Raw genomic sequence first — 144,179 nt, forward strand, 5'->3', positions numbered from 1 at the left:
GTTGAACCTGGAGGAGGAAATGGCAACCCACTCCAGTATTCTTACCTGGGAAATTCATGGATGAAGAGTCTGGTGGGCTACAGCCCATGGGATAGCAAGAGTTTGACACAATCGAGCAACTGAGCATGTACTCATGCACATAATCCTGGAGTTATGTGTCCACCAAGTGAAATAAATTATCCTGCAAAGAAGCTGAATAAAAGTTACAGTAACAAACAGCTTAGAATATCTGAGAAACTGCCATGAGATGCTTACACATAAGGGATGGGGATTGGCATGATGTAAGGCTGAGCAGGTAGGAAAGAAACACATGAGTAGGCATTTGGGATTGATCCTAAAAACAAAGCAGAGCTATTAAAAGCTTTTAGTCTGGAAACTAATAAACTTCACTTTTAGAACATTTATCAAAAAAAAAAAAAGAAACATTTATCAGAGAGCGCTATGGAACATGAATTAGAAGACGCAGAACTAGACGCAGTAATATCATGTAGGAGATGATTATCACAGTACAGGGAAGGTGCTGAGGAAAAAGTTATGAGAATGCATGTTTAATGAGGTAGATCCTGCCCCTTGGAAATCTTTTAGCTCCTTCTCTTCATCCAGTTATAATAGCTGGGGCAGTTCTTTGCTCACGACCCAGATAATCATGATGGTGTGATCACTGACCTAGAGCCAGACATCCTGGAATGTGAAGTCAAGTGGGCCTCAGAAAGCATCACTATGAACAAAGCTAGTGGAGGTGATGGAATTCCATTTGAGCTGTTTCAAATCCTGAAAGATGATGCTGTGAAAGTGCTGCACTCAATATGCCAGCAAATTTGGAAAACTCAGCAGTGGCCACAGGACTGGAAAGGTCCGTTTTCATTCCAATCCCAAAGAAAGGCAATGCCAAAGAATGCTCAAACTACCACACAATTGCACTCATCTCACACGCTAGTAAAGTAATGCTCAAAATTCTCCAAGCTAGGATTCAGCAATATGTGAACCGTGAACTTCCTGATGTTCAAGCTGGTTTTAGAAAAGGCAGAGGAACCAGAGATCAAATTGCCAACATCCACTGGATCATAGAAAAAGCAAGAGTTCCAGAAAAACATCTATTTCTGCTTTATTGACTATGCCAAAGCCTTTGACTATGTGGATCACAATAAACTGTGGAAAATTCTGAAAGAGATGGGAATACCAGACCACCTGACCTGCCTCTTGAGAAATCTGTATGCAGGTCAGGAAGCAAGAGTTAGAACTGGACATGGAACAACAGACTGGTTCCAAATAGGAAAAGGAGTACATCAAGGCTGTATGTTGTCGCTTTGCTTATTTAACTTATATGCAGAGTACATCATGAGAAATGCTGGACTGGAAGAAACACAAGCTGGAATCAAGATTGCTGGGAGAAATATCAATAACCTCAGATATGCAGATGACACCACCCTTATGGCAGAAAGTGAAGAAGAAGTAGAAAGCCTCTTGATGAAAGTGAAAGTGGAGAATGAGAAAGTTGGTTTAAAGCTCAACATTCAGAAAACTAAGATCATGGCATCCGGTCCCATCACTTCATGGGAAATAGATGGGGAAACAGTGGAAACAGTGTCAGACTTTATTTTTTTGGGCTCCAAAATCACTGCAGATGGTGATTGCAGCCATGAAATTAAAAGACGCTTACTCCTTGGAAGGAAAGTTATGACCAACCTAGATAGCATATTCAAAAGCAGAGACATTACTTTGCCAACAAAGGTTCGTCTAGTCAAGGCTATGGTTTTTCCTGTGGTCACGTATGGATGTGAGAGTTGGACTGTGAAGAAAGCTGAGTGCTGAAGAATTGATGCTTTTGAACTGTGGTGTTGGAGAAGACTCTTGAGAGTCCCTTGGACTGCAAGGAGATCCAACCAGTCCATCCTGAAGGAGATCAGCCCTGGGATTTCTTTGGAGGGAATGATGCTAAAGCTGAAACTCCAGTACTTTGGCCACCTCATTCGAAGAGTTGACTCATTGGAAAAGGCTCATGCTGGGAGGGATTGGGGGCAGGAGGAGAAGGGGACAACAGAGGATGAGATGGCTGGATGGCATCACTGACTCGATGGACATGAGTCTGGGTGAACTCCGGGAGTTGGTGATGGACAGGGAGGCCTGGCATGCTGCAATTCATGGGGTCGCAAAGAGTCAGACACGACTGAGCGACTGAACTGAACTGAGTTGAGGTACTGCAATATGAAGTACAGCACCAAGTGTTGGATACAAATCTAACCAAGCTTTTGGATGTAACTTCCTGTTTACTGGTAATAAAAAGAAAAAAAGAGAAACAAGTTGAATGAGATCAGAAGGAAAAGATCAGGAAAGTTCAGAAGGCCAAGTATGAGTGAAAGTGTTAGTCGCTTAGTCATGTCCAACTCTTTGCAACCTCGTGGACTGTAGCCTGACAGGCTCCTCTGTCCATAGAATTCTCCAGGCAAGAATACTGGAGTGGGTAGCCATTCCCTTTTCCAGGGGATCTTCCTGACTCGGGGATCGAAATCATGTCTCCTGCATTGCAGGCAGATTCTTTACTTTCTAAGCCACCAGGGAAGTCCTCAAAGCCAACTAATCCAATTTCTTCACCCAAAGGTATGGGGGGAAAAAAAGCAAGAGGAGAAATGGTTCAATTTTAAAAAGAGACTTAGAAACAACACTTAAGAGCAATTTGAAGCTTTGTTTGAATGGTAATTTGAATAAACCAATTGTGCATGCATATGCAATAGTCCTGGAAAAAAGAGATTTCTGAATTGGTAAAGTCTTGAAGTATGTACATGTTAAGTCACTTCAGTCGTGTCTGACTCTTTGCAACCCCATGGACTGTAGTCTGCAGGCTGCTCTGTCCATGGGATTCTTTAGGCAAGGATACTGGAGTGGGTTGCCATGCCTGCCTCCAAGGGATCTTCCCAACCCAGGGATCAAACCACGCCTCTTGTCTCCTGCACTGGCAGGCAGGTTCTTTACCACTAGTGCCCACTGGGAGGCCTAAGGTCTTGATAATGGTACAAATAACTAAGACTAGGCATGATAAAGAGAAAATTGGTATATTTAGTATATAACATGTTAAGATGTAAGTTCTTGTGGAACTTTTATATATTTTCTAGCGCATCGCTGGCGAGACATTGTGCCTGGTGCATTACAACAAGTGCTCGACTATCACATCCAGGGAGATCCAGACAGCTGTGCGCTTGCTGCTACCTGGGGAGCTCGCCAAGCATGCGGTGTCCAAGGGCACTAAGGCTGTCACCAAGTATACCAGCTCCAAGTAAATATAATATGCCTTGCCGCTGTTAATGGAGAAGGCAATGGCACCCCAGTCCAGTACTCTTGCCTGGAAAATCCCATGGACGGAGGGCCTGGTGGGCTGTAGTCCATGGGGTGGCTAAGAGTCAGACACGACTGAGCGACTTCACTTTCACTTTAGTATATAACATGTTAAGATGTAAGTTATTGTGGAACTTTTATATAGAGATGCCCATAGACCAATTGTTTTCAACCAAGAGCAATTTTTGACCCACAGGTGACATTTGGCAATACCTGGAAACATTTTTGGTTGTCTCCTGGGAAGGTGTACAGCACTACTGAAATCTAGTAGGTAGAGGCTAATGAAGGATCATGCATAAGACAGTCACCCACAATAAAGAATGATTCAGCTCAAAATGGCCATATTGCTGACGTTAAGAAACCCCATGAGAGGCAATCAAATGTCTACACAAGGAATGTGGAGACCAGGGTTGTTTTATTTACTTTGGCCTGGTGTACGGTAAGCTCTAATATTTGATGTGTGCTAAGTCGCTTCAGTCATGTCTGACTCTTTGTGACACTTTGGACAGTAGCCCATCAGGCTCCTCTGTCCATAAGTATTCTCCAGGCAACAATACTGGAGTGAGTTGCCATGCCCTCCTCCAGGGGATCTTCCCGACCGAGGGATTGAACCCACATCTCTTATGTCTCCTGCATTGGCAGGTAGGTTCTTTACCACTAGTGCCACCTGGGAAGACCCTAGTATTTGATAATCCCTTTATATTGTGTAAATCTCCAGATTCTTCAACAACTGGGGGAAAGAGACAAAGAGAGAAATACTGTGTCAAGTGGGCTGAAGCTTAGCTGATTGGTCTTAGATTTGATAAATGTACATTATTAGCATATAGGTGATATTAGGAAGCTTGGAAGTGAATGAGAACTTCTAGAGCAGTGGTCCTTGAATCTCACTGTGGACCAAAACCACTGGGGCAATTTTGAGATGACGGAGATGCTTGGCCTAAACCCAGAGACTCTGAGTTAAATCTCAGGTGGTGGGGGGAGGGTGATAAGCCTCATATCTTTAAAAACTCTTCATATCATTTTCTTTTAATGTGTAGCCACTATAGAAAATCTAAGTTTTTTTTTCTGAACATGTTTATTCATAAGACATACTGCATTCAGTGTGGTAGCTCAAGCAGTTAGCTGTAGTTTTTTTCTGGGTTTGCTAAAGCAAATTGGTCTCTAATGGTAAAATAAAAGGCTGGAAAGTCCTTGGCACAACATAGAGGAAATAATTTAAAGATTTGGGGAGACAAGAAAGTAGATTAAATGGATCATGTCTCTCACCCCTATATCCTGACAGGATCCTGAAGACTCCTCTCCCTTGCCAATAAAAATACAGTGAAAAAGGAAATACCTCAAGTATTTAAAAATGCTTTAGTGTTTGTTTTTTCCTGGGTTGGGAATGTTTGTGGAAGGAGCTATAATAAAAATGGTATTCCTGATCTCACAGGGGATGTGAGAAGCCAGCTGAGGCCTAACCCAGATGATGACTGTTAACAGTCTGAAGCAAAGTGGGTATTGTTTTAATAGCCAGATGCTACACTCAGGGATCAGGGAATGGCTTCAGTAGCAGAAATCTCTGACTGTGGTTAATTAATCATGGGGTCCCCAGGAATGAAATAGACAGACAGCCAATTAAGGTGTGTCTTGATTTATTTAACCAAAGCTATTCTAAGTCTGGTGAACAGAGGCCTCACTGGAACCAACGTGCTAGAGAATTTTGGGTTCACAGACTCAGCATCACCCAATGAAAGGGAAGACTGGTACCCAGGAGGAAAGATACTGCTGAAACACTACACAAGCCTACACATTTAACGTTCTGCCTTGTCTTTGCTAATGGGGCTAGCAGTCATTTGACCTGCATACTTGTACACTGTGGAAAGGGGAAATACTTGAACTTGGGAAATATTGGATATTGGCTCAAAGTTATCATTGATTCCTGGGGACTTGCAATTCCACTGTAGTCGGCTGGATAGAGTCGGGGATCATTGTGGAGTCCAGGTGATAAATGGTGTTCCGACCTGAGTTTATTTCATGGTTGGCCGAGTGGGACTCCCCTAACTATCCTGGGCTCGTTTTCTCAGATCCTGAGTGAGTTGTGGGAATGGGTATTTTAGGAGACTGGCAGACCCCACAACTTCTTTCTTCCCCTATAAAGACATAGCTGTTATTTTATGACAGGCCATTAGGTACTCTCTTCCCTAGCCAAAATAAGGAGTGAACAGGAACCCTACAACCATGAAGGCTGCTTCCTGAAAGGTGTAGATTTGGTGATTAATAGACTGGTTTGGCTTTTGTAACCTCATAGTTCTTGGAGAATGACAGTGGATTATTGGAAACAAAATCAGTAGAGGCTCCAGTTGTGGCTGCCATGGCAGTTTTTTGTCTTTTTTTTATTCCTCCTTGGTAGAATAAATGAATGTATCTGTTAACAATTACTGTGTAGTTACTGATCTTGTCAAAATATTTTTTATGTATCTTGGTGGATAGGCACCATGAGCAGTTTGTCTTCATTGAGAGACATAAACACCAATAAATCTTTATTGTCCTGCCTTAGGGAAACACAAGCTTTCTGGCTGTGTGTTACAGTCTAGTGTGCTGAGTCTTTGATCAAGGTACCATTTTGATCCAATATACACAAAACTTCATGCTGATAGGCCATGAAGATCAGAAAGTAGAAATGCTCCTGGGTGCTGTTGTAAGTCATATATGCAACTGTGAAAGTGTAGAAGACTAAAGAGTTCTGATACGAAAGTAAAGGGCCTGAGTGTTTGAGGATCTGTGGCATTCCAGGCTACTCCTTTCAAAATGAGTATCCTAAATTTTGGATGCTGCATCTTTTTATGTCTTACTCTGACTATGAACAAGATGATCTAAATTTTATCCTTCCATGATTGGGGTCCATAGTGAAGGAAAACTTAGGTTCAGGGTTTTACAGCAAGTAACTGTCAACTGGTCCTTGTGACCTGGAAGTTCTCATGGTGCTTGAACTTTCTCTAGCAGATTGAGATACTGAATGGGCTTGCTAACTCTAGAAGTATCCTAGATTTATTGGTATTTATGTCAATGAGGACAAACTGCTGATGGTGCCTACCCACCAAGATACATAAAAAATATTTTCACAAGATCAGTAACTGCACAATAAATGGTAACAGATACATTCATTTATTCTAGCAAGGAGGGGAAAAAAAAAACAAAAAAACTGCCATGACAGCCACAACCGGAGCCTCTACTGATTTTTCCCCCAATAGTCCACTGTCATTTTCCAAGAACTATGAGGAAATGACAACCCACTCCAGTGTTCTTGCCTGGAGAATCCCAGGAACAGGGGAGCCAAGTGGGCTGCCATCTATGGGGTCGCACAGAGTCGGACACGACTGAAGTGACTTAGCAGCATGAGGTTACAAAAGCCAAACTAGCCTATTAATCACCAAATCTACACCTTTTAGGAAGCCAGGTTAGGATCCTTGCTAACAGAGAAGGAGCCTAAAATTTGGACAAAGACCATGCTCTCTTCTGTATCTACATTTTGTGGAAAATTTCCTGACACTGTTAGCTCTTGAAGAAACTGACTGTGGCATTCCGTTTGGCTCAAGCTTCAGTTGATGAACTGTGTATTATTCAGCAAACCTAGCCTTAAAGTTTGTGGTGCCCAGTAATTTAATAACTGGACAGCTTCTACATACCTATGCCTTTTGCAAACTTCTACACTTGTTTCAACTCTATAGTCTAAAGGGAGTTTCCTATAAGCAATTGATTGATGATGTAAAAGTTGGTTTTGTATTCTGATTTAAATAGTGGAGGTATTGGAGCATTTTGTTTTAAGAATGAATCCATACAATATTCCTATATCACATGGAAGAAGATTGTTGGCTCCTAGCACAATGAAGAATAGATATCTCTTTAGGAGGCAGAATTGTGTTTCCATGTTAGACTCTTTTCATGGAAGATCTGGCCTGATTGAGATATATATTGATCCTGGGGAGGGGCTAATAGTATAAATTTTCTTGAATTTGGAAGGATAAGATCATCAGTTCAGTCAGTTCAGTCGCTCAGATGTGTCCGACTCTTTGCAACCCCATGAACTGCAGCACGCCAGGCCTCCCTGTCCATCACCAACTTCCATAGTTTACCCAAACTCATGTCAACTGAGTCAGTTATGCCATCTAACCATCTCATCCTCTGTTGTCCCCTTCTCCTCCTGCCTTCAATCTTTCCCAACATCAGGGTCTTTTCAAATGAGTCAGCTCTTTGTATTAGGTGGCCAAAATATTGGAGTTTCAGCTTCAACATCAGTCCTTCCAATGAACACTCAGGACTGATTTCCTTTAGGATGGACTGATTGGATCTCCTTGCAGTCCAAGGGACTCTCAAGAGTCTTCTCCAACACCACAGTTCAAAAGCATCAAATTCTTCGGTGCTCAGCTTTCTTTATAGTCCAGCTCTCGCATACATACATGACTACTGGAAAAACCATAGCCTTGACTAGACGGACCTTTGTTGACAAAGTAATTTAATGTCTTTGCTTTTTAATATGCTGTCTAGGTTGGTCATATCTTTCCTTCCAAGGAGTAAGTGTCTTTTAATTTCATGGCTGCAGTCACCATCTGCAGTGATTTTGGAGCCCCAAAAAATAAAGTCAGCCACTGTTTCCACTGTTTTCCCATCTATTTGCCATGAAGTGATGGGACCGGATGCCATGATCTTAGTTTTCTGAATGTTAGGCTTTAAGGCAACTTTTTCACTCTCATAAGATTGATAAAAACAAAGTTAATAGAATGGATGTATGCTTGGGATGGATCTCTTAATAAAGTCCCAGAGCCTGGAAACATTTGTGCCTCAGGCAAATACTTGGGGTTTCCCAGATGGCACTAGTGGTATAGAACCCGCCTGCCAATGCAGGAGAAAAAAGAGATATGGGTTTGGTCCATGGGTCAGGAAGATCCGCTGGAGGAGGGCATGGCAGCCCACTCCAGTACTCTTGCCTGGAGAATTCCATGGACAGAGGAGCCTGGCACACTACAGTCCATAGAGTCGCAAAGAGTTGGACACGACTGAGTGAGTGAGCACACATACACACAAGCTAATACTCAAACAGAAGGTCCACAATGAAGAAGAAACTCCTGAATAATCATGTGGCTCGGATAACCTTCTGACTCAGGAGTTGGCCAGTGATCTCATCAACAGAGTGATGTTGGGGCAGGCTATCTGAGGAGGGCAGTTAGAAGGGAGAGCTGAAAAATGGAAAAAGACACTGCAAAAGACAGGAAACATAGAATTTTTGCTGAATTACTTTGAAAGCCCAGATGAAGCCAGAGATGATGGATATGTAGTTGCAACATGAGCAGGTATGAATTTTTGTTCAACATCCTTAAACATGGATTTAAGAACAGAAAAACTAAATTGATCCAAATTTGGGGTTTACTCCTTGGAAGGAAAGTTATGACCAACCTAGATAGCATATTGAAAAGCAGAGACATTACTTTGCCAACAAAGGTCCGTCTAGTCGGGCTATGGTTTTCCCTGTGGTCATGTATGGATGTGAGAGTTGGACTGTGAAGAAGGCTGAGCGCTGAAGAATTGATGCTTTTGAACTGTGGTGTTGAAGAAGACTCTTGAGAGTCCCTTGGACTGCAAGGAGATCCAACCAGTCCATTCTGAAGGAGATCAGCCCTGGGATTTCTTTGGAAGGAATGATGCTAAGGCTGAAACTCCAGTACTTTGGCCACCTCATGCGAAGAGTTGACTCATTGGAAAAGACTATGATGCTGGGAGGGATTGGGGGCAAGAGGAGAAGGGGGTGACAGAGGATGAGATGGCTGGATGGCATCATTGACTCGATGGACGTGAGTTTGAGTCAACTCCGGGAGTTGGTGATGGACAGGGAGGCCTGGCATGCTGCGATTCATGGGGTCACAAAGAGTTGGACATGACTGAGCAACTGAACTGAACTGAACTGAGTAGTTATAATTGGAAGTATGGCTTGTAGAAGGTGTTAGAGAGGGAGTTGAGGAATTGCTACTCTTCCTGAGAAAACTTTATGCTTTCCAACACAATTTATCTCCCCCCAAATTTTTTTGTTACGATTATGATGAAAAGATGAAGAGGAAGCAATGTGAGGACAAGACAGTGACCTGTCACCCTTGTTCATTTCACTAGCAGACACTGCACAGGTCTGACTACAAAGCTTGTTCCCCTGATTTCTGAAATTAACTATTCCCTGGCAGGGAGGGGGGCTGACAATAGAACGAAACAGGATCTAAGGCATTGAGAGTTCTGGCCACAGGTGGTTGCAGTAATACCCCAGGGAGTCTAACCTGAATAGGCAAAGAAGTGGTTAAATGATGGATTGAAAGAAAGGGGATTAAAAGATTAAGGGAGTGAAAGTGAAGTAGCTCAGTCCTGTCTTTGCGACCCCATGGACTGTAGCCTACCAGGCTCCTCCCTCCATGGGATTCTCCAGGCAAGAGTACTAGAGTGGGTTGCCATTTCCTTCTCCAGGGGATCTTCCTGACCCAGGGACCAAACCTGGGTCTCCCACATTCCAGGCAGATGCTTTAACCTCTGAGCCAATAGGCAAAGAAGTGGTTAAATGATGGATTGAAAGAAAGGGGATTAAAAGATTAAGGGAGTACAGAGGTCTAAATGGTTTTTGCAACTCACCTTGCCTCCAGCCCTTAATATTTTCTTGACTCATAATTGCTCCTTTCTATGTCTTTGCCCTATTCTCACTGAAATCCTGGTCCCCACATGCAAATTCATATATTACAACTTTCTCAAAACCTTCTTCAAAACTTAGCTGTGAAAAGTATCTTTTGAAGCACCCTAATTACATCTTAGTTTTAACCCACCATTAATCTACATCTCAATTTTGTGCTATTTGAAGACTCAGTTCAGTTCAGTCACTCAGTCATGTCTGAGTATTTGAGACCCCATAGACTGCAGCACACCAGGCTCCCCTGTCCATCATCAACTCCTGGAGTTTACTCAAACTCATGTCCATCGAGTCAGTGATGCCATCGAACCATCCCATCCTCTGTCATCCCCTTCTCCTCCTGCCTTCCATCTTTCCCAGCATCAGGGTCTTTTCCAATGAGTCAGTTCTTCATATCAGGTGGCCAAAATATTGGAGTTTCAGCTTCAGCATCAGTCCTTCCAATGAATATTCAGGACTGATTTCCTTTAGGATCGACTGATTGGACCTCCTTTCAGCCCAAGAGACTCTCAAGAGTCTTCTCCAACACTGCAGTTCAAAAGCATTAGTTCTTCAGCACTTAGGTTTCTTTATGGTCCAACTCTCACATCCATAAATGACTACTGGGAAAGCCATAACTCTGACTAGATTCACCTTTGTTGGCAAAATAATGTCTCTGCTTTTTAATATGCTGTCTAGTTTGGTCATAGCTTTTCTTCCAAGGAGCAAGCATCTTTTAATTTTATGGCTGCAGTCACCATTTGCAGTGATTTTGGAGCCTCAGAAAATTAAGTCTGTCACTTAACAATGTTTCCATTGTTTTCCCATCTATTTGCCATGAAGTGATGGGACTGGATGCCATGATCTTTGTTTTCTGAATGTTGAGCTTTAAACCAACTTTTTTACTCTCCTCTTTCACTTTCATCAAGAGGCTCTTTAGTTCTTCTTCACTTTCTGCCATAAGGGTGGTGTCATCTGCATATCTGAGGTTATTGATATTTCTCCCAGCAATCTTGATTCCAGTTTGTGCTTCATCCAGCCTGGCATTTCACATCATGTACTCTGCATATAAGTTAAATAAGCAGGGTGACAATATACAGCCTTGATGTACTCCTTTCCCTATTTGGAACCAGTCTGTTGTTCTATGTCCAGTTCTAACTGTTCCTTCTTGACTAGCATGCAGATTTCTCAGGAGGCAGGTCAGGTGGTCTGGTATTCCCATCTCTTTCAGAATTTTCCACAGTTTGTTGTGATCCACACAGTCAAAAGCTTTGGCATAGTCAATAAAGCAGAAATAGATGTTTTTCTGGAACTCTCTTGCTTTTTCTGTGATCCAACGGATGTTGGCAATTTGATGTCTAATTCCTCTGCCTTTTCTAAATCCAGCTTGAACATCTGGAAGTTTATGGTTCACTTACTGTTGAAGCCTGGCTTGGAGAATTTTGAGCATTACTTTGCTAGTGTGTGATTTGAAGACTGCATTACAGTAACGAGTACTTGTTGATGTTTCTCTGAAAGACTTTTCACTTATTTCATGTGCATTTGTTTTGTGTCCCTATCCAAACTAAAAAAATTGCAAGTACTCTCTGTTTTCTTTTGTACTCTGACATAATGGATTTACCAGTGAAAATTGATTTAAAGAGATTTTAAAATAATTAAATATATTTAATTTGATTTCACTCACATAGGTTCTGAATTGTTAAATCCAAGATTTCACTAATAAGTTTAAACTTTATATTTTTATAAGAAGTGAAAAATAAAAGTTTGAATTTTAATTTTGTATTTCTGTTTTATGAAACAAACTAAATCATTCTGCGAAGGTATTTTTTCCAGGAGGCAAAAACAGTGAACTTTAAAACTCAGTACTGGAACCAATAGAATACACATTTAGAATGCTTTACTTTAACTTGAGATTCAACAGAGGAGCATGAAAATATACAATTAAGATTAATCCACAGAAGGAATAACGGTTATCATTTTTTAAAGAAAATTTTATCCATAATTAAAAATTATAGATAAAAATGCTGCAACTGTCACTAAAGAGGAGAATGTAAATTAATCTAAGGTGCTAATAAAATAGCCTTGTACCATAAATTATTTTATTCTTTTAGTGTCAACAATGTTAGTTAATTTACTACTAATTTTTTTTCATAAGGTCCTCTTACAAACTGAACCCTTGAATTCGAACAGATTTCATTTTGACAAATGCTGGTTTATAATGTCACAGAAAATATTTCTCCTAGAAAAATCACTTTGTTTACTCCATTCATAAAAGATTTTGGCAGGGTTTGATAAACTCTATTATTTTAAACAACCCTCAAAATAACTTGCTATTTGCTTTAGGCTTGTATGTCTTATGGGATGCATCAAAGATTCTGAGCCTTACATTTAAAAAGACTTGTTCACCAACAACACATGTATCTGAAAATAGCATTCAAGAAACTGTCCATTTGAACCTGTTCTAGGTAGATCATTTAAGTCTGATTTAGAATAATACAATTTAAATGTTCACTTGTAAATTGTAGCTGGATTATTTATTTGTGATGGGTTATATAGAGGGAACTCTCCATTAAAGGGAAAACTAGACAAGACAGACAGTTCTGCTGATCTCTTTGTTACTGGAATCTATAAATGAGAGAGACAAAACACCAGGAGAGGAATCATGATACCAGGTTAAGCTATGGTCTTCCAGATATGCATATATGTGTGTATTGCATGTATAGTATACATATTTATATGTGGCAATGGACTGATTTTATGACATAATTTGGTATGTATTATGAAATTTTTACAACAGATTCTAAAAATGAGATTAATAAGTCACTATACAGAGGATGAGATGGCTGGATGGCATCACTGACTCGATGGACATGAATCTGAGTGAACTCCAGGAGTTGGTGATGGACAGGGGGGCCTGGCGTGCTGCAATTCATGGGGTCACAAAGAGTCGGACACGACTGAGCAACTGAACTGAACTGAACTGAACTGAACTGAAGTCACTATAACCATAGTGCACAGGTGCTAAGTCACTTCAGTCATGTCTAACTCTGTGATCCCATGGGCTGTAGCCTGCCAGGCTCTTCTGTCCATGGGATTCTCCAGGCCAGAAAATAGGAGTGGCTTGCCATGCCCTTCTCCAGGGGATCTTCCTGATCCAGGGATTGAACCTGTGTCTCGTGTTGGCAGGCAGGTTCTGTACCACTTCCTGGGACACTACCTGGGAAGCCCCAACTGCCAATTAAAGTTTAGAAATTTTCATTATTTGCCTTCTATTAAAATTGACTTTTATATCAAATTTTAGCTATTTAAAGTTATTTTAGGACTTATATTTTAAGTCTGGAAATTCAGGATAAAGTGTTGCAGCTTGCTACTTTAGGTTGTTAGTATAGGCCCTATTTGTTTTTCATTTAACTTTTAGGAAAATATCCCAAAGAGCATTTCTAATCTCACCTGCTAACAATAGACACTCTTTAACTGCTGTGTCTTTTATTTTGCAAGAACAATCGATATCTACACTGAAGGTCAATTTCTGTTTCCACATATAAAGATCAATTAGGCATGAAATCTAGTACAATTATTTCTTGAAACACAATCTGATTGTAGCAACTTTCAGGGAACAAGACTGTATCACATCATAAATGTTATCATAAGTTAGTAAGTTTAATTATCTATATAAAAATTATACTTATTCTAATTATGTATCATGAAATTACATTATTAATATATTCCTAAAGGCTAGGAACATGTATATTTCATTCTATGTTGTTTTTCAGTTGCTGAGTTATGTCCGACCCTTAGACACCCCGTGAACTACAGCACACCAGGCTTCCCTGTTCATCACTATCTCCCAGAATTTGCTCAAACTCATGTCCATTGTGTTAGTGATACCATCTAATCATTTACTCCTCTGTCTCACACTTCTCCTCCTGCCTTCAATCTTTTCCAGCATTAGGGTCTTTTCCAATGAGTCAGTTCTTCGCATCAGGTGGCTACAGTATTGGAGTTTCAGCTTCAGCAGCAGTTCTTCCAACGAACATTCAGGCTTGATTTCCTTTAGGATTGACTGGTTTGCAATCCCTGTAATCCAAGGGACTCTCGAGTCTTATCCAACACCACAGTTCAAAACCATCAGTTCTTTGGCATTCAGCCTTCTTTATGGTCTGACTCTCACACCCATACATGACTACTAGAAAAACCATATCTTTGACTATATGGACCTTTGTCAGCAAAGTAATGGCTCTGCTTTTCAGTACTCTGTCTAGGTTTATCATAGCTTTTCTTCCAGGAGCAAGTATCTCTTAATTTCATGGCTGCAATGACTGTCTGCAGTGATTTTGGCGCCCCCAAAAATAAAGTCTATCACTGTTTCCATGTTTTCCCATCTATTTGCCATGAAGTGATGGGGCTGGATGCCCTGATCTTCGTTTCTTAAATGATAAGTTTTAAGCCAGCTTTTCCACTCTCCTCTTTCACTTTCATCAAGAGGCTCTTTAGTTCCTCTTCTCTTTCTGCCATTAAAGTGGTATCATCTGTATATCTGAGGTTATTGGTATTTCTCCTGGCAATCTTGATTATAGTTTGTACTTCATCCAGGCCAGGCATTTTGCATGATGTACTCTGCATATAAGTTAAATAAGCAGGGTGACAGTATACAGCCTTGGTGTACTCCTTTCCAATTTGGAAACAGTCCATTGTTCCATGTCCGGTTCTAACTGTTGCTTCTTGACCTGCATACAGGTTTCTCAGGAGGCAGGTAAGGTGGTCTGGTATTCCCATCTCTTTAAGAATTTTCCACAGTTTATTGTGATCTACACAGTCAAAGGTTTTAACATAGTCAATTGAGCAGAAACAGATGTTTATCTGGAATTCTCTAGCTTTTTCTATGCTCCAACAGCTGTTGGCAATGTGATCTTTGGTTCCTCTGACTTTTTAAAATCCAGCTTGTACATTTGGAAGTTCTCAGTTCACATACTGTTGAAGCCTAGCTTGAAGGATTTTGAGCATTACTTCACTAGCATGTGAAATGAGTGCAATTGTGCAGTGGTTTGAACATTCTTTAGCATAGCCCTTCTTTGGAATGAAAACTGACGTTTTTCCACTCAAGACAGATGGGTCATGTTGGAGAGTTCTGACAAAACATGGTCTACTGGAGAAAGGAATGGCAAACCTTTTCAGGATTCTTGCCTTAAGAACCCCATGAACAGTATGATCAGGCAAAAAGATATGACACCGAAAGATAAACTCCCCAGATCAGTAGGTGTCCAATATGCTAATGGAGAAGAATGGAGAAAAAGCTCCACAAGAAATGAAGAGGCTGAGCCAAAGTGGAAACAACACCCAGTTATGGATGTTTCTGGTGGTGAAAATAAAGTCCGATGTGGTAAAGAACAGTATTACACAGGAACCTTGACTGTTAGGTCCATGAATTGAGGTAAATCGGAAGTGGTCAAACAGGAGCTGGCAAGAGTGAATATCAACATTTTTAGGAATCAGTGAACTAAAGTGGAAGGGAATGGGCGAATTTAATTGAGATGACCATTATATCTACTACTGTGGGCAAGAATCCCTTAGAAAAAATGGAGTAGCCATCATAGTCAATGAAAGAGTCCAAAATACAGTACTTGGGTGCAATCTCAAAACACCAGAATGATCTCAGTTCATTTCCAAGGCAATACCATTCAATATCACAGTAATCCAAGTCTATGCCCCAACCACTAATGCTGAAGAATTATTCCTGGAGACATATAATAGCCTAGTTTTAGTGAAACTAGTTATCTAACTAGTCTCCCAACTGAGCCCTGCTTCCACCCTTGGCCCTCTATTAGCAACGCAGAAGCCTTTAAGATCCTTTTTAAATGGAAATCACCTCAAGTCACTCTAAGAATCAAATCCCTCCAATAGCTCCCTATTTTGATCAAGCAAAAGCCAAAGTCCTCATCATTGGTTTACAAGGCCCCATCAGATTTCTCCTAACACCTCCTTTTTCTCTCTGATCCCTACTTCTACTATTCTTCTGGCTCACTGCTCGAGTCACATTGATCTTGCTTTTTCTTGAGTAACTGGCATCCTCCTATCTCAGAAGGCATCCCTCATGTACTGTTATTTCTGTTGCCTGCAATGTTTATTTCCCACATGGTTTCTTCCCCTCTCCCCAACTTCAAGTCTTTTCCCAAATATCTTTTCAGTAAAACCTCTTGGTCAACTCTATTTAAAATTGTAGCCTACCTCCACTATATCCTGTATCGCTTAGCCTGACTTAAATTTTTCCTTAGACTTATTATCTTCTAACAACTATAAATTTCACTTGTTTATTTTACTTATTGTCTGTCTCCCCCCCTCAAGAGTGTGTATAAACATCAAGAAATAGGATACTTTTTCTGTTTTGTTTTCTGTCATATCCTCAGCACTGAGACTAGTCCCCTGAACATAATAGAAAGTCAAATAACTGTCTGTCGAAGGAGCTGTTACATACACAAATTTTACCTTAATTTTATCAGTTGCAGTGCAACTACTGAGCCTGAGCACTCTGGAGCTTGTGCACCACTAGAGAGTCCATGTTCTGCAAGTACTGAGCCTGAGCACTCGGGAGCTTGTGCACCACTAGAGAGCCCATGTTCTGCAACTACTGAGCCTGAGCACTCTGGAGCTTGTGCACCACTAGAGTCCATGTTCTGCAAGTACTGAGCCTGAGCACTCTGGAGCTTGTGCACCACTAGAGAGTCCATGTTGTGCAACTACTGAGCCTGAGCATCACAACTAGAGAATCCATACGCCACAAGGAAAGATCTCACGTGGTGAAACTAAGACCTGACACAGCCAAATAAATTTAAAAAAATTTTTTTAAGATAAATCTCCAGATCCAGACAAAAATGAATTTAAGAGATCTAAGTTAGTTTAGTGGATCATATAGGTCTAATGGTTATTAACTGAACCCAGGTCATTACCCCTGGGGAATAATGCTGGATGAAAGTGACCATGACTGAGGACTTCATCACTTCATCTCTTGAAGGTTAAGGACATTTCCTAGTCTTACCTTTATTGAGTCACAGGTGGTGATTTGGAGCAAGAGGCATTTATTAGTCAGATATAATTATTCACAAAGTATTCTTAGTGGATACTGGCATCAGGGCCTACTGTACTAACTTGATAAAGTACTAAGTAACCATATTACCTGATAAAGTTATTTAATACATCAGTCTGCTATTGCATGGACTTACAAACAGGTCCTGGCCCCATGCACTTCTAGTTATACCAGAATCCATAGTTTAGGTAGAGTTCACAGGGAGCAGTGGGGGAGGAGAATAACATTAGGCCACACCAGTCAAATCGACCTTAGTGATTAGTGGGTTTCAGTTCAGTTCACTCGCTCAGTCGTGTCTGACTTTTTGTGACCCCATAGACTGCAGTATGCCAGACCTCCTTGTCCATCACCAACTCCTGGAGTTTACTTCAACTCATGTCCATTGAGTTGGTGATGCCATCCAACCACCTCATCCTCTGTCATCCCCTTCTCCTCCCACCTTCAATCTTTCCCAGAATCAGGGTCTTTTCAAATGAGTCAGTTCTTTGCATCAGGTGGCCAAAGTATTGGAGTTTCAGCTTCAGCATCAGTCCTTCCAATGAATATTCAGGACTGATTTCCTTTAGGATGGACTGATTGGATCTCCTTGCAGTCCAAGGGACTCTCAAGAGTCTTCTCCAACACTACAGTTCAAAAGCATCAATTCTTCGGCACTCAGCTTTCTTTATAGTCCAACTCTCACATCCATACATGACTACTGGAAAAACCATAGCTTTGACTAGACAGACCTTTAATGGCAAAGTAATGTCTCTGCTTTTTAATATGCTATCTAGGTTGGTCATAACTTATCTTCCAAGGAATAAGCGTCTCTTAATTTCATGGCTGCAGTCACCATCTGCAGTGATTTTGGAGCCCCCCAAAATAAAGTCTCTCACTGTTTCCACTGCTTCCCCATCTATCTGCCATGAAGTGATGGGACCAGATGCCATGATCTTAGTTTTGTGTATGTTGAGTTTTAAGCCAATTTTTTCAGTCTCCTCTTTTACTTTTATCAAGAGGCTCTTTAGTTCTTCTTCACTTTCTGCCATAAGGGTGGTGTCATCTGCATATCTGAGGTTACTGATATTTCTCCCAGCAATCTTGATTCCAGTTTGTGCTTCATCCTGCCCAGCATTTCGCATAATGTACTCTGCATATAAATTAAATAAGCAGGGTGACAATATACAGCCTTGACATACTCCTTTCCCTATTTGGAACCAGTCTGCTGTTCCATGTCCGGTTCTAATTAGTGGGTTGACAGAGGTCAAAACAATCTCATCCTGTCAGATTCTTTTGCTTTACTAGCACCTGGTGTGCTCATTCCTTCCTTCCATACTTTGTTTCTTTTTTCTGAAATATTTGAGAACCCAATTGTAGAAGGCACAGTTGGAGCTAAAGTAGTGAACAAGAGCCAACACAGCCCTTGCTTGGATGGAGCATAGATCTAGTTGGAGTTGTAGATATAGCATAATACAATTATGATGTCTATTACCCAGGAGAAGTAGAAGTTGATAAGAAAGTATGTTACCTGGATTTGACCTAGTTTGAGGTATAAGCTATAGAGTCTCACAGGAAGTGATCAGAGATGTGAAGGATGGATAGGAATTCATTACTTGCCTGGAAAGTCCCATGGACGGAGGAGCCTGGTGGGCTGCAGTCCATGGGGTCGCTAGGAGTCGGACACGACTGAGCGACTTCACTTTCACTTTTCACTTTCATGCATTGGAGAAGGAAATGGCAACCCACTCCAGTGTTCTTGCCTGGAGAATCCCAGGGACGGGGGAGCCTGGTGGGCTGCCGTCTACAGGGTCGCACAGAGTTGGCCACGACTGAAGCGATGCAGCAGCCGCAGCAGCAGGCAAAAGAAAGGAGGATCGTATGTACAAATGTGGCAGTCTGAGGTAGGAAGATACATGCTACTTTCAAGAAACTGGAGTATAGGGACTTCCCTTAACCATTGGGCCCTAGTGGCCCAATGGTTAAATATTCACCTTGCAATACATGAGACATGGGTTTGATCCCTGGTCTAGGAATCATGACCCCACATACTATGGAGCAAAGAAGTCTATGTGCTGCAAATGGCGCACCACAACTAGAGAGTCTGTGAACTGCAACTAAGTTCCCACATGACACACAAAGACACCACATGCCGCAACTAAGACCCAACGCAGCCAAATTAAAATAAAAAAGAAACTGCAGTATAAAGAATAGGAATGTAGAGAGGAGTAAAATGATTCTCATGTGTGAGGCAGGAGATGGTTCTTAGGATGCCTTACAGTCAATGCAAGGAATTTTCTATTTTATCACAAACAGAATTTTGTGGGATTTTAAGCAGGAGTCTGACATGATTAGATATAATTAGAATCTGTTTTTTAGGGGAAAAAATTATCCTGGGTATAATTAATAATATTTCTTGGCATATAAAATCTTAGTGGCTATAGTGCTATTGATGATAGAAGAGTGAAGGCAGAGATCATTTAAGAGTCTAGTTAGACAACTGCTTTGCTAACTGCTCACCAGGCCATTGACCCTCTCTAGTAATAATCTGAAGTGAGATTTCCTAGGGCTATCTTTTAAATCACGTTTTTGCATATGTTAGTGTAGTTAGGGAGTGATCAGTTGAGAGGCTATTGAAATAATCTGGGTAAGCTTGAGGATGCTTGGACTGGAGTCACAGTGATGAAGATGTGAAGAATGGGAGGATTCTAAAAGAGAATCAATAAGGCTTGCTGATTAATTGGCTATGAGGTGAGATGGGCTTAATTGGAAGCACAGTTGAGTTTTTACTAGGCTCATGGATGGAGAAAGAACTGATTAGTGACGAAGAATTGCAGGTTCAGTATACCTGTGAGACATCCAAGTGATAAGTAAAATGGACTCAAAGCTTGGAGGAAATCTGGGCTAGAGATATAGATGGGAGTATTTGTGCATTGATGGTAATTGAAGCTATTGGAATGTACAGAGAATGGGAGTCCAGACAAGTGTCAGTGTATTGAGTAGGAAATGAAGAGGTTGCCTTGAGGAGCTCAAATATTTCAAGGTTGAATTAAAAGGAAAGGGCCATCAAAAGGCAGTGAAAATAAGTTATCAGAGAGGTGGGATGAAAACCAAGTAGCATCAGCCTACATGTTTATGGAGAAGATGAATGCAGGAGAGTTCTGAGGAAATAGTGCTGAATTCCTCCCTTATCAGCAGAACCCAGTGACCTCTGGTAGTGCATCTGCTGGGTACATTCATCCTGGGCTGTAGAAAGCAGAAATACACTATAGTGAAGTGAAGTTGCTCAGTCATGTCCAACTCTTTGTGACCCCATGAACAGTAGCCCACCAGGCTCCTCCACCCATGGTTATTCTCCAGGCAAGAATACTGGAGTGGGTTGCCATTTCCTTCTCCAGGGGATCTTCCCAACCCAGGGATCAAACCCAGGTCTTCCGCATTGCAGGCAGATGCTTTAACCTCTGGGCCACCTGGGAAGCCCGAAATACACTATTCCAGCCCCCAAATACATATCCTCATTGCCCTCACGCTTAGCCTTTGATGTGAATGGCTCCTGCTGGTCTCTTTATCTAGGAGGCCGGCACTGATAGTGACAAATTGACTATTCATTGACATCCCATCATCCCCACCCTGCTGGCATTCTAGCCTGCTTATCATGGAGGGACCCTGGTCATGGGAAATGACATTCTAAGTTAGGTCTTGTGTTGACAAGGCATGAAAGTCAATCCCTTCCTTTCCTATCTTAGACATGATATGTTCACCACTCATGCATGGGTGTTGAAGGAGTACAGAAGGGCAAAGAAGGATCAGTCAGAGATCTAGAGTGCTTAGAGGAGACTACCTCAAGGAGGACTTCTCAACTTTAGTGTGTCCGTAAAGTAACCTGGGGTTCCTGTTAAGATGATGATTCAGTACATCTGCTCTACTGTCTAAGATTCTGTATTTTCAACAAGTTCCCAGGATATGGGAATGCTGCTGCCCACACTTTATTAGTAGTTTAGCTTATATAGGCAGGCTAGCAAGGCAGAAAATAAAATAGCCATAATAATAATAAAAATAAACTGCTCTAAACAGTAGAGCAGAGCTTGATCAAGAGATGGATGTGATGCTATGCAAAGCCCCGATCTGACCTCTAAGTTTAGGAACAAGTCCTCCAACAAGGTGAATGGCTGGTGGTGCCTGATTATTGTTGTTTAATCACTAAGTCCTGTCCGACTCTTTTGCAAACCCATGGACTGTAGTCTGCCAGGCTCCTCTGTTCATGGGTGCCTGATTAATGTGCATTAAAACTGATAAATAAAGTGTTCCACAGTTGCTGACTTCATGCTTCTTAGGTACTTTTTCATTTCCTGGGTCCCCAAACACTGATCCTAGGAGAGTTTAAAGCACAATATATTTGTAAACACAGATACAAAGGAGAATTTCCATAGATTGGTAATGTCTTTAGCTGTGATTTTACTTGGCAATATAAAAGATATTCCTGATGGCAAAGGCAATGAAGAAATCTTTCTGCTAAGAAAATTGGAATCCACTTAAGTTTTGAAAGTATAATTTTATAAGGTATATATTATGCCACAAGTAATTATTCCTTTGTGTGTGAGGCAGCCTCAAAGAGCTGTATTCAGATCAGCAGTTAAATTCTAACATAAAATAATATAACCTCTACACCTATACAACTTTGCCTTCTGTAAAGTAGGTTCAAAGTAAAAGAAAAAGCTGAAAGAATATGGCATAAGGAGAGGCAGAGAAAAAAGAACTGAAGAATTATATAATATAAAGAGAAGCAGATAAGGAAAATTAAAAGGAGGACTTTTACAGGGGAAAAACAATTTTATTTTATTGTAAAGACCTAAATGAATAAAAGAAGACTTTGAATGTGAAGATGATTAAAAAAAAACAAAATCATTAGCTAAAGATATTTACACGTTTAGACTCTTTCATTTTGATTGTGATTTTAATTAGCTGGACACTGGGGGGGAAGAAAATGAAAGCCTACATCATCTACTTACTCTTTAAATTGCATTCCACCTTAATTTTCTGCTCTTCAGTTCTTAATTTTCTCTATTTTTGTTCTAAGTAATCCGGTTATCAGGCTAAAGTGATTTTCCCTCAGCTAGGTTTAGCATTCAGTATTTGCATCTGTGAACCAAAAGTTCACCCATTGCTTTAGTTTTTATTATTTCAATAGCAAAAACTCTCTGCAGGTAACTTTTTTCTGGTTCTTTGTCTATACAGCAGGCTGCTTTGTATACCTATGACAGTTAGATGACTAATAACAAAGGCTTCTATTTTTAAAACAATTATGCTCTATTTACACAGTTTTCCACAAAATTTACTCATAAAATTTAGAAAGCAGCAAGGCTTTAAAAATCTGTAGTTTCACTGTTCATTAAAACCATTTTTTTGTGTATGTGCAAGCAAGTTGCTTGTTTCCATTTTTCTGACAAAATATGAGCCAAAAAAAAAAAATCAGTATTAGTTAATCACATCTAGGATTATGTCTATGTGAATAAAATTTTCAAAAATAACATTGATATAAAACAAAGCACATCTGTTTAGAATAACCTACTTTAGAAAGGGTTTATCGTCAAGATATTATCTGGCTCTTTAGTAGGCTATTTATTTTGCATTTGTTAAAGAAAACAAAATTAGCATAGCTAACCACGTATTATGTGTCTCTCAGTTTGCCCTGTCTTCCAAAAGAAATTCACTTAAATAATGTGAAGTAACAACGTTGGAGTGCCTTGAGGTCTGAGAATGAAAGGAGCTATTTAAGTGGTGACAATTATTATTATAATTCTGCCATGGATAGAGAGTAACAATTGGCTTTTAAAACCATTGTGGATAATTTCATTTTGCTCTCCCATACCTCAGAGCACAGAGTGCTCAGCACATGTTATACACTCAAACTAGGATAACACATATACAGTGATGGGGACTAGAAAAGTAATTATCTTAGTAATTAAACAGCCCAAATAAACACTCATCATAATCATTAGCAAATGTTATCAAGGCATGCTACAGAATTCTCTTACCTGCAAGTCTTTTAAAATAGGCTGTGCTTGCTCAGTCACACCAGTCGTGTGCAACTCTTTGACATATGGATTGTAACCTGCCAGGCTCCTCTGTCCATGGGACTTTCCAGGCAAGAATACTGGAGTGGGTTGCCATGCTCTTCTCCAGGGGATCTTCTCCATCCAGGGATCAAGCCTGCATCTCCTGTGTCTCCTGCATTGCAGGTGGATTCTTGACCACTTGAACCACTGGGGAAGCCCTTTTAAAATAGGCTACTTGGGTCTTTCAGGCATGGCTTATGAGTACCACTGAACAGAAGTTGATGACATTGAGTAATTGTTCTGTCTACGATAAACCTCTTTGAAATGCATCACACCTGAAAGACCTTCTTTAATGCACTACTGGAAAGATGTACCAATTTGTTACAGTTTAGATTCGCTGCAGCCACACTGGGATTTTGTTCCAGTATTTCTTGTCTTGCCCATTTTGCCTGAGACTTGTTGCAAGGCGTCTTCAGACTCTTGCATGAAAATCAACTAGAATGCTTTCTAACTATACAGATTCCTTAAGGTCTGTTCTTCTTTGGGACCAAATAAATCCAATTTGTGAATCTACTGACACTTACTAAGATGAGGAAGGGCTGTTTGAGGAGAGAGTGGCATGGTATTCTCCAATAAGGGGATATTTCTGTCACCAGCTACTCCCTGCCAGATGGGTTGGGTGTACACCTTCCAGCTCTATACTACTCCTCACCACTCCTATCCTAACACTTAACACTATGTTGTAATTGCTTGTTTAATTGGGAAGCTCCTTCTTGACTCTCAAGTTTAAAAATACGGCCTTGTGTTTCTTGCTTACTCTTAAGGCATCAGAATCTAGTATAGTTCCTAGGACATGGCAAGTATTCAAAAAATACTTGTTAAAGATATGAATGAATTAATGAATAAATTACTTAGAAAACAGCTTGAGTCAAATAAGTACATTTTTTAAAAAGAAAAGGAATTTATCTTCTTAGCACAATGAAACAGAGAAGAAATAATAATGTTGCTAACAATGATTAAATTCTTGCTATGTATTAGAAATAGTTCTAAATGCTTTAATGGTAGTGTTTAATTCATACAGCCTTGTAAGGGAAGTACTACTAGTACATGCATGCTCACTTATGTCTAATTCTTTGCAGCCCCACGGACTGTAGCCTACCAGGCTTCTCAGTCCCTGAGATTCTCCAGGCAAGAATACTGGAGTGGGTTGCCATTTCCTTTTCCAGGGGATCTTCCCAACCCAGGGATCAAACCCGTGTCTCCTGCATCTCCTGCATTGCAGGTGGATTCTTAACCTCTGAGTCACCTGGGAAGCCCAAAATAATACTAATAGTACTACTATATTTCAAAATAAAGGAAGGTCTAGCAACTTGTCCAAAGTCACAGATCTAGAAAGACAGGTCCAGGACTGAAGTCAAGGCAACTGGATTCCAGAACCTACGCTATAAATTATTACTCTGAGTAGTACAGGCAATGACAACGGGACAGTGTTAGGACGAGGCAAGGGAGGTGCTAAGAACAGGGTTTGAAGGGAGCTCCTCTGAGTAACTTGCTCCCTCTTTTTCTCTGAAATTTAAGAGGAGAGAGAGGAAAGGAAGGGACAAGGGTAGGGTGGGAGGTGGGAAACACCTAGTTCTTCATCAGCAGGTTTGTGACCCATTCATTCTATTCGTGTTTGATTCTGTGCCAGACAAACAACATGAGTGAAAAAGTCTCAAATCATCATTTAATCCATAATTCTTTAAATCATTTTTTGAGTATTAAACATATGAGTTATTCTTTATTAGAAAAAGAAATCTTTCTTTTGAAAGTAACTTAAATTTTTTTTCTGTCAAAGTAACCAACATATTCTTTGCATATATGTATGTCTCTCTCTATATATACTTAAGCTCAGTTCAGTTCAGTTCAGTTGCTCAGTCGTGTCCGACTCTTTGCGACCCCATGAATCGCAGCACGCCAGGCCTCCCTGTCCATCACCAGCTCCCAGAGTTTATCCAAACTCATGTCCATTGAGTCAGTGATGCCATCCAGCCATCTCATCCTCTGTCGTCCCTTTCTCCTCCTGCCCCCAATCCCTCCCAGCATCAGAGTCTTTTCCAATGAGTCAACTCTTCGCATGAGGTGGCCAAAGTACTGGAGTTTCAGCTTTAGCATCATTCCTTCCAAAGAAATCCCAGGGCTGATCTCCTGTTTTCTTAGTAAACCTTTAATCTCACCAATACCACCGTCATCACATTTATGTATATCCTAAAACTATCCAATAATGTGGTAAAATAGCTAATTCATTTTTACTGATGATCATGAAAGCTTAGAAGGATTTAAGTTGATTAAGTCTCTAAACAAAAATTGCAAAACTCGTATAAGGTAAAAAGAAATAACTTTTGATTTATTAGGCAACGAGGTTCAGGTACAGGATGCAGCAACAAAGGCATAGGAAATGTCATTACTTTGAAAAGAAATAGAAGAACAACAAGTTTAGAAAATTAACTACCAAATTACATTTTTTAAAGAGGGGCAGTTAAAATGTTGATGAACAAATATAAGATGATGACTCAGGGGCACTAAAAGTACGAAATGTGTGGGTTCTACTAGATAATACAATAAGTACTGGGAGTTTCGCTTTATAACCCATTGTGATTAAACAGCATATTGCTGAAAATGCAGATACGATACTACCATAGTAAAACCAGCCTTTTTAAAGATGTTTCTAATTAAATCATGAAAAATCAAAAAGAAAATGTTGAGAGAAGCCATTTTGAAGATTTTTATTAATGAAGCATTCATGGAGAAGAATTTATTAGATTTGAACTAGCAAATGCTAATGCCAGTGCACAAAATGATACATAAGCATTTTTTCCCCTAAAACATTCTTTCAGGGTGAAAAAAAAAACTTTGTGTAATCCAAACATCTTTAGTTTTAGTTAATGTAATTTCTAGTAATGAGAGACTTTGATATTTGAGTTAATAATGCTTTAATTAATCCATATCTGTCTATGACAGATGTATTGATTTCTACCATTTCTCACACAGCATTCTACCATTAACCAGAGAATTACTTTGAATATTCTAATAGTTTTTCTCAGGCAGTTTGGAGGGTATTGACTTTACTTGGAAATGTATATCAAAATATCAAGTGTAGATTTATTCCTAGTTTTTAAAGGAATCTCCATACTGTTCTCAGTAAAGACTATATCAGTTTGCATTCCCAACAATGGTGTAGGAATGTTTCCTTTTCTCCATATCCTCTTCAGCATTTATTGTTTGTAGATTTTTTGATGGTGGCCATTCTGACTGATGTGAGATGATACCCAATTGTAGTTTGATGTGATTTCTCTAATAATTAGTGATGTTGAGCATCTTTTCATGTATTTATTGGCCATCTGCATGTCTTCTTTGGAGAAATGTCTGTTGATGAACTTATTTACAAGGAAGAAATGGATACAGATGTAGAAAATGGACTTGAGGTCATAGTATGGGGGAAGAGAGTGGGATGAATGGAGAAAGCAGCATCAGGATATATACACTATTATGTGTAAAATAGATAGCTGGTGAGAAGTACTGTATAACGGAGGGAGCCCAGTCTGGTATGATGGGCTCAAACCACTCTGTGATGACCTAGAAGGGTGGGATGGGGGGAGGGGAGGGAGGCTCATGAGGGAAGGGATGTGTGTATATATACAATTAATTCATTTCATTGTACAGCAGAAACTAACACAATATTGTAAAGCAACTATACCCCAATAACAAAAACAAACAAAAAAGCCCCCAAATCCCCACAATCTGCAGTTGTCACTCCTCCACTTAAACCCTTTCATGGCTCTTCATTACCTTATGTCCAAACTTTTTAGTCTATTATAAGGCTCTCCTTGACCTGGCACTCCCCTATCTACTTCCCTGATCTCATCTCTAACCACTCCCAGCATAACGGTTTAAGCATTAGGAACTCTAAGCCGATTATAGTTTTTCATGCACTTTATATTATTTTATGTTCTGCATACATGCTCATGCTTTTTCTGTGGCCCAAAGTGCTATTCTTTCTTTCTTTTTTTTTTAATTTAAATTTATTTATTTTAATTGGAGGCTAATTACTTTCTTTTTTAAAAACTCTGTTTAACTCTTCTTCATCTTTCAAAATCTATTCCAGACATTATTCCTTCCAGCAACAACTTTTATTAACCAGTAATTGTGAGAAGAAGAAAATCCAAAGTAATTCACTTCCCAGGATAGACTGCAAAGGTAGTTTGGGGTGAGATTTTAAACATCCTCAGTGAGCGAGGTTTCACTAGGAAATATTTTATGTGGCTAAATACCATTGTGGTAATCTATTTGGCCCCTTCGTTGTTTCTGTATTTTGTTTAAGTGTCCTTATATCTTGCATTCAGATGGAAACAAAACAAAATAACTAGGTCAAAAGTTAGTTTTCCTGTCTCTTTCTGTAAATATTACCAAATTATTTTCAGAGTTTTACAATTATATGACACCACAAGCAGAGATTTACTACATTCCCTCCAAGCATTAAGTACTTTTATGTTAAAACTTTCTTTGACATTTGTTAATTTAATAATGAAACAAAGCTGGTCGTTTTTGTGTCAGTCTGGATAATTTGCATACTTGCGGTACTGGTCATTTTCCCATATATTTGCTAGTCATATAATAGTTCTTTATTCAGCTATCCTATTTTTATTTCCATGAGTTTTTCTTGTTCTTTTATTTATTTATTTATCTATTTTAATATTTCTTTCTTAGTTGGGGCATGTGGGCTTAGTTGCTCTGCAGCAATGTGGGATCTTAGTTACCTGACAGGGATCAAACTCATGTCCCTTGCTTTGCAAGGCAGATTCTTAACCACTGGACCACTAGGGAAGTCCCTTGACCCTATTTTAATAGCATCCCAATCATGCTTTATGGATACAGTGTTACACAAAATATTCAGGGGGTATTATCAAAGATTACTTTTCTTAATTTATTTTCTTTAGTCTGAATTTGGTCCTTTATTTGATGGTCATTTCTGTTCATACTTCATGATCATTCTCTTTCACATCACTGGCTTCCCTCAGTACCAAGTGATCCTTTTTTACCTATTTGTATTTAAGAATGTGACAAAAAACGTAATGATTATGTGCTTTGTGTATGGGAGAAAAGTTTATCCACTGATAATCACGCTTTGCTTTAGGGTGAGTAGGTTGAGAGCCAGCCATTGAACTGAGAGGCCCTAAAGCAAGGAAAGAACGTGTTGCTATTGGGTAGCTCATCACTATTATTTCCTTGATAGCTCAGATGGTAAAGAATCTGCCTGCAATGCAGGAGACCTTGGTTTGATCCTTGAGTCAAGAAGATCCCCTGGAGAAGGGAATGGCAACCCATTCTAGTATTCTTGCTAGGAGAATTCCATGGACAGAGGAGCCTGGAGAGCTACAGTCCATGGGGTCTCAAAGAGTAGGACATGACTGGGCAACTAACACACACACATAAACACTCACACACACACACACACACACAGCTTCATCACACCCTTGGATTCTCCCCTAGAGAAGTGGTTCATTTTTTTTGGAAAAAGCAACTGTTTTTGTTTTGCTTTTAAAACTTGGGCAATAAATGCTTGACTTCTGGGGATGCTACACCTGTGTGCGTATGTTCAGGTATATGCAGGAGGGAATGAGAGAGAGAGAGCAGTGACTGAATTTTGTGTTTGTGCTGCCGACCAGCCCTTTCTTTGCAGCTCCAAATCTCATTCCCTTTTGTTTGAGTCTAACCGTGGGGCTTTGCATCAGTCAGGCCCTGTTTTCTCTTCATTCTATCACCAGTCAACATTCCTCTACCCAGCTTTCATTTTGCAAAAATGGGCTGAAATTTCTCACCCACAATCTCTTTATTGTTGTGATATTTATCAGGGTTTTCACTTTTGGATATTGCTGTCAAAATAATTTGCTTTTATTCTGAACTTGAGATCTTTCTATTTTTAATTCATTTATATAAAAACTTTATAAATTTAAGGAGTTAACACATTAAGGGACTTCTCTGATAGCTCAGTTGGTAAAGAATCCACCCACAATGCAGGAGACCTGGGTTCTATCCCTAGGTCTGGAAGATCCCCTGGAGAGGAAATGGCAACATACTCCAGTATTCTTGCCCAGGAAATCCCATGGATAGAGGAGTCTGGAGGGATACATGGGGTCACAAAAGTCAGACATGACTTAGTGACTAAACCACCACCAACACATTAAAATTCTCATATGATACAAATATTTCCTTACCATCTTTTTACTTCGGTTTATTTTGATATAAAGAAAGTTATGCTTGTATCTAGTCATCTCCCAGTCTCTCCTGTTTTCTATTGCATCTCTCTTTGGAAAATTCTACTCATTTAAAATATTTATTATAATTAATTGTGTTCCCTGGTATTTTTCGTGTTTTGCTTTCAATAACATTTTACTCCTCTAAATGTAGTTTGGTATATGACAACTTTTCAAACTTTTTATATCCTTTTTTGGTGGAAAATTCTTTCTTCAAGCAAAACCTTACATGGAAACCTAGTTGATAAAATGAGAAAATGGAATGATTTAGGTCAATACTCAGATCCATCTCTCTTGCTTTCATCTTGGTCCTATATTTGAGAGTGTCCTTAGTTTTTGAGAAGTAAATTAAAAAGCACTGGTATGTAGTATAAAGAGAAATTAAAAGCTGATCCTTCTTAAGTTGACAACTATCTAAAAACTGTCATTGGTAAAATTACTTTTCTCCACTGACTTATAAAACCTTTATGGTATATTAACTTATTATACATAGTGTACTCTGTTTGGAAGCTCTCTTTCTGTTCCATTAACCTATCTATTTTTATACCAGAACTTTATTGTTTTAACTAGTATAGAAATATTTTCATTTGTAATAAGGCCGATATACATTCATTACATTTTTTCCCCCAGAATTAAAAAAATACTCTTGCCAATGTATTATTTTAGAGGATCCTGAGAAAAGTTATATTGCCTTTGGATGATATGATTTTCCACACACTGAAATTCTAAGTTATTAATTTTTGCTTTGATTCTCTAAGATCTTGTTTATTTTAGTCAAGTTGTCCTGTCCTAGGCTGATAGCACTATGTTAAAATATCTTCAAATGATTGTATTTCTGGTCATCTTTTTTTGTTTGGTGACAATGTTTTTCTTTAGGTATCGTATCATCATGGCTCTGTTATTTGGCACTCAGTCTGAGTCCCCATGTGATGACTGGCTCAGGTAGGTCCAAATTCATCTGTGGGGCTGGTCCATAGGATGCTCGGAAAATGTGAAATCAGCAGAAGACTGGGAAGATACTTTGATGAGGAAAGAATGATACTGGCAACAGCCCTGGGAGATGCTGAGGCTGTTAGAACAGAAAGGCGGCTAGGGATGGAGTGGGTGGTCAGGGAAGGCAAGGGGTGCATACAAATGAATACGTAGCCTGGGATGAGAGCTGGTATGTTTTATGAGAGAAAATATGAAGTTAGGAAGTTTGAGCAGCTTCAGAAGAATGCCGTAGAACCAAGAAGATATTAGCAAGAGACCGGGGAGGAGAAACACTGAGCTTGCTCTGCTGAGAAGCCTGTTGGAAAAGGAAGGCCTGACTGTACTTTCGTTTGAATTTGTTTCATTTTCTTTCTTTAAAAAAAAAAAAAAAGCATTTATTTTTTGGAATGGATGGAGAAGACTTTTTTTTTAAAAAATTGAAGTATAATTTCTTTACAATGTTGTATTAGTTTCTGTTGTACAACAAAGTGAATCAGCTATATGTATACATATATCTCCTCCCTCTTGAGCCTCCCTCCCACCACCCCTCCCCCTTTCCCACCCCCCACAAATCACCCCTCTAGGTAGTCACAGAACACCAAGCTGAGCTCCCTGTGCTAATCAGCAGCTTCCCACTGGCTATCTGTTTTATGCACAGTAGTGTATATATATCAATCCTGCTCTCCCAATTTGTCCCATAAGGAAAAATGGGAAAAAAGGAATATTCTCATAGTTAAGTTTACCTTGTAAATTCAACTTTGTTTGAAATTAACACTGTCACTTTCAAGTTGCTTGAATTTGTTTTATCTCAGTTCCTTTTACTTTATGCTTGGCCTCTCTGTATTATTTTGTTTAAGCCATGTCCTTTGGAACCAGACAACTACTGGACAAAAAAAAAAATATTCGACTTGGGAATCTTCCCTTTTTAGTTAAATGAAACCATATATCTACGGTTTTGGTGGAGACCACTAGCTGTTCACTGAAGATAGGTGCCCCTCTCCTATAATGTGGACTTGTTGCCTGAAAGTCTGCTCAGCCCAAGGCTGAATCTTTTGTGTGTCATAAATGTGAGCAGAGGGGCTGTGTCTTCTCTATCCTCACTCTTTTCCCATATTGTAGCTGGAGGTCAATACTGAGAGTGACATTTGAAACTGAAGATGGCAGAACCCTGCCAGCTAATTCCCCGTGAGACTAGATGCAGCAACCCTTACATCCTTTATTGCTAATGAAAGAAAATGAAAGTCACTTAGTTGTGTCCGACTCTTTTTGACCCAATGGACTATACAGTCCATGGAATTCTCCAGGCCAGAATACTGGAGTGGGTAGCCTTTCCTTTCTCCAGGGGATCTTCCCAACCCAGGGATCGAACCCAGGTCTCCCACATTGCAGGCAGATTCTTTATGAGCTGAGCCACCAGAGAAGCCCTTTATTGCTAATATACACACTGGATTGCTTTGTGAGCAAAAACCAGACATCTAGTATATAAAAACACTGAAATGTTAGAAATTATTCCAGTGGCAAATGTTATCCAAACTTACACGATTGTTTACTTTTTCCTATTTTTATGGTTTTTACTGTTTATTATTCAGTTAAAAGCTCCTTTGTGGTATGTGCAGCGTCATTCTATATTCTGTTGTATATGTCAATGATTTGTGAAATAAACACCTTCTTTTAAAATATACTAATTGCCTTAAGGCTAAACCCATATTTATCTTATTAGCAAAATTAAAATAATGACTGATGACTTTTTGTTTTAGGGAGACAAGGAATTTTGTGTTTTTGCAATCTACTCTAAAGCTTTTTCTTTTTACTAGTCCTGGCTAATTTAATCTGAATCCACACTTACCATCATTAAAAAATGTTACATTTATCTGATTTTTAAATTCTATTTTTAACCGTGGTGACAATATAAACCCTTTCCTGATTACTTTTCTTTTCTCCACTTATTGCTATAATTTTCATTGATTTTGGTTCTTATTTCTCATCCCTATCTGACGCAATTTACTGTTGACTCATTTTTTTAAGTGAGAACATCTCTTGGGGCTTTCCAGGTGGTGCTAGTGGTAAAGAACCCGTCTGCAAATGCGGGAGATGTAAGAGATGCAGGTTCGATCCCTGGGTCAGGAAAAGATTCCCTGGAGGAGGGCATAGCAACCACTCCAGTATTGTTGCCTGGAAAATCCCATGGACAGAGGAGTAGCGCATGGGGTCACAAAGAGTTGGACATGACTGAAGTGACTTAACACACACGCATGGACATCTCGTAGCAGCCTTTCAGAACTTATACCTTGCTGATAAATTTTCTATGGCTTTTGGTATCTGAGAATGTCTTCTGGTTACCATTGCATATGAAAAGCAATTTAATTGATTTTAAAATTATTGGAGCATTGACTTTTCTCTAAAAGTTCTGTAGGAACTTCTGAATTTTCTCCTGATTCTTTTTTGCAGATGCCAGTGTAATTTTCATTATTTCTGGCACAAATGTGTCTGTGTGCATGTGTACATTGATCACTTACCAAGTTCTTTTGTCAGTCAAGAAGTTTAAGGTTTTACCAGCCTATGTCTAGGTATTAATCTCTGTTCCTAATTTTTCCCTGCTACATATTTAGCTTTGTCCATCTCTAGCCTCTTGTCAGATCTTTGTTGTTGTTGTTGTATCTTTTCTTACTGTTTTAAATTCATTTACTCAGTTCTTTATAACTCTTTAGATTCTAATTCACATTTACTCTGTTTATGTAGCCACTTAGGTATCTGGGAATATTTCTCAAGTTTAGCCTTTGTGTCATTGATTTGGTTCTTTGTAGTCTTAAACCTTGAGGAGGGCATGGCAACCCACTGCAGTATTCTTGCATGGAGAATCCCCATGAACAAAGGAGCCTGCAGGGCTGCAGTCCATGGGATCACAAGGAGTCAGACACGACTGAGCAACTAAGCACAGCACAGCACAGTCTTAAACCTTATTTTTTTTTTTCTTCTGTTTTTAGTAAAGCTAATTCCATTTTATTTAATGTGATTTTCATCTTATTCTGTGCTTCCCAAATGGTGCAGTGGTAAAGAACTGCCTGCTAATGCAGGAGATGCTATAGACATGGGTTTGATCCCTGGAGTAGGAAATGGCAGATAATCTCAGGAAGGTAGCTTGGGGTGCCCTGGACAACCAGGGAAGTGTTAAAATTTAGGCTCCCCACTTGGCCTTTGCTGGAAGGGATAAGGATTTTTTTCCTGTGACATTTGCTGTTGTAGAGCAGTCATTGTCTAAGCATTTCTGTCCTGGCTGGGCTGTTTCTTTCTATTCCTTTGGCAAAAGACAGATCAGGCTTTAGGTGTGGGTGTAGCTCTGCATTCATTGGCATTTTCAGGGATTTCTCCACCCAGTCTGGAATATACGAGGCATAAAGAAAACCCAAAGAACTCATCACCATGTTGTTCCTCTGATCCTCAGCTCCCTACCTAGACTGTTTGTCTCTGCCTTTCAGAGTCGTCTTATATTTGTTTTATATAAATGTCCAGCGTTTTTAACTGTACATAGTGGGAGAAATAGGGAAAAGGGCATTCAGTCCATATTTCAGGAAGCAGGAGTCTTTTGCTGAAAATTTAAAGATAAATAAGGAATAATGGGAGGCAATGAATTGTATACACTTTTCCCCATTCTCTAACCAAATCATCATAATTTATATTTTCAAAGAAGAGCCTTGAGATCCCGAATTAACCAGACACACAAGGAAAGGCAGGTCACCTCCTTGAATGTAGTCAACCCATGCAGTCTTAGAACAGTTGATATTTTAATTCTACAGTTAATTTCAGAATCATTTTTACTGCTTTCTCTACGTTACAGCATTTGACTCATTTGTCTTTCAAAGGACTAGTAAACCTTAATTTGCTTTCACAGCTTTGAATGGATTTTTATTCTTACCATTGCCTTTCAACTCATGTAATTTGAAAACAAAATGCAAACTGTAAAACTCAATCAGTTTGGTCATATTCTTTAATATCAATTTTTATATAATTAGCCCCCAAACTGTGTTCAATTACTAACAATTAATCTTATGCACTTTGAGGGACAACACTAATTTCACACTTAGTAGCATTTTAAAAGAAGGTGGTACAAATACTATAGGGAAAAAAGTCCCTCTGTAAGGAGTTATGCTTTATTATCACCAACTGGAGAATGAAAGTTCTTTTTCATTGTAATCCACTGTACAGCCCCATGTTTCTTTAACTCTAGACTAGTAGAATTGTATAACAAACACACAAACAGAATTACACACTCTTTAATTACAGTTTTCAGTGAGACTACCAACCTCTTCAAAAAAGATCCTAAATTTTCCATGCTCTTTTGACACCCTTTTTGAGTTGGTATTCTTATCAATCTTATATGGTTAATTGGTTCTGTGAGATGTCAAACAATGGAACCATAACAGGACAAAGAATGGAACATCAGCTGATGGTAGAAAAATGGAAAATTCCTCATTATATAGGAAATGTCCACAGAAATCAAGAAATTCTAAATCACAATGTATTTCATTAGTGCCTAATACAAATTATATTGATATAGAATTCTTTTATATATTACTGGCTTTTTAAAAATTATGCTGATTTTAATTTGACAGAGCATATCTTATTAGTGACTTGTGTGTTCATAAGTATTTACCCCTAATACTTGGTATCTAAAGATGATATCAAGTCTGAATCATACTAAAATAATTTTTAGAATACCATTTTGATTTCTTCTAATAATTCATAGTCAACGACTATGAATAAACCAAGTTTTGAATTACCTCCCAGTGTCAGAAAAACAAAGAATACATGTTGCATTGTATGCACAGTGTTTGGCAAAAGGTGCACAGTTATCATTTACTGTGGTCTTTCATGATTTTGACCTTTTAGGTGCTTCTTGTTAATAATTGGGTGATGATGAGTTGTAGCCAATTTTAATGTTTGTAATTCATACTCAGATATGCAAATTGATGAGATATTATAAATATTTAAATTATACGGACAATTTATACTGCAAAGTGGCATAGCTCAAGGGGCTGAGCAATGGCCTGAGAACTCAGAGCTGTGCATTTTAATTTTGATTAACTTTCAGTGTGACCACAGGCAGAGTACCTTAATCTCACTGTATCTTGGATTAATAATCTGTAATATGTGTGTAACAATTTCCTTCCTATAGTTGAGGAATGACTATAAAACTGAATGGTTTAAAATAAAAGATATATATATATATATATATATATATATATATATATATTTACAAATAAAAGGCCAATATGAGGCTAAAGATTTTATGGGTTTAAAGAGATGGGAATACCAGACTACCAGACCACCTTAATTGTGTTCTGAAAAATCTGTATGCAGGTCAAGAAGCAACAGTTAGAACCAAACATGGAACAACAGACTGGTTCCAAATAGGAAAAGGAGTATATCAAGGCTGTATATTGTCACCCTGCTTATTTAACTTATATGCAGAGTACATCATGTGAAATGCCAGGCTGGATGAAGCACAAGCTGGAATCAAGATTGCTGGGAGAAATATCAATAACCTCAGATATGCAGATAACACTACACTTATGGAAGAAAGCAAAGAAGAAATAAAGAGCCTCTTAATGAAAGTGAAAGAAGAGAATGAAAAAGTTGGCTTAAAACTCAACATTCACAAAACTAAGATCATGGTATCTGATCCCATCACTTCATGACAAATAGATGGGGAAACAACAGAAACAGTAAGAGACTTTATCTTTTTGGTCTCCAAAATCACTGCAGATGGTGACTGCAGCCATGAAATTAAAAGATGCTTGCTCCTTGGAAGGAAAGCTATGACCAACCTAGACAGCTTATTAAAAAGCAGAGACATTACTTTGCCAACAAAAGTCTGTCTAGTCAAAGCTATGGTTTTTCCAGTAGTCATGTATGGATGTGAGAACTGGACTATAAAGAAAGCTGAGTGCCAAAGAATTGATGCTTTTGAACTGTGCTGTTGGAGACAACTCTTGAGAGTCCCTTGGACTGCAAAGAGATCCAACCAGTCAATCCTAAAGGAAATCAGTCCTGAATGTTCATTGGAAGGACTGATACTGAAGCTGAAACTCCAATCCTTTGGCCACCTAATGAGAAGAACTGACTGCTCATTGGAAAAGACCCTGATGATGGGAAAAATTGAAGGCAGGAGAAGGGGATGACAGAGGATGAGATGGTTGGATGGCATCACTGACTCGATGGACATGAGTTTGAGTAAGCTCTGGGAGTTGGTGATGGACAGGGAGGCCTGGTGTGCTGCAGTCCATGGGGTCGCAAAGAGTCAGACATGACTGAGCTATTGAACTGAACTGAAGCATTGTGTTGTGTCATGCACACCTAGCTAAAGCAAATGGCCCATTGTCAGGAGAAGAATCCCATATCTCAATATAGAAACTTTATTAAAGTACATGTTACATACAAATTTTTCACATCCATACAATCCAACTCCTCCAGTAGTCATGTATGGATGTGAGAGTTGGACTGTGAAGAAAGCTGAACACCGAAGAATTGATGCTTTTGAACTGTGGTGTTGGAGAAGACTCTTGAGAGTCCCTTGGACTGCAAGGAGATCCAACCAGTCCATTCTAAAGGTGATCAATCCTGGGTGTTCTTTGGAAGGAATGATGCTAAAGCTGAAACTCCAGTACTTTGGCTACCTCATGCGAAGAGTTGACTCATTGGAAAAGACTCTGATGCTGGGAGGGATTGGGGGCAGGAGGAAAAGGGGACGACAGAGGATGAGATGGCTGGATGGCATCACCGACTCAATGGACATGAGTTTGGGTTAACTCCGGGAGTTGGTGATGGACAGGGAGGCCTGGCGTGCTACGATTCATGGGGTCTCAAAGAGTCGGACATGACTGAGCGACTGAACTGAACTGAACATAGAAATTAAAATTTCATAATAGCTTTCAGACACTCACATGAACGTTCATTACTAACTCAGCTTTATTCTTTGTTTCCTATTTCCCAGAATGCTATCTAAATTTTCCAAATGTATAGTAATGCATTTTAAAATGCTTTATTAGGTATAGTCTTTGAAGGAAGCCTTTTCCCCTCTCTTCCTTGCAATGCCTAGGTTTTCATTAGCTACTTAAACTTTACACTAGGAAAACAAAAATTATACAAAAGAATTCAACTTAAAAGTAGGACATTACAAAAATCACACTCAAATTCATGGCAATTTGTAGCAAAGAGGGAATCTCTATTTTTAAACTTACCTAGTTGTCCTACCTGTTAAATAATATACTATATCTTGAGAGCCACATAATATGTAGGCACAACTGGTGAGTTGATGTTGGAATCTGAGTCTCTTTAATTTCCATACATTGGAATATCCATCCTTTTAACTTAATAAATAGCTCTGCAACATTGGATTTCAGCAGGGAGGCCATTCTCCAGTTGTGGAGCCATACAATTTGGAGTCCTTGTGTCTTCTAAAAGCCTCCGTTGCATTGTGAAACCGATATTTAGAAAGCTCTAGCAAACTAACACCTGTTAAACATAAATCACGTACAGAAATCTACAACTGGACAAGCTCAGGAAGATATAATAGATCATATCCATGGAGAACCTCACAATGAATTAAGAAAGCCTTAAACTTAATACTATAACCTGACAGGTAAACTGACTTATGAAGAACTGTAATGTGGGAATTAGATTGAATGCCAGATGGCTTCTAGAAGTCAAATTAAAAAAAAAAAAAAAACGAAGAATAAATTGCAGTCAATGATAAGCACAGGTATGGAGCCTGAGGAAGAAAATGCAGTGACTATGTTTTAAAATAACACACACAGATGAACTATTATTTTCCACTATACTCTCTTTCTTTTGTTTCTCCCAGCCAGCTCAATGGAAAGTAGTAATGTTTGACTAGTTACAAGCCTAATACCAGATGCCAGTTTGAACAGGTGCAGAAACAAAGAATAGAACACTTCCATTTGGAACATCATCAGTTTTCCTCTTTATGGAGTCCCTGATATGCTTTGTGGGAACTCACCTACTAGGTTTCTTATTGTTATTCCCCTGCTTGGGAGAAATTCTATTTGATGAATATATAGCATGTTCCCTTAGTCAATGGAAAGGATTAAATAGAGGGATGGCTGTTAATTTTTTTGGGACCTGGTGTAATTCCAAAAGGTCACCATGGTGAAAGGATACATCGCTGGAATTTTGAGAGCACCCTAAGTGGAAATTTGCCTTTTCCCTTTTACCGTCACCACTTGATTATAAAGTGCTATGACATACTTCTACCAGTGAAAGATGATGGCTATTGGCACCACCTATTATCAAGGTTAAATGTGTGGTCAGTCAGTACTAGGGACTCAAACAAACAGGCAGCTGGTTCTGTACAGCTGGTTGGTAAATTGCATGCAGGCAGACAGAGGAACACAATATCCCTCCTCTGTAGGTGGTCTCTGTTTCATTAGGCTTCCAATTGATGTTGCTGCACAGTAATCCAAAAATGTGTGAGGGGAACATCGCTCTCATTTTTCATTAACACTCTCTCGCAAATGCATTGGAGGCAGGTAACAAAACAGAGATCTTTGCCAGGCTTACTTTTATCCTTTTGGAAACTATTGCATATCCAACATCTCTGCTGGGTGCTTAGTTTCTACTCTTTTAGAGTCACGGTTTGATATAATGAACTTCCTTAAGGAAGTGGTGGAAATAGTAGAAGAGCTGCTAATCTTTGAAAGACAAATTTGGGAATTGGGGATTAGCAGATGCAAACTATTATGAGAGAATGAAGAAACAATAAGGTCCTACTCTATAGCACAGAGAACTATATTCAATATTCTGTGATAAACCATAATGGAAAAGAAAATGAAAAAGAATCTATATGTCTCACTGAGTCGCTTTGCTGTACAGCAGAAATTAACACAACACTGTAAATCAATTATACTTCAATAAAATTAAGAAAATAAAAGACAAGTCATTTAGGAACATCAGCTTATATATAATAATGAATAGTAAATGCTTACTAAAGTCAGACGGACAAAGAAAAAAAATAGATGATGCCTACTGTCTCAGGAAGTCTACCAGAAATGTGTAAACCATGAAATGTTTTTGAGCAATGTTAGTGATCATCTCAACAGAATTCCTTATTTAAATTTCATAAATGAGGAAATGGAAGCTTACTTTACACTGGTTCTGGCTCTCCCATCACAGTGCAGTTACTGACAACAACTAAGACTAAAAAGCAGGACCTTTAACTTGTGCCCTATTCAACATGCCATGTTCAATGCCTACTATGTGCGTGCAGTAACTACTAAGAACTATATAATTCATATCGCCTGCTTCCATGAGCCTACATCATAGAGTCTATTCATAAACTTATATCAAGACATGATCTCTCCAGTTTGTAGCTTTTGAAGAAGTCATTCAGGATTACGTGTGAGTAGAAGTGCTAATTTCCAGGTGTAAAACATAAGGTGTCACACATATCCTATAGATTTCCTGAGACAAGAGTCATCATCTCTGTTTTTCCTCCTATCACCCAGCTTCAGTTCCCATGGTATTGTTGGCTTGAAAGCCTACCCTTGAAGGCAAATCCAGTGATGCCAATGGTGCCACTCTGTCTTGATCATCTCCAGAAGCCTCATTCCCAAGATGAGAGTGAGCATCTTTCAGATGACCTACCTCTTTTGTCTAACTCCAGAAAAATGGGGGCTTCCTGCATTCCTGGCAACCATGCTGGGACTCTGGTTACAGTGTTTTCTGGATTAATGAAGGAGACCAAATGCACAGGCTTATTCACCTGGCACAATCTCAGAGGAACTCTGGCTCCATGGGTTCCACATTTTTCTCTTCTGCTCTCATTGAGCCATATCTTTATTCCCTCTGCTCCTGGGAATTTTTTACTTCAGTAAATGCAAAATCTCCATCCTTTAGTCATTGACTTCGACATACACCATGCAACTGAACCATAGCCTTTTTTTCCTCTCAGGAATATTCATACAGCTAGTTTAAGACTAATGTTATCATCCCAGAATATGACTATCCAGAAAAAGAATGACTAATTTCAAACTATTAAAAATCTTCAGAATATTTTATATGTATAAATACAGAAAACTTTATATGTCATAGAGTTAGCTCAAATTTACCAGTATGTAGTATACTCATTTCTTTGCCACAGATTTTACACACTACCCACTGTGGTTCATCTTTGTTCTATTTTAAGAGCATCAAATCCTCATCACCAAGGAGAGCATTATATAGGTAACAGTAGCAGATAAAAGAAAAAAATAGATGTCAGATTTTAGTTACATTATTTTCTTGTAATTAAAAGTCATGGAATTAATCATATCCTATTTCTTATACTATGAGTAAGGAGAACACACTAATCTCATAATCAAAATAAATGGTATGTATACTAAGTGCATCACAGTGCCTCCAGCCATACATTAATTTCATTTGTAAAAGTCAGCTGTCTCAAAGTTTCTTGCCAATTTATCAGCAAAAAATAAGCAAAAATGGTTAGTAAACTGAGAAACTTAAAAATATACAAAATAGACACTCAGAGTCTATTTCCTTTATTCATATCAATGCACATATTATTTATGTGTAAAGTTAAATGGAAGTACTTAATCATAGATATTTGTCATTAGGCTCCTTTGTTTAATGTCATATATGTAGATTTAAAAATTCACTTTAATGGGATTATATTAAAAGCACTGTTTTAGGATGATGTTCAAACAGTGTATTTTGCTTACAATTTTTGCTTAAGTAAAAAAGATCTGGTGGGTTTCAATAGTATGTGCATGGTATGATGAAACCCTTTGCTCCATTAGTGGGTTTCTCTCTCAGGGCTATATCTTTCATGAAATCTTTACCCCAGGTTCAGAGTTGCTTGAGAGGTATAGTAGTCAGGCCTAAAACAGACACTTTTAGAATTTAATTTATAGATAGAATGTGATGTTAGAAATAATGAAATAAATAAATGGGAGAGAGTAACATGGATGTATATACACTGCTGCTGCTGCTGCTAAGTCACTTCAGTCATGTCCGACTCTGTGCGACCCCATAGACGGCAGCCCACCAGGCTCCCCCATCCCTGGGATTCTCCAGGCAAGAACACTGGAGTGGGTTGCCATTTCCTTTTCCAATGCATGAAAGTGAAAAGTGAAAGCGAAGTAGCTCAGTCATGTCCGACTCCTAGCAACCCCATGGACTGCAGCCTACCAGGCTCCTCCACCCATGGGATTTTCCAGGCAAGAGTTCTGGAGTGGGGTGCCATTGCCTTCTCTGGTATATACACTAACGTATGTAAATAGATAGGCAATGGGAATTTGTTGCAGGGAACTCAAACCAGGGCTCTGTAACAACATAGGGTGGGATGGGGAAGGAGATGGGAGAGAGGTTCAAAAGGGAGGGGACATATATATACCTACGGCTGATTCATGTTGATGTTTGACAGAAAACAACAAAATTCTGTAAAGCAATTATCCTTTAATAAAAAAAATAAATTAATTAAAAGAAATAATGAAAACTCCACTGAGAGGGTGAATTACAAATTTAAATATCCAAATAATAGAATTTGGAGCATGTCTATGTTATCACAGGGGAACCAGATCACTTGCCACAAATGATTTATGTTCGTTGATCATTTGTGGCAAGTGATCTGGTTCCCCTGTGATAACACAGACATGCTCCAAATTCTATTATTTGGATATTTAAATTTGTAATTCACCCTCTCAGTGGAGTTTTCATTATTTCTTTTAATTAAAATATAGTTTTGGGGGTTTTGTAACAAAAAGTTAGAGTATCAGTTAGCACCTGCAATGCTGAAAGTAACAGAAAACCCCACTCAAAATAGCCTACATGATAAAGGAGATTGATTGCTCAAGCAAGAAAAAACAAGAGGCAGGGCAAACTTCAGGGCTACTTGACGCAGAGGCTGTTGATTACTCAGGGTTTGCCTCTCTAGGTCTCTGTGGATTAGGGCAAGGGCCCCATCCCAAGTCTGCCTCTCCCTGAGGTGAGCTGATGGTGCCTAGCCTCAGTGGACTTCTTCGCTTCCTTTCCAGTTCATGGGAGAAAAATTTTTAAGCCAGTCAATAAGATTCTCCTGGGGCTGGGAGACTGAGAGTAGGGTCAGCTTTCCCTAAAAATATGGAGTATGTAGAGAAGGAATAAATACATAACTCTTCTACCCTCCCCTCCAAATTCTAGTTTCCAAAAGGAAGGGGAATGTGGGTAGATAACTAATATTTTTACGTTATAAAATTAGGCAGAATTTTCCAATTAGATTTGACATGTATCAGAGAAATACATTAGCATAATGCCCATGATTTTATTTAGGAAAAATATCAGGAAATTTTAAACTTTAAATCTTAGCATATGGAAGGATTTCTATTACAAGAGATATAGAAATTGAACCTTACAAAACGTGAGGTTTGGGGGAAATAGAGAATCACATTTTTTTACTATCAATAATATTGAGGAAAGGTATATGGAATAGTTTATATTTTTTTGCTGGCATCACTTTAAATTTTCACATCCAATAACCCTCACTGCTTTTGTCTTTTGTTCTTTTTAGGCCATGGAAAAAAATGAAAACTCTTTTAAAAACTAACAATCAGAGCTGCCTGGTTGACAAGGGAGCCTTGGGTTTCAAGGAAACCCTGAAGCAAGGATTCTAAATCAAAGATACAGGGGCAATTTGAGTTTGCCTTTAAGATCCATCTGTGTGTAGCAGTTGCCGTGTGTAATATTCAACTGATGCATAAGCACTGTGAAGAAATCTCTATTACAATCTCTGATGACACTACAATACACTATATGTATTTCATAATATAATTGTAGATAGAAACTTGGTTTGCTTTATTCAAATTATGACTGTTCCTTAAAAGCAGAACTTGAAAATTAACTTTATCTACATAACTGATCGACCTAAGTATTATATATACTATTCTATACCTAGCAATGAGCAGTGTTTTAAAATAAAATATATAGAAAATGAAATCCCTTCACAGAAGCTAATTATTTCTCATTTCAAGTAAGAAATATGATATGATGCCTTGAATAGTTGTTCAATTTATATGGCAAATATTATTATACCGACCAGTGATTTTACTAATATAAAAGGAAGCTGTGGGGGAATTTCTATGAAAAAACAAATAGCAACAACTAAGAAACCTAAACTGATTATAATCCTCCCACCTCAAAATCAGAGAAGTGACTTGACTTAACCAGTGGAAAATAAGTTCTTTGGAGTTTGCATTTCCAAGGAGTTGCAGTTGGCTTTTCATGTAGTGGTTATTCTCCTTTTTTAAATGAACTTGTGTATACATCAGTAGCTAGGGGAAAGCAAATTTCTCCTTCAGTCAAATAAAAGTTCAACGTTAGGAAAGAAAGTTGAAGAAATTTGTGAGCATCCTTTCCTTTTTTGTGCTTTTAGAGAATGTAGGTACATATCTGTAGCAAAGGAAAACATTCTTCTCAAGAATCTTTGAATTTTCTACGTAGACTTAGAAAACAGTGTCGCTAGCATTGTTTACTTGAGTAATACTTTTCAGTCATATGCAAGCTGTTTTATCGGGGAGGGAGCTGCTAACTTAGATAAAACTTTTGAAAGAAAAAAATGATTTCAGTGACACAGATACTTCTGAACCAGATGTTTTTGTTTGTATGGTCGGATACCCTATGGATGGAATTTTTTCCCAATCTTCATTTTTCCTTCATAAATGTCTTTACAATACCAACACAATTTGTGAAAAGATCTTTTAATTATCAATATAAACTAGAAAACTCAAGTTCTAATCTATGTCACACGTCTCCACCTTTAAGTTTCTATTCATTTCATTTTTGAGGATATGTGGGCATTCTTGTTTAATTAGTAGTATGAGTGGTAGAATCTGAGGTCTCAATTTATTAGCCAGAGTCACTGGGTTATCTCCTTAAAGCTGATCAGATAGGTTTTCTTTCAACCATCCTATTACAGGAGGTTTTTGTAAACTAGTGTTATAAACGATTATTTTTAGTTAAGAGAAGCCCCAGGAAAGATTAAAAAAATGGGTATAAAGACATTCCAGTTCTTGATCTTATCTTTTTCTCATCTCAAGCTTTAGAGAGTCTTGCTGGAAGAACACAAGGAAAGGCAGGAAGGCTTCTTACAGATCTTTGAGACCTCCTTCCACTCAAATCCCAGGGGAGCTAGAACGCTATACCTCTGTGGTTCAAAAAGTCTTTGGACCAGAAAAGGGGCCTTTATCTGCCAACATTTCAAACATATTCAATCAAATATTGATCTAGAAAATCAGCTACTTTTTCCTCTAGCAAAGAAATTAAATTAGTACTACCTACTGAAGGCCTTATACATGGTCCTCGGGAAGATAATGATGGTACCCTAGGCTGTTCCTAGGATCAAAAGTTTATATGGACACCAAACTGATTTAACATTTTCTGTAATGCATGGAGACAAAAGGGTGAAAGATCTGCTTGCCAATAGTAATGTGCTGGAGATTATCTCATGTGGCGAGTCCTTGCATCAAGAAGCCAGGTTATGGTTTTCAAATCCATCTCATCTCTGAAAATAAAAGGAATGGAATGTGGCCTGTTTCACCTCACTGAAAGGTTTTCATCACCAGAAATATCTGATGGCTCTTATTCAAGTTGACAGGAGCACATGTTTCTCTGACTCATAAACAGTCCTTCTCTCTATTGTGTCCTGTTTCCAAGGAGTACTGGATGTTATGTTATTAAAGAACAGGAGGCTTGTCTGCCTATTCGTCCATAAATATGAGGGTAACAAAAAAATGATAAAAAGCTTCACAAATCCTAAAATCTTTTGGAATAGCGAATGTAATTTATAAAATAATGTGTCTGAGTTAGTGTATGATAGAAAAGACCATTTTTAGCCTCTATATACTGAAAAATGTGACAGCCCAATTTTAACTAGAAATGTTAGGTTGTTTATCTCTTCCAGTGCCTACAATTTATTTATATGTTACATTTACTTATAGTCCTAAACAGTTCTTTTTCTTGAGATGTCTTTGAATTTTTCTTTACTTTGTCAAGGAAATGGATTGTATACCTTACAAATTGAACATGCTCATATCAAAAGTTTCATAAATGAGTAAAACTAGGAAAACAAACTCTCCTTGAATCTTAAAAATGGGGTAGCCATGGCCATCAGCATTATGAACCTACTAATTACAAGGCAGCATTGCAGAGACTAAGTGTGTGGACACCCACTTTACTCAGCAAATTAATGCTTTTCAGGCTATGGGATTATTAGTTGTTTGACACAGAAGTTAGATTCTTAGGTAAGATGAGGTATATTTTGAAAATCTGGCACTGACTTTGGGTTTTTAATGCTATTGATCTTTTTTGGGAAGATCATTTCAAACATTGTCACCATGAGGTTACTTGTTAATTCTTTTGACTGAATTGACTGATAATGCAACCAAACAGTTTCTCTAAAGTGCCTTGTTTTAAGCAATGTGGCGATATAGTCAAATAATTATGGAAAGAAATAGTGTTCATCAGTGACGACTACTATCAGTCACTTTGCTAAGTAACAAGAATACAGCAATGACCAAAAATATACATGGATCCTGCTCTCAAATAACTGCATAGTAAATATAACATTCCTTCTGTGATAAGAGATGTGAAGAGGTACAGACATTGGTTAAGCACCTGGTTTGGGCAGAGCATTTTGTTTATTCATAAATCAACATGGAAACTTGTATGAAGGTTAAAAAGATGAATTGCAAGTGGAAGAACTAAGCAGATCTGACTTAATGGAATTCATGCAGAAAAAAATGCATAAGAAGAGTTGTGCTTATGGCAAGCTTAGGAGGAGAGACCATGTGATGTGACTTTCCAAATAACTCAAGCAGTTTTGAAATGATTGACAGGAGTCCAGGGTATAGATTAAGGAAGCAAAAAGGCCTCTGTGTATTTGACACTGGTCACATGTTTTAGGCTCCTTTTCTGGGAAGTACAACTTAAAAAGATTATTGAAAATCTGGTAGTGTCCCAAGGAGCTGACTCTGTACAGTGAAAGGTCCAGAAACCACATCTATGAGAAACATTTGAATAAAGTGGGAAGCTTGGCAAAGAGAAAACAAGGGAGATTATGATAGTGTCTTTAAATAATTAATATGCTGTCACGGAAGATGGATTAGATAATGTTGTGTAGCCATACGTGACCGATCTTAGACCAACCAAAGGGTGGAAGTTACAAGATTAGGTTTAACATTAATGATGAACCTTTCAACAATAAAAGCAAGTTGAAAATGTAATGCGCCCCTTTGTGAGGTATGGATCCTATGGCATCAGAAATGCTCAAGTAGTGACTTGAATTAAAACATTTTTCGAGAATGCTAAGGAAAGATTTCTTAACATTAACTGAGGCACTAGATCAAATATTTTCTAAGGTCTTCCACCTCTGATTTTCTATGATTTTGTATTATGTTTGATGGAAAAATTTGTCTTCTAAAATGTAAAATGTTCATTTTTTTTCCTGCAGAAATCTAGTAAAAGTCTATCACTGTGGGAGAAGAATAAATCACACACAGTCTCTGATTTCCAGCTGCTGCAGCCTAGTAGACAGAACAAGCATTTGAAAACAAAGACGTGACTCAGGATGAATTCAGTGCTGTGACACAGTTATATGCAAACTTCTCTGAGAAAATATGATAGCACTCAATCCTGATGGAGGTGGTAACAAGGGAAAAGTAGAAAAGCCTGACAGAGGAGGCAAGATATAATTCTTCCTGCTTTTGTTTTCCTTTTAAGGTATATGTGCATGCGTGCTCAGTCGCTTCAATTGTGTCTGACTCTTTGTGACCTTACAGACTGTAGCCCCTGGGGCTCCTCTGTCCATGGGATTCTCAGGGCAAAAATACTGGAGTAGGTTGCCATGCCCTCCTCCAGCGTTTCAAGGTATGGGTGAAATATAAAAAGAGTCAGTGATCCAAAGCAAAGTGCACATTTTGTTACCTTCTGCCAAGGTGCTTCAGTTTTCTGTGCGATATTTGCACCCAAGTTTAGTAAAGTATTCCCTGATGGGTCAGAGGTTAAAGCATCTACCTGCAATGTGGGAGACCTGGGTTCAATCCCTGAGTTGGGAAGATCCCCTGGGGAAGGAAATGGCAACCCACTCCAGTATTCTTGCCTGGAGAATCCCATGGATGGAGGAGCCTGGTGGGCTACAGTCCACGGGGTGGCAAAGAGTCGGACACGACTGAGCTACTTCACTTTCACTTTTTCACTTTAGTAAAGTATATTTCTGTATCTGTCCAATATTGAGTCCTATACTCAATACAGAGAATAGAGATGTAGGGCCTAGTTGTAGAGTCCATATGTAAGCTATGGAATGTGTATATTTGTGTTGGGCATAATAAGCTTTATGGATATATAAACAAAATTGTGTTAATCCTAACACATTATAACTTTTGCACCCAAAGTATTTTATTTATTTTTATTAAATACCTCCGCTTGCAGATAAGCAATTTCCTTCCTCTATAGTGGTTTTAAGAAAGAAAACTCAATAGCTTTATTGAAATTTAATGCAAATACTATGTAATTTACCCACTTAAAATGCATAATTCAATTGTTTTTAGAATATTCACTGATCCATGCAACTACTACCATAGTTTTAGAACACTCTCATCACCTCAAACCCCATTCACTTTAGCTATGACTCCCTTTTCTTCTATCCCCTTCAGCCCTAAGCAGCCATTTATCTACTTTCTGAATATATTTGCCTATTCTGGACATTTTATGTAATATGTTGTATTCCATGATTGGCTTTTTTCACTTAGCATTAACTTTTCAAGGTTCATTTATGTTGTAGAGTATATTGATATTCATTCTTTTGTGTCTGAATAAAAATCCATTATATGGGTATACCACATTTTGTTTATCCATTCCATCAGTTGATGGGCATTTGGGTTGTTTCTAACTTTTGGCTATTATAAATATATTATTTATATATTTATTATAAATAATGCAGCTACAGATATTTGTGTACATTTTGCATTTATCTGTAACTAGGAGTGGAATTGCTGGGTCATATGTTAGTTCAATGTTTAATGGTTGGAGAAACTGCTGGACTGTTTTCCAAAGTGGCTGTGCCATTTTACATTTCCACTGGTGGTGTATGAAGGTTCCAATTTCTCCATATTTTTGTTATTATCAGACTTTTTGATTCCAGCTATCCTAGTGAGTGTGATGTGGTATCTCATTGTGGTAGTCCCTAATGACAAATTATGCCAAGCATCTTTTCATGTGATTATTGGCCGATTGTATAAAAAGTTGTTTAGCAGATATATGATATGTAAATATTTTCTCCCATTCTATGGATTGTCTTCAGTTTCTCAAAATTGTCTTTCAAAGCATGAAATTTTTAATTTTGATCCAGTTCAATCTATTTTTTCTTACGTTGCTTGTGCTTTTTTGTCACATCTAAGAATCTAGTGCCAAATCTGAAGTGATGATTTACCCCTATGTTTTCTTCTAAGGATTGTATAGTTTTAGCTCATACATTTAGGCCTTTGATCCACTTTGCATTAATATTTGTACCTCATGTGACATGTATATTATGTACATTGTGCATGTGGCCATTCAGTTGTCCCAGAACAATTGTTGAAAAGGCTATTCTTTCCCCATTAAACAGACTTGGAACCCTTGTTAGAAATCAGTTGACTGTAGATAAATTGGTTTATTTCTAAACTCTTTATTCTAATTCGTTGATCTTTTCATTCTGCCAGTATCACACTCTCTTATCTCTGCTGGGTTTGTAGTAAGTTTGGAAATCTAGATATACGTGTTTTCCAATTTTATTCTTTTTCTTTTAAAAATTCTTTGGTTATGCTGGGTCCCGTGCAATTCCCTATGAATGTGAGAAGCAGCTTGCTAATTCCTATTAAAAAAAAAAAAAAAAAACAAGCCCACTGGGATCCTCAGAGGGATTGCACTGAATCTGTAGATCAATATTGGCAGTACTGCCATCTAAGCACAATAAAGTCTTCTGATCCATGAATATGGGATCAGTCAGTTCAGTTCAGTTGCTCAGTCATATCTGACTCTTTGTGACCCCATGGACTGCAGCATACCAGGCCTCCCTGTCTATCAACAACTCCCAGAGCTTGCTCAAACTCATGTCCATTGAGTCAGTGATGCCATCCAACCATCTCATCTTCTGTCGTCCCCTTCTCCTCCTGCCTTCAATCTTTCTCAGCATCAGGGTCTTTTTACGAGTCAATTCTTCGCACCAGGTGGCCAAAGTATTGAAGTTTCAGCTTCAGCATCAGTCCTCCCAATGAATATTCAGGACTGATTTCCTTTAGGATGGACTGGTTGGATTCCTTGCTGTCCAAGGGACTCTCAAGAGTTGTCTCCATTACCACACTTCAAGAGCATCAATTCTTTTGTGCTCAGCTTTCTTTATGGTCCAACTCTCACATTCATACATGACTACAGGAAAAACCATAGCTTTCACTAGGTGGAACTTTGTTGGCAAAGTAATGTCTCTGCTTTTTATTAAGCTGTTTAGGTTGGTCATAACTTTCCTTCCAAGGAGCAAGCGTCTTTTAATTTCATTGCTGCAATCACCATCTGCAGTGATTTTGGAGCCCCCCAAAATAAAGTCTGTCACTGTTTCCCCATCTATTTGCTATGAAGTGATGGGACCAGATACCATGATCTTAGTTTTCTGAATGTTGAGTTTTTCACTGTTTTTCAATCTCCTCTTTCACTTTCATCAAGAGGCTTTTTAGTTCTTCATCATTTTCTGTCATTAAGTATGGTGAAGGTGAAAGTTTAGTCACTCAGTTGTGTCCGAGTCTTTGCAACCGCATAGACTGTACCAGGCTCTTCTGTCCACGGGATTTTCCAGGCAAGAGTACTGGAGTGGGTTGCCATTTCCTTCTCCAATAAGTGTGGTGTTATCTGCATATCTGAGGTTATTGATATGACTCGCAGCAATCTTGATTCCAGATTGTGCTTCAACCAGTCCAGCATTTTTCATGATGTACTCTGCATATAAGAATGCAAAAGTAGGAAGTCAAGAAATACCTGGAGTAATAGGAGAATTTGGCCTTGGAATACAGAATGAAGCAGGGCAAAGGCTAATAGAATTTTGTCAAGAGAACGCACTAGTCATAGCAAACACCCACTTCCAACAACACAAGAGAAGACTCTACACATGGACATCACCAAACGGTCAGCACCAAAATCAGACTGATCATATTCTTTGCAGCCAAAGATGGAGAAGCCCTATACAGTCATCAAAAACAAGACCAGAAGCTGACTGTGGCTCAGATTACAAATTCCTCATTGCCAAATTCAGACTTAGATTGAAGAAAGTAGGGAAAACCACTGGACCATTCAGGTATGACCTAAATCAAATCCCTTACAACTATACAGTGGAAGTGAGAAATAGATTCAAGGGATTAGATGTGATAAACAGAGTCCCTGAAGAACTTTGGACGGAGGTTCATGACATTGTACAGGAGGCAGTGATCAAGACCATCCCCTTGAAAAAGAAATTCAAAAAGGCAAAATGGTTGCCTGAGGAGGCCTTATAAATAGCTATGAAAGAAAAGAAGCAAAAAGCAAAGGAGAAAAGGAAAGATATATCCATTTGAATGCAGAGTTTCAACGAATAGCAAGGAGAGATCAGAAAGCCTTCCTCAGCAATCAATGCAAAGAAATAGAGGAAAACAATAGAATGGGAAAGACTAGAGATCTCTCCAAGAAAATTAGAGATACCAAGGGAACATTTCATCAAAGATGGGCTCAATAAAGGACAGAAATGGTATGAACCTAACAGAAGCAGAAGATATTAAGAAGAGGTGGCAAGAATACACAGAACTATACAAAAAAGATCTTCAGACCCAGATAATCACTATGGTGTGATTAGTCACCTAGAGCCAGACATCCTGGAATGTGAAGTCAAGTGGGTCTTAGGAAGCATTACTACGAACAAAGCTAGTGGAAGTATAGAATTCCAGTTGAGCTACTTCAAATCCTAAAAGATGATGCTGTGAAAGTTCTGCACTCAATATGCCAACATATCTGGAAAACTCAGCAGTGGCCACAGGAATGGAAAAGGTCAGTTTTCATTCCAATCCCAAAGAAAAGTGAAAGTGAAGTTGCTCAGTCATATCCGACTCTTTGCAAACCATGGACTGTAGCCCATGGATCTCCTCCATCCATGGGATTCTCCAGGCAAGAATACTGGAGTGGGTTGCCATTTCCTTCTCCAATCCCAAAGAAAGGCAATGCCAAAGAATGTTCAAACTACCGCACAATTGCACTCATCTCAATCTAGCAAAGTAATGCTCAAAATTTTCTAAGCCAGGCTTCAATAATACTTGAACTATGAACTTCCAGATGTTCAAGCTGGATTTAGAAAAGGCAGGAGAACCAGAGATCAAATTGCTAACATCTGTTGAATCATCGAAAAACCAAGAGAGTTCCAGAAAAATATCTGCTTTATTGACTATGTCAAAGCCTTTGACTATGTGGACCACAACAAACTGTGGAAAATTCTTCAAGAGATGGGAATACCAGACCACCTTACCTGCCTCCTGAGAAATCTGTATGCAGGTTAAGAAGCAATAGTTAGAACTGGCCATGAAACAACAGACTGGTTCCAAATCAGGAAAGGAGTACATCAAGGTTGTATATTGTCACCCTGCTTATTTAACTTACATTCAGTGTATATCATGAATATGGGATAGTTTCCCATTTATTTAGATCTCTTTAATTTCTTTCAACAATGCTTTGTAATTTTCAGAGTATAAGTCTTGCACATTTTTTGTTAAATTTCTTGGCAAGCATTTTATTCTTTTTGATACTTTCTTAACTGGAATTGTTTCCTTAAATTTCAGTTTCAGATAGTTTATTGCAAGCACTTAGCAAGGCAATTGATTTTTGTTTTTTGGTTTTATATCCTGCAACCTTGCTAAACTCATTTATTAGTTCTGATAATTTCTCAGTAAGTTTCCTAAGATTTTCTGTATACAAGATCATGTCATCTGCAAATAGAAATAGTTTTGCTTCCTTCTTTGCAATCTGGATGCCTCTATTGTGGCTTACTAAAAAAAAAAAAAGAAAACTTCAATAGAAAGAAAAAAGTGAGGTAAGAAAAGGACAGATACCACACTGAAACATGCATATTTAGGTTTCTGTGAACTCACATTGGTGGTATAATATTACAGCCAAAAATAGGTTATAGTTTCATAATACTTACTTTGCACCAGTTTATACTTATTAACTTATTTAATAACCACAAAATCCCTATGAGATTGTTATATTTTATTTCATAGATGAGGCTGGTAAGGCACAGAAATGTAAAATGTCCCACAGCCCAAAAGTCGCAAAGCTGGAATGAAGGAGTTAATAACCACAGCCAACAGTTGGATTATACTTAATAACTTATAAGGGATTTTCAAATAATTTATATTTCCATTTATGCTTAGTATAACTAAGCAGGAAATATGTACCCATTTTATGAATGACAAAACTGATGTTCAGAGGTATTAAATGATCTAGAAAAGTTCCAGAATCAATAAGGCAGAATCTGAACGTAAGTTCTTTTGATTGAGGCTTTATTTATTACAAGTATACTAATCACAATTATAATTCTGAGAGCCTTTCTTCATATTGAATATGCAGCAGCCCACTGCCTTGTAAGCAGGGTCAAAAATATTGCTAACTATTTTGCCTATGTTTCTTTGGATCCATGGGTCAAAACTTTCCTGGGTAATCCAAACAAAAAGAAAAAAAGTAGGGTAGGGTGGAATTTATTGGAAGTGATTACAGAAGCTCATGGAACTGGAGAAAAAGCATGACTATCAAGCTTTGGGAAGTAAGATCTCAGGGCAGACATTGAAAACAGGTTAAAGAATCTTTCCAGGGCTTTGTGATCAAGAGCAGTCAGATCCAGCTCTTGTCTATTCTGGTGACATTCTGCTCAAGATTTTAATTCCAAGAAGAGTCTGATTTGATTGACCTAGCTTGATTCATTGGCCCACTCACTGACTTCTAAGTCGCATGAATACTAAGTTCAGTGGAGGATGGCAAAGAACACTGATGCTGTCTTTAAGATGAAGAAATGGACTTTGTGATAGTTGAGCTCTTTTATTATGCTAATATGAGCAAACCATGATTCCTTCCTCTATCACAGGTCACAAATCTCTAAAATAGGCAAAGTAAAAAGTGATCAGTGCATATATTTTTAAAATTAACCTTTCAAACGATTCCTTGAGATTCACGTATGGAAAGAATTCCATTATTACATGAATATGAACCTTATGCTCTTGGCATCTTGTCTTATAGACTCCCACAAGGTACCAAGTATATATATATATGTGTGTATATATATGTATATATAGGCTTCCCTGGTAGTTCAGTGGTAAATAAAACTTCTGCTTATGCAGGAAATGCAGTTTCAATCCTTGGGTTGGCAAATTCCCCTGGAGAAGGAAATGGCAACCCATATGTATACACATCTGTATTATATATACACATTATTGTTGTTGTTGTTTAGTAGCTAAGTTGGATCCAACTTTTTGCAACCCCATGGACTGTAGTCCACCAGGCTCCTCTGTCCATGGAACTTCTCAGGCAACAATACTGGAGTGGATCAGTCCCTGGGTGGGAAGATCCCCTAGAGAAGGAAATGGCAACCCACTCCAGTATTCTTGCCTGTAAAATTCTATGGGCAGAGGAGTCTGGTGGGTTATAGTCCATGGGGTTGCAAAAAGTCAAAGATGACTGAGCAACTAACATATACACACATACACACAAATATAGTGTATGTGAATAATGTACATATATATCATACGCATACTATAAAGTATATATTATATAAATTATGTATATGCATACACACACACATTATATGTGTGTGTATAATACTGACTTTATTTCTTTGGGCTCCAAAATCACTGCAGATGGTGATTGCAGCCATGAAATTAAAAGACACTTACTCCTTGGAAGGAAAGTTATGACCAACCTAGACAGCATATTAAAAAGCAGAGACATTACTTTGTCAACAAACGTCCATCTAGTCAAGGCTATGGTTTTTCCAGTGATCAGGTATGGATGTGAGAGTTGGACTATAAAGAAAGCTGAGTGCTGAAGAATTGATGCTTTTGAACCATGGTGTTGGAGAAGACTCTTGAGAGTCCCTTGGACTGCAGGAGATCCAACCTGTCCATCCTAAAGGAGATCAGTCCTGGGTGTTCGTTGGAAAGACTGATGTTGAAGCTGAAACTCCAATACTTTGGCCACCTGATGCAAAGAGCTGACTCATTTGAAAAGACCCTGATGTTGGGAAAGATTGAAGGCACGAGGAGAAGGGGACAACAGAGGATGAGATGGTTAGATGGCATCACCGACTCAATGGACATGACTTTGGGTAAACTCTGGGAGTTGGTGATGGACAGGGAGACCTGGCGTGCTGTGGTTCATGAGGTCGCAAAAAGTCAGACGCGACTGAGCGACTGAACTGAACTGATATACACACATATAGAATACATATGCAGATATACATGAATACATGTACACATTATATATATACATAATAAAGAAGAAAAATAACATGTTTTAGTGTCCAAAAAGGAGGATATGAATATTCTACTTTTCAGTGGGGAAAAAGTATACAATTTACTTTGACTTTATTTTTCACTTGTATCTTCATCTCAGGACATAGAATATAGTTATATTATGGGAATGCTATTATTAATGTACTCTAGGTTCAATAGTTTATCAGCATAAAAATGTGCTTCAGCACAACAACAGCTTTTCCTACAGGTGGGACCTATGTTGTAAATTGCCTCCATTGCTTCATGCAGAAATGTGCCATTGACTGCTTAATTATAATTTTTTCACGTAGTTTTGTTTTTCTACATTATCATGCCCTCACCATAAGGTTCTATAATGCAGGTTACAAAAGAAAAGCTATGAGATGCTGGGGATAAAATGAGAAAAATCAAGAGGAGGTAAGGGGATGGGGAAATGAAATTATTATTATGAATGTTGCCTCACAAGAGTTCTGCACTGTATTTTTTTATATAAAGGAACAGCAATTTAAAAAGGTGTATTTAAACTGGTGAAAGAGCAGTTTAATTGGTTATAATAAGTGTACAGGACATAGTACAGTTTTCCCCCTGGTGAAATCAATTTGTATTCCAGCATTTCTTAAGAAAGACTTTGTTTTTCTGGATGGTCCCATCTATTGTCTTATGAGTGAAAATATTTCTGAATTTGGCTGCAGGAGATGTAGACTGGCCAGTGAGCATAGTGCAAAGAAGGTGGGCTTTAATAAATAAAAATTCCAAACGATTTTGCAGGTTTAGTGAGTGGTGACACCTGCCCTCTTCCCTGCTGCCAGAGCATGGAATATGAATTTTGTACTGCCATGTCACATCGGCCCATGATAAGCAAACCTATTTATTTTATAAGAAACAACAGCAACATGATATGACAACTGGAGCTGGCCCAGTGCAATTCAATTGTGTTATTTTCTGATAACAGGAGCATCGCTTGTGTCGTTCCTGTATATCACTTTCTCTGTGTAAATTTGGTGTTTTTTTCAAGTCTTAAGGACAAATCCAGCTTTTATTGCTTTTATTATCTTTGATAAGTGACATAGCAAGAGCTGCTGCTACTTGCAGTAAACTTACATTAAAAATGCTATAAAAAGATGAATTTAGATTCAATATGATTATAATTTATAATAAATAATTAGGTTGCTTTCAGATAATAATATTGTCTACCACGTGGCTTATTTTCTTTATTGGAGGAGGGGGGCATAGGTCTACATCCAAAGGAACAATAGCTTCCAGCTCTCTTCCTTCTTTCAAAACTCTTTTATCAGTTGAGATGTTATCAGATAGGATGTTCTATCTTAGATAATCTAGAATAACAATATACTTACATAAAAAGTGCAGAAAGCTTCTGTTTTATCATTCAAATCACAAGCACACCTTGATTTTCAAATAAAAATGATTCATTTAAATTTCATGCGACAAATTTTAAAATTATTTTTACTGTGACGTTTCCGTGATAGAAAAGTAGAATTTCTCAGAAAAGAACTCATTTAAATCTTTTTGCCACCTTCAGAAAAGGCAATAAGCATTATACTAAACTTTGAAAGTATCATAGCATGCTTGTTTCATTTTCAAATTCTGGTATAAATTCTCCTTTCCCCTGTAAAACTCAGGTGCCCATAAAAGCTAGGGAGTATCTGTGTCTTTGTTTTAACAGATATTATATATTAAGTGCACAAAATAGCAACAGAAACTTGAAAAGCAAAATAAAACACAAAGCAAATCCATGTTTTTGCTGATTGTTGAACAACGATCAATTCTTTACAATCATCATAACCTAGTCATGAGGGGTAATGAACTTTGCAACTGAGTTTTGAGCATAATACTACCTTTTCATTTTGAGTTGTCTTTTTAAGTAATATCCATTTACACTTCAGGGCTTGAATTTTAGGTACTCTTCCTTTTTCACATTTCTTATATCCACTCATGATCACATCCACGGACTTATGCCAGGCTGAAAGTATGTACACTGAACATCACACCCTGTATGACTGGGCTAGAGTTGTAGCAACAGTGGGTAAGAACATGTCTCTGTGTGTGTGTGTGTGTGTGTGTTAGTTGCTCACTCATTTCTGACTCTTTGCAACCCCATGGACTGTAGCCAATCAGGTTCATCTGTCCACGGAATTCTCCAGACAAGAATACTGGAATGGATTGCTATGCCCTCCTCCAGGGGATCTTCCTGACCCAGGGATCAAAGCTGGGTCTCATTCATTGCAGGTGGATCCTTTGTGGTCTGAGTCACCGAAACAAAAACAATATCTAAAACAAAACAATAACAACAACAACAAAATAGCCATTACGGCAACATCCTTTATTCTGGAAGACGCGCTTGACTGCATGTGAGCAGAATAGGTGATATGACTAAAGGTGAGATGATGGCTCCCACTGTTCTTCCTTCGATACACATAATAACTGGAGATGGATATCACTGTGTGGTTGGCATGTCACTTAACACTTGCCTCCCAGCTTGCTTATGACAGGTTGACCTGTCATTTGGTCTGTACTTTTCAAGCCAAAGGACTGCCCTTAAGAGTCACTCAGGGTATGGAAGGGCAGGGCTGTAAATATCTCCCTGGGGAATGCAGAGGAGTGGCTGAGAGAGAGAAAAGATCCCTTCTTAACATGGCAATCCAGAGGAGGAGGCTGCCACAGTGTAAGGAATTTACAGCCTTGAGAAGGCTTCTGTGAGACAAAAGGGTACCTATTTGCAACTGTGGAGAAGTGACACTGGTGACAAGTGCATCCCCCTCTCAGAGTAAATGAGATGGTGAAGATGCTTTTTCTCTTGTGGGGGGAAGAGTCACTTTCATTATAAGGGGGCAGATTATGTGATTTCTAATGGTCTGAACCAGACTTCTAGACAAGGCTATGGTTTTTCCCGTAGTCATGTATGGATGTGAGAGTTGGACTATAAAGAAAGCTGAGTGCTGAAGAATTGATGCTTTTGAACTGTGGTGTTGGAGAAGACTCTTGAGAATCCCTTGGACTGCAAGGAGATCCAATCAGTTCATCCTAAAGGAAATCAGTCCTGAATATTTGTTGAAAGGACTGATGCTGAAGCTGAAACTCCAATACTTTCGCCACCTGATGGGAAGAACTGACTCATTTGAAAAGACCCTGATGCTGGGAAAGATCGAAGGCAGGAGGAGAAGGGGACAACAGAGGATGAGATGGTTGGATGGCATCACCGACTCGATGGACATGAGTTTGAGTAAACTCCAGGAGTTGGTGATGAACAGGGAGACCTGGTCAGAAAGAGTCGGACTCTACTGAGCAACTGAACTGTACTGAGCCAGACTTGCCTGTGAGTATTCAGGAGTCTCCTATTGAGTGGAAGTTTGGCCTCAGGCCAAACAACAGGGAGGGAGCATAGCCCTGACCATCAACAGAAAACTGGATTAAAGATTTACTGAGCACAGCCCCATCCATCAGAACAAGACCCAGTTTACCCCATAGGGTAAACTCCCATTAGGAAGCTTTCATAAACCTTTTATCCTTATCCATCACAGGGCAGACAGAATGAAAACCACAATCACAGAAAACTAATCTAACTTATCACATAGACCACAGCCTGGTCTAACTCAATAAAACTATGAGACATGCCATGTAGGTCCACCCAAGACAGATGGGTCACGGTGGAGAGTTCTGACAAAACATGGTCCACTGGAGAAGGAAATGGTAAACCACTTCAGTATTCTTACCTGGAGAACCCCATGAACAGTATGAAAAGGTAAAAAGATAGGACACTGGAAGATGAACTCCCCAGGTCAGTAGGTGCCCAATATGCTACTAGAGATCAGTGGAGAAATAACTTCAGAAAGAATGAAGAGACGGAGCCAAAGTGAAAACAGTGGTCAGTTGTGGATGTGACTGGTGATGGAGGTCAAGTCCAATGATGTAAGGAACAATATTGCATAGGAACCTGGAATGTTAGGTCCATGAATCAAGGTATACTGGAAGTGGTCAAACAGGAGGTGGTAAGAGTGAACATCGACAATTTAGGAATCAGTGAACTAAAGTGGAAGGGAATGGGCAAATTTAACTGAGATGACCATTATATCTACTATTATGGGCAAGAATCCCTTAGAAGAAATGGAGTAGCCATCACAGTCAACAAAAGAGTCTGAAATGCAGTACTTGGGTGCAGTCTTAAAAATGACAGAATGATCTCTGTTCATTTCCAAGGCAAGCCATTCAATATCACAGTAATCCAAGTTATGGCCCAACCACTAGTGCCAAAGAAGCTGAACTTGAAAGGTTCTATGAAGACCTACAAGACCTTCTAGAACTAATATCAAAAAAAGATGTCCTTTTCATCACAGAGGACTGAAATGCAAAAGTGGGAAATCCAGAGATACCTTGAGTAACAGGCAAGTTTGGCCTTGGAGTACAAAATGAAGCAGAGAAAAGGCTAACAAAGTTCTTCCAAGAGAACGCACTGGTCATAGCAAACACTCACTTCCAACAACACAAGAGAAGACTCTACAGATGGACATCACCAGATGGTCAGCACCAAAATCAGATTGATTATATTCTTTGCAGCCAAAAATGGAGAAGCTCTATACATTCAGCAAAAAGAAGACCAGAGCTGACTGTGGCTCAGATCACAAATTCCTCATTGCCAAATTCAGACTTAGATTGAAGAAAATAGGGAAAACCACTAGACCATTCAGGTATGGTCTAAATCAAATCTCTTATGATTATACAGTGGAAGTGAGAAATAGATTCAAGGGATTAGATGTGATAGACAGAGTCCCTGAAGAACTATGGACAGAGGTTCTTCAAGACACTTGTACAGGAGGCAGTGATCAAGACCATCCCCTCAAAAAAGAAATGCAAAAAGGCAAAACGGTTGTCTGAAGAAGCCTTATAAATAGCTGAGAAAAGAAAAGTGAAAGGCAAAGGAGGAAAGGAAAGATATACTCATTTGAATGCAGAGTTCCAAAGAATAGCAAGGAGAGATCAGAAAGCCTTCCTCAGTGATCAATGCAAAGAAATAGAGGAAAATAATAGAATGGGGAAAACTAGAGGTATTTTCAAGAAAATTAGAGCTACCAAGGGAACATTTCATACAAAGATGGGCACAAAAAAGGACAGAAATGGTATGGACCTAACAAAAGCAGAATATATTAAGAAAAGGTGGCAAGAGTACACAGAAGAACTATACAAAAAAGATCTTCAGACCCAGATAACCACGATGGTGTGATCACTCACCTAGAGGCAGGCATCCTGGAGTCCAAAGTCAGGTAGGCCTTAGCAAGCATCACTATGAACAAAGCTAGTGGAGGTGATGGAATTCCAGTTGAGCTATTTCAAATCCTAAAAGATAATGCTGTTAAAGTTCTGCACTCAATATGCCAGCAAATTTGGAAAACTCAACAGTGGCCACAGGCCTGGAAAAGGTCAGTTTTCATTCCAATCCCAAAGAAAGGCAATGCCAAAGAATGTTACATCTACTACACTATTGCACTCATCTCACATGCTAACAAAGTAATGCTCAAAGTTCTCCAAGCCAGTCTTCAACAGGATGTGAACTGAGAGCTTCCATATGTTCAAGCTGTATTTGGAAAAGGCAGAGGAACCAGAGATCAAATTGCCAACAGCCATTGGATCATAAAAAAAGTAAAAGAGTTCCAGAAAAAAACATCTATTTCTGCTTTTTGACTATGCCAAAGCTTTTGACTGTGTGGATCACAACAAACTGTGGAAAATTCTTCAAGAGATGGGAATACCAGACCACCTTATCTGCCTCTTAAGAAATCTGTATGCAGGACAAGAAGCAACAGTTAGAACCGGAAATGGAAAAAAAGACTAGTTCCAAACTGGAAAAGGAGTGTGTCAAGGCTGAATATTGTCACCCTGCTTATTTAAATTGTATGCAGAGTACATCATGAGAAATGCTGGGCTGGATGAAGCACAAGCGGGAATCAAGATTGCTGGGAGAAATATCAATAACCTCAGATATGCAAATGACACCACCCTTATGGCAGAAAGTGAAGAGGAACTAAAAAGCCTCGTGATGAAAGTAAAAGAGGAGAGTGAAGGAGCTGGTTCAAACTCAACATTCAGAAAACTAAGATCATAGCATCCGGTCCCATCACTTCATGGCAAATAGACAGGGAAACAATTGAAATAGTGACAGACTTTATTTTCTTGGGCTCCAAAATCATTGCAGATGGTGACTGCAGCCATGAAATTAAAAGAAGCTTTCTCCTTGGAAGAAAAGCTATAACCAACCTGTTTGTTTTAGTCACTAATTCACGTCCGACTCTTTTGGACCCCATGTACTGTAGCCTGCCAGGCTCCTCTGTCCATGGGATTTACCAGGCACAAATACTGGAGTGGGTTGCCATTTCCTTCTTTAATGATCAACCTAGACAGCATATTCAAAAACAGAGAAATTACTTTTCCAACAAATGTCCATCTAGTCAAATCTGTGGTTTTTCCAGTAGTGATGTATGGATGTGAGAGTTGGACCATAAAGAAAGTTGAGCACAGAAGAATTGATGCTTTTGAACTTTGTTATTGGAGAAGACTCTTGAGAGTCCCTTGGACTACAAGGTGGAGAAGGCGATGGCACCCCCACTCCAGTACTCTTGCCTGGAAAATCCCATGGACAGAGGAGCCTGGTGGGCTGCAGTCCATGGGGTCACTAAGAGTCGGACATAACTGAGTGACTTCACTTTCACTTTTCACTTTCATGCATTGGAGGAGGAAATGGCAACCCACTCCAGTGTTCTTGCCTGGAGAATCCCATGGACAGAGGAGCCTGGTGGGCTGCTGTCTATGGGGTCACACAGAGTCGGACACGACTGATCCAACTTGTCCATCGTAAAGGAAATCAGTCCTGAATATTTATTGGAAGGACTGATCCTGAAGCTGAAACTCCAATACTCTGACCACCTGATGTGAAGAACTGATTCATTGGAAAAGACCCTGATGCTAGGAAAGATTGAAGGCAGGAGGAGAAGGGGACAACAGAGGATGAGATGGTTAGATGGCATCTCCAACTCAACGGACATGATTTTGAGAAAGCTCTGGGAGTTGATGATGGACAGGGAGGTCTGGTGTGCTGCAGTCCATGGGGTTGCAAATAGTCAGACCCTATTAAGCTACTGAACTAAACTGAAGGGTCTTTTTTGCTCTGAGTCTTATATAGTGTTATAACTTAGCTCAGTGCCTCCACATTAAGGAAATTATACAAGGTTTAGAGACAGGAGTGTAATGAAAATCTGAACAATGTAGAATATGAGTTATTTCTAGGTGCCACAATCTAGCTCTGTCTCTGTTACTAGCCAGATCTAAGACCCTCAACATTTCAGTGCCTCTTTCTCCATCTATCCAAAATAAAATAGAAATAATACCTCTTCTGCTCCTATCACCAATTATTGTAAGGCTCAAGAGGAAAATTAACAGGTTCATATGAAAGTGCTATGCTTTTGAGCACTATCATATACAAGCCTCCTGGATATGCAGGTAAGCAAAAGTCCTCCACTTCCTGCACATTCTCCATAGCATGACATTGGTTACTGGAACTTCTTCCCCAAAGAAGTTCTTCTTACCTTCTTCTTGACCGTAAAGAGTGCCCCTAAACTTCATTCATTCATCTATGCACTCATTCATTCAACAACTATTTACACTCTGTGATAGGTGATGGGAATACAAAGAAGAAAAGATCATATTTCTTCCCACAATACATTTATGTCCCAAAGAGGCAAAATACGAAAACTGATGAAATCACATCATGTGAGCTCTATTGAAAGGAAGGTGGGCATAAGCTGCAATGATAGCCATGAGAAAGTGGCAAGTATGAATAGGAAATCTGGAAAATTTTCACAGAAGAGGAAAAGTTGAATTCAAAAGTTGAATTGATGCCAAGGGAACATGGAAACATGCATGTGGTCCGTGGTGGAGAGTAAATTTCAGGGGACAGGACTGCTATGTGCTGAGACTAGGAAGTGTAAAAGAACAGTCCATTCTAGGAATAGCTCTTATGTACCATAGCCTAAGAAAACCCCGAGGGTATGGGGAGGATATGGTCATAGACAAAATCTTAATCAAGAAGTATTTGATTAAGGTTTGGATAGGAACTTGAAACTTATCCAGTACATGATATGCTGTAATTGTTAAATATTAGCTATTAATAAGATTGCATTTGCAGTTTGAAAAACTAATTTTGGGGATGTAACTACTAGAAATACTAAGGTTTTTTGTTGTTGTTGCTGTTTTGTCTAGTCACTGAGTTGTGTCTGGCTTTTTTGCAACCCCATGAACTGTAGCCTGCCAGGCTCCTCTGTCCATGGGCTTTTCCAGGTAAGAATACTGGAGTGGGTTGCCATTTCCTTCTCCAGGGGATCTTTCCCACCCAGGGACTGAACCCACATCTCCTTCATTGGCAGGCAGATTCTTTACCACTGAGCCACCAGGGAAGCTTCAGAAGTAGTAAAAGTAAAGGATAAGAATTCTGTATGAAAGGTATTCGAGGAATGTAGGACTTTTTTTTTTTTTTTTTTAAGGAAAAAAAGAGAGTAATATTGTCCTGAGGTAGTTGTTTAGAGATTGGTTTAACAGGTTGTTCTAGAATGAGAAAGAGGACAGTGGAGAACAAAAGCGTGAATGGATCTAGAAAGTTGTAAATGGTCTGTGAAAAGTTGTAAAGGGTCAAATAAGGGGAAAGAAAAGAAGACAGAGAATCATTTCATGTGGTCAAGTTGGCTAAGACTAAATTAGTTTATTATAAGTCTTTAAAATGACCTTTAATATGTGTACTGATGTAAAGTTAGTTTGTTTTTCTCTCTCAAAAGGACAGAATTTCTTCGATAATCAGTAAACTCTTAACATAAGACTTGGAGAAGGCAATGGCAACCCACTCTAGTACTCTTGCCTGGAAAATCCCATGGGTGGAGGAGCCTGGTGGGCTGCAGTCCATGGGGTCGCGAAGAGTCAGACACGGCTGAGTGACTTCACTTTCACTTTTCACTTTCATGCATTGGAGAAGGAAATGGCAACCCATTCCAGTGTTCTTGCCTGGAGAATCCCAGGGACGGGGGAGCCTGGTGGGCTGCCGTCTATGGGGTCGCACAGAGTCGGACATGACTGAAGCGACTTAGCAGCAGCAGCAACATAAGACTGTAAAAGGTTTTTCTTTACCTTCTGAAAAATCCACACAAGAAGCAAAGATTCTGTGTCTTTTTGTTGCAGTGCATTGTCTTTATTTTGCTCTCAATTATTCAGGAGAACTGAATTTTCTCATCATTAAATGAACTAAGTTTTTCTTTTGCTTTTTAGAATTGTGTTACTTCTTATATTTACTTTAAAAATCTTTTATTGTTTCATAGTGGTATGCAATCCTATTTAATCAATCGTTCAAACTTTTGGTCATTTTGGACAATTTTTGATATCTTATCTTACTCAAATCAAACCCTAAATAAAATCTTGATCTGAAACTGACTTTGAGATTTCCCAGAGGGTTCCTAGAAAAATCTCAAATGATTTATTCTTTCATCTTTAGAAGAGAGAGATATTTAAAAAATAATTACATTTATTTTGTATGTTTAATTGCATAAAAACATTGTCAAATAAAAGGAGATACTTAATTCCCCCTAAGGGTTATATTTGCATGGGTATATGTTGTTAATATAAATATTTAAAATTATATAAAATTCATAGAAATATATCAATGTTCTACTCATTCATGATATCTCCTGATATGTTATCAGTTGTAACTGCAATTATTACCTTTAATGTTATATGTCACAGAAACAAGGTAAGTTTCTTATCTGTTGCATAACAGTTATCCTCTCTCATCTGTCATTTCATTTTCCATGGTTTTTTGTCAAGCATGTACTGAAAATGTTAAATGGAAAATCCAGAAATAAATAATAGTCAAGTTTTGAATTGTGTGCACTTCTGAGTAGCTTGATGAAATCTTGAGCGATCCTGCTCCTTCCTGTTCAGAGTCCCCAAATGTTGACATCTTCTACTCTGACATTTAACTGTTGACATCATCATGGTCCTGTGATCCAAGGTCAACTGAAATGGATAATCCTTCTTCTGACTTTTTGTTGTAAGGTCAAATAGTAGCCCAACACTACATCACAATTTTCCATTCACCTTCCTTCATGTCATCAAGTAGGCATTTTATCATCCCAATAAGAAGAGGGAGTACAGTACAAAAAGATATTTTGGGAGTGAGAGTGAGCCCCCATCCACATAACTTTTATTATTACAGTATAGTTACAAGTATTCTACTTTATTATTAGCTATAATCATTGTTCATAACTTACTGTGTCTAATTTATGTTAAATTGTATCATAGGTATGTATAGGAACAAATAGTATACTTAGGGTTCATTACTATCTGCAGTTTTAAGCATTCACTGGGGATCTTTGAATGTATCCACTGTGGATAAAGGGAGGACTACTGTATTTTTATAAGAATCTCTTCATAAATCTTTAATGATGGTCATTTTAACTCTTTTGCTTTTACGAATAGTTATTGTTTTATTCTGATACTTTTTGAAAGCTCTTGCAATCATCAATAAGCCAGGATGCTTCCTTCTCAACAAAAGGAACTGTCTCAGAGATCCATGGAAATGATTATGATAGGAATTGTAGGGTACCAGCTTCTGGTGGCATTGCTCAAATAGCTTTGAGATCATACCACTGGGCTGGGTAAAGATTTTCAGAACATTAGTGGGGAAGCTGATGGGTTCATAAAATAGGTAACTCAAGGTCAAGCAGAGCAAGAATTAACAACATGGGACTGAATGAACTGATGAGGGATGATTATTATTCTTATGGCCTTATATTTGGAGCATTGATAGTTCTTTAATATTCTATTTTCTGTATTTAAGGAATCCTTTTCTGTTTTCTCTTAAGCTAGCTATAACTCACAACAATTTAGTAAATTATAGGTTTCTCATCAAAAATGAAACATTTGTGTTTTTCTCTCTACCTAGCCCTTCCAGCAGAGAAGGCGATGGCACCCCACTCCAGTACTCTTGCCTGGAAAACCCCATGGATGGAGGAGCCTGGTAGGCTGCAGTCCATGGGGTCGTGAAGAATCAGACACGACTGAGTGACTTCACTTTCACTTTTCACTTTTATGCACTGGAGAAGGAAATGGCAACCCACTCCAGTGTTCTTGCCTGGAGAATCCCAGGGATGGGGGAGCCTGGTGGGCTGCCATCTATGGGGTCGCACAGAGTCGGACACGACTGAAGCAACTTAGCAGCAGCAGCAGCCCTTCCAGAATTTAGAAACTGTCATTGAGTATTCTTATTTTCATGGCAATATAGTTATTTGCCCAAATTCAATAGGAATCTGTTTTACTTGTAACACAATTGGGAAAATTGATTTTATTACCAAGGCTTTGGCTGGTATGTCATACTTGAGAATAGTGTGCATAGCATCAAATATGAGCAAACCATTTAAAGAACTACTTAAGTTGACTTCATGGAGCCAATGCTTAGAAAGCACTCTAAAAAAAAAAAAAAAGAAGGCCTGATAATAACTTAGACAGTTCCCAGTATTACAGATGAGTAAGGAAGGCCACTTAAGTTTCCAAGTCTACAAAACTTAAGCTGCTTTGCAGACCCCAAGAAGAGAGTTCAGTTCAATTCAGTCACTCAGCCGTGTCCTACTCTTTGCAAGCTCATGGACTGCAGCACAGCAGGCCTCCCTGTTCATCACCAACTCCGAGTTTACCCAAACTCACGTCCATTGAGTCGGTGATGCCATTCAACCATCGCATCCTCTGTCATCCACTTCTCCTCCCTCCTTCAATCTTTCCCAGCATCTGGGTCTTTTCCAATGAGTCAGTTCTTCATGTCAGGTGGCCCAAGTATTGGAGTTTCAGTTTCAACAGCAGTCCTTCTAATGAACACTCAGGACTGATCTCCTTTAGGAAGGACTGGTTGGATCTCCTTGCAGTCCGAGGGACTCTCAAAAGTCTTCTCCAACACCACAGTTCAAAATCATCAATTCTTCGGCTCTCAGCTTTCTTTATAGTCCAACTCTCACATCCTTACATGACTACTGGAAAAACCATAGCCTTGACTAGACGAACCTTTGTTGGCAAAGTAATGTTTCTGCTTTTTAATGTGCTGTCTAGGTTGGTCATAACTTTCCTTCCAAGAAGTAAGTGTCTTTTTATTTCACGGCTGCAGTCACCATCTGCAGTGATTTGGAGCCCCCCCCAAAATAAAGTCAGTCACTGTTTCCACTGTATACCCATCTATTTGCCACGAAGTGATGGGATAGGATACCATGATCTTAGTTTTCTGAAGAGAGGAATTCACCTAAATCTACAGGTAGCTTAGGTAAAGTCTAGTGGCAAGTCCTTAGATTGGCATCCCAACTTCAAGAAACTTTTAAAAGTCTTATCTGAAATTCCTTAGGAAAGCTCCAACAAAGCAAATTTTAAAATGTTGACATTTACGATTTTTGCTGAACTAATATAAATGACCAAGTCCAATGTAATGAGACTAGACTTATTTTGTAAACAAGAGTTATTTTACTTTGATTATATTTGATCAGAATTGGGGTGATTGTACAGAAAGTTTTTGTTTCAATGAAAAATTATAACCCATCCTTTTGAGTTATCACTTAATCATTGTCTTTGAGCTCTTTTTCACCTCTTTGTCACCTGGATCCTGCTCTCCTGTATATTTTATCCATAATTCATGTTTCCAATTTTTCTCCCACCCACTTGGCTTGGCATCACTGAAAACTAAAGCTGCCTTTTTCCTGAAGCCCTGTAAGCTGAAGGTGACTGACATGATATAACTTCAAAGGCTTTATCACCACAGCAGTGTGGGGCACTCAGAAATTTCAAGGAACACTTGCATGTCCCAATCTCTGCTCCAAGGCAAGTGACCGTGACAGTAGCATTACCGCTGTAATTCTCACTAAAGATGCTTCAAGCCCAACACTGAGAAAGCTTCTTGACCAGTTGCCCTCTGGACTTAAAAGTTAGGTTTATCACCTGGTCCAACGATTAATCTTTGTTTTCCCTCTTTTTTTCAGACCTCCTACTTCATAACTTCTAACCTGAATCTCTCTCCACAGCAATCAACCTAACTTCTTTTTTTTTTTTTCTGTTAAACTTCTAGGAAAGTTTTAGATAGGGAAATATGAAGACCCACTCAGACTTCTGAAGTTGGTATAAAGATTATTTTAAAATGAAAACATTTGAACTAAAAACATGCAGAAAGAAATCTTATCTGAACTTCCCTTATCTGACTAAAACAGAATCTCCAGAAAATACAGCTGCCATTAACCCCCTCCAGGGAGTTTTCTGTGAATTCCACTGCCACAGAAGCAGACTGCCCATTTTTATTTGCATCAAAAAGCCCAACAGTACTTTTCATCCTTCTTATTGAAATATTAAGCATCCCCTTCACTTTTGTTAAATTTTGCATATATACTTATAATCCCTGGTTATTGAGTGAGTTACTCATAGCTAAGTCTCCAGCCTGTATGGAGTACACACATAAATAAGCCTTTTCTTTTCTTCTGTTATATATACCATTCTGTTTTCATCCGGTTCTGTTTTCTCCCATCAGGAGGCTACCATAAGCCTCTTATCCTTCTCCGTCAGAGGGCAGACAGAATGAAAACCACAATTACAGAAAACTAAGCAATCTGATCACATGGACCACAGCCTTGTCTAACTCAATGAAACTAAGCCATGCCATGGAGGGCCACCCAAGATGAACAGGTCATGGTGGAGAGTTCTGACAAAATGTGGTCCACTGGAGAAGGGAATAGCAAACCACTTCATTATTCTTGCCTTGAGAATCCCATGAACAGTATGAAAAGGCAAAAAGATAGGACACTGAAAGATGAACTACCCAGGTTGGTAGGTGCCCAATATGCTAACAGAGAACAGTGGAGAAATAACTCCAGAAAGAATGAAGAGACAGAGACAAAGCAAAAACAACACCCAGTTGTGGATGTGACTGGCGATAGAATTAAAGTCTGATGCTCTAAAGAGTAATATTGCAAAGGAACCTGGAATGTTAGGTCCGTGAATCAAGGCAAATTGCAAGTGGTCAAACAGGAGATGGCAAGAGTGAACATCCACATTTTAGGAATCAATGAACTAAAATGGACTGGAATGGGTGAATTTAACTCAGATGACATTTTATCTACTACTGTGGGCAAGAATCCCTTAGAAGAAATAGAGTAGCCTTCATAGTCAACAAAAGAGTCTGAAATGCAGTACTTGGATGCCATCTCAAATACGACATAATGATCTCTGTTCGTTTCCGAGGCAAACCATTCAATATCACAGTAATCCAATTCTATGCCACGACCAGTAATGCTAAAGAAGCTGAACAGTTCTATGAAGCCCTACTTCCCTGGTGCCTCAGATAGTAAAGTGCCTGCCTACAATGCGGGAGACCTAGGTTCAATCCCTGGGTCGGGAAGATTTCCTGGAGAAGGAAATGGCAATCCACTCCAGTATTCTTGCCTGGAAAATCCCATGGATGGAGGAGCCTGGTAGGCTACAGTCCGTGGGGCCGCAAAGAGTCGGACACGACAGAGCGACTTTACTTGCTCACTCATGAAGACCTACAAGACCTTCTGGAACTAACACCCAAAAAGGATGTCCTTTTCATTATAGGGGACTGGAATGCAAAAGCAAGAAGTCAAGAAATACCTGGAGTAACAGGCAAATTTGGCCCTGAAGTACAGAATGAAGCAGGGCAGAGACAATAGAGTTTTGCCAAGAGAACGCACTGGTCATAGCAAACACCTTCTTCCAACAACACAAGAGAAGACTCTACACAGGACATCACCAGATGGCCAGCAGTGAAATCAGATCGATTACATTCTTTGCAGCCAAAGATGGAGAAGCTCTATACATTCAGCAAAAACAAGACCAGAAGCTGACTGTGGTTCAGATCATGAACTCCTTATTGCCAAATTCAGACTTAAATTGAAGAAAGTAGGGAAAACCACTAGACCATTCAGGTATGACCTAAATCAAATCTCTTATGATCATACAGTGAAAGTGAGAAATAGATTCAAGGGATTAGATGTGATAGAGTGCCTGAAGAACTATGGACAGAGGTTCGTGACACTTGTACAGGAGGCAGTGATCAAGTCCATCCCCCCAAAAAAGAAATGCAAAAAGGCAAAATGGTTGTCTGAGGAGGCCTTACAAATAGCTGTGAAATAAGACAAGTGAAAGGCAATGGAAAAAAAGGAAAGATATACCATTTGAATGCAGAGTTCCAAAGAATAGCAAGGAGAGATAAGAAAGCCTTCCTCAGTGATCAGTGCAAAGAAATAGGGGGAAAAAATAGAATAGGAAAGACTAGAGATGTCTTCAAGAAACTTAAAGCTACCAAGGGAACATATCATGTGAAGATGGGCACAATAAAGGACAGAAATGGTATGGACCTAACAGAAGCAGAATATATTAAGAAAAGGTGGCAAGAATACACAGAAGAACTACACAAAAAAGATCTTCATGACCCAGATAATCACAATGGTGTGATCACCCATGTAGAACCAGACATCCTAAATGCAAAGTCAAGTGAGCCTTAGGAAGCATCACTATGAACAAAGCTAGTGGAGGTATAGAATTCCAGTTGAGCTATTTCAAATCCTAAAAGATGATGCTGTGAAAGTTCTGCCAGCATAGTTGGAAAACTTAGCAGGGACCACAGGACTAGAAAAGGTCAGTTTTCATTCCAATCCCAAAGAAAGTCAATGCCAAAGAATGCTCAGACTACCGCACAACTACTCGTCCACAAGCTGGCAAAGTAGTGCTCAAAAACCAGGCTTCAACAGTATGTGAACTGTGAACTTTCAGATGTTCAAGGTGGGTTTATAAAAGGCATAGGAACCAGAGATCAAACTGCCAACATCTGTTGGATCATCGAAAAAGCAAGAGTTCCAGAAAAACATCTACCTTTGCTTTATTGACTATGTCAAAGACTTTGACTGTGTTGATCACAACAAACTGTGGAAAATTCTTCAAGAGATGGGAATACTAGACCACTTGACCTGCTTCTTAAGAAATCCGTATGAAGGTCAGGAAGCAACAGTTAGAACTGGACATGGAAGAACAGACTGGTTCCAAATCGGGAAAGGAGTACATCAAGGCTGAATATTGTCACCCTGTTTATTTAACTTATATGCAGAGTAAATCACGAGAAATGCTGGGCTGGATGAAGCACAAGCTGGAATCAAGATTGCCAGGAGAAATATCAATAACCTCAGATATACAGATGGCACCACCCTTATGGCAGAAAGCAAAGAAGAACTAAATAGCCTCTTGATGAAAGTGAAAGAGAAGAATGAAAAAGTTGGCTTCAAACTCAACATTTAGAAAACTAAGATCATGGCATCCAGTCCCATCACTTCATGACAAAAAGATAGAGAAACAGTGGATACAGTGACAGACTATTTTGGGGGGCTCCAAAATCACTGCAGATGGTTACTGCAGCCATGAAATTAAAAGAAGCTTGGTACTTGGAAGAAAAGCTATGACCAATCTAGACAGCATATTGAAAAGCAGAGACATACTTTGCCAACAAAGGTGAGTCTGGTCAAAGCTATGATTTTTCTAGTAGTCATATATGGATGTGAGAGCTGGACTATAAAGAAAGCTGAGTGCTGAAGAATTGATGCTTTTTAACTGTGGTGTTGGAGAAGACTTTCAAGAGTCCCTTGGACTGCAAGGAGAGCCAACCAGTCCATCCTAAAAGAGATCAGCCTTGAATATTCATTGGAAGGACTGATGCTGAAGCTGAAACTCCAATCCTTTGGCCACCTGATGTGAAGAACTGACTCATTGGAAAAGACCCCGATGCTGGGATATATTGAAGGCTGGAAGAGAAGGAGATGACAGAATACAATGGTTGGATGGCATCACCGACTCAATAGACATGAGTTTGAGTAAACTCTGGGAGCTGGTGATGGACAGGGAGGCCTGGTGTGCTACAGCCCATGGGGTCGCCAAGAGTTGTACACGACGAAGCGACTGAACTAAACTGAACTTTCTTCTGTTAACTTGCTGTTGTCAGTTAATTTGCAGCCCCCCAATGACTGGACCTAAGCTGGAAGAAGAAGTGTATTGCTCCCAAAAGTGACACAGTGAATGGTGGAACGTAGGTAGGAGTCTGACACAGTGAAGGTGGAACAGTTAAGAGGCATAGAATTTCAAATGAAAATAGACATGATCCAGAGAGGGGAGAAGACAAGCATGATGCGAAGGCCAACTAGTGTCCAGAAACGGCTTTTCCAGGGAGCTTTGCATGATGAATTCATCACAACTCATGATTGCTTTCCAGTCTTAGATGCCCTAGTTGTTATTATACTTAGAAGTTATCCACTTCTCTCAGGTGAAATTAACATTAAGTAAATTCACTGGACCAATTTATAAAACCTGATGGTCATTGTTAATTTATATATGAAACAAATTCCCTGTGAATCAGCAACCCAATCCTAAGGCTCAAGAGAAATGAAAATATACCTTCACAAAAAAATTGTACATAAATTTTCATAACAAATTTAACCCTAACAGCAAGAAACTCAAAACAACCCAAATATTAGGTAGTAAATCCATACAACAGAACACAATTCAACAATAAAAAGAATGAGTTCCTAATACAGACAACAACATGGACAAATCTCAAAACCATTATACTGAACTAAAGAAGTCAGACAGAAGAATTCTCATGATTTTGCATTTACAGGCAAAACTAATGCACAGTGATAAAAATTTTAAATGGTTGCTTAGAGGAAGGATGAGCAGTTGACCAGAAAGATCCTCGTGGGAACTTTCTGCATGAGGGAAATGTTGTACATCTTGATTGGAGAGGTGAGCAAAGTATCAACAGCTCATGAAACTATACATTTAAAATATGGGATTTCCTATGATAAGTTGAAATTACAGGGAGAAGTAGAAGATTTAAGAGCTGTTGAAGAGGCATTTGTACCAAGTTATCAAACTGTTTGATGGAATAGAGATTGATATTTTGTTTGCAAGATTAGCACTGCAGACTATTCCAGGAAACTTGGACTTAAAACATGACAGTCTGCTTAAAAATTTAGATATGTATAAGAAGTCTTAATGATTGCAGGGTTTTGATTTTGTTGCAAATCAATGAAATGGTTTTATGAGATGTTTTACATCTAGTATCAAACATTGAAAACTTCAGGTTAACCCTGAGGGCTATCAAACTGTGGGCCAAATGCCACAACATCTACTCCAATATATTAGGTTTTTTCAGTGGTATCTCCTGGGATATGCTCATAGCAGGAACTTGCCAGCTTTGTCCAAATGCGATAGCATCAACTCTTGTACATAAATTTTTCTTGGTATTTTCTAAATGATATGTGTTTAGATTATATTAAAATAAAGTTGATTATAGACACTGAAAAAAAATAAAAAATAAAATATGGGATTTCTAGAAAATGTAAATTTTACTTCAATAATAAGATTATTGTAGACAAATAAACACAAAGGGAGGAGACACCACCAAGGGGTGAATGTGAGAAAGTTGATAATGTAGAAGAGTTGATTTGCAACTGAATTTAATGTTTCAAAGAACAAATACAAGGAGCTGATAAAGAGAAAAAGTATATGTATCAGAGTAGGAAAATAAGACATAGAAAAAGAAGCACAAACCATATATTGAAGAATTAGGTGAGCAGGGTAATTTGCATATTGTTCATTGTCCTAAGATTATAAGCATGAGAGACAGAATGGAATTAACTGGCTCTTAGGGTGCCAGAAGTGGCTGAGGACTCCTAGCAGCAGCCATCTGGGGTCCCTGCAGATTTGCCTATAGTGTCCTGATGATGATGTACAAAATGATAGCGGCTGCTCAGAGTTTTAATAGATTCAGTCTGGGATGCAGTGTCCTAGGAATCATGGCGGCCTGACTCTGGGGTGGAGGCCTCAGGAAATCTCAGGCTTCCAGGGGAAGTGCTCTGCTGTGGCCACAACAGACTCAGCCTCATATAAGATATAAAATGTCACTCTTCAGTCAGAGTCACAGCAGACTTGCCCCAAGGATTCTGGAGATTTAAGAGCATTTGAATAAACATAATTCACATTCTTAGCCAAAATCTGATCGGAACACTCCAAACATCTCAAGCCTGCCATGCTCAGTTAGAAATCCCTTGAGATGTACTCTATTTCTGGCTCCCAATTAAGCTGAAACAAGAACGGCTTTTTGCATTACATTTTGGCATATTCACTCAACCCAGGTAGGCCAGAGATTAGTGAAAATAAAAAACAGCAAAGGAGTGAAATTGCCCTATCTTCTGAAAAGGGGGGAAATTTGTTTTTGCAGTACTGGGTAATTGTTTGTGCAGTTCTGATTTTTCTAAATGGATAGTGTGATTTTAACTTTAATTTTTATGCTGAAACAGCTTGCCTCCTAGATACCTCTCCATGTACAGTACATGAATCCATATGATTTAATTCTAACATTTCCTGTCATGGTATTCTGAAATCTTATGTCATTACTTCTTAAAAGATCTACTCAATATAGCATTTATTTTCAAATTCCCTGGAAATCTCATAAAGAACTATATTATTGCCTACTTAGATTTACAAAATGAATTTCATGTTAGCTAGATTTTTCCTAATATATTTTCACATATATTACTACAAATATAATGTATATTTTTGTAGATTCACATATCATGTCAGAATTTATGATTTGATTTATTGTGCCTCTAAAATTTCTGCCTCTTGCAAAATATTTTTTTGTAAAAAAGTTCATACTGGTGTTGACACATATAGAACGTGAATTTTAGCTTACAAGAACCTAATGGTTAAAATTTATAACCTATACAATTCTTAACAATTTTTATACTTGTGCTTCCCTAGCCTTCATTAACATTTAATTTAAATTTATTTCACATATGGGCATTTTTTGCTTGACTTAAATGATGTATTTTTGTATGCTTGGTATCATTTGTTGTGTGAGCTATTTTTAATGTCATTCATTTTGCCAGTTTAAAATATATGTTATATTTTCTGATGTTATTCCTGTATTATATATTATTTATCTGAAATTTTAGAATTATAGTTCTGAAGGTATAGTACTAAATTACTTGAATGCAATCAAATAATCTATGTAAAAATTTAATTTTGAATGTACTTTCCATATAAAATATGTTTATTTTTAAAATTCCTCTTGAATATTTACATATACAGTTTTGTACATGTAATGAATACACTTAGTACAATGGTAATTATAAATTACACAGATAATTGTACTTTGAAAAATGGCCATATACACCAGCAATAGTTACCTCTGAGATTTTTTTTTCTTTTTCCACTGTTTTATCATTGTCCACACTAAGCAATCACCATTGTCAGAGATGTCTGGTTATTTTTTCCCCTTCATCACTATAAGCAAGTTTCCTACTTTTTACCACCAAACTGTTTAAATTTTTATTTCCAAATTGGCTTTTGAAACTTCAAAATCATTATAAAATAAAATAAAATAAAATGAAGTTTTAAATTCTGGTCAGATCTAATTTCAAGGTACTTCACAGCCACAGCCACTTCTCTGAGAACTGTCCTTTACCACTGAAGTAACTTTTTAAAAGTTACCAAAAAAGTTTACCATCAGTTCAGTTCAGTTCAGTCGCTCAGTCGTTTCTGACTCTTTGCAACCCCATGAATCGCAGCACGCCAGGCCTCCCTGTCCATTACCAACTCTCAGAGTTCACTCAGACTCACGCCCATCGAGTCAGTGATACCATCCAGCCATCTCATCCTCTGTCATCCCCTTCCTCCTGCCCCCAATCCCTCCCAGCATCAGAGTCTTTTCCAATGAGTCAACTCTTCACATGAGGTGGCCAAAGTACTGGAGTTTCAGCTTTACCATCATTCCTTCCAAAGAACACCCAGCACTGATCTCCTTTAGGATGGACTGGTTGGATCTCCTTGCAGTCCAAGGGACTCTCAAGAGTCTTCTCCAACACCACAGTTCAAAAGCATCAATTCTTCGGTGCTCAGCTTTCTTCACAGTCCAACTCTCACATCCATACATGACCACTGGAAAAACGATAGCCTTGACTAGATGGACCTTTGTTGTCAAAGCAATGTTTCTGCTTTTGAATAAGCTATCTAGGTTGGTCATAACTTTCCTTCCAAGGAGTAAGTGTCTTTTAATTTCATGGCTGCAGTCACCATCTGTAGTGATTTTGGAGCCCAAAAAAATAAAGTCTGACACTGTTTCCACTGTTTCCCCATCTATTTCCCATGAAGTGGTGGGACTGGATGCCATGATCTTCGTTTTCTGAATGTTAAGCTTTAAGCCAACTTTTTCACTCTCCACTTTCACTTTCATCAAGAGGCTTTTGAGTTCCTCTTCACTTTCTGCCATAAGGGTGGTGTCATCTGCATAGAAGTAACTTGAAAAAACATAGAAGTTTTTTTTCCATGTGATCATCAACTATGCAAAATTTGATTGAACAAAAATAGGGGTGTCTGGTTAGAGTGAAACAAGCCAGAAGCTCAGCTTGGCCAGACCTATCCTCTTGAAGAATCCAAAAGAAAGAATTGAAACATGATTAGAGTGAGTCCACTGTAATAGCATTTGCCTAGAAAGTCATTTGCTTAGAAGGTTGGTGCTGATGGGTTGATGGAGGATGGGAGGGTACATCTCTGACCCTGCACATGAGGAGTGGAGAAAAGGCTGGTCTGCATGGAGAGATAAATTAGAGAAGAGCACCAACAGTGCCCTAGAGACTCTTATGTGATGATACATATACGTTCCTGATAGATTTCTAACTCCTGGCCTGAAACCATTGTTCAGCCAAGCAGTGCCTTCTACTTTTATGTTCTAGGGGATTCTCCCTTCATTCTTTAATATATTTATCTTTTTTCTTTGGTTGTGTGCTTGTGCACTCAGTCGTGTCCAATTCTTTGCGATCCCATGGACTATATCCTGCCAGGCTCCTCTGTCCATGGGATTCTCCAGGCAAGAATACTGGAGTGGGTTGCCATTTCCTTCTCCAGGTGATCAGCCTGACCTAGGGATCAAACCCGGGTCTCTTGCATCTCCTGCACTGGCAGGCAGGTTCTTTACCAGCTGAACCACTTAAATGAAGTTTAAATGTTTTTTTATTTTTTGCTTTGTCTCCAAGAAATCCTACCTAAGTTATCTGGATAAAAATATCTCTATTAAACAGAACATAACAGAATTATCAATACTACTTACCTAGGTTTTGGGTTCTAGGAATAGAAGTACATGTGAAATAAGGAGAGAGTTTCAATTTTTCTCATGAGTTTCAGGCTAACTTTAGACAAAATTTAAAAACAAGCAACATATGAACATGATACTTTGCTACTCCTTTTCTGCACTCTAATCTCCTATTGTTCTTCCTGATGTCCCAAGCCCTCTACCACAAATTACTATTTTGAGGAAGATAAAATAAATCTATGCAATTTCCCACAGTTTATAACACCCTAATACTGTTTGTTCTTTCCACTCAAAAAAATTGACATAGCATTAAATGGAAGGCATATAATCCCTGGAATGTGAAATTACAACAATATCATGTACCTACAATTACCCTGTGGTCTTGGTCAAGTTCTTTGAAATTTTGATCCTCAATTACCATACATATCTCTAAATCTAACTCACTCACATGTATCGTGATTTCAGTTAACAGTAGCCAAGAACTCTGACTCAATTATTTTAAACAATAAGGCAGATAAATTTATTCATGTAACGCAAAATCCTAAGGGAGTCCAGTAACTCAGATATTTAAATTAGTGACTAAATAACACAACTAAGGACCCTAGACAGAGAAAGCAATGGCACCCCACTCCAGTACTCTTGCCTGGAAAATCCCATGGATGGAGGAGCCTGGTGGGCTGCAGGCCATGGGGTCGCTAAGAGTCGGACACGACTGAGCGACTTCACTTTCACTTTTCACTTTCATGCATCGGAGAAGGAAATGGCAACCCACTCCAGTGTTCTTGCCTGGAGAATCCCAGGGACGGGGGAGCCTGGTGGGCTGCCGTGTATGGGGTTGCACAGAGTCGGACACGACTGAATCGACTTAGCAGCAGCAGCAGCAAGGACCCTAGAATTTTCTATCTCTGTGTCATCCATTTTCAGCTTGGTAATTTAATAACCTTCTGGAAGTAAGATGACTTCTGCAGTTCTGGTTTTATTGAATAAAAGGGAATAAAAGGCTTATGAAGCCTCATATGCCAATATGGATATCCCCAGTTTTCAAAAGTGCACGGTATACACTTCACTTTTCTGAAATACATTAGTACCTGTTTTTGCTAACTGGAAGAAATCCAAAGAATATTTTCATTTTTAGGGGAAAAAAGTTGAAAAGGAAAAATAGTGTTCAGCATTTGTTTTGCAGGTGTAATTATAGAGGCAGTGACACTTGTGATCAGCAAGACTGGCCGTGCCAAACTCCTTCCCTGGGGACTCAGCATCTCAGTATCCAGCTGTCATAGCTCTAAACTGTGTCTGTGAGCTTCTGTGCTTTATCTCAATTTATTTTGTGCATCCATTCGCAAGATGTGTCCTGAGGTAATTGCATCTTCCGTTGATGCCATTTTGGTTTACAAAAAGTTTTATAGGAATGCTGTCCTTTCAGAGAGTGGGAAAATCAGTATAAGAACATCTGATGGAAGAAGGGGGACTGATTTCTTCCTGTGCTTTCTTTTCCTTCTTTTTCTTAAGATCAAAATAACCTTTTCTGGAAGCGCTTCAAGAGAACTCCTGCATATCTCTTTGTCCTGAGGTGAATTCACCCCAAACCTACGGTTAGTAAAGCAAATGAAAAAACCATGACTGATTTAGACTTTTCTTGCTTTAGGTCTGAGTCACAACGAGGTATGAGAGGTACCCCAAGTCAGGGTTTTATGCAAGTGACAGATAGCAGGCAACCCACAGTGTCTTTATGTCATGTGACATTTACAAGTGTTACACCAGAAAGCACATGTGATAAGTCTTTTTAACTTTTAAAGATCTGAAAAAAGGTATATATATTCACTGCTTTATAAATACTCTAAGAAATAAAAACTACTATTCTGACAACACAGTTGCTTTAAATTACTAGAAGGAAAGCAATTATATTAAACATGTTCAGACTAATACCCACTAACTTGTGAGTAACTATTAGCACTTGAGGGGGCTTCCCCTATGAAATTAAAAGATTCTTGCTCCTTGGCAGAAAAGCTATGACAAACCTAGACAGCATATTAAAAAGCAGAGGAATGACTTTGCCAACAAAGGTTCATCTAGTCAAGGCTATGGTTTTTCCATTGGTCATGTATGGATGTGAGAGTTGGACTGTGAAGAAGGCTGAGCACCGAAGAATTGATGCTTTTGAACTGTGGTGTTGGAGAAGACTCTTGAGAGTCCCTTGGACTGCAAGGAGATCCAACCAGTCCATTCTGAAGGAGATCAGTCCTGGGATTTCTTTGGAAGGAATGATGCTAAAGCTGAAACTCCAGTACTTTGGCCACCTCATTTGAAGAGTTGACTCATTGGAAAAAACTCTGATGCTGGGAGGGATTGGGGGCATGAGGAGAAGGTGACAACAGAGGATGAGATGGCTGGATGGCATTACTGACTCGATGCATCTGAGTTTGAGTGAAATCCGGGAGATGGTGACGGACAGGGAGGCCTGGCGTGCTGCGAATCATGGGGTCACAAAGAGTTGGACACGACTGAACGACTGAACTGAACTGAAAGTGACATACCACGATTACCCTTTTTACTCTCTTGAAAGCTATTTGTATTCCAAGAAGAAGATGCTTCAGTTCAGTTCAGTTCAGTTGCTCAGTCATGTCCAACTCTTTGCGAAGGCATGAACTGCAGTACGCCAGGCTTCCTTGTCCATCATGAACTCCCAGAGCTTACTCAAACTCATGCCCATTGAGTCAGTGATGCCATCTAACCATCTCATCCTCTGTCATCCCATTCTCCTCCCTCCTTCAATCATTCCTCAAATCAAGGTCTTTTCAAATGAGTCAGGTCTTTGCATCAGGTGGACAAAGGATTGGAGTTTCAGCTTCAGCATCAGTCCTTCCAATGAATATTCAGGACTGATTTCCTTTAGCATGGACTGGTTGGGTCTCTGTGCAGTCCAAGGGACTCTCAAAAGTCTTCTCCAACACCACAGTTCAAAGGCATCTATTCTTTGGCACTCAGCTTTCTTTATAGTCCAGCTTTCACATCCATATATGACTACTGGAAAAACCACAGCTTTGACTAGACTCATCTTTGTTGGCAAGGTATGTCTCTGCTTTTCAATATGCTGTCTAGGTTGGTTATAACTTTTCTTTCAAGAAGCAAGCGTCTTTTAATTTCATGGCTTCAGTCACCATCTGCAGTGATTTTGGAGCCCAAAAAGTTAAAGTCTGTATTGTTTCCATTGTTTCCCAATCTATTTGCCATGAAGTGACAGGACCAAACGCCATGATCTTAGTTTTCTGAATGTTGAATTTTAAGCCAACTTTTTCACTCTCCTCTTTCACTGTCCTCAAGAGGCTCTTTAGTTCTTCTCCACTTTCTGCCATAAGGGTGGTGTCATCTGCATATCTGAGGTTATTGGTATTTCTCCCAGAAGTCTTGATTCCAGCTTGTGCTTCATCCAGTCCAGCATTTCTCATGATGTACTCTGCATATAAGTTAAATAAGCAGGGTGACAGTATTCAGCCTTGATGTATTCCTTTCCCGATTTGAAACCAGTCTGTTCTTCCATGTCCACTTCTAACTCTTACTTCCTGACCTGCATACAGATTTTTCAGGAGGCAGGTCAGGTGGTCTGGTATTCCTATCTCTTGAAGAATTTTCCGCAGTTGTGATCCACACAGTCAAAAGCTTTGGCATAGTTAATAAAGCAGAAGTAGATGTTTTTCTGGAACTCTCTTGCTTTTTTGATGATCCAGTGGATGTTGGCAGTTTGATCTCTGGTTCCTCTGCCTTTCCTAAATCCACCTTGAACATCTGGAAGTTCACAGTCCATGTACTATTGAGGCCTGGATTGGAGAATTTTGAATTTTGAGCATATCAGATGCTTAGTGAACCAATTATCTCACTGGTGAATAGATTTTCTGGATGAACCAGAGTTACCTGAAAAATGCTGGCAGTGTGAGAGAAATTATCAAGAGGGCTGGTGAAAACACACCCTCCAATTACCTCCAGAAACCACTTTCAAAAGCTGCTCTCCTGAAGCATTTCCCCTTGCCACCACCTCTTCTCTTCCTCTTGTTCAGAACTCAGAGCTTCTGAAAAATGCCAACAGTGTCCTATAGCCTTCATACATAAGGGAGAGGAGTCATCAGTGATCTTAGAAATTCCTCTGAGTGTATATGATTTTGGATTTGGCGACTCTTTATCAAATTTGGCACAGTTTGAAAAATTGGGGAAATTTTATCTTGTAGAGTTTCAAGGTTATGATCGAAAATTTAGTGCTATTTGGTTTATTTTTAGTGTTGCTTTGAGGATCCTCTCTATCTAAAGACTTGATTGTTCAGCCTAGTGAGAAAATAGGTATGATGACTAATCCTTACACAATTTGAAGTTTGGGCTCAAAGGATAAGCATAGTAGTACTATGATCTGTGTGTTTTAAGACCACACATAGTTTGCTGAACACCAACTGAGCAGAAATTCCCTTATTACATTTACTTATATGGCCTAGTATATTTCCTATGGCTCTGGCACAATGACTTTCAGAAAACAAGCTTTCAATAAGTCCTTGTGGATTTGAATAGAAAGGAACTGAATTGAAAAATGATCTCTCTGCCTCTTTTTTTTTTTTAATAGTCCTCCTACCGTTGACTTGGTAACAAAACTACATTTTTTTACATATCACCAGAGTTCTGTCTCTTGTCATTTTCATGGCCCAAATTTATAGTCAGTTTTATAGGTCAGTTTTCATTCCAATCCCAAAGAAAGGCAATGCCAAAGAATGCTCAAACTACTGCACAATTGCACTCATCTCACACGCTACCAAAGTAATTCTCAAAATTCTCCAAGCCAGGCTTCAACGGTACGTGAACCGTGAACTTCCAGATGTTCAAGGTGGATTTAGGAAAGGCAGAGGAACCAAAGATCAAACTGCCAATGTCTGCTGGATCATCAAAAAAGCAAGAGAGTTCCAGAAAAACATCTACTTCTGCTTTATTAACTATGCCAAAGCCTTTGACTGTGTGGATCACAACAAACCGTGGAAAATTCTTCAAGAGATAGGAATACCAGACCACCTGACCTGCCTCCTGAAAAATCTGTATGCAGGTCAAGAAACAACAGTTAGAAATGGACATGGAAGAACAGACTGGTTCCAAATCAGGACAGGAATACATCAAGGCTGAATATTGTCACCCTGCTTATTTAACTTATATGCAGAGTACATCATGAGAAATGCTGGACTGGATGAAGCACAAGCTGGAATCAAGATTGCTGGGAGAAATACCAATGACCTCAGATATGCAGATGACACGACCCTTATGGCAGAAAGTGAAGAAGAACTAAAGAGCCTCTTGAGGACAGTGAAAGAGGAGAGTGAAAAAGTTGGCTTAAAACTCAACATTCAGAAAACTAAGATCATGGCATTTGGTCCCATGACTTCATGGCAAATAGATGGGGAAACAATGGAAACAGTGACAGACTTTATTTTTGGGCTCCAAAATCACTGCAGATGGTGACTGCAGCCATGAAATTAAAAGAAGCTTGATCCTTGGAAGAAAAGTTATAACTAACCTAGACAGCATATTAAAAAGCAGAGACATTACTTTGCCATCTAGTCAAGGCTATGGTTTTTCCAGTAGTCATGTATGGATGTGAGAGTTGGACTATAAAGAAAGCTGAGTGCCAAAGAATAGATGCTTTTGAACTGTGGTGTTGGAAAAGGCTCTTGAGAGTCCCTTAGACTGCAAGGAGATCCAACCAGTCCATCCTAAAGGAAATCAGTCCTGAATATTCATTGGAAGGACTGATGCTGAAGCTGAAACTCCAATCCTTTGTCCACCTGATGCAAAGACCTGACTCATTTGAAAAGACCCTGATTCTGGGAAAGATTGAAGGCAGGAAGAGAAGGGGACAGTAGAGAATGAGATAGTTAGATGGCATCACTGACTCAATTGACATGAGTTTGAGTAAACTCTGGGAGTTGGTGATGGACAGGGAGGCCTCTGGCATGCTGCAGTCCTTGGGGTCACAAAGCATTGGACACGAACTCTGAACTGAACTGAACTGAAACATCTGTTCGGAGCATACTTGGTTGCACAGAAAGGATACCAGTCTGCTTCAGTGAGACGATGAATCAAACTAAACAGAAGAACAAAACCTATTTGTGTAAATATTCATTATTTAATGGTCACTTTTTCAGAGTTATGTACATTCATCTTTTTCCCCCTTTGGGTAGATCTTTCTCCTACAAGATCACATCAAGGACCAAAGAAAAGCAAAAACATGGTCTTCTAAATAAGCTTTTATCAAAATAAAATGTGACTTCATATTTTATTTACTTAAATTTTAATTTCCCAGTAGTAATAGGAAAACTTTTTCTTTCATCAACTGTGAGAAAGGGTAAAATCTGGAACTAAAAAATCGAAAACAAGAAAAAAAAAAAAGCATTCTTAACAGCTTAAATCAGGTTTAGATGCCAATTAAAATTTTTTCTCTTGTATTCCTGGAGTTGCAAATATATATAAATATTGTTTGGTAAAACATTAAATATATGTAAACCAGTTTATAGAGCTAAGATTCAAATCCAGGAGATTTGGTTCTGAAGCTTGCATGCGTATCTCTACATTGTGGTCATTCATACCATGTACAAGTATCTGTGCAGACGAAGGGGAAGTCTTCAAGGTGAATCTCTGCAATTTTTTTTCCTGACCAAAACTGATTAAAACTTATAAAATGTGTTCATTGCTTCTATGAGAAAGTAATTATAAGAAGATGGTTCTGAGAAGGAAATTAATAGCAATAAAGAGACTTGTGAAGAATAATGGCACAGGGATAGAGTGAAGTTTTCCATTCAAGAGTCCTGGTTTAGTGAGCCTGAAACAGTCAATACTCAGCTGCTGTGGTCTGTGTAGGAACATAAAAACTCTCATAGTGGAGGTAACAGAAGTGAATTCAGCTCTAAGGTGGGAAGCCTTTATCAAATTATACCTATCTGCATTTTTCCACAATATAGAAAAACAGACAAGATACTATACAAATTTTCCCTTCTACTTATAGGGAATAGAAGGTGAGAAATTAGATAATTAATTTTCAAGATTAAATAGCCAGTTATTTGAAGTGAGCAATTTGAAATACCACTAGCTTCCTATGTCCCAGAATTACATGGCTATCTGCAGTAGCTAGTCATCACAGAACTAGTTGAAGAGAGAGCAATACAGCTGAGTGATAATTTATTTGGAATAATTAATTAGCATTGTATTATAATAACAACAATATTATATTAATGAATAATTAATTATCATTTTAGAATGAGAGACTTTAACAGTTATCTAAAGGATAATAAATGAATAAATCCATGTTGCAATTAACAGCTATGTTCTCAAAGTAAGAAAATATGGAGATTATTAAGATATATACTGCATGGGCTACAGAAGACAGCTCATGTGAAAAATGAAGAAATGAACAAAGAGGATAGAATGATCAATCTGAAAGAGATCTCAAACTGAAGAACAGAAATACTTCCTTTAGCCACAGCTGACTGATTTTGCTAAGTCAAGAGAATTTTACAGGTAATATAGGAATCACTTATCATTTCACATAACTTATCTAAATAATAAATCCTAGATAGTCTTCATTCTATAAATGATAAAGTTATCACTCTAATTTTATTTTGTAGTTTTATAAAGTTTGACAGCAGGTACAGTAGGAAAAGGACAGACTTTGGGGTTAGAAACACAAGTGTTCTCTTATGAGGTCTACTGCTCATTAACCATGCCCTTAGTACAATAAGGATAATAACACCTATGCTGCTGCTAAGTTGCTTCAGTTGTGTCCAACTCTGTGCGACCCCAGAGACGGCAGCCCACCAGGCTCCCCCGTCCCTGGGATTCTCCAGTCAAGAACACTAGAGGGGTTGCCATTTTCTTTTCCAGTGCATGAAAGTGAAAAGTGAAAGTGAAGTCGCTCAGTCATGTCTGACTCTTCGCGACCCCATGGACTGCAGCCCACCAGGCTCCTCTGTCCAAGGGACTTTCCAGGCAAGAGTACTGGAGTGGGATGCCATTGCCTTCTCCAGTGGTGGTGGCTAAAGAAAACTTTTGTAGGAGGAACCAGAGATGAAAGTCATCTTGGTAAGAGGTGAAAGGTCTTGAAGCTGAATCTGGAGAATAAGCATACCGTTTTTTATTAAACTTGTTTGAAGTGATAGAAATTATAGGGAAGTTAAAGATCACTATCATTCTCAAGTCATTCATTGGCACCACCATGGGATGCAGTCTTGGTGGGACGATTTTAGAGGCAATGGGATCATCGAATTCACTAGGTACTTAGCAGATATCAGTTCTCTCCACTGTAACTCTTCTGTGAGTTCCGATTTTACATAGGTAGACATTAGAGTGAAAAATTCTGATAACTGGAGGGAAAAATTCAGATCAGGTGAACTGCACTTCCGACAGGCTAGCACTTGGAGAAGACCTGACCTATTTCTATTTTGATTGGCTATATATAAAAAGCACCAATTACTAGGGGCATGTGGAATTACATATGAGAACAAAGAGGTTTCTAATATCGAGTATCTTTTGTTCCTCTCTCTTTCTCTGTATTAACTGAATTTATGAAAATAAAACCACAAGCATAAATTTAGAAAATTTAGAAAAGACTAAAGAATGAAAAGGAAGAAATAGCACTCATAGATGATCCCACTATATAAATATAACCACCATCAACATTTCATTCACTCCGCAATTCCTAGGAATGCCTTCTGTATGTCATCTACTCTTCTGGCAATGTGGTTACAATGACTAACAGTCCCTTCAAAAAAAAGATTTCCCCACCCCCCCAGCTCTGTACCTTTAATATGTAGTGTGCAGGTTGAGAATTTATTTTGTATTCTCTCTACTGTTCTAAGTCTTTTTTTTATAAAACACAATATTCACATGGTAAAACAGGGAAGTGCGGTCAAGTTTCTCTGTTATTCCTATAAGCAGCAGTTAGGAAATAAAAGCACACCACCCAACCAGGGTCCTCAGGAAGGGTGGGGCTGAGGTGAAGTTTCTTACAGAGGCCTTTCCCTGCCCTGCAAACCTGGCGTTTCTCATCTGAGTTCATCTTTAAAGATGTCGGAGAGCTTTTGCAATGTTTTACAGTATTTTCCATTAAAAGTGTGTCATGTAAATCAATCATGGCTTCAATTTTTCTGTCAGACTCCTATAACCTTAAACCAAAGCTTTCAAAATTAATCAAAAGAGTAAGTCAATTTAATTTTTCATGAGAGAATAACAGTATGGGGTTTGTCTTCAGCTCTCTCAATTATAATTATTTATTAATACATTTGGCTTAATAAATGTTTACAAACAGGGTTTAAACGATGAATAATTTTTTAAAGTAAAGATTTAATTTCTGCAAAAAAGCCAATTGCTTTTTAAACACAATTTTTCTGTTTGTGTACTTTATGCAGAAAACTGTTACAAAAATTAGAGGCTGACTATTCTACTTTCTTGATATATCCTTGGTTAAGATTCATTCATTTGTTCATCTAACCATCCAACCACATAAGCTATAATTATTTATAGGGTATCTATAGAATTCTAGGCCTTTGGTTGGATGTGAGGGATACACAGTTAAATAAGAGCCAGCATTGGAGAAGGAAATGGCACCCCACTCCTGTGTTCTTGCCTGGAGAATCCCAGGGACAGAGGAGCCTGGTGGGCTGCCGTCTATGGGGTCGCACAGAGTTGGACACGACTGATGCGACTTAGCAGCAGCAGCAGCAGTATCTGACTAATGGTCAAGACAGACACATAATGAGAGGTTAAAACATCACCAGAGAAGTGATAACCACAGATATGAGTGAGTAAAGGAGGGGCTGGCACCATTCTGAGGAGCAAGGAAGGAAAGGTTATGGGAAGATTTTCTGGATGAGATGCTCCTGGGCTGAATTTCAAAGAAGTAGAATGAAAAGCTGAAAGATTTGGAGGCATTCTATTTGAAGAAAATCATGTAAGCCAAGCAAATAGATGAGACAGTGGAATGTGGACAGAGAGTACTTAAGTGTTAACCAAGGCCAAAGAGATGACTAGGAGCTGGACTATCAATTAAAAACTACTTAATAACATCAGTTTGAATAGTCACATGATGTGCTATCATAGCAGTGAGTCATAATCTATGTACTTGTTTCCCTAATAATTAGTATCTTAATCATGTTTATTCTTTCACTGTTATAAAGCAGTTCTGATGACAATTACTGTGCATAAGACTTTGTCTACTTTCCTGATTATTTACTTGAGAAAAATATCTTAATAGCATACATTCAATCACAGCTAACAACAGCAACAGTGAAAAACACAACTCAAGATGGCTTAAATAATATAGAGAATTTTTCCATCCTATAACTGGAAATACAGATTAGGGAAGGTTTCAGGCTTGGGCGATCCATCAGCTAAATGTTGTCACCAAACACCCAGTTTCTCTCCATCTAGAGTCAGTGTCATCTGAAGACTAGTGCCCCTGGGGTTGTAGAATGACTACCAGCAGTAAACAAAGCTGTGTAACTTCTTGATTCTGTCCAACAAGAGAGTAAAGCAAATGTCAAACAAGAGGCTAAGACTCCTCAGCTATCCTGAGCCAGTTCTGAGTCTACACACAATGCCATGCACGGATCATTAGCTCAGGTTGGAATATATGAAGTATTGGTTTCTGTCTCATCAAATGTTAATGTTCCAATAAATGACCAAAGAACATAAACAAATAATTTCCAAATGAGGACATGAAATGAAATAGCAAATGTAGATAGGAAAAAAATACCTCATACAAACTGAAGATTTTCCTATTAGTTTTTGTTTGCAAATAAGACAATAGTAAAGGAATTAACATTTTTCTTAAAGGTTTCAGAAATTTTCTGGGACCCTCCTGTATTTGTATCATAAAAATTCTTTAAAAATGCTTATTGTTGTAGTTAAAATAATACAAATGAGTAGTGAATGTTTCCTTCTTTGATAGAGAGTTGCAATCCCTATCAAAATTTCAACTGCATTTTTCACAGAAATGGAAAAAAATTATTCTAAAATTTGTGTAGAACCACAAAGACCCTGAATTGCTAAAGCCATCCTGAACAGGAAGAATATATCTGGAGGCATAATATTTCCTAATCTCAACATATATTATGCAGCTCTAGTAATCAAAACCATGCGGAACTAGTATAAAAATAGATACCTAGATCAATAGGACAGAATAGAGAGCCCAGAAATAAACTCACACACATACAGTTAACTTGTTTTCTATAAAAGCTCTAAGAATGTAAAATGGAAAAGGATTGTCTCTTCAACAAATGGAGGTAGGAAAACTGGATATCCACATGTGAAAGAATGAAATTGGATCCTTATGTCATAAACAACGGAGAAGGCAATGGCACCCACTCCAGTACTCTTGCCTGGAAAATCCCATGGATGGAGGAGACTGGTAGGCTGCAGTCCCAGGGCTCGCTAAGGGTCGGACACAACCGAGCGCTTCACTTTCACTTTTCACTTTCATGCATTGGAGAAGGAAATGGCAACCCACTCCAGTGTTCTTGCCTGGAGAATCCTGGGGACGGGGGAGCCTGGTGGGCTGCCGTCTCTGGGGTCGCACAGAGTCAGACACGACTGAAGTGACCTAGCAGTCATAAACAAATGTCAACTCAGAATGGATTAAAGATTTAAACTTAAGACCTGAAACTGTAAAAACAGGAATAAAACAGGGGAAATCTCCTTTATCTTGTTCTTGGCAACTGATTTTTGGAACTGACACCAAAGCATAGGCAACGGGAGCAAAAATTAACAAGTAGCACTATACCAAACTGAAAGGTTTCTGCATGGCAAAGGAGACAATCAATAGAATGAAAAAGCCTACAAAATGGGGAAAATATTTGCAAACCACATATCCAATAAGTAGTTTTATCCACGATATATAAGGAACTCATACAACCCAATAGCAAAATAAATAAACTCGATTAAAAAATTGGCTAAGGACCCAAAAAGATGTTTTTCCAAAGAAGACAAACAAATGGCCAACATGAATATGTCAGAATGCTCAAAACATCACTAATCGTCGGGGAAAGGCAAAAAAAAAAAAAAAAAAATACTAGCATGTCATGACTATTAGTATGGCTATTATCAAAAAGGCAAAAGATAGCAAGTGTTAGCAAGGTTATAGAGCAAAGGGAACCCTTGGGCACTGTGGATGGGAGTAAAAATTGTACAGCCCCATGGAAAAAAAAATGGAGGTTCCTCAAAAATTAAAAATGCAACTGTCAATTGATCCAGCAATGCCAGTTCTGGGTGTATATCTAAAAGAAATTAAATCACTGTTTCAAAGAGGTATCTGCACTTTCATGTTCGTTGCAGCATTATTCACAGTAGCTAAGGAATAGAAACAGCCTAAGTGTCCATCAACGGATGGATAAGAAAATCTGGTATATATAAACAATGGATTATTTAGCCTAAAAAGAAGAAACTCCTGCTATTTGAGAGAATGTGGATGAAACTGGAAGTCATTATGCTAAATGAAATGTCAAACATAGAAAGATAAATATCATGTGATTTTCATTTGCATGTGAAATCTAAAAAAATTTTGAACTCATAGTAACAGAGAGTAGGATGGTGGTTGCCAGAGGCTGAGGGGTAAGAGAAAAGTGAAAATACTGATCAATGGCACCAACTTTCAGTTATAAGAGAAATTCTGGAGACCTAAAGTATAGCATGTGACTATAGTTACTAACGATGTATTACATGCTTGACATTTGCTAATAGAGTAGATTTCAAATGCTCTTACTACACACACACATACACAAAAGATAATTCTGGGAGGTGATGGACATATTAATTTGCTTGATTGTGGTAATCATTTTACAATGTATACATATAGCAAAATGTCACATTGCACATATTATATATATAGCTTCTGTCAAGCTATATATATAATATATATTATATATTATAAACGAACATAATTGTGTTTAACACCAAAATTCTTAATTTTTCCATCTCTACCACATCAATACTTTTTAAAACAATTTTTTAAAATTTTTATTGAAGTATAGTTGATTTATGCTGCTGCTGCTGCTAAGTTGCTTCAGTCGTGTCCGACTCTGTACGACCCCATAGACTGCAGCCCACCAGACCCCCCGTCCCTGGGATTCTCCAGGCAAGAACACTGGAGTGGGTTGCCATTTCCTTCTGCAATGCACGAAAGTGAAAAGTGAAAGTGAAGTCGCTCAGTCGTGTCTGACTCCCAGCGACCCCATGGACTGCAGCCTACCAGGCTCCTCTGTCCGTGGGATTTTCCAGGCAAGAGTACTGGAGTGGGTGCCATTGCCTTCTCCAATAGTTGATTTATAGTATTGTGCTAATTTTTAATTTTTACTGTACAACAAAGTGATTGAGCTATGTGTGTGTGCGTGTGTGTGTGTGTATATATATATATATGCAAACCACTCTATATTCTTGCCTGGAATATCCCATGGACAGAGGAGCCTGGTAGACTCTAGTCCATAGGGTCACAAAGAGTCAGACATAGCTGAAGTGGCTTTGCAAGCATGCATGCACACACACACACACACACACACACACTCTGTTTTATATTCTTTGTCATTATGGCTTATCAAAGGATATTGAATATAGTCCCCTGTGCTATACAGTAGGACCTTGTTTATTTATTCTCTATACAATATTTTGCATCTGCTAATCTCAAATTCCCAATCCATCCCTCTCTCACTCCCTCTCTCACCTTTCCTCTCCCTTGGCAACCACAGATCTGTTCTCTATTTCTGTGAGTCTGTTTCTATTTTGTAGATAAGTTCATTTCCCATACCACTTTACGTAAAGGTGCCAAATCTATATGCTATAATGTCCAAAGATGATATCCCTGAATTAGCCAGTCATTGTTTTGTTTATATGTTTGTTTTTAAATTAATGGGTTTGCTGATCTTTTAATCTAATAACTGCTGAATTAACAGTTTCTAATTTTACTTTAAAGCAATGTTTATTTAGCCTGATAAATTGATGGTAAAAGCATGTGTTGTTATTTTGTTTTCCCTTGCAAGAAGTCACTTGTTTAGTTTATACTTACAATATTGCCCTTGGAATGGGTGGAAATCAAAAAACATCTTAATGGATGGACTCTTTGCATTGTTGTTCTTGTTGCAGATAAGAGCTGTCGTAGTTGGCTCTTATCTATTTTTGCTTATACAAGTGAAGATTATTTTTAAGTATTTCAGCTGACATTCTGATATCTCAGTGGTTAGGCCTTTTTGATTTTTGTTTTTTAATTTTGTTCTACTTTCAACTTAGGTATACCCTGCAGAGAGTACAGGAAAGAGAGGAAAAACATTGTTTGAACTCAAAAGGAAAATGGAAAAGGCACAGCTGTGAGAAATTCTTTCCATGCTTACAGACTAAGGACATAGATCATTGCTTCATCATTTGGATAACTGTGTGCTATAACCAGAATATCTTATGAATATTTAAAAATTCCCCCTAAATATTTCTCAGGATATATTATATGAAAGTTAAGTGAGTGTGTGCTCAGTCATGTCCGACTCTTTGTGACCCCATGGACTGTAGCCTCCCAGGCTCCTCTGTCCGTGGAATTTTGCAGGCATGAATACTGGAATGGGTTTCTCTTTCCTCCCGCAGGGTGTCTTCCTGACCCAGGGATCAAACCCTCATCTTCTGCATCGGCAGGTGGATTCTTTTCCACTGAACCGCCTGGGAAGCTGAGGAAAGGCAAGTAGCTAGCCAGAAATCTAAAATAGCTTGGGGTAAGTGCCAAAGGGATGGTAGAAACAATAGGAGAAGATTCGACAAAAAGACAGAACTTTGGAGAGGTCGATTACAGAAGAGGAATGGAGGAATTGAATAATTTCATAAGAAAGATGTTTAGATATGTGGAGTGTAGGTTGTGATTGGGTGGTGGACATTGCATGTGTCTGTGTGTGTGCATGCACGCATGTGTGTGTGTTCGGAATTTCATGGAGACACAAACTTGTAACAATTTTTCTAGGAGTTTGTAGATAGGCTAGAGGTTCACATACAGAACTGGGGAGACAGGAGTTTGTTCAAGGATGTCAAGGTCAGATTGTGGAAAGCCCTCAATGAAGGTCTAAGAAGCCTCAACTTTGTTCATTTGGCAAATTGAAATTCTCTGGCAGGTTTCAGAAAACATTTTTTTTAGTTTACAAAAAATAATTAGTCAAGAGATCACACATCTTGGGTTAACATTTTAGTGTTACTGGCATACATACAAGGTATTCAGGGAAATTTGGGAGGAAACTGGGGGGCTATAGTCCATGGGGTCGCAATGAGTCCGACACAACTGAGCAACTAACACTTTTTATTTATTTGTACGAAGTTTCCCAATTACTCTCTATATGGAGAGTCATGTCAAAATTGTTTCTTTTCCTTCTTCTATAAAGGAGCTAACATATTCATCGTACTCAGCTGCTTGTGTGTTAGACTTCACAGTTTTACTCACTTTTATCCTTAGGAAGACAATCACCTTCCTAACATTGCTGAAACCAGCCCTTTTTGATCCCCCAAAGAAAGAGTCTGCCACTTTTACTTCCTTCAAATCTCCAGAAGCTCAAACCAGTAGCAATATTGATGGGCTAGAAATTCATCAAATTTCTCTTACCTGCCACCCCTCTAATAGTGGTAACAAGGAGTATATATAAGAATCAGAAGTAAGTTAATCTTCAGAAAAAAGAAAAGGAACAGAAACCTGAAAATCAGCGCCTGGATCAAGGAAACTTTATTGTATTTGGAGAGGTGTTAATATAAGGTGTAAAGATTTATAGAGCTATTTTATATATCCTAGTTGTTATGTTTTCCAATAGCCTGGTAATATAATTGAATAAAAACCCTATAAATATGAATATGCTAATTTTTGCAGAATACCTTATCAAACAAAGTATTAAGACCCAAGTTTTATTGAGACATTCAGCATGTTGTTCTAATTTTAAAATTTGCTTGTTTCTTGCAGAAATAAAGCTTGATAAAGGGTACTATATAAATACAATGTTAAAAACCTCACAGTTTCTTTGAAAGAACTCAGGTATGTTGAATATTCTGCTTTCCCCAACTTTGTGGCACCCACCCCCAATTATATTCCTTTTTGTGCTTCGAAGACTTGTTTAGGTCATTCTTGTGATTATGTTTATATTGTAGATTTGCTTATTCGACGACAGCATTATGAGTAGTTATCACATTCTAAAATGCCAGATACTGTTTAATTGTAATGGTGCCTACTTTTTTATCGAAACTATTCATATTTTATTACTGTAAACAACTTTGATCATAATGATGCCATTCAAAAGAGCTGATCAAGCTGAGAAAAATGACACCACAGTCGTAAAGTCATTCTATATGTAGCTATTAACATTTTATAGTGCATCTAAGGAAAAGTGTTTTTTAAGTTGCAACCACAGACAAATAAGAAAATTAATTTTAAACACAAAACTATCTCTTTGAAGATTAGAAATACACTACTTAAATAATTATTGCCAACAGATACTTTTAGATTCTAGCAGATGACCTTCAACACAAAGAACAGCATATGCTGGGTTTTGCATTAGAGAGATTCAAATCACCTCACTTTGCCTGGGTGGAAAACAAGAGCCTTCATTCCGAGGAACACAGAAGAAAGAAACATACTGTCACCTCACTTCAAAGCTCTTGTCTGGTTACAAATCAGAAGGGACAAGGTTACAGATGAGGAGTTTTAAGAGACACATTCTTGTGGCACTTCTAGGATCTAACACTCTCTTCAAATCAAATTAAAGACACTTACTAGGCGCCTAGTGTGTGTGTGGCGTCTTGCGAAGTGGGACACAGAATGTGGCCTCTGACATAAAGAAGCCTATTATCCCGTCAAGGAGAGATGAGATAAACACATAAACAATGAAAGACTAGAATCTCTATTCCACAAATATTTAAATAACAGTGTCACAACAATAGAAGCAATACGAGGCCATGTGTACACATAATGCCCGAGAAAACTAGAGAGAAAGAACCACTGCTGAAACTCAGAGGAGTTCATTCAGTTGGGGTGGTCAGAGAAGGTTTCACGAAAGAGCTGTTTAGCTGGGTCTGGAAAGACTAGTAATCATAACAACTCACCATTTGTTTAATGGTGTCAGGAAGTATCTGAAGCTATAGGACAAATAGGACTCCTCTTCCTATAGTAAAAATTTGACTTAATAAGAAGTAACAAAATATTTTATTTAAAAATAAACAGGAATGTATTGTTACTATTAAGTAAAGCATCAGTAATGATACTCAAATTGTGAACTATTTTTGTTTGGGGAATGTCTAAGTGCTTCACACGTGTTATTGTTTATAGTGGAATTTGTAACTTAACTGAATTCAAACATTGTTTGATTTTCATAGATAGATCATGGGCATGGAAGCAGTTTTGCTCTTCAGTGGGCCTCTTTGAGATACACGCTCCCTTGCTTGGCGCACCTTCTGCTCAGGAAATAATGGCTTTCCAGGTAGTTTCACTGATGTTATTTGCTTTAATTCTCATAGCAATCTTGTCAAGTAGGGAACATGGGTCCTAGAAATAAGATTTGTTCAGATAAGAGTGTTCTTAGGACTTCAAGCCCAGTGCAAGTGACCTCAGGGCCAGCTGGGTGGCACATAGATTGCAGTGGGGCTGGGGGGAAGCAATTGTTGGAGCCTGTGGTAAGCTGTGTCTCCCAAAAGGCATTCAAAGGCATTCAAAGTCAACTAAACAAACAAAAAAAAATATGGTGTCAAAAATCACGTGTCAGCATTGGAAAGTGGAGTGGGTAGAGGTGAAGAGAGACTCTAAGCTTCAACTGAAAGTTTTAAAAAATTCACTGATAAATAATGTGTTGCTTAGATAATTAAAAACAAGGCTCATAAAAGATCAAACAGACAAAAAATGAAACAAAACAATCCCTGAAGTGGTAAACGAAACACTATGGCTTTTAGGCCACCAGTTGGTGATTTCTGCTACTTGCTGCTTGTCTGTGTTGGGAATAAGACCTAAGGAACAGACTAGAACCTGTAGGTGGAATCACATGAGTAAAGTGGTGTGGCATTGTCTTAGGACATGTGTTGGCCCGCCTAGATTGACCCTGTTCTTTATGCGGTCTCTTGTGTACCCTTTGGCTAAATTGCTGTCTGCCTGCTTCAGAATGTCAGAGAGTAGGGACCCCAGAGAGAGCTGCCTTTAAAGCAGCAATGATAAATGGTGGTGGGCAAATGTTCATGGCATTTTCTTATTCCACTGCCATTGCACATTGGATATCTCTTAGGAGTTGAAGACCTACTACACACATTTAGATGTTGAGAGTGTTATATAAAGGGCTAAACAAATTAAGAATGAATTTCAAACATCTCTACCCTCAATAAACTTATAAGACAGTTGAGAGCCACTTAATGATATAAGACAATGTATTATGAAGGCAAAATTAATAGAACAGAAAATTAAGAAGAAAGGGAGAGGACTTCCCTGGTGGTCCAGTGGTTAAGAATCCACCTGGCAATGCAGGGGGCAGGGGTTTGATTCCCTGGTCCTGGAAGATCCCACATGACATGGGGCAACTGAGCCCATGCACCACAACCACTGAAGCCTGCTTCCCTCCAACCTGTGCTCTGAAACAAGAGAAGTCACTGTAAAGAGAAGCTTGGGTACCACTGCTAGCAACTGCCCCCCGCTCCCTGCAACTAGAGAAAGCCTGCACACGGCAACAGAGACCCAGTGTGGCCAAATAAACAAGAGAGGCAGAAATAAATGGAAACCATTACCATGTAATGTACATAAGCTATTTCATTTGGTTGTTACCCAAAAAATCCCCCAGTAGGTGGATATTCATGTGCCTGCTTCTAGATAAGAAAATAGAGACCCAAAGGAGAAGTGATGTGCAGGCTCTGAGGGGCAAAAAAAAAAGTGAAAGTGAAAGTCACTCAGTCGTATCTGACTCTTTGCAATCCCATGAACTGTATAGTCCGTGAAATTCTCCAAGCCAGAATAGAGGAGTGGTTAGCCTTTCCCTTCTCCAGGGGATCTTCCCAACCCAGGGATCGAACCCAGGTCACCTGTATTGCAGGTTGGATTCTTTACCAGCTGAGCCACAAGGGAAGCCCAAGAATACTGGCATGGGTAGCCTATTCCTTCTCCAGGGGATCTTCCTGACTCAAGAATTGAACCAGGGTCTCCTGCATGGCCGACGGAGTCTTTGCCGCCTGAGTTATCAGGGATGACCAGCAGAGCAGGGGCTCAATCCCAACTCTATTAAACCTACAGCACGATGCTATTTCCTCACTGTTCATATGAAGGCTTCTTGCATTCATTTTTCTTGAGCTGTTTCCTCTTCCTCAGCTATGTTATTTACCTATGTTATCGACCAATCTTCTCTGACTGTTTTTGTTTAGTAAAGAAAAATATTGGAAAACCAGTAGGTTAGCAAAATCAGTGCTAAATATATCATGGTTGCACCAACTTCAAGACTCAATTAAATGACAAAGTTTACAAATGTAGACTTGACCTAAAAGAACAAGAAGACAACTCTGATTTATCATTTAAAAATATTTTTCAGTTAAATATGCTTATAATGATATGGTGAGTCCAAATAATTGTAGTGTGCCATATGTTGCCATCCTGTACTATATAGATGCATGGAAACCAGTGGGCCAGGAGGGGGTCAAGGGAGGGGGAGGCAAAAATCCCTAAATAAATAGATATCACTAAATGATATGATGAGAAATAATTATAAAAGGAATGAGAATTTTAGAACTTGAAAAGAAATGAGAGAGAATTAAATAAACATTTCATTCATGTTAAGAGTCTGTGGCTATTTATGAAAATAATCAGGTCAATCTTCATAGTCAGAAGAGATTAGCCAGAACAAAGATCTGCCTGATACAGAAAGCTTTTTCTTATTCAGAAGACTGTGTACTGAGAATTAATCCAGAGAGGCTTCAAAAAGACTTGTCTACTCAGAGAGGGAGAAATATCATATTACATTCCTTATATGTGGAATCTAAAAAGAAATGATATAGGTGAACTTACTCACAAAACAGAAACAGACTCACAGACTTAGAGAACAAAATTAGAGTTACTGGGGGAAGAATGGGGAGAAGGGATAGCTAGGGAGTTTGGATGGACATATATACATTGCTATGTTTAAAAAGGATAGCCAACAAGGACCAGCTGTATAGCACATGGAACTCTGCTTGATGTTATGTGGCAGCCTAGATACGAGGGGAGTTTGGGCAAGAATGGAAACATGTATATGTATGGCTGAGTCCCTTTGCTGTTCACCTGAAACTATCACAACATTGTTAATCAGCTATACCCCAATATGAAATAAAATGTTTAAAAAACAAAATGCAAAAAAAAAAAATTTTAATGTCATCTAGAAAAAACGAAACAAAATAAAATACTTGTCTACAACACAGGTTCTCACACTTTAGCGTGTGCTGTACTAAGCTGTTTCAGTTGTGTCCGACTCTTTGTGACCCTATGGGCTGTAGTCCTCCAGGGTCCTCTGTCCATAGGACTCGCCAGGCAAGAATACTGGAGTGGGTTTGCCATGCTGTCCACCAGGGGATCTTCCTAACCCAGGGATCAAACCCAGGTCTCTTGCATCTCCTACGTTGTTTGGCAGGCAGGTTCTTTACCACTAGCGCCACCTGGGAAGCCTGAGGTGAAAATGTTAGTCACTCAGTCATGCCCAGCTCTTTGCAACTTCATGGACTGTAGCCTGCTATGCTCCTCTGTCCATGGAATTCTCCAGGCAAGAATACTGGAGTGGGTAGCCCTTACCTTCTCTAGGGTATCTTCCCAACTCAGGGATCAAATGGGGTCTCCAGCATTGCAGGTGGATTCTTTTACCATCTGAGCCACCTGGGAAGCCCCATCACACTTTAGGTTGCATCAGAATTATCCGATAGACTTGTTAAAATAGAGCTTGGTGGAGTTTCTGATTCAAAAGATCCAGGTCAGGCCAAGAATGTGCACTTTAAATAAGTTTTCAGGTAATGTTAGTCTGGGGATTGAATTTTGAGCACTACAATGTTAGCAATGCCAGCTTCTTCCTGTTCTCACATCATTCACTCTCTCACCACATTCTAGAACAGAGATCCTGCTCTTCACATAACCCTCCCCTTCTAATTTTGCATTCTGCTCTTTCTCTCTTTCCCACCACCTTTATTTTCTGGTCCTTACAGAAGCATGATAAGGTGTCAATAGAACTGGATTGAAAATCAGATGACTTGAATTTTAGCCTCAGATCTACCACTAATTATCTTGGGCACCAGTTACTTCACGTTGAAACCAAGAGACTGAGAATAGGTGATTCTTCAGATATTATTCAACTTTAAAATTCTGTATTAGACACAAGAAAATTCTTACATATTTTCAGTAGCTTGCAGGCATTCCCATCCTTGTCCCATGCCCGAGGAGAGCTCCACCTTATTGTGAGACAGTAGCATCAGCATTGCTCTAGGAGTCAGAACCCATGGTCTTCAGCCTTGGATCTATATTTGATCAACTGTATGGGATCCCCTGGTGGCTCAGATGGTAAAGAATCTGCCTGCAATGCAGGAGACCCAGGTTCAATTCCTGGGTGGGGAAGATCCCCTGGAGAAGGAAATGGCTACCCACTCCAGTATTCTTCCCTGGAGAATCCCATGGACACAGGAGCTTGGCAGGCTATAGTCCATGGGGTTGCAAAGAGTCGGGCACGACTGTGCAACTAACACTTTAACTTTCTGTGAGTCTCAGTTTCCTCATCTAATAAGGCATGAGTGTGCATTTGATAATATTGCTGACCCCTTGTCTTTATTACACAGATTAAAATTTATATAACTTTACTCCTATTCTCTGCCTGAAAGTGAAAAAAGTGCAAGTGTTAGTTGCTCAAGTCACGTTTGACTCTTTGCCACCCCATGACTATAGCCCATCAGACTCCTCTGACCATGGGATTTCTCAGGCAAAAATATTGGAATGAGTTGCCATTCCCTTCTCCAGAGGATATTCCCAGCTCAGGGATGGAACCCAGGTCTCCTGCATTGCAGGCAGATTCTTTACCATCTGAGCCACCAGGGAAGCCCATATTCTCTACCTACTACCCTCAAATTAATATTTGTTTATCATATGCCCAAGTGGTAAATGACTTACATTAAGATGTAAAAAAATGATAGAACTAAATGTGATCTCTCACTAAGGATATTTCATAAGTGAATAATTCCTTAATAATAAAAGAGAATACATGTGTCACATTATCATTTGTGGTGGTATTATTTTTGGATAATACTTTATCTCATAGTGTTTAAGCAACTGAATAAACCATGTTTCCCTGCCTATGAGAAATACCAAGCCCTAAAGAACCTGCCTGCAATGCAGGAGACCCGGGTCTGATCCCTGGGTTGGGAAGATCCTCTGGAGAAGGGAATGGCAATCCACACCAGTATTCCTGCCTGGTGAATTCCATGGACAGAGGAGCCTAGTGGGCTACAGCCCATGGGGTCACAATGAATTGGACACGACTGAGCAACTAACACAAGTATGTAAACAATAGTGAAGCCTGGATATCAGTCATCCATCTCCTTTATTCTCCAATCTAGCTCTTCTGATCCTGGTGAAAAAGGATTTAAAACAAATCCATTTTAGTGCTTAGGAGCTGTTGGGGAAATACCTGTATTGGCTTTGCTCCCTTAGTAAGTCAGAGTCTCAAGAATGGGCTAAACACAAAAAGAAATCTAAAAATTGAAATATTTCTTACATTTTTCCATAACCAGATATGAAATATGATTTCTCTTATCTAGAAAACAAATTGGAAGGTCCCCACTGGAAGTAGGTCACATGTACCACAATAATGCGACTGCATTTTTATTACTATGAGTTGGCCTTAGTGAATGTGAATAAAGGATTGCAGCTTCTTTCTTCAGGGAAGCAGCAGAATTGAATGGAAGGAGTACTGGCTGAGGTGGGAGGAGAGCCAGGAACTCAGGGTTTAGATCAGTGCTTGTATAAGATGTCTTTCTAAAAAAGTAACTTGAGGTTGCATTTTATCCTTCAATTAAATGTGTGTATGTGTGTTAGTCACTCAGTCCTGTTCAACTCTTTGCAACCCCATGGACTGTAGCCTGCCAGGCTCCTCTGTCCAAGGAATTTTCCAGGCAAGAATACTGGAGTGGGTTGACATTCCCTTCTCCAGGGGATCTTCCCAACCTAGGGATCAAACCTGGGTCTTCCATGTTGCAGGCAGATTCTTTATTTTAAATTAGAAGTTGAGTTCAGAGAAAAGTATGATCCTTTGTGCCCATGGATGTTGCTATGGAGATTTCTAGAGGTTAGTAGAAGCGTGAAGTGATCAGTGAGGTTTAGAATATTCAAGGTGAATACACTGACATTTGGGTGAAATAAAAGGGAAATCAAAGAGGTCCACTGACCCTGACTGAGAACACAAAATGTAACAGATGCCATAAAAGAGAGTCAGAGACAAGATCTTCAAGTAATTAAAGAAACTCTTCCACTGACAATGGGAGATAGGTAGAAGGAAAGGCAAAATCTCTGAACATATCAATCCTAGTGTAGGAAGAAGGCTACTTCCCAGTAGACATTCACTTTCTGTTTTCAAAATGTCCTCCATGTACATGCATTTATAGGTGTGTAAGTGGCCGCAGGTTCTAGCTAAGCCAGGAGGCTAACGGTCTGACCTCCCTGTTTTAATCTCTATTCTTATGGTACCTCATTCCTGGTAAGAGGTAGAATGAATTCAGGTCCGATCTGTAGGCAGCCTCTCCTAACTTTCAACAGCCCATGACATTGGATTTTTAAAAAGCTCTATATTATAAAAATGACTGTACCTTCACCCATGGACAGAGAAGCCTGGTGGGCTACAGTCCAAAGGGTCGCAAAGAGTCATGACTGAGTGATTAAGCACGTACCTTCACCTTTGCAAACTAGACAACAAAATCTAAAAATATGGCTGCTAATACAGTTTAATTTGTTCAAGTTCCTAATATTTTGGACATACCTTATAAAACACACACAAACCATATAAGTAAATCAACTAAAAAAACAGATTAGAAGTTATGCATCAGGATTGGGCCAATGATAAAATAAAGCTTTACAATTCTTTAAAGAAATCTTAAATTTTGAAAAAATAAATACTAAAATTATCTAATATATATATGTTAAATTTTCCAATATGTTGTACAATATACTGTGATTGTTGAGAGTATTAAAGAATATGCAGTATTTAGCATAGAATGGCTAAAGCAACATTTAGACCCTGCATCTGTTTCTGATAATAGCTAGTCACTTGCACTTTTGATGGTTTTATGAAGAAATGAGTCTTCTTGTTTCGTAATAAGTCAATTTAAGCTATTTTCACTTCAGACTTCCAAAATATTTATCAGGATGGTGGTTATTGCCATGGATTCATCTTTAGGTTTTCAAGTTTAAAACTAAAAAGTTCTTTGCCAGGAGCAGGATTTTACTGGCAATGATGCACCAAGAAAGCTAACAGAGCTTGGACTGAGAAACCGGTAAATTCCAGCATCAGGAAAAAGGCAGATGGTAGAATTTGTCAGCCTTCCTTGTCATATCTCCTTCTCCTCCAACAACTGTTCAGGTACATCAGGCCTTTACCAGCAGGCAATAGGATTCCTTTCACAGACTAGAGTTCAGATGCAGGACTCTATGCCTTTTAGAGAAAAGAACTGTAGGGGAAGGATCCGTTCTCAAAGTGCCCATGAGAACTAGAGAAAGAATAAGGAACAAGTGTACCAGAGAGAAACTCAGAATTCATGTGGGAATTGTGATAACCAGTTTGGGTGTTGGTTATAAGCAGAAGCATGATCATTCATTGGAACCAGAAGCAAAGTCAAAACAGAAGGAGAAGCACAAGACACATACCAGGACATGGACCCTCACATGTCCTCTGCCCGGAGACCACTGGCTCTGGTTCTGAGGTGGGATAGACACTTACAGGGTTTTCAACCTATGCTTTTATAACTGTATTAGGTCCTGGAGAACCGATATCTTCCCAGGAGAAGGACAGAAGAGAGGGTGGGGGAAAGTTAAGTGAACTGAGTTTGAATCTTAAATTTAACTAGAGGAACATACATTTATTAATCAGAGAGACAGAATGGTTGTGAAGCAGGAAGATTAGGAATTTCCCACCATCAACAGAAATGGTGTGTGTGTGTATGTGTGTGAGAGAGAGAGAGAGAGAGAGTGTGTGTGTGTGTGTGTGTGTGTGTGTGTAGGAGAGGGACTCCAGAGCTAGGCTGACTTTAGGTCTAGAAAAAACAGTTCTGCAATTTTGTCCTGATTTTTACAATTTGATTAGCAATACAAATATCAGAGTATCCCGATTTCATGCCCTTTTTCATTTTTCTTCTTTCAATCAATCCCAGCAAGTGTTCACCCTCAAAGTCTCAAAATAATAGATAGAGATTGAGATTTAAAATGTGATTCATTAATAGAATTTATTTCATTCCATCTGAGTCCAAAATAGTCCTCATTTGAGATATATGGCAACCAACATTCTAACAGGGTTTACTCATGGTTTGGGAAAATTTTCCTAAGAAAATTTGCACAAGAAAGTCCTTGTGTAATCTTTGAACAAATAAGGATGGCTGTTGCTAATCCTTTTACACAAAATTCCAGAGAGGGCTTGGGGAAGTGAGTGCTAAATTCATTTTGGCCAATCTAGAATAGCCTGTTTGGGACTGAATAGAATAGCCAGTTCTTAAAAAGAAAAAAAAATTGGCAAGAAATTGTTCATGAAAGATCCTTTTCCCTCCAAATACCTGAAAATTGGGGTTGATTTTTTTTTATCACTAACACAAAGCTTCTTAATAGCAGAACTGTTGATATTGGGCTATGTAAATCTTTACTCAGATAGATGTGCACTATAGGACGTATAGCATCCCCTGCTCCAGATGCAACAATCAAAAGTGTCTCCAAAAAAGAAGGGTCTCCAGGCATTGTCACATGTCCTAGATGACAAAACAACTCTCAGTTGAGAACCATTGATTTAATACCTTCAAAATACATTGATTTTTTTAGACAAGGTGACTAATTAGGTTGGTAACAGTATTACCAATAGATATCTGTATGCAATATTATATTTTTTATAATTTTATAATTTTATAATTATAAATTTTATAATTTTAAGGAAATATTACGTGTTCATTATAGTATGATGAATGTTGCCTTTTTAACTTCACTCCTGCCATCCAACCAGCAAAATGTAATGTTATCTTGACCATGGATTATTGAGCAATTGAGAGCAAAACAATGATAAAGATAAAAATTGTTGGATGACCCATAAAACCAATATTAGAATAAATAAGAACTGAAATAACCAGTAATTCTGTTTCTACAGCAAGGCCATTTTTGTATTTTATCTCCCTTTTAAGGAGCTATTTTTCATTCATAGCACTGCTGTAAATTATGCACAGCAGACTTCTTCATTTAATAGGTTCAGGTCAGAGAGTGATTGTATTTCAGCAGTTGGTATTCAGGGATTCTGTAATTTATGAGGTTTATTAATTTAGCAGATTATTTGCTTAAGATACCACCATCCCTTCATGAAGCGTTGACTGTGAGAATTTCTGGTCAGGTTCTGGTTTCAAGAAAAGTTTTGGTATTTAGATCATGCACCTATTCCTCAAAAATTAAATAAATTATGTAAAATTTAGCCCATAGGTGTGACTAGAAAGGAAGAAAAAGAACTATTTGTTTCTTTTGTGACTGTGAAAGAGGGTGGGTGGGAAGCAAAGGGTGGAGGGCTAACACTTCATTGTTCCCATGAAAGATTCAATAGGGAATGAAAATGTAAAAAACAAAACAAAAACAAAACAACAGGTAAATGCTCACACAGGAAGTCCTTACAGAATTAGGCCCCCTAAAGAGAGCAATCCCCAGCATTTTTGAGAGGATCTAGAATTAGTCTACTGCTTCCTTCATCACATTATAAAACAGGCAAGAACAGAAAAGCAGAAAGATCCCCCTGTTGATTCAAAGTGGGAGAAAAAGTACTCGGTGATGGGTGACTCAGAGAGACATAGGCAAGTTTTTTTCTCCCTGTTTAGAAATACAAACTGTTGCTGCAAGGAGAAATGTTTTTTAAAAGATCAGGTTATGAGGAATTAAATGACATTGATGGCAGGGGTCTGTGTATCCTTCACACTCCAAATCTGACCCTGGGTTCTTTTATATGGTCTGAGCTTCTTTAAATGCCATCAACTGCGGGGGGACTTCTTAGCTCAGACATTTTACAGAACGTCCTTCTGGGGAGGGGGCTAGGTAATTGAAAGCTAAACAACCATACTAACATGAATCAGATATTTTTCTTTTAAAATGACTCCCCAGAACTTCCCTCATGGTCCAGTGGCTAAGACACCGTGTTTCCAAGGCAGGGGGCTCAGGTTTATTCTCTGCTCATGCGTTGGAGAAGGAAATGGCAACCCACTCCATTGTTCTTGCCTGGAGAATCCCAGGGACGGGGGAGCCTGGTGGGCTGTCGTCTATGGGGTCACACAGAGTTGGACACGACTGAAGCGACTTAGCAGCAACAGCGGCAGGGAATGAGATCCCACATGCCACAACTAAGAGTTTGTAGGCTGCAATTAAGAGTTCAAATGCTGCAACTAAAAATCCCGCAGGCCACAACTAAGACCTTGCCCAGCCAAATAAACACACACACACACACACACATAAATATTTTAAGAGTCGATGGGACATTTTTATAAAATAAATAAATATATGTATAATATAGACTCCCCATGTTCTACATGGAGAAAATCTCACAGCTTATCACTCTGGCCTCTGTTATATATAACATTTCAAGAATCCTCCTCCTTGTGTTAGTGCTAGTCTCTTCCTCGCCCTCCACACAAGTTTCCAGTCTTTCCTCAGCTCCACACTATGCTCTTATGAGCACAGTGAAGAAATGTGGAGTTTCTTGCCATCCTGTCTATTTGCAGCCTACCATCCTTGAAGCTGTAGTCAAGACTCATCGTGTACTGAAGCCTTATTTGAACTCCACTCTCTACACCCATCTTGAAATAATATCATTAATCTTCAAACGTTTGTGGTCTCTAATGCCTGGACTAGTCATTAGTCATTGCCATTCATTGTTTGTGTATTTTAATATTTTAGATGTGCTATTTTATGCTCTTAATCATAGAGTAGGGACCTTAAATATAGAGATGATTAATACTGTGGCATATCCTTTCCACATGATTGGTATTTTTAAAATATTTAAGTGAAGTTAATTGAGAAGAGGTGGTAGTTCCCTTTTGTTGCTTGTATAATCTGACATTCAGCATTTCTCTCCTTTCTTTGGGAACCTCCCCATCAATTCCAAGCATCTTGACACAGGTACCTTGATACAGATACCATGATCCCAACTGACTCTATGTTTTCAAGTTTTCTGATACTCTCTAAAATTGAATTTTTACCTAGTAGGCAAAAGTAATGGGTTCATCAGGCAGAATCTTTCCTGCCCACGAGTGAGTCATTAAAGCCAAGTTAGTATGGACTTTTTGCACAAAGTATGTATACTAATGTGTGTTTGTGTGTGTGCATTTGTAGAAGGGGTGAAGAAGTTCTCTCAACATTCAAATTATGCCCCTGGTTGCCACCTATTGTAAAATAATGAGCTGTTTACAGCTACAGTCTACAGGTAAATGAGGAGGTAAAATTATACAGGCTAATAAATATAAGGCAATTGATTTTAACCCACATTTATTGAACTCTAGAAGAATATATGACGTGTGATAAGAATGTATGATGTGGTTATTTTCACTGAGATTTTTAAAATACATTCAGTTTTGAAGGCACTTACTTTGTCATCCCAGCCCTTGCAAGCCAATGCCCTGTTTCTCTTCAATGTGCATTGAAAGTGAGAGTGCTCAGTCGTGTTGGACCCTTTGTGACCCATGGACTGTAGCCCAACAGGCTTCTCTGTTCATGGGATTTTTCACGTAAGAATACTGGAGTGGGTTGCCATTTCCTCCTCCAGAGAATCTTCCCCACCCAGGGATTGAACCGGTATTTCTTGTGTCTCCTGAATTTCAGGCAGATTCTTTACTGTAGAACCATTGGGGAAGCCTGATGTGCCTTGAACCAGGATCAAAATCTCTTGTGGGCAAATCCTGGAAATCTACAAGGGGATCCTTTGTTCTTATAAAATTAACCTAAATTCACTACTTCATTATGATAACGTTGAAATTTAACATTAATTTCATACCATTGTGGGCTCTAGTTTAGAACTTTCCATAACAGAGAATGATAGTACCTTCTTCTATCTCCTTTTTCCTCTTTCTGTATAGTTATTTTAAGTGTTCACTGGTTTTCTTGAAACTTAGCAATCAGATAAAACTGTCTTGATTGATGTTACAGAATCATGGATTTCCTCACCAAACCAAAGGAAGCCTCCCTCATTATCTCTGGTCTCTTGAGCTGAGCCACGCTCATCTTCAGGTAAATGTACTTATTCCCTTATCTCCTCAAATCAGCTATCCACTTTTCTCCAGCCAAGCTTGGATGTAAATTGACAAGATCTCCAGTTGCCTTTGTGATTTCCCTGCGGAGTGCAGCTGGGTCCCTTTCAGTTTAAAAAAAACAGGTGTGGGGGTAACTCTGCTCAACCTTTAAAAAATTGCTGTCATAAAAGACAGAGATGGAATGGTTACTTAAATCTGTGTTGTTGTTTTTTTTTTTAATGGCAGAATCATTGTACTCTTCTAGAATAAGAAATGTTCGCATCATAAAATAGGCTAATAACAAAGCATCAAGCTTAGTGGTTGTTTCTATTTGTTCTTCATATTTTTGGACAAGAATAAACTCTGATATTCAAGCTCACAGTCTTCAAAAGCCCCAAATACACTTAAAAAATTAGAAAGAGTGATGCTAGGAGTATTAGCTTTGAATCCTTCCAAATGTGGTAAACACCAGAAAAGGGTTAACATAACAGAAGGAATGATAAGGTAAGAATTAAAAAGCATGGGGTTCTAGTCCCATTTGACATTAGCTCAGAGGTCTTTAACAGGTTATGAGACTCTCTGGACCTCAGGATTCTCACCTGTTAAGGGAGGAAATTGAACTAGATAGCCTCTGAATTACATTCTAGCACTAAAATTCAAGGGCTCAAGCTGATATTTTCACTTCTTTTACTAATTTTATTTCCATTGGTGCCTAATAAATGCAACTTTTGTTTTTCCTAGAGAAGAAGAGATAAATGTGAAAATAAAAACGGTAACAATTTTAGACTTTTCATAACAAGAGGCCAGAGATGCTAACAAGGAAGTTGAGTTTGTGGAGATACAAGGGGAAAGCAATTACCTGTTAATGTTCCAGTCTTAGACATGAGAGTATAAAATTAACTGTCTTAAACATCCTTAGACTCTCTTAATTAGTTAATATTCCATTTAAAAAAAAAAAAGTTCTGCCAGGGCATGTTCTGCTCACGATGATGGTAGAAGTTCAAGGATAATACCCTTTATTTATAGATGAGAAAACTGAAAGCCAGGGAGGTTTGCCAATCATAAAACTCATCTCATACTAGACATAGGAAAAAAGAGAGCAATTTGCTGTTGTTCAGTCACCAAGCTGGGTCTGACTCGTTGCAACCCCAAGGACTGCAGTATGCCAGGCTTCCCTGTTCCTCACCATCTCTCAGAGTTTGCCCAAGTTCATGTCCATTGAATCAGTGATGCTATCCAACCATCTCCTCCTCTGTCACCCTCTTCTCCTCTTGCCTTCAATCATTCCCAGTGGCAGAGTCTTTTCCAATGAGTGGGCTCTTCGCATCAGGTGGCCAAAGTATTGGAACGTCTGCTTCAGCATCAGTGCTTCCAAAGAGTATTCAGGGTTGATTTCCTTTAGGATTGACTGGTTTGATTTCCTTGCTTCCCAAGAGACTCGCAAGAGTCTTTGCCAGCACTGTAGTTTGAAAGCATCAATTCTTTGGCACTCTGCCTTCTTTATTGTCCAGCTCTCACATCCGTGCATGACTACTGGAAAGACCATAGCCTTGACTATACGGACTTTGATTCACTGGTTTATGTAACTGGAAAATCCACGTGGATGTTAGGGCTTCGAGGCATAGCTGAAGTTACTGGTTCCAATGTTATCTTGTGTCTTTGTTTCTCTCCATCACTTGCCCCTGCTTTTCTTTGTAGTGGTTTCATCCTCCAGTAGGCTTGCTCCATATGCGAGTAAGACAACTGCCCAAAGTACTGGCCTCTAGTGTGCTTAACACAGGAGACAAATGTTCTACCTTGTTACCCATATCATGTTTTCAAACCATTTAGATGGGCCAGGCTGGAGACAAGAACTTGTAAGGGCCACTTGTCTAGCCCTGAGATAAGTGAGGCCATTTGATGTCAGCAAGGTGGGGGTGGGGGTGGTAATCCAGAAGGAAAAAGATGCTGAGTTCCTGACATGAATTATGATGTCCTTTCTGTCCTATTCCAACAGTGGTAGGAAGCACCACCTAATAATGAATCAATGCAATTTCAAGGCCTACATAGGCAGGAATGACACCCAGGCCACATCCTCATCTCACATCTCTGGACTTTGGAAAGGCATTTGAGACACTTATTTCATCTCCAATGAACTATCAGATTGAGGCTGATCAGATTGCCTAATTAGCCAACTTCATGCTTTAATGCCTGGAATTAATAATGTCTCCTACTTCCCTGGTGGCTCAGTCAGTAAAGAATCCACTTGCCATGCAGGACACCTGGGTTCGATCCCTGGGTTGGGAAATCCCCTGGAGGAGGGCATGGCAACCCACTCCAGTGTTCTTGCCTGGAGAATCCCATGGAAAGAGGAGCCTGGTGAGCTACAGTCCATGGAGTCAAAAAGAGTTGACACAGCTGAGCTACTAAGCACAGCACTGGGAAGAGTGACTGTATTTAACTTGCTTATGCAATCCTCTGTGCAATTGAGAAAAAAATTACATTTTTTTCCCCCAAATATATCTTACCTGCTACCCTTTTTATTTTATTCACTTGCTTTGTAACAGAAACCTTGAGATCTATTAAAGACTTTTCTAAACAGAAAGTGTTTAATTCAATATTTGTTTCCTAAGGCAGTCAAGGCTATGGTTTTTCCAGTGGTCATGTATGGATGTGAGAGTTGGACTGTGAAGAAAGCTGAGCACTGAAGAATTGATGCTTTTGAGCTGTGGTGTTGGAGAAGACTCTTGAGAGTCCCTTGGACTGCAAGGAGATCCAACCAGTCCATCCTAAAGGAGATCAGTCCTGGGTGTTCATTGGAAGGACTGATGCTAAAGCTGAAACTCCCATACTTTGGCCACCTCATGCAAAGAGTTGACTCATTGGAAAAGACTGTGATGCTGGGAGGGATTGGGGGCAGGAGGAGAAGGGGACAACAGAGAATGAGATGGCTGGATGGCATCACCGACTCGATGGACATGAGTTTGAGTGAACTCCGGGAGTTGGTAATGGAGCACGCCAGGGAGGCTTGGCGTGCTGGGATTCATGGGGTCGCAAAGAGTTGGACATGACTGAGTGACTGAACTGAACTGAAGGCTGCTGTTACAAAGGGCCACAAACTGGGAGGCTCAAAAGAACACAAATTTAGTGCTTTCAGGTTCTGGAAGCCAGCAGTCTGAATCAAGCTTCTCTGAATCAAGCTCTCTCTAAGACTTTACAGGAGAGAAGCCTTCCTTACCTTTCCCTGGCTCCTGGTGGTTTGCCCACTAGCTCTGCCACTCCCTGGCTAGAAGCCACATAACCCAGTTGGTCTCTGCTTCCATCTTCACATGGCATTCTCCCAGTGTCTCTGTCTTCACTTGGTCATCATCTTTTAAGGACACGAGTCATATTTAGATTAGGGGCTTCCCCAGTGGCTCAGTGGTAAAGAATCCACCTGCAATGCAGGAGACTCAGGTTTGATCCCTGGGTCAGGAAGATCCCCTGGAGGAGAAACTAGCAACAGACCCCAGTATTTTTGCCTCGAAAATCCCATGGACAGAGGAGCCTGGTAGGCTACAGTCCATAAGGTCGCAAAGAGTCAGATATGACACTGAGCACACAGATTAAGGGCGTATCTTTCTCCAGAATGACCTCATCCTGACTAATTATATCTACAGCCACTCTGTTTCCAAATAAAGTTAGTTTCTGGGATACCTGGGGTTAGGACTTCACATATCTTTCTGGGAGACACATGATTCAACCCATAACAGTCCTTGACAGAATGAAGGATTACAACCAATGAAGCCGCTAGCTGTTTAACACTGATTATAGTAATACTTTTCTAGGTCTGCCCTGCTGCCTTCCTTGCTTCTTCTTCTCCGCCTCTTTTTCCTCTCCCTTCCCAGTTGTCCAAAATGCTCCCAACCCCCAGAGACAGATAATGTCTTGTATTTAATTTCTGAGAACATTTTTAACATTTATTAATTCCTCATATCTTATGACTGACACATGAAATAAAGTAAGCAAACTTCATTATCTCTTTTCAGTTAGTGACAGAGAGACAGACAGAAATATGAAATGACTTGCCGAAGGTCACTCAATTAGGTGAGAAAGCTGGAGTTAGAATGAGATTGCTGAGCACTCCCATTCTTCTACCCTCTGCAAATGCCCTCAAGACCCATAGATTTGGAGAAACACAAATGGATCTTTTCTTTCTCATGTGCCCTAGCTTCCCTGGTCCGTCCCATACTCAGCTGTGTCTGTTTTTCACTCTGCACTGATGATGATCCACGCAGCTTTGAACATGTCCTGAGAGCTTTCCTTGGGGATGCACCCCTATTTCAACTGCAGAGTGAGCATCTTCACTTGGAATTTCTTTCAGTATGGCAAGTCAGTATTTTTGACCTCTGTAAGTCTGTTCCTACTCTCGAATTTCCCCATCTCTGTTAATGACTGCACCAGTAGCCTGAGGCAGAAACTCAGGACTTTTTCCTCCTCTTCCTTCATTGTGCACAGCTAACTCAGTGCTGGGTTACATGGAATTTACCCCCAAACCCTTTCAATCTGTTTCTGCCTTTCCATCCCAGTTACCGCTGCTTTATGTTTAGTCCCGCAGCAGTTCTGCCTGGACTGTGGTTTTCCATCTCCCAGACTCTCTCTGCTCCAACACACCCTTCAAACCCACTCATCAAAATGGCCAATCTAAAGCTCTCCAATAGCTGTGAGAACCAAACTGTAGAAGAAACATTGTTGGACACAATACTGGAAACAGCAGGGAGATTATGGGGGTCAATATGGCAGGAAGGTGGTCACGTTAATACAACTGCACAAAGATAGTCTTAGCATCCTAAGCCACCAAAGACTCTCTCAAAGGAGAATTTTGGTAAATGAAAACGATTGGCAAATCGAGGGATGGGATACATGGGAACTGTCTGTACTGTCTGTTTAATTTTTCTCTAAACCTAAAACTGCTCTCAAATAATCTACTGTGGCTCAGCTGGTAAAGAATCCACCTGCAGTGCAGGAGACCTGGGTTTGATACCTGGGTTGGGAAGATCCCCTGGGGAAGGGAAAGGCTATCCACTCCAGTATTCTGGCCTGGAGAATTCCATGGACTATACAGTCCATGGGGTTGCAAAGAGTCAGACACGACTAAGCAACTTTCACTTCACAAATAATAAAATCTATTTATTAAAAAATGAATTCATGAGGGTTAAAAAAGCAATCTTCTTATTAAAAGTAGTTAAAAAATAGTATAAATAAAACTAAGCATAATTGCTTTTAGATATTACAACTGATCTACATCCACATTTAGTGTTAAGAGGACTGAAAGGAAGCCCATTTACTCAGTCATATTAAAACCTAACTTGCCGATATGTTGCCTGGCTCGAAATTGCGAGTTTCATAAGCACTAAAAATTGGCTGACCTACTTCACCGTAGTAATTGAAAGGGATTATTACTGACAATTAGCTAGCGTGCAATAGTAATAGATAATTTACTTTTTCCAAATATTTTGCAAGCAAGCACTTTTTCTTTTTTGAAAAAAAGGAAACACATTAGACAGTTATGTCTTGGCAAATTACAATGCATCTTTTATTTCTTGACAAATAATTCATACTGCAATATTTTTTACAGTCCATAATTCTAATGTGGCTGTTATATTCGTTACGTCTACAGACACTTTATCAGGGTAAGTATTCAATGCAACATGTGGGGACTTAGCCTTACAATCCCTCATTATGGCTGATAGTCCCCCTTTTCTGGCCTGGGCAAAGCACAGGGAAGAGGACTTTTCTAGCCAGATTTTGCCTTTGGAGGAAAATGAGCTCATTTCCAATACAAATGTTTAAACTCCTCCAACCTCAGCTATTCTATTATGTTATTTCCAAGATACATTTTTTTTAACTTAGTGAAAAATAAAGTTATGGCATATCTGAATATATGTCTTTTTCTCCCCACATAACTAAACAAGAATACACAGAAGAACTGTACAAAAAAGATCTTCACAACCCAGATAATCACAATGGTGTGATTACTCACCTAGAGCCAGACATCCTGGAATGTGAAGTCAAGTGGACCTTAGAAAGCATCACTACAAACAAAGCTAGTGGAGGTGATGGAATTCCAGTTGAGCTATTTCAAATCCTGAAAGATGATGCTGTGAAAGTGCAGCACTCAATATGCCAGCAAATTCGGAAAACTCAGCAGTGGCCACAGGACTGGAAAAGGTCCATTTTCATTCCAATCCCAAAGAAAGGCAATGCCAAAGAATGCTTCAAACTAACACACAATTGCACTCATCTCACACGCTAGTAAAGTAATGCTTAAAATTCTCCAAGCCAGGCTTCAGCAGTATGTGAACTGTGAACTTTCAGACATTCAAGCTGGTTTTAGAAAAGGCAGAGTAACCAGAGATCAAATTGCCAACATCTGCTGGATCATTGAAAAAACAAGAGAGTTCCAGAAAAACATTTATTTCTGCTTTATTGACTATGCCAAAGCTTTTGACTGTGTGGATCACAATAAACTGTGGGAAATTCTGAAAGAGATGGGAATACCGGACCACCTGACCTGCCTCTTGAGAAACCTATATGCAGGTCAGGAAGTAACAGTTAGAACTGGACATGGAACAACAGACTGGTTCCAAATAGGAAAAGGAGTACTTCAAGGCTATATATTGTCACCCTGCTTATTTAACTTATATGCAGAGTACATCATGAGAAATGTTGGGCTGGAGGAAGCACAAGCTGGAATCAAGATGGCCGGGAGAAATATCAATAACCTCAGATGACACCACCCTTATGGCAGAAAGTGAAGAGGAACTAAAAGGCTTCTTGATGAAAGTGAAAGAGGAGAGTGAAAATGTTGGCTTAAAGCTCAACATTCAGAAAATGAAGATCATGGCATCTGGTCCCATCACTTCATGGGAAATAGATAGGGAAACAGTGGAAACAGTGTCTGATTTATTTTGGGGGGCTCCAAAATCACTGCAGATCATGATTGGTGCCATGAAATTAAAAGACGCTTACTCCTTGGAAGGAAAATTATGACCAACCTTGACAGCATATTCAAAAGCAGAGACATTACTTTGCCAACAAAGGTCCGTCTAGTCAAGGCTATGGTTTTCCCAGTGGTCATGTATGGATGTGAGAGTTGTACTGTGAAGAAAGCTGAGAGCTGAAGAATTGATGCTTTTGAACTGTGGTGTTGGAGAAGACTCTTGAGAGTCCCTTGGACTGCAAGGAGATCCAACCAGTCCATTCTGAAGGAGATCAGCCCTGGGTGTTCTTTGGAAGGAATGATGTTAAAGCTGAAACTCCAGTACTTTGGCCACCTCATGCGAAGAGTTGACTCATTTGAAAAGACCCTGATGCTGGGAGGGATTGAGGGCAGGAGGAGAAGGGGACAACAGAGGATGAGATGGCTGGATGGCATCGCCGACTTGATGGACATGTTTGGGTGGACTCCGGGAGTTGGTGATGGACAGGGAGGCCTGGCGTGCTGCAGTTCATGGGGTCGCAAAGAGTCAGACATGACTGAGTGACTGAACTGAACTTAACTGAAGTAAAGTAAGGGGTGGAAGGCTCTAATGATTCAGGATCACTGGATGATACCTCAACTTATTTTTAGGGAAATGCATATTTTTAAAATTTTTAAATTAAAGGATAATTGCTTTACAGAATCAGCCATAGGTACACCTATGTCCCCTCCCTCTCAAACCTCCCTCCCATCTCCTTCCCCATCCCACTCTTCAGCCTGTCACAGAGGAGATTTTGAGTTTAAATTAATACATACTCATTGTGTCTGTAGCTGTTCCCTATGCCACTGTTTAGCACTCAGTTAGAACTCACAAAGAGTCGGACATGACTGAGCGACCTCACTTCACTTTACCTCTATGACTTGGGTCATACACCATTACATGCTGTAGTTATCTTTTGTGCATGTTCCCCATCCACCAGTTCCAGATTTCTGCACAGTAAGTGGTAAATATCCAATGAATTAATGATCCAGTTGACAGTCATTTTCACTTGCCTTCTCAATAGCATTTGGTACTATTGATACCTTCTCTTTCTTGAAATAAACTGTAGCCTTGGCTGATTTTTCACCTGCCCTCTACCTATTCCTTCATGGGCTCCTTTAGGAAATTGTCTTGGACTGTCTTCTCTTTCTAACCCCTTAGTTGATACCAAGCATTGTTTTAGGTTTATATAGTAATTAAATATTGAAAATTCACCAAAGTATATTTTTTCCTTGAAACAACCTTCAATCTTCTGCACTTTGGAATTCATTTTGAAGTAAAGTCACTCTGTCATGTCCGAATCTTTGCAACCCCATGGACTGCAACCCACCATGCTCCTCCATCCATGGGATTTTCCAGGCAAGAATACTGGAGTGGATTGCCATTTCCTTCTCCAGGAGATCTTCCTGGGCCCAGGGATTGAACCTGGGTCTCCCACATTGTAGGCAGACACTCTACCGTCTGAGCTACCAGGGAAGCCTCATTTATTATATATATACATATATACTTCCCTGATAGCTCAGTTGGTAAAGAAAACGCCTGCAATGCAGGAAACCTGAGTTCGATCCCTGGATTAGGAAGATCTGCTGGAGATGGAAAGGCTACCTACTCCAGTATTCTGGCCTGGAGAATCCCATGGATTGTATAATCCATGGGGTTGCAAAGAGTCAGACATGACTGAGTGATTTTCACTTCACTCACATATACATATGTACACATATACATATGCGTCTTCTTTGATCCAGCTTTGTTAGTCAGTTTGTGCTTCCATAATAAACTACTGTGTACTTGGTAGCTTTAATAACAAGAATTTCTGTCTCACAATTCTGCAGGCTGGGAAGTCCAAGACTAAGGTACTAGTTGATTTGCTTTCCTTATGAGGGCTCTCTTTCTGGCTTGTAGATGGCAACATTCTCCCTGTATTCTCTCATGGGAGAGAGACAGAGATAGAGATACAGGGAGGGACAGAGAGAGAAAGCTCTCTGGGGTCTCTTCTTGTAAGACACTCATCTTGTCGTGAGGGCCCTAATCTCAACCACCACATCTAAACCTAATTATTAATACTTCTCAAATACTTCATCTCCAAATATTCTCTCTCTGGGAGTTAGGGCTTCAGTGTATTGATATGTGTAATTTTGGAGAGAAGCAATGTAGTTCAAGTAGCAGCGCCAGGTAACCACTCCATAAGTATGGTGGTGAACAAAGCTGATAAGGAATCCTTTCTTATAGAACTGATAAGAAGCTGAGGAATGCAAACTTATAATTTGAGAAAAACACACAGTAAACCAGTTTTAAAAAGAGAGAGAAAGGGAGGGAGGGACAGAGAGAAAGACTGAGAGAGAATTGCTCATACTCCTAAATGAGACAAAAGAAGCAAGGTAATTTTACAGAGTAAAACTATGATGGGGTCAGGAAATTTGAAGGGAATTAGAAGCAGGACTCAGAGATAGTCTTTCCAGTTAGGGGAGCATCTGAGCCCTAGAAAAGAATATGAATAACAGGAAAGAGCAAATGAAGGTCTGAGGAGTTTTAAGGTCTAGGAAAGGCACCCAGAAGTCATTTCTGTTATCTCTTTAATTACCAACATCCCCAAAATACACCTGTCCACTTTTATTCCCTTGGATGACACCAACTTACATCATCAGGATTTCTGCACAGGCACTACTGTAATCACTTACTAATCATTCTCCTGGGTTCCGCCTTTGTCTCTCCTCAAACCACGTCATACAACACTGGTGGAGTGATCATTTTAAAGGGGATATTGTTGGCTGATGCTCCAGTAGTCAAGACACAGAGATGCTGGCATAAGGAAAGATTGTATAGATGAACGTAGTTGAAATGAGAGTGCAAAATAAACCCCCAAATTTATGCTCAACTGACAATAGTTTCAAGAAAATTCAAGAGGCAAAGAATAACCTTTTTAACAAACACTGCTGGGACAACTGGATATTCACATGGCAAAGAATGAAAGTAGACCAATTTCTTTCACCATACACAAAACTTAACTAAAAATGGACTTCGATCTAAATGTAAGAGCTAGAACGATCAAATTCTTAGAAGAAAACATAGGAATAAATCTTCATGATCTTAGTTTAGGCAATGGTTTCTTAGATATGACAACAAAAAACATAAGTGACAAAAGGAAAAAGTAGATAAACTATTACGAAAATTAAAGTTTCATGCCACAAATATCAAGAAAATGAAGAGGTAACCACAGAATAGTAGAAAACATTTGCAAAACATATATTTGATAAGTTACTTATATATAGAATATATCAAGACCTCTTATAATGCAATCATAAAAAGATAACCAGATCTAAAAATGCTCAAAGGCCTTAAACTGGCTTTTCTCCAAAGAAGATACACAATGTATGATAAACTCATGAGAAGAGGTCAGCATTCTTAGATGTTATTTAGTTAGTTCAGTCACTCAGTCGTGTCCGACTCTTTGCGACCCCATGAATCGCAGCACGCCAGGCCTCCCTGTCCATCACCAACTCTCAGAGTTCACTCAGACTCACGTCCATCGAGTCAGTGATGCCATCCAGCCATCTCATCCTCTGTTGTCCCCTTCTCCTCCTGTCCCCAATCCCTCCCAGCATCAGAGTCTTTTCAAATGAGTCAACTCTTTGCATGAGGTGGCCAAAGTACTGGAGTTTCAACTTTAGCGTCATTCCTTCCAAAGAAATCCCAGGGCTGATCTCCTTCAGAATGGACTGGTTGGATCTCCTTGCAGTCCAAGGGACTCTCAAGAGTCTTCTCCAACACCACAGTTCAAAAGCATCAATTCTTCGGCGCTCAGCTTTCTTCGCAGTCCAACTCTCACATCCATACATGACTACTGGAAAAACCACAGCCTTGACTAGACAGACCTTTGTTGGTGAAGTAATGTCTCTGCTTTTGAATATGCTATCTAGGTTGGTCATAACTTTCCTTCCAAGAAGTAAGCATCTTTTAATTTCATGGCTGCAGTCACCATCTGCAGTGATTATGGAGCCCCAAAAAATAAAGTCTGACACTGTTTCCACTGTTTCCCCATCTATTTCCCATGAAGTGATGGGACCAGATGCCATGATCTTCATTTTCTGAATGTTGAGCTTTAAAAATACAAATCAAAACCACATGTGACACCATTCATGTCCACTAGGATTACTATAATAAAAGACAATAATATATTGGCAGGGATATGAAGAAATTGAAACTACCATATACAGCTGGCAAGAATGTAAAATTGTGCAGCCACTTTGGGAAACAGTTTGGCAGTTCCTCAAAATTTTACTCCTGGCAATTTCAGTCATTGGAGAAGGAAATGGCAAGCTACTCTAGTATTCTTGCTGGAGAATCCCATAGACAGAGGAGCCTGGCAAGTTACAGTCCGTGGGGTCGCAAGAGTTGGACATGACTTAGTAACTAAACCACCATCACCACCAGTTTTAGTCATAGATATATATCCAGTAGAAGTAGAAATGGATATCTACATGAAAACTTGTACTTGATTGTTCTTAGCAATGTCATTCATAATATCTAAAAAGAAGACCCAACTCAAAGTCCATTAATTGATGAATATACAGTCCATGGAATTCTCCAGGCCAGAATACTGGAGTAGGTAGCCTTTTCCTTCTCTAGGAACTGATGAATAGGTCAATAATGTGTAGTGTGTTAATACAATGGACTAATACTTATCAGTAAAGGGAATTGAGGTACTATTACATGCTACAACATGGATGAACCTTGGAAACATAACACCAGGTGAAAGAGGCCAGTCAGAAAAGACTGCCTATTGTGTGACCACACTTATACAAGATACCAGAATGCATAAATTTATAGAAATAGAAAGTAGATTAGCAGTTGCCTAGACACTGAGTGAATTGGAAGGGGATTAGGGAATAATTACTAAAACATAAAGAGACTCTTTTAGGGGAGACAACAATCTTCTTAAATTAAATAGTGGTGATGATTCTGCAACTGTGTAAATTTACCAAAAAATATTGAATTACATACTTTAAATGGGTGAATTGTTGTTTTGTCAATGCTATCTCAAAAAAGCTGGTTAAAAGTTGTTGGGTGGTGGACATACTCTATGTCTTGATAGGAGTTACATGGGTGACTCCTTAAGAATATATAAATGTTAACTTAAACAGAAATAGAAAGTAATAATCAGGTAGAGATAGGAAATGGAGGAAGTATAGGTAAAAAAAAAAACAATAGGGAAGAATATTAATAATTGTTGAAAGTGGATAATAGGTACACAGTGATCATGGTACTACATATTCTGTTTTCCTGTATATGTTTAAAATTTTCCACAATAAAATATTTTAAAATATATATTTACAGATGGAAAAATAGATATTCTTAGCCCAGCACTATTCAAAGACTTCCTTGTAGTCTAAAGGGCCAAGTATGATTTACCTCCCACCTACCTCTCCCTTGTGTCTCTCCTCTGTCAGTCTGGTCTTCTTTGTTTTTAATTACTTATTTATTTAGCTGTGTTCGGTCTTAGTCATGGCATGCAGGGTCTTAGTTGTGTCATGAGGGGTCTTTCGTTGCAGGGCATTGGACTCTAGCTGTGGTGAGTTGGCTCTGCGGTTGCAGCACGTTAGCTTAGTTACCCTGCAATATGCGGGGTCTTGGGCTTCACTGGTGGCTCAGCAGTAAAGAATCTGCCTGCCAATGTGGGAGACACAGGCTTGATCCCTGGGTTGGGAAGATCCCCTAGAGAAGGAAATGGCAACCCACTCTGTAATTCTTGCCTGGTAAAACCCATGGACAGAGGAGCCTGGTGGTCCACGGGGTTGCAAAGTCAGACGTGATTTAGCAACTAAACAACAACAATGCAGGGTCTTCGATCCTCGACCAGCAACTGAACCAGCAGCTCCTGCATCGCAAGGCAGATTCTTAACCAATGGGCCACCAGAGAAGTCCCGAGTCTGGCCTTCTTTTACTTCCTCTGCTGACTCAGGAATACTCATGCTACATCCTTTCTCTGATTATTTACTCTCATTTAGGGCTGGCACTAAACTCCATGAAGGCAGGAAGATCATTCTATTTTATTCTATACATGGATATATGCTGCCTAGACTTCTGCCTGCCATGTGTTACTGAGACAAGAAATATTTGTATATGGAAGTAAAGAATAGATAAATGAATATATTTATGGACAGTTCACATCATGTAGATTTTTAAGAACCAGATTACACTATGGATGAACTAAAACTTCAGAATGTATTTCTTCATTTTTTAATGTTTTAGTAAAACTTTCTCCATCGGCAGCTTTCTCCACAAACACTCATTTCTCTGTTTTTTTGTTTGTTTGTTTGTTTTTTAATGGTAATTTGAAACATTTAAGGGAGAGGTTGAAATTTTATGAAAATTTTTGGCTATTATTACCAAGAGTCATTTTTTTCCATGCAAGAGGAAAGTTTACAAATATATAGCATATGTGTGTTAGTCACTCAGTCGTGTCTGACTCTGTGACCCCATGGACTGTAGCCCTCCAGGCTCTTTCATTCATGGGGTTCTCCAGGCAAGAATACTGGAGTGGGTTGCCATTTCCTTCTCCAGGAGATCTTCCCAACCAAAGGATCGAACCTGGGTCTCCCACTTTGCAGGTAGACTCTTTTATCATCTGAGCCATCAGGGAAGCTCCAATATATAGCACAGCTACTGTTTTGTAGCTTAAATAACTAAAATGAAAAAATATGAACACAGTTGCTGGCATTTTAAATCTATCAATAGGTAAATAAGGCAAGGAAATAAGTAATGAACCTGCTTTGATTTTTGATTGCCAAGAGTAAAATTTGGACCATTAAGAAAAAGATTGAACAAAATGCTGGAGTTGTGATAATGAAGACAATCTGGCTTGTAGTTTTAAAATATGATTAAACAATGAGCACATTAAAATGTATCTGTTAAATATCTAAGTGCTACATTTTTCAACTGCCAATGAATATTTTGAACATTTATTCTGGGTGCATTCTGTTTTTAGAAGAGCAGAAATCAAATGGTTTATATCAAAAGTTTGGTAAACTATAATCCTTTTCTTAAAAAGACATTTTCCTTCATACTACTGATGTGTTTTAATGAATACATTAAACACTTCAATAAATTTAAACTATATACATGTTATATATATGGTATATAAAAATACATATAAAATATGTATATATGTACATATATGGGTGTGTATCGGAGAAGGCAATGGCACCCCACTCCAGTACTCTTGCCTGGAAAATCCTATGGATGGAGGAGCCTGGTGGGCTGCAGTCCATGGGGTCGCTGAGGGTCAGACACGACTGAGCGACTTCACTTTCACTTTTCACTTTCATGCATTGGAGAAGGAAAGGGCAACCCACTCCAGTCTTCTTGCCTGGAGAATCCCAGGGACGGGGGAGCCTGGTGAGCTGCTGTCTATGGGGTCGCACAGAGTCGGACACGACTGAAGTGACTTAGCAGCAGCAGCATGTGTGTGTATATATTTACATGCACTCTGTTTTCCTTGTATATGTTTAAGTGTTTCTATAATAAAATATTTTAAATATATATTTATAGAGGAAAAAATATATATTTTTAGCCCAGTACTTTTCAGAGACTTCCCTATTATAGCTTACAGGCCTCTGCATGATTTAGCCCCCACCTAAATATACATACGTATATATAGATGTGTGTGTGTGTGTATATATATATATATATATATATATATATATATTTGCACATATATATATATTTACACACACACACACACACATATATATATATATATATCTCTTAAACTTTAATGTGCACACAAATCACCAGGTCATCTTATAAAATGCAGAGTTAGTAGATCTTGATTTTGATTTAGCAGATCTTGGATGGGACCTGAAATTCTGCATTTCTACTAAACTCTACTAAGAAATTTCTACTAAGTTCCAAGGTAATGCCAATGCTGCTGGTCTAGGGACCACACTTTGAGCAGTGGTTCTCCGTATATTACTGAACTTTGTTAGCAGATGGAAGTTTTATTGCTAAAAGATATAACTAGAAGGAACTTTGGGGATCATTTAACACTGTCCTGCTTTCAGGAGATGAACATCTATCATGTGGGACAGATAGGTCTTCTCTTTTTGAAGATCTTTAAGGACACACCAAACTGATCTATGTGCATCCCATATTAATGTTTAATTACTCTAGTCCTTGAGGAGCAAAGGAAAGCAAAGCAAAGTGGTAAATATATAGGCACGTGAACAATTTAAAACTAATATAGGCAGTAGATGGCCAAAGGCTAGCTGCCATCTTTGGATCTCATTCAAACATATCTTTCAGTATATCTTTGAAATTAAATTAAAACTTGGTTTTATCCTTAACTATTTTTTTCATACTATTATATATATAATCATATGCTATATCAAATAATCCTTTGTATTATAAAAATATAAATTAAGAAACAATACCTGAATGTTTTACATAGCAAGTCTGACAGAAGCTCAGAGAAAAGGAAAAATTAGTGATCATTGGGCATTGTCCTAGAGGTTTCTTTTAGGAGATGGTTTTTAAGCAGAATCTGTAGTAGCAAGTAGGAGTACAGTAGGGGAAGGTGGAATGCTTCAGGAGTCTTAGGTCAAGCACATGTAGAACAACTTGGCTAGAGCAAAGGGTTTATTGGAAGATTTTAAGAAATTCAATATACCAAAATAAAACAAGTAAAATTGGAGTTATGTAGTGGAGAGCTTTAAAGACTAAGGCTCAAGGATTTGCTTACTCTTGCAAAGGCAATGGGAGTCACTGAAGATGTTTTATGGGTGAATGATAGATGAGAGTACTGTCAGGAAGGCTGGTGGAGGAAAGAGCTGGAGGCAGACAGAGCCCATCAGCTTTACCCTCTGAGCCCAGGGCATAGACATGATGTGGCGTATAGAAAGAAGTGGATTTGGAGAAGGTTTGTTTGGACAAAATGCCCTGAATTTGATCTAATATAAATGTTTTCAGCTTTAAGTTAAATCAGTTATTCTTGTTTGATTACTGTGAACATGTGAGGAAGTGATAAGACTGTTTGGATAAACTAAACCCTCAAGACTTATAAAAGCTAGAAAATGATGAGTCTGTTACTTTTAACTGTTTTTTTTTTTTTTAACCTGTCAAAATGTTTCGATGCTCAGTGCTCTGTAAACCTAAAAACACAAACATACACAGATGCATACACAGACGCACACAGTAAGTGCACATTCCATCTTCTCTCAACTTGTCCTGCCACTTCTATTTCTTTAACTACTCTGTGTAGAAGAATCTAAACTCATTTCCACTTTGCTCCATGCACATATTTAAATCTACCTTCTCCCTTCTACTCAGTTGGAATTTCTCTAAAGAATCATTTCCTAATTCCTCTGAAGAAGCATTTCCTAATGCTTCAATACCAAAATTGTTCTATTATGAAAAATTTCAAACACACAGGCAAATAAACAACACAATGAACTCTATATCCCCACCACTTATATTGAATAATTATTGAGGTTTTGCCACAGCTTCCCTGGTGGCTCAGATGGTAAAGAATCCACCTGCAATGTGGGAGACTTAGGCTCAATCCCTGGGTTGGGAAGATTCCCTGCAGGTGGGCATGGCAACCCACTCCATATTCTCGCCTAGAGAATCCCCGTGGACAGAGGAGCCTGGCGGGATACAGTCCATGGCGTTGCAAAGAGTCAGACACAACTGAGCGACTAAGTACAGAGCATCCTTCTTTATTCTTTATTGAAAAGAGTCTACATATCATGTTATTTCACTGCTACACACTTTGGTACATTTTTTCTAAGTAAATATGGGCATTTCTTCTATAATTACAATGCCATTATCACACCTAACAAAATTAGCAATTACTCCTAATATAATCTAATACCCAGTACTATAATCAAATTTCCCCCAATGATCTCAAAAACATATTTTTATAATTGCTTTGTTTGAATCAGGATCCAAACAAGGTCCACATGTGACTTTTTCTTGATCTGTCCCTGAAGCCTCTTGGGATCAAAAACATTTCCCCTCCTCCTCTCTTCTGCTCCCTCCTTTTCTCCCTCTTTGTCTTTGACACGTTTTAAAAAGAAAACCAACTGGGTCAGTTGATGTAAAGAATATCCTACAGTCTGGATTTTTTTATCTGCTTCCTTGTGGTGTCATTTAGTTTTTCCTTTCTCACTTTCTATTTGTTGAACATTGAAATCACCCCTAGATGCTTATTCAGGTTCAAGTTCAGCATTTTACAGCACGGATAATTTATAGGTGGTGCTGTGTGCTTCATATCAGGAGGCATATAGTGTCTTAAGTCCCACTATTAATGCTGCTAAGATTGATCAATGGGTTCAAGTGTTGACAGCCTGATCCCTCCATCAGCTATTCATCTGATCATTCATCCATCAATGATTTTTTGCCTGAATCGCTTATTTCATTAGAGTTTGAAAATGGTAGCTATTTTTCCCCAATTCTATCATCCATTACAACTTTATGGAATTTAGTTACAAAGAACTTTTCTTTCCTCATCAGTCGGGTTATAGGATGAGCCTGCAAAGCACTTTAGACAAGGAAAGGCAGCACAGGGCTGACTTCTTTCCTTTTACTTCCCAGTCCTCAGGATAAGATGGGGCCTAGCTACTTTCAGAGGTGTCCAATGAAGCATTGCCCCCACCCTCTCGCTGTGGAATTCTCTTTTGTTCCCCACTTCTCTTTCTCTTTTTTAAAATATTATTTAGAATGCATAAGATAACATTTAATGGTTTCGATCAATTGATTAATTATTCTTTTTGTCCTTAAATTGATTGTCCCATCTTTGGTCAGTTGGAGGTCTACTGCGTTGACTATTAGGTCCATTTGACACATCATGCAATTTGATTGAAACTTTTCTTTTAAGTCCATCAAAATAGCCCAGGCAATATTATATAATTCTTGCCCCTGATCTGGAACTGTTATTTTTTTCTATAATATGAAATCTAGGTCTTTTTTTTAAATGGAGATTAGATTTTAAATGTCACAAACTAGGTCGGAATGCATCATTTTTCTTAGCTCTTTATTGCTTCCAGGAATTTTCAGTGTCCAAAGCTAAGAAGAACTTATTTTTAGAAAAATAAAAGCAATTAAGTTAAATAGATTAATGCTGCTCTTCTAATTCAAAGGTAAATACAAGTAAACAAAAAATAAATGTGGTAGGATTTTAACAAAACTTCTTTGATTTTATATTGTGCTTATATCTCTTTCCTTTTACACTGAAAATCTTGATTCCTAGGAGTAGTAACATAATTACTTTATTGGCATTGCCCTATCATACATATAGTATAATTTTAAAGTAACAATACCAATATTGCCACTATGAGACAAAAGATGAATATTTCTTTGCAGCTCTATCTTAGGACATATTTCGCAAAGGACAGGGCTTCTCAGGTGGCTCAGTGGTAAGGAATCCGACTGCCAGTGTAAGAGACATGGGTTCAATTCCTGGGTCAGGAAGATCCCCTTGAAGAGGAAATGGCAGCTCACTCCAGTATTATGTCTGGAAAATCCCAAGGACAGAGGAACCTATAAAGGACAGAGGAACTTGAAATAACTGTTTTCTTTTCATGTTATTTTAATCAATTGGTATGCATTTGGGGTAAATAATTTAATTTGCTTTCTATTACTTCAGGGTTTGTTTTTTAAATTGATTTTTGGGGAAGATGAAACATTTGTTTTCAAAATCAAAATTATACAGCATAAAATATTTAGAAAAGTCTTCTTGTTTTTTCTCCCATATCTTTCCTCTCCCTTCTAGATAAACAGTTTTAATTAACATTTGATTTATTCACTCCTGAGTTTACCTTTGCCAGAGTAGCAAGATAGTTTTAACAATGACAATCTAAGACTGTATTTTTTTTTCTTGCTTTTGTGCTTTATTGACTTTTATCTTTGTATTCTACACATTCTTAATGAAATTTGTCCTGATTTTCTGTTAGAATTTTTGTTACCCAGGTCATTTTGAATAGTATTTTCTTCTTTCCAAGTAGTAGCAGGCTTTAAAAATACAGCAAGTTTAAAAGACACTCTCCCTAACTGAATAGGATGGAATCTAAGACCTATTCTCTGAGGTTTAACCACTCAGTATTTTAGGTAAGGCAATACAGCAAAAAACAAAAACAAAAAAAACAAAAAAAAAACCCTAGTCATTAGGGAGCTCACAGCTTAGTTGAGGCAGACAAACAATGAACAAGTCCATAAATAAATATGTAAAAGAAATAGGTAATATGCCAAGTGTATCAGTGTCCCAGGGCTGCCATAAAAAACAAAGTAGCACAAATTGAGTGGCTTAAAACAACAGACATTTATTTTCTTGTAGTCCTAAAGCTAACTGTTCAAAATCAAGGCTTTGGCCATGCCATGTTTTTTCCAGTCTATTGGGGAGGAATCTTACTTGCCTCTTCCAGCTGCTTATAGCCCAGTTGTTCCTTGGCTTGTGGCAACACGACTCCAATTTCTGCCTCCATCTTCAAATGGTACCTTCCTTGTGTATTTCCCTGTGTTTTCACATCACCATCTTCATATAAGGACACCAGTCATAATGGATCAGGAGTCACTTTTCTCCAGAATGACTTCTTCTTAACTATTATATCCAAGAACCCTCTTTCCACATAAGGTCACATTTTTAGATACTGGGAGTTAGGAGTTCAATGTATTTTTTGGAAGGGAGACATGAAAGTCGCTCAGTCGTGTCCAACTCTTTGTGATTCATGGACTATACAGTCCATAGAATTCTCTAGGCCAGAATACTGGAATGTGTAGCCTTTCCCTTTTCCAGGAGATCGTTCCAACCCAGTGATTGAACCTGGGTCTCCCACATTGCAGGTGGATTCTTTACCAGCTGAGCCACAAGGGAAGTCTTTGGAGGGGAGGGGGCAGCACAATTCAACCTGGAACATCAGGTGGTGACAAGTTTTCCAAAGAAAAAGCAGATCAAAGGAAACAGAGTTGTTGTTGGTTTGTACTATAATGGTTGTATTGGAGAAAAATAAGAGATGATTAGGTCCTGGACATATATCTTAAGGTACATTTTTCATAGATAGGATGAATTATCAAGATTATTCAACGTTTCTTGGTCTGAGCAACTAGAAGAATAGAGGTACCACTTGCTGAGGCAAGAATAAAGAAGCAGAAATTTTGAGAGAGGAATCAAAATGTTGATTTGCAGTTTCAAGAAGACTCTTGGACACGCAAATGGATATGGGGAATAAGCACCTGGCTATATAAATCTGGAGCCCAGGGGAGAGGTGTGAACTGGAAATACACATACAGAAGTCATGAATGGTAGATGATGTCAAAACCCACGAGACTGATGAATATCACATAGAGAATGAACTCGAAGAGTGACTTGGCTCTGAATAATGCCAAAGTTTCCAAGTTGGAAAAAATAAAGAGATAGCAACGAAGTAAACTGAGGAATGGCCAGTGAGGTAGGAAAAGTATCAAGAAACCATTCTTCTTTGTCTCAAGTGAGTGAGTATTTCAAAAATAATTCTCTGTCTACAGATACTGGTAGACTACATAAAATGAGGGTGGGAATTAATCATTGAATATGGCAATGTGAAGGTCATTAGTGGCTTGATAAGAGCTGATGATAGAGTGGTAGGAAAAAACATGACTGTGTTAATTCATGAGGTAAGGAAAAAGAAGCTTTGGACACAGTGAGTATAGATAAATCTCATAAGGTAAATTTTTGCTAAAAATAGGAGCAGAGAAAGGGAGTGGCAGATGGAATAAGAGTTGGATGCAAAGATTTCCTATCTTGATGACCAGAAGAGAGGGAAAATTGGATGATACAGGAAACAGAAGGAACAATTGCAGATGGACAGAGTGTGTATAAAGGGACAAGATCCAGGGAGGCACTGGGCTTTGGTAGGAAGCATGACTCCTTTTACAGTTCATCTCCAGTAACAGCAGGGAAAGCAGAATATAAATATGGATTTAGATTTAAGTAAGTTTGCTGTTTTGGTGATGGACCACGTGAATTGGTTCTATTTTCTCAGATAAATAAGAGGCAGAAGCATCAACTGAAAGTAGTCCTCCAAATTAAGGCCAAGATGAAGACTTCAGGATACACACTTAGTCACTTTACATAATAATACAGTGAAGATTTACTTTCATCACTTATCACTTATTTTGTATACTCATCATGCACAAATGCACAAATCTGTATTACAATATTTTTAAAGACTCTTTGGGATTTTTTTTCACTATGAAAGTTTATTTCTGGGTTTCTTTAAGGAAACAAAGGAGGTGTTGTAATGGGCATGATTTACTTCATCATATAAAATTTAAATGTTGCCTTTTGGGATTTAAAAAGGAAAATGCTCCATTATAGATATGGTGGGCTAAAAGCCAAACTTTTATAAAACTTTGATAATCTCTGCAACCATAAAAATGATCTATTTCAAGATAAGAGACTCACTTATTTCTACTCATCTGGGTAGAAATTACTGAAGTAACTGAATAAAACAGAAAAAAATAAACAATGGGAAATAGTTTACTTACTGAATTAATTAATAGACATAAACAATGAAAATTATTTTTTAAAAATTTCCTTTAAGGTAACATCTGTAAGATACCCTATTGGTAAATTAAAAGAGCAGCTTATATTACATTCCAAAGAGATAATGTTTTATCATTTCCTGTGGCAAGAATATAATTTAGAATTAATCAAAACAAAGCTCTTCTTAGAAGCATGTACCTTTGTATGCTCTTGGATAAAGCATTGGTAACAAAATTTTCAAAGGACAATTTATATTCAAAATTACATAAAGTGTCTTTTTAAAATTCTGTTACAAATGTAACATTTGTACCTCTGTCCTTATTGACTTTTGTAGGCTGGATCCTTATTGATGTCCTTGTTTACCTAGTATGTGTGTGTGTGTGTGTGTGTGTGTGTGTGTTGGCGGGGGTGCTCTGCGTGTGTTCAAAAAGATGCAGGAAAGTGGAAAATAAAAAGTTTATTATTTAGGGCAAAAAATACAAATCTAGCTTTGAAGAGTTGGGAGTCTGGTTGAGGAGACCATACGTAGAAGAAAATGGTGCGCAGACGTTATGTAGATGAGTATGACCGAGGGCGTGTACAAAAGCAAGTCAACGCAACAAAGTGAGCTCGTAAGTGCCTGCCGCAGGAGTAAAGACTATTAAAGTCCAGTAGAGTAAATAGAATTTAGATGTAATTAAATCTTAGGTATGTCTTTCTCTGCAGCATTTGAAATGTCTGACTATTCCCTCTGATATTTTCTTTACTGGTTTAGATTTTGTGATGCTATCATTTCCTACATTTCATACTTCCTCTCTTTCCACTCTTTTCCAGCTTCTCTTGCCAGCTCCTCTCCTCAGGAAACAATCAGACCCAGCTACTGATCCTCTTCTTTAGCAACAACATTTGATACCTGGCACTGCTATCTATATCAAGCATGGTTCTGAACACACTTCATTTGGTCCTCACAATAATCATGTAGTAGGGAGTATTATTTGTGTTGTCTGACAATGAGGAGCATGCAATCAAATTACTTGCCATAGTAATTTGCTCAATACTTTTCAATGTTTTTCTGTTCTTTATTTTTACATAAAATCTATATCTTATTTTCAAAATAGAACATTTTTAAAAATACAAGAGTAATTCATGAGTGTCTGTATTACTCAGGGTCATCCAGAGAAATAGAACAATATGATATACGTATATAAATATGTATATATATATATACATTTGTATATGTATATATATGTAAATCCATATGATTATATAATACTGAGAATTGGCTCATGTGATTGTGGAGGCTAAGTCTCAAGATCTGCAACTGACAAGTTGGACACCCAAGAGAGTTGATGGTATAGTTCCAGTGCAAGACTGAAGGCATAAGAAACAGGAGAGTCAATGGTGGGAGTTCAAGTTTGAGTCTAAAGTCAAAGTCAGGAGAAGACTGATGTCCCAGCTGTGAGGCAGTCAGGCAGAGGGGCAAATTGTCCTTTCCTAAGCCTTTTTGTTCTATTCAGGCCTTCAGTGGATGGATGAGGTCCAACCACATTGGGGAGCACAGTCTGCTTTATTCTGCCTACTGATTCAAATATTAGTGTCATCCAGAAACACCCTCATAGGTATACCCAGAATAATATTAATCAAATATCTGGGCAGCCCTTGGCTTCATCAAGTTGGTTTATAAAATTAAACATCACATCATAAAATATTTAAAAACAAACTACAAAATATGAATTGATAATCCCTCCTCTCATCATTTTTTCCATCATGCACTCTGATCCTGTTCTGCTAATTGTTCTCCACTTCAAACAGGCAAAACATTGACACAAACTGGGAGGTTTGTCCAAGCTGTTTCCCTTGCCCAGGACAATTATTTTTTCTTCTCATCACTTAAATTGTAACTCAGATATCATCATCTGCAAGTGATTGATATACCTTGATCACCTTATCTAAAGTAGCACTCAATCTGACATTCTTATATCAATCCTAGAAGCTCCTACTCACTGTTTATGTTTCTATTCTATTCTAGTTTCTTTATGGGACCTATTTTCTGATATTAGCTTACTTGTTGGGCTTCCCAGGTAGGTTATTTATTATTATTATTTTTTGCATAAATATTTTTCTTTAACTAAGATATAAGCACCACAAAAGTAAGGACCACATCTATCTTGATATTACTTTATCTCCAGAACCTAGACATGTACCTGGTACAGAGTAAATGATTAATAAATATTGCATGATTGAATGAATGAATGGTAGCTCCCAGTATCTGCAGTCTTATCGTCTAAGTTTCAAGTCCTAAGGAAAGAGCTTCCTTTTCTGTCACTCAGCCATATTGAACCAATTGTTGTGGCCAGCAGGTAGAATAATTTTCCTAAAACATAGCACTAATATATCATTTCCCTACTCAACAGCCTTTAATGTCTTCCCCTTGCTTTCTGAATAGCTTTAAGATTTAGGTTTTATCTAAGGCCCTAGATTATCTACAATTAATACTCTAACACTTTTCCCCAAATGCTCTAAGCTACCATCAAACTATACCAATCACAAAGCTCTAAATGTCCTAATTTTTCTACTCTTTTACATTTGTTACTTCTGCTTCTTAAAATTGGGACATTATTCTTCCCATCTCTACTTCAATTCTTTCCCATCATTATAGATTAAGGGCCCATGCCACCCTTCCACTGAGATTTCCCTGAATATCTTGATCCAGTAGAGTTTATCTTTCTCATCAGGATTTTGATGTTCCTTGCTTTATGCCCCTTTGTTAGAACTTAGACATGTACAGCTTTATATCAAGGTTATTTTAGCATGTGCATTCTTTTCTTTGACTAGACTGTAAGCATATAGAAACAGAGTGAGACAGACTTGGGGTAGCTGAGATAACATGGACTTTGATATGGCAGAAACTGTTTAGTCTGAAAAAATCCAAAGCACCCTAAAAATGCGAAATAACAAAAGAAAATTCTTCCAATAGTTTGTCAGTCATGTGTTAGGATGCCTGATAAATGTTAGTTTTCTTTCTTTGCTCCGTTTTTATCTTCATACTTTTATACTGTTTACTCTCATGGAGATTTGGCAAATATTTGCAGAATAGATTGCATGAAAAGATTATCTTCATAATTCCAATCTCTCACATAGGCCTCATTTCTAAATTTTAAATTCCAAGTACATGATCTGCCATTATCTCAAGTTCACCACATCCCACACATGAATCCATATTGTTCTGGCTTCCCCTTCAATTTCCTTTCTTTTGTCATTGGCAGAACTATCTATCCTTTACTCAGTCTATTTGAGATCTTTTTTTATCATCTTCATCTTCTTTATCCTCTAAATCTTTTTCTCCTGCTTACCTTTAAAAATATCTGTAGCATCTTTCTTTTCATTCCACTACCACTGTTCTAGTTCAGATTCTGTCTCTAGTACAGAATCTCATGAAATATTAGTATAGGTCCAAGCATTAGAACCACTGTACTACTTAAAGAATAAATGAGTGGATAGATGCTGTATAGATGAACAAGAGATCTAATGCCTATCTTGTGCATTAATTTCCATAACCAAATTTATATAGTGTTTTAGCTATTTCAAGAAAGACAAAGACTATTCCAAAACAAAATTAATTGACTTAGAAGTAGTACATATCATTAAGCCTTTTTAAGACTAAGTTTGCAGGTGAGGGTGTGTGGAAGAGTGTTAAAAGCAAACCAATCAAGTTTGGATATTTTAATGCCAATCAAGTAAAGGATTGTCTTTTGAAGCAGCTCATCAGGTCTGGCAGTCTATTAAGGAAAGTATGAAGATAGACATCAACAGTGAGCCCTAACCTTCAAAGAAGATGAGAACATGAACAAATTTCAGATTAAAAAATCAGTATGGACTCTATAGCACCTGAATCCAAGTAAAAAAAAGTCACAATCTTTGTCTTTTAAAATGTACTCAGTCACAGTTTGAAATCTTCCATATCATATCTGGTAAATGACTCTAGGTCACATGGCTAACTTTGCTTTCTCCTTTTTTGGGTAGCCAGCCTCTAAGATGTTTCTCAATAATGTCTGCCTCTTGGTACCCATACGCTTGAGTAGGCCCCTCCCACATTATTCCAGGGTAGGTCTGTGTGGCCAGTAGGTACACCAGAAGTGATGGTATGTCTCTTCTAAGATTAGGTTATGAAAGGACTGTGGCTTCTTTCTTGGCCTCTCTTTCCTTCTCAGTCCACACCCATGACCTCATGTAGAGTTCTTCATAACCAGTTAACTAAAGAAGAAACACTTGATTTTCTGTGCAATTATTCTGCATGACATGCAGACAATACACAACAGTGAACGGTTGTAGCACCTCAGCTTCACTCTGGGATGGCGCAGAAGGATGGTGGTAAAGGGAAGTCCTCTAAGTGGCAGGACTTGGAGCAGTGTACCTGGTTGTTCATTTTGTCTGGAAAGAGAGATGGTGGAGGTATAGATATGCATTGACACATAGGTTATGGTTGGATGGCCAGAGACTTGGATGGCACACAATCAGAAAATTGAGGAGGAAGAGGTCTGAGGAAGAGGTATGAGAACAGACCTCTCCAAACGGGCATACAATGTGAAGATATTTACATCCATGTGAATGCATACCAAAAGGTGACTTTAGTAAAGAAAATTTTAATAATCAGGTAGATAAAATGACCATAAAATATAGATGTCAATTAGCCTCCTTCCCCAGACATCCCTGTTATTGCCCAACAGTTTCATGAGCAAAACAGCAAGGATGCACCTTTTACACAAGCTCAGAAAGGCCTTTCACTCACCAGGGCCAATTTGGCTACAGCTTTTCCCGAGTGTGTAGCAACCAACAACAAAGACAAACACAGAAACCCTGATACAGCTCCTCTGGTGGGGATGTATCTCCTTGGCATAAAGTTGATATTAAATTGCTTCCATAATGGAAAGGGCAGCACTTACTTCTAACAGAATAGACGGTTATTCTGGATATGGACTTCACTCCCTACCTGTAAATTTGTGGCAAAGCTATCAGAATGTTTTATCTACCATCATGAGATTTTACATAGCATCTCTTCTGACCTAGGAAGTAATTTTATAGCAAATGAAATGTGGTAATCAAGGAATGTTTATAGAATTTACTGTTTTTACTGTATTTCCAACATACTGAGGCAGCTGGCTTGATAGAATGGTGGAATGGCCTTTTGAGACTCTGTTTTGGTCAGCGAGTGGCAATACCTTGTCAAGCTGAAGCAATGTCCTTCAGGATGTAGTTAAACATCCAATATATGATCCTGTTTCTCTTATAGCCAGAATTCACAGATCCAGGAGTTAAGAGGTGGAAATGAGAATGATTTCTCTATTACCCCTAGTGATCTTACAGCAAAAATTTTGCTTCCCATTTCTATGGTTTTAGGTTTTTTTAATCTAAGAGATCTCATTTTCAAGGAGAAGATGGCTTCCACCACGGGGACACAATGATTCCATTGAATGGGAAGCTGAAACTTCCACCTAGTCACTTTGAGTTCACATGCTTGTGAACCAATCAGTCAAGAAGTCACAAGCTGGGGTAGTTGATCCAGGAAGTTGGGTGGTTACTGCACCACAGAAATGGAGGAATGTGTCTGGAATGTAGATCCTCAGCAGGAATTCCTATGCTCTGTGATTAAAAGAAATGGAAAACGACCACAACTCAATTTAGTCAGGGCTGTTACCAGCTCAAATCCTTCAGGGATAAAATTAGGTTCCCCTACCAGACAGGGAACCATGACCAGCTGAACTGCTAGCAAAGGGATTACAGGTTAGGTTGAGAAAGGAGGTGGTTATAAATGCTAGTTATGACCAAGTGAGCAGGTGCAGAAATGAGAACTGTAATTGTTATGAGTAATTTTACATATTTTGATATGAAATATGTTTGTGTATATGTTGACCAAATATTTTTTGTTTACTTCCCCTTTCATCCCTTTACCATCTAATACAAGATGTCTTAACAGTAGTTAACTTTATATCTCAATATTTCAATTATAGCATAATCAGATTGTAAATTGGCTATAACTAATTTTTTTTATCAAAGGGACAGATAGTAAATATTTTGACTTTTTTAGGTTCTGTGGGTCATAGTCTCTGCTGCATATTTTTTTTGGAAAATGCTTTATTTAAAAACATTATAAAATATATAATGTTATTTTACATTTTATTTGATATTTTAACATTATATTTGTATTATCAAATTGTTATAGAAATATTAAAAAAGAAAATTCTTAGCTCACAGGCTATGCAAAAACAGGTCGAAATTTAGCCTTTAGGCATAGTTTCCCAACTCTTTTACTAGAAAAAGAATGAATATCAGTCATAGACAAGAAACAGAAACCTTATATAGTCTTCTGAGGAAAGTGTTAGCCTGCTTTGGTTGTGTGCAGATCAGGTGCATCATGTTATACATAACTTTCCTATTGCTTTTCTTTGGAGATTAAGTATAGTTTAAAAAGATATGTTGGAGAAGGAACTAGCAACCCACTCCAGTATTCTTGCCTAGAGAATCCCATGGATAACAAAGCCTGGCAGGACCCCAGTCAATGGGGTCTCAAAGAGTCGCACATGACTGAGTGACAAACAAGACGATATGTCAGGGTGCCAAGATGAAAAGTACAGTTGACCCTTGAACAACATGGGTTTGAACTTCCTGAGTCAACTTACGTGTAGATTTTTTTCAATAAATACTACAGTACTACACTGATCCATGGATAGTTGAATTTGTGGATGCAGAACCACGGATAGGAGGGCTGACTGTAAAGCTACAGGCAGATTTTCAGCTGTAGGGAGGGTGTGTGCCCTTAACCCCCATGTTGTTGAAGAGTCAACAGCGGTGCACTGTGGTGGCTTTGTAATGTGTCAACTCAGCTAGACTGAACTATATTTCCCAGAATTCCTTTCCAACTGTGTTGCCAGTTAGAATTGGCTACAAGAGAAGCTCTTATACAAGAGCTGGAAGGTAGAAGCAAAGCAGCAGCCATTGTTGTAAAAACTCAAGTGTGTTGATCTACTGGCTTATCTCATTGGCATGGGTCAGTAGTGAGACCTGCAATGGTTCCACCTTCTCCTTAATTCTTTAACTTCTCCACTCTTGGGGCCAGGTGATGAAGAATACTAGCTTCTCCTGCAGACACTCATATCATCACATAAGAGCAATGAGAATGGCCAGCGGGTATTTGTTTTTGTGGGTTCCAGCTTGGTTCTTGTACTCTCCCACTTATGTCTTCTTTTTCTGACTCTGCTTTGCCTACAGACTTCAAATTCCAGCATCAGTGGCTAAGGCAACAGCCTAATGTAGACTATTCAATCAGCTTCCATAATTGTGTAATGAAGAGCCGACTCATTGGAAAAGACCCTGATGTTGGGAAAGATTGAAAGCAGGAGGAGAAGGGGGTGACAGAGGATAAGATGGTTGGATGGCATCACTGACTCAATGGACATGAATTTGAGCAAACTCTAGGAGACAGTGAGAGACAGGGAAGCCTGGTGTGCTGCAGTCCATGGGGTTGCAAAAAGTTAGACATGATTTAGCAACTGAATAACAAACAGTAAATCCCTTACAAAATTACATGTATACATACATTTATGCATATTTATGTGTATATATAAACATATAATCTCAGAATGACTTTGCTTCTCTAACTGATATGCCCTATTACCTGCCTTTAGTACTTGGTGGTATCCTGTCTTCAAGAGCTGTTAAACCACTCCAACCCCAGACTAAAAAGACCAAGAAGCAGTAAATCTTTGGAGATTAGAATCCTGAGCATGGTGTGTTCTCCTTACTCTGAGTATCGATGAAAATCTACATCTACTCTTAAGGAAATTCCACTGTTAAGAACTCGATAAAGATTTTTAGGATACAAATTTTGCATAGTGTTAGTTTATGGAACCAAATTACTTTCTTATTATCTTTCTCACATTCAGAGAAATCCCAATCATAGGATGCATAGGTTTCTATAAACTATTTTATTAACATAGCCATAATACAAATTTATTTTAATATAATTATATACAGTCTGTAATCCTATTTGGCTTTGCTCTTTTTTCCTGTACTTAGAGTCCCAGACTTTTACTCAACAGTTCCTATCAAGGCTCACTTTGCAACCTACAGTCAATTTATTGCAGTTAAAGGCCAATTACTTTCAGATATTAAACTTACAGCTTCATTTGAAGTCCTACCCTTTCCCTATGTTACATACTTAGTGCAATCTTTCCCAGATCCAAGTTCCTTTTGTCTCAGGATTCCTGGTCCTGAGATATATGTGCTCCCATCAGAAGAGTATAAGAATTAGACTACCAAGTGGTAGCAGGAATGAAGAATAAAACAGTCAAAGGGGAGAAGATAAATTAGAGGCAAAAAATGAAGACTTAAGGAAGATGTAATGGCAGTGTAATAAATCCTAACACATATTTTTCATTTGCTAGCCAAAGTACTTGGAGAAGGCAATGGCACCCCACTCCAGTACTCTTGCCTGGAAAATCCCATGGGCAGAGGAGCCTGGCAGGCTGCAGTCCATGGGGTTGCTGCAAGTCGGACATGACTGAGCAACTTCACTTTCACTTTTCACTTTCATGCATTGGTGAAGGAAATGGCAACCCACTCCAGTCTTCTTGCCTGGAGAATCCCAGAGACGGGGGAGCCTGGTGGGCTGCCATCTATGGGGTCACACAGAGTCAGACACGACTGAAGCGACTTAGCAGTAGCAGCAGCAGCCAGAGTACTATGCTTTTAAAGAATATTTTTAGTTTATCAGAAAATATTTATTGAATAAATTCTTTCCTTTTTCATCTCTTATTGTGAAATATTTTACTCTAATATTATGAATAAGTAAATTTAAAGAAAAATAATAAAATGAACACCAATGTTTTCACCACCTAGTTAGGTGTGATATCACCAGCTTTCCTTTTCCTGATGTATCATCCTGGTTTCTATCGTGCCCAAATGCAGCTACAGATCTAAATTTTGTGTTTTTCATTCACTTGCTTTTCTTCATACTTTGGCCTCATACATATGTATCCTAAAACAATTTAGTTTTGCTTGTTCTTATACTTCATACACGGAGAAGGCAATGGCATCCCACTCCAGTACTCTTGCCTGGAAAATCCCATGGATGGAGGAGACTGGTAGGCTGCAGTCCATGGGGTCGACACGACTGAACGACTTCGCTTTCACTTTTCACTTTCATGCATTGGAGAAGGAAAAGGCAACCCACTCCAGTGTTCTTGCCTGGAGAATCCCAGGGACGGGGGAGCCTGGTGGCTGCCGTCTATGGGGTCACACAGAGTCGGACATGACTGAAGTGACTTAGCATACTTCATACAGGTGAAATCAAATTATATGTATATATACTCTGTAATTTTCATCATTCACTCAACTTTGTTTTTAAAATGTGTGTGTGTTATGGTTCATGCACTTTCACTGTTGTGGATTCCATGGCTGTACCCACTTTATTAGGCTTCCCTGGTGGCTCGAGTGATAAAGAACCTCCCTGTCAATGCAGGAGATGTGGGTTCAATCTCTGGCTTGGGAAGATCCCCTGGAGAAGGAAATGGCAACCTACTCCAGTATTCTTGCTTGGGAAATCCCAAGGATAGAAGAGCCTTGTGGGCTACAGTCCATGGGGTCACAAAAAGTTAAACACAGCTTAGTGACTGACCACACATGCATCTACTTTATTTATCCTAGACATTTGGGTTATTTACTATTTTGGTTTTTTTCTACTATTTTAGTTAATTCTACTCTGAACACCGCTGAATATATCTCCTGATTGACATCTGTGAGTGATTTGATTGTCTTTTGTCCTTGAATTTTATTGCCAGATTTTATTCCACTTTATAATTCTATATTGTTTTCTAATGCAATTGCAACAATATTTATACCCACCAGCATCATTTTAAAAGTTGCCTTTTCTCTGCATCTTTATTAGTGGTTTATCTTGTCAGACTTTTCAACTTTTGCCAATTTAATGGGTATGATGGGTATGAAATTAAAGCCACACTGAGGTTCAATTTGCAATTCCCTAACAAATAAAGGAGTTGAACATTTTTTTTTCTTATGTTCTTTGCCTGTGTGTATTTCATCTCCTTGAAATCATGTATGCTGCCTTTTTTTGTACTACTGGATTTTTATTTTTCCCAGAGGATCTTTAGTACTTGTTTATATAATCTGGAAACTAAATCCTTTGCCTCTTACATGCAATGAATAACTTTTTCCATCTTGTGGCTTATCACTTAGGTTCCTTTATACTATTTATTGGTTTTCCCGATGGCTCGGTGGGTAAATAATCTGTCTGCTATACAAGAGACACAGGAAACAGGGGTTCAATACCTGGGTCAGGAAGACCCCCTGGAGAAGGAAATGGCAACCCACTCCAGTATTCTTGCCTGGAGAATCTCGTGGACAGAGAAGCCTGGTGGGCTATAATCCAAAGGGTCACAAAGAGTTGGACGTGACTGAGTGACTAACGCAGACATACAACGCTATCTATTCATTAACAAATTTTCTTAATTTTAATATGTTAGAATCTATCTCTTCCCATATGGCTTATATTTATCTGTCTTGTTTAAGAAAATATTACCTGATCTGAGCTCTTAAAAATATTCTATATTTTCTTTAAGTTTTGGAATTGCCTTCACATTTAACTAGTTAATCCACTTATGTAGTAGAGACACATTTCATTTTTTTCTATTTGGTACAAAAAAAAAAAAAAGACTACACTTCTAGCCAGATATGTAGTTTGGTAGAGCCATGAGAGTGTGTTTGGGGCCCTAAAATTTTCTCAATGCTATTTGCCCTATCTGCCAGTCAGATGGGAAGTATCAGAGAACTAAATTAAAAGGACAGCAGAGCCACTGGTAAGGAGGAGGCCAGGTTTTTGAATGACAATGAGGATCAGAGCATCAACACATCTGCCCCCACAAACAGGCATTGGTATGTGACACAAATAAGAAACAAATCCTTTTAGTGTTGATTCATCCTAACCTGGGGAGTTAAGGAAGCTAGCATACCTGGCTTAGAAAACATATCCATAGCAATTAATTTTTTTTTCTTTTTTGTATGGTAGGAAAGAAAGACAGAGAAGGCAATGGCGCTCCAGTACTCTTGCCTGGAAAATCCCATGGATGGAGGAGCCTGGTAGGCTGCAGTCCATGGGGTTGCACAGAGTCGGACACGACTGAGCAACTTCACTTTCACTTTTCACTTTCATGCACTGGAGAAGGAAATGGCAACCCACTCCAGTGTTCTTGCCTGGAGAATCCTAGGGACGGGGGAGCCTGGTGGGCTGCCGTCTATGGGGTCGCACAGAGTGGGACACAAATGAAGCGACTTAGCAGCAGCAGCAGCAGCAGGAAAGAAAGATGTAATTTATTGCCTCCAGTCAGTAAACCATGGACTTCCTTGGTGGCTCAGATGTAAAGAATCTGCCTGCAATACAAGAGATCCAGGTTCAATCCCTGGGTCAGAAAGATCCTCTGGAGAAGGAAATGGTTACCCACTCTAATATTCTTGTCTGGATAATTCCACGAGCAGAGGAACTCGGCAGGCTACAGTGTCACAAAGAGTTGGACACAACTGAGAAACTAACACTAACTAACTCATCAGTAAACCATAGTCTAAGCTCCAAGTATTGAATATGTCCAGACTTGCCTTGCTGACCTGTATTGCCACGTCTTCAAATATTAAGTTTTCAAATATGGGTGGAAAGATGCTTAGAATTTCTATTCTATTCCTGTTATCTCTTCCTGCCAGTACTGCATGGTTTTAATCACTGCAACTTTAGGATAAATCTTATGATGTAGCAGGACAAGAATCCCCACTTCATTCTACTTTGTTGAGAATTTACTGGCCTTTCTTGGACATTCACTATTCCACATATAGATCAGAATTAGCTTCATAAATTTATGGAAAACCTCATGAGATTTTTACTTGGGTTGCTGTGAAACAATGCTTCCCTGATAGCTCAGTTGGTAAAGAATTTGCCTACAGTGCAGGAGATCCCAGTTCGATTCCTGGCTTGGGAAGATCCTCTGGAGAAGGGATAGGCTACCCACTCCAGTATTCTTGGGCTTCCCTTGTGACTCAGCTGGTAAAGAATCCACCTACATTGCGGGAGACCTGGGTTCAATCCCTGGGTTGGGAAGATCCCCTGGAGAAGGGAAAGGCTAACCACTCCAGTATTCTGACCTGGAGAAATCCATAGACTGTATAGTCCACAGGGTCACAAAGAGTCGGACACGACTGAGCAACTTTCACTTTCACTTTGAAACAATAGATAAACAGGAGAAGAAATTAATATCCTTAACATATTAAGGCTTCTTCTTACTCATTTGTTCAATACTTAGTGCTTTTCAATGTGGTTTTATATTTTTATCCAGAAGAGCATGAACTCCAAAAATTATATAGCATTGTGGTAGGCAGTACACTCTCTCCCTTCGAATGTCAATGTCCTAATTCCCAGAACCTATGACTATGCCACCTCATATGACAAAAGGGATTTTATGAATGCTATTAAGGTTAAGGATCTTGAAATAGGGAGATCAACCTGGCAATTATCCTGGACCTGATCAAATGACATAAATCCTTAAAAGCAAAGAAAAACTTTCCTGGCTTGATCAGACAGAGATGTGACTACAGAGTATGCTCAGGAAGATGCTTTGAAAGTGGAGAAAGAGGGCTGTGAGCCAAGGAATGTGGGCATCCTCTAAAAGCTGCAGATGGCAGAAAACAAATTCTCCCCTTAGAGCCCCTGGGAAAGAATACAGTCCTGCACACACCAAGGTATTAGACCAGTGAGAACTGCATCAGCTTCTAACCTAGAGCACTGCAAGAAAATTAATCTGTGGTTTTAAAAGCCATATTTGTGGCAATTGTTATGGCATAAATAAAAAATGAATAGAGTATTATTATGATTTTATCCAATCAGATTTTGTTCAAATTTACCTGTATATTAAACATTTCTATTGCTTACAATTCTTCATTATCTCAGACATTCTTCCTTTCTGAATTAAGTTATAAATGACTTCTGAAGGTAGTTTACTAGAGGTCTGTTTATGGAAAATCCAGTCTTTTTCTTGCTTTTATTTTGTCTTGTTTTTGGAAATTTTCCACTGGGTATAAATTGCAAGGTTCAGTTCAGTTCAGTACAGTCGCTCAGTTGTGTCTGACTCTGTGACCCCATGAGCTGCAGCACACCAGGCCTCCCTGTCCATCACCAACTCCCTGAGATCACCCAAACTCATGTCCACTGAGTCAGTGATGTCATCCAACCATCTCATCCTCTGTCATCCCCTTCTCCTCCCGCTTTCAATCTTTCCCAGCATCAGGGTCTTTTCAAATGAGTCAGCTCTTCACACCAGGTGGCCAAAGTATTGGAGTTTCAGCTTCAACATCAGTACTTCCAATGAACACCCAGGACTTATCTCCGTCTAGTCAAGGCTACAGTTTTTCCAGTAGTCATGTATGGATGTGAGAGTTGGACTATAAAGAAAGCTGAGTGTCAAAGAATTGATGCTTTTAAACTGTGGTGTTGGAGAAGACTCTTGAGAGTCCTTTGGACTGAAAGGAGATACAACCAGTCCATCCTAAATATCAGTCCTGGGTGTTCACTGGAAGGACTGATGCTGAAGCTGAGACTCCAATACTTTGACCACCTGATGCCAAGAGCTGACTCATTGGAAAAGATCCTGATGCTGGTAAAGATTGAAGGCGGGAGGAGAAGGGGATGACAGAGGATGAGATGGTTGGATGGCATCACCAGCTCAATGGACATGGGTTTGTGTGGATCCGGGAGTTGGTGATGGACACGGAGGCCTGATGTGCTGTGGTTCATGGGGTGGCAATGAGTCGGACATGACTGAGCGACTGAACTGAACTGAACTGACTAGACGGACCTTTGTTGACAAAGTAATGTCTCTACTTTTTAATATGCTATCTAAGTTGGTCATAACTTTTCTTCCAAGGAGTAAGTGTCTTTTAATTTCATGGCTGCAGTCACCATCTGCAGTGATTTTGGAGCCCAGAAAAATAAAGTCTGTCACTGTTTCCACTGTTTCCCCATCTATTTGCCATGAAGTGATGGGACCGGATGCCATGATCTTCGTTTTCTGAATGTTGAGCTTTAAGCCAACTTTTTCACTCTCCTCTTTCACTTTCATCAAGAGGCTTTTTAGTTCCTCTTCACTTTCTTCCATAAGGGTGGTGTCATCTGCATATCTGAAGTTACTGATATTTCTCCCAGCAATCTTGATCCCAGCCTGTGCTTCCTCCAGCCCAACTTTTCTCATGATGTACTCTGCATATAAGTGAAATAAGCAGGGTGACAATATACAGCCTTGATATACTGCTTTTCTTATTTGGAAGCAGTCTGTTGTTCCATGCCCAGTTCTAAATGTTGCTTCCTGACCTGCATATAGGTTTCTCAAGAGGCAGGTCAGGTGGTCTGGTATTCCCATCTCTTTCAGGATTTTCCACAGTTTGTTGTGATCCACACAGTCAAAGGCTTTGGCATAGTCAATAAAGCAGAAGTAGATGTTTTTCTGAAACTCTCTTGCTTTTTCGATGATCCAGAGGATATTGACAATTTGATCTCTGGTTCCTCTGCCTTTTCTAAAACCAGTTTGAACATCTGGAAGTTCATGGTTCACGTATTGCTGAAGCCTGGCTTGGAGAATTTTGATCATTACTTTACTAGTGTGTGCTGCTGCTGCTGCTGCTGCAAAGTCAATTCAGTCGTGTCTGACTCTGTGCGACCCCGTAGATGGCAGCCCACCAGGCTCCACTGTCCTTGGGATTCTCCAAGCAAGAACACTGGAGTGTGAGATGAGTGCAATTGTGCAGTAGTTTGAGCATTCTTTGGCATTGCCTTTCTTTGGGATTGGAATGAAAACTGACCTTTTCCAGTCCTGGGGCCACTGCAGAGTTTTCCAAATTTGCTGACATATTGAATGGAGCACTTTCACAGCATCGTCTTTTAGGATTTGAAATAGCTTAACTGGAATTCCATCACCTCCACTAGCTTTGTTCATAGTGATGCTTCCTAAGCCCCACTTGACTTCACATTCCAGGATGTCTGGCTCTAGGTGAGTGATCGTACCATCATGATTATCTGAGTCGTGAAGATCTTTTTTGTACAGTTCTTCTGTGTATTCTTGCTACCTCTTCTTAATATCTTCTGCTTCTGTTAGGTCCAAAAAAATAGCCCTTTTCTCTCAGCACTTCAAAAATATCTGTCTTATTAGAAAACTAACTATTGACTATTTGATTATCCTTCATTAGATATTCTGTCCTTTCTCTCTGGCTACATTTAAACTTTCTCTTTGTGGCTTTCTTCAGGTTCACTGTAATATATCTAGGTGTGTTTCTTTTCATTTAACCTTTATGGATGTTTGCTGTACTTCTTTTAGAAGATGAGGATCTTGTCTTACATTCATTGTCTCTTGAAGTGTTTTCTCTTTCCAATCGCCTCTATTATCTTCTTTTGCAACTCCATGTTTTGAATTTTCCCACTCTGTCTTCTGTATCTCTTAGCCTGACCTGTCTATTTTCTCTTTCTATGTCTTTCTGAGCTTCATTCTGGACAATTCCTTGAATCAGATGGTTGTTTGAAAGTGAATACAGTTAAACAGAGACAACCATCAGTACAGCCAGGGTTTGGGTTTGAAGGCTATAAGGTGGAGACTAAGAATTGAAAATTCTAGGACTCTAGACAAGGTAGAGGAGCATTGTACAGTGTGGAAAATATTAATCAAGCATAAAAAACAGAGGGCTTCCCTGATGGCTTAGCAGTAAAGAATCTACCTGCCAATGTAGAAGACATGGGGTCGATCCCTGGGTTAGGAAGATCCCTTGGAGAAGGAAATGGCAACCCACTCCAGTATTGTTGCCTGGGAAATCCCATGGACAGAGGAGCTTGGCGAGGTATAGTCCATGGGGTCTCAAAGAGTCTGACACGACTTAGAGGCTAAGTTGTTTAGCTTAGAGGGTAAACAACAACAAAAATAGAACAGAAAGGTAAGGTGTGTAGAAAGGTTCAAGACAAC

The 144,179-nt window shown here is 38.8% G+C and overlaps 1 pseudogene; it reads left to right on the forward strand.

Annotated features, from left to right (window-relative positions):
- The first annotated feature begins 441 nt into the window (after nt 1–441).
- LOC102402104 lies at nt 442–73,388 on the forward strand (annotated as a pseudogene).
- Nucleotides 73,389–144,179: the final 70,791 nt, after the last annotated feature.

Source organism: Bubalus bubalis, chromosome 12 (assembly GCF_019923935.1).
Source record: "Bubalus bubalis isolate 160015118507 breed Murrah chromosome 12, NDDB_SH_1, whole genome shotgun sequence".
NCBI classification, from domain to species: Eukaryota; Metazoa; Chordata; class Mammalia; order Artiodactyla; family Bovidae; genus Bubalus; species Bubalus bubalis.